The 139,287-nt window shown below is 46.7% G+C and overlaps 7 protein-coding genes across 11 annotated transcripts; 6 read left to right on the forward strand and 1 right to left on the reverse strand.

Annotated features, from left to right (window-relative positions):
- The first annotated feature begins 1,482 nt into the window (after positions 1–1,482).
- Positions 1,483–2,451, forward strand: LOC140260809 (lysophosphatidic acid receptor 1-B-like). The gene has a single exon (XM_072353505.1). It carries the CDS (start codon positions 1,483–1,485, stop codon positions 2,449–2,451), a length of 969 nt encoding a protein of 322 aa, XP_072209606.1.
- Positions 2,452–3,676: 1,225 nt separating this feature from the next.
- On the forward strand, positions 3,677–9,120 carry ZNHIT3 (zinc finger HIT-type containing 3). Its single transcript, XM_072353213.1, has 4 exons — positions 3,677–3,827; positions 3,950–3,981; positions 4,053–4,199; positions 4,746–9,120. Exons 1-4 carry the CDS (start codon positions 3,748–3,750, stop codon positions 4,934–4,936), a joined length of 450 nt encoding a protein of 149 aa, XP_072209314.1. The 5' UTR covers positions 3,677–3,747; the 3' UTR covers positions 4,937–9,120.
- Positions 5,932–27,724, reverse strand: MYO19 (myosin XIX). 3 transcript variants are annotated; one of them, XM_072353207.1, is made up of 24 exons: positions 27,608–27,724; positions 19,773–19,917; positions 18,935–19,083; positions 18,585–18,698; positions 17,724–17,856; positions 17,437–17,506; positions 17,227–17,329; positions 16,930–17,026; positions 16,349–16,425; positions 15,864–15,954; positions 14,730–14,901; positions 14,377–14,450; positions 14,169–14,290; positions 12,817–12,930; positions 12,471–12,647; positions 12,035–12,181; positions 11,459–11,566; positions 10,826–10,896; positions 9,770–9,879; positions 7,872–8,035; positions 7,297–7,426; positions 7,031–7,116; positions 6,388–6,681; positions 5,932–6,066 (listed from the first exon to the last, which is right to left on the reverse strand). In XM_072353207.1, exons 2-24 carry the CDS (start codon positions 19,876–19,878, stop codon positions 5,938–5,940), a joined length of 2,838 nt encoding a protein of 945 aa, XP_072209308.1. In that variant the 5' UTR covers positions 19,879–19,917; positions 27,608–27,724; the 3' UTR covers positions 5,932–5,937. The 3 variants fall into 3 exon arrangements, with proteins under 3 accessions (XP_072209308.1, XP_072209307.1, XP_072209309.1); XM_072353206.1 differs by lacking the exon at positions 27,608–27,724 and adding an exon at positions 21,576–22,259; XM_072353208.1 differs by lacking the exons at positions 5,932–6,066; positions 6,388–6,681; positions 7,031–7,116; positions 7,297–7,426; positions 27,608–27,724 and adding exons at positions 9,277–9,385; positions 21,576–22,268 and having other exon boundaries at positions 7,900–8,035.
- Positions 22,338–24,855, forward strand: PIGW (phosphatidylinositol glycan anchor biosynthesis class W). The gene has a single exon (XM_072353212.1). The coding sequence runs from the start codon at positions 22,679–22,681 to the stop codon at positions 24,170–24,172; it is 1,494 nt and encodes a 497-aa protein (XP_072209313.1). The 5' UTR covers positions 22,338–22,678; the 3' UTR covers positions 24,173–24,855.
- GGNBP2 (gametogenetin binding protein 2) lies at positions 26,697–43,490 on the forward strand. Of its 3 annotated transcripts, none has more exons than XM_072353210.1 (14): positions 26,697–26,968; positions 27,631–27,748; positions 31,280–31,360; positions 33,329–33,582; positions 33,812–33,910; positions 36,075–36,188; positions 38,160–38,369; positions 39,331–39,505; positions 40,085–40,279; positions 40,843–40,993; positions 41,170–41,295; positions 41,374–41,525; positions 41,886–42,134; positions 42,821–43,490. In XM_072353210.1, exons 2-14 carry the CDS (start codon positions 27,656–27,658, stop codon positions 43,022–43,024), a joined length of 2,103 nt encoding a protein of 700 aa, XP_072209311.1. In that variant the 5' UTR covers positions 26,697–26,968; positions 27,631–27,655; the 3' UTR covers positions 43,025–43,490. The 3 variants fall into 3 exon arrangements, with proteins under 3 accessions (XP_072209311.1, XP_072209310.1, XP_072209312.1); XM_072353209.1 differs by lacking the exon at positions 26,697–26,968 and adding an exon at positions 27,040–27,136; XM_072353211.1 differs by lacking the exon at positions 26,697–26,968 and adding an exon at positions 27,040–27,136 and having other exon boundaries at positions 38,160–38,363.
- An 837-nt stretch (positions 43,491–44,327) lies between these two features.
- Positions 44,328–65,775, forward strand: DHRS11 (dehydrogenase/reductase 11). The gene is made up of 7 exons (XM_072353874.1): positions 44,328–44,518; positions 54,882–55,091; positions 60,769–60,863; positions 61,108–61,237; positions 61,410–61,502; positions 62,445–62,510; positions 63,519–65,775. The coding sequence occupies exons 1-7, from the start codon at positions 44,387–44,389 to the stop codon at positions 63,558–63,560; spliced, it is 768 nt and encodes a 255-aa protein (XP_072209975.1). The 5' UTR covers positions 44,328–44,386; the 3' UTR covers positions 63,561–65,775.
- Positions 65,776–67,811: 2,036 nt separating this feature from the next.
- On the forward strand, positions 67,812–73,810 carry MRM1 (mitochondrial rRNA methyltransferase 1). Its single transcript, XM_072353440.1, has 5 exons — positions 67,812–68,520; positions 68,949–69,042; positions 70,240–70,360; positions 72,810–72,929; positions 73,064–73,810. Exons 1-5 carry the CDS (start codon positions 67,952–67,954, stop codon positions 73,111–73,113), a joined length of 954 nt encoding a protein of 317 aa, XP_072209541.1. The 5' UTR covers positions 67,812–67,951; the 3' UTR covers positions 73,114–73,810.
- The last annotated feature ends 65,477 nt before the right edge of the window (positions 73,811–139,287 follow it).

Below are 139,287 nucleotides of genomic sequence, written 5' to 3' on the forward strand. Positions count from 1 at the left end.
ACAAACTCTTAAGTGGAGCCTTGCAAATTAGTTTGGACTAACTTTGTAAGTGACATGGCTTCTTAGATGCTTTCACCAAGGGAAAGCTTGCAGAAACTTACTGCTCAATTGCAATTGGGTGCCAGTAAGAGCTAGAACGTGTTGGAGAGGTCTCTCCGTATTTAGATGTCTCAAATAAAACATGGGTTATCATAGAGGTGTGCCACATCGAGCATTAGGAAACAAAAGCAGACGCTCCTGAGCAGAAAAAAAATATATCCACGTTATTTATAATGATACACGGGCGTACTTACTGCTCTATTTATAATGATAATCGGCGCTCACCCGAACTGCTCCAGCGTTCCGAATTGCCGTATTCCCCGCTGTAAACTAATTGTTACAGTAGTGCCCTCTGCTGGCTGACAGTGTTAAACGTATGGCCAAGGAATATTTTTTCTACTCTCACATATTTAAAACTTGGTTCTCATAAATCGTTTACATTTAAAAAAACAGAGAAAGATACAGTAATATTATGTTGCTTTGTTTATGTACAAGTCTTAAAAAAAAAAAAAAAAACACAAAATATCCCATTGCAATGCTATCAGCATAGATGCCTGTCATTTTCCTACATCAACCAGTACCTCTGATTGATACAAAAGAAAGAAAATACAGATGATTTTAGGTGTAGTCTGAGAACTTCTGACTACTCAAATACTCAGTACTGAGATATTTCTATAGGCCCAAGCACAAAACCTACTTTGAAGATGGAACCTCCTCCCTTTTTGTGAGCACCTCTGTAGTGCTGCTGTTGATCACACCATTTTGCTTTCTAGGTTGGGGTTTGTTCTGTAGATACGATCTGACCGTATTTAGGAAAACAGCCACCACCTCTCTCATTGGTTTGTAATTGCAAGCAAGAGACAGTAAACAACTTGATTCAGCTGTCCTCATGTTAAGATGTAAAACTGTATTTTATGGGATCATTAAGTACATAAAACTGGAGGAGTCTGTATTTTGAGGGATCTTTCATTATTTTACAGAGTAATATTTCTAAGAATAGAATTGCAAGTTATGTGGCTAGATTAGTGACTGAGATAAGGAATCTCCAGCTTAATGTCAGCAATTTTGTCCATTGCTTGTGTGCAGTCTGAGTAGGGGCAATTAGAGGGATTAAAATCGGAGATCTTTAAATGCCAGCACCAAATTTTGTTCTTGATAAAGGTTGCTTTAAGCAGGTCGGTTCTATAGTAGTAAATGTGTTTTCCAATTTTAGCTATCCTAGCAACTGAAGTGCTCTGAGTTGGTAACCCAAATATTTAAAAACACAAGTGGTTAAAGATTAATCCACTGTCATGATGGTGATGTGCCAATAGAAGCTGTGTTTGAGGATTCACGTTTTGATTGAAAACCAAGGTGACAGCAACACTCAAGTAGTTACAGTCTCTTACAGAATATGAGATGTTTAAAGCAAATGGTTACTGGTTGAATCTAGGGTTTTCCACCATGAATGGATACTCAAACTGTTCTGCTAACCATACGGAAATTTGGAGTCGTAACTTAGTACTTGCACTGGGCATCCCTCAGCTGACCATTAACATAGCATCGGTGATCTTCAACTGCACAGCCATCATCACCAGAAAGGCAATGAAGGATCTGCACAAGCCTATCTCTATCCTCTTCTGCAATTTGGCTTTTTCTGATCTCTTCACAAGTTTTTCTGGTTTTTGGATTTCAATGCTGTTCATCACCAAACCTGACGACACAATCTTTGGATCCAAGGATATGCTTGCACCTTATGCCTTATATACTACATCTATTTTATCCACCATCTATAACTTGGTAAGCATTGGAATTGAACGCTACCTGGCTGTGGCTGAAAGTATTAGGACAAGGTTCAGGGTTGCTAGAAGCCATTCCATAGCTGTAGTTTTGATTAACTGGGTCCTTGCTTTCTTTCTGGGCTGCTTGCCATTGATGGGGTGGAACTGCTTGCACACAGGAAAAAATGTCTCAGTCCTTTACGGTCCATTTTGTGTTGACTACCTCATCTTCATCACCACTCCCAATTTTGTGGCGGCTTTTATTGTTCCTCTGTTCACCTACCTTAGAATCATTATGATCCTGAGGAAAAGAAAGCTGAGAATGAAAGCGTGTGGACAAGCTATCGGTACCTACAAATCAGCTGAAATCCAGGTTGCCAGAACTAGTATTTTTATATGGCTCCTGGCATTGGTGTCCTATGCTCCTCTTTTTGCAGGAGTCATCTTTGATGCAATAAACCACCAGTGCCCCCCAGACCTCTACCCAAGCGTCTACATCTTCCGAAACTGCACAGCTATGCTGATAACCATGAACTGTTTGGGAAATCCCATCATATATACACTGAAAACCAAAACCCTAGGGGCTAAGCTTAAATCTCTGAAATGCCTTTCTGGTAAACGTCTCCAAGCCTGCACCATTGCGAACATCTAACCTCGGCCGCTCCTGCGCTCCGGACTCACTTCTGCTTGCAGAGCAATGGGAGAGTCCTGGAGCGATGCCCGAACCCTCCGCTGGCTGCGGCGCTTCAGCACCCGCGGAGGGACAGCTCCGGGCCGGCTCGGGCGGAGCGCCATGCCGGGCTCCTCGGGTGAGCGCGGCTGTGAGCTGCGCTGAGTCCGGGTGGAAGATGGAAGGCGTTCTGGTTGGAGCCAATTTCACTCCATCAGCTGTGTTTGCTTCGCGTTTGGAAATTCGCCTCTGACGTGTTTTCTTTGCTGCTCGGATTCATCGTCTTTGCCTCTTGTTTTGTGAGGTTTTTTCTAGTGGCTGGAAAATGTTCAGTTGCATAGGGGAAAATGTAACGTTACTTTCTCATTTGCGGCATGCAACACTGTATGTTTTAATATTTGACGAATAATGCCCCAATAAGGGGCATTCAGCGCTGTGTTTCTGTTGTCAGTGTACCTGCAGTGTGCAGTGTTGTGTTTCTGTGAGAGCTTTGTTACCCCGTTCTGTGTCCCTGCCTGTGAGCAGCAGCAGCTCCTGTACTGCGCTTGATTTGATTTAGGAGGGAACCCCAATGGAGGTTTCATGATCAGAATTGTAGTCATGGTGCAAAGCAAAACGTAATAAAGATCTCAGGACCGCGTGTTTTGTAGAAGGAAAAGGTCTCCCCTCTCTCTGCAGATTAACAGATTAGAGGCTGTTGATTAATTAACTGGTCAGATCCTGGGATAAATGAATGCTTACACTGAATGATACGGATGGTCTCAACGGCCCGGTTTGTTCTCTCTCCTCTTAGACAGTGACAAACCTGGAGGCGATGTCCAATAGACCTAAGTGACGCTCGTCGTTCTGCTGTTAAATCGTGTTCGGAGGAGCTGCTCCGCAGTGGGTGTGAGGAATGGGGTTTGTGTGAGACTCCTGCCCGCTGGTGCAGCAGGGAGGCGTTGTTACCTTAACAAACCACGTACTCACTATTTTACATCTTAGCCATAAATCCTCTTTCTTGTAGTTCTGTACCCCACATTGCTCTGGGAGATCAAATCGCGGTTAGTTCTTTGACCGTATCTAGGGACGTGCTTAGTGATCGTGGTGGGGACGGCTCGACGGTCGGACTCGGTGATCTCAGCGGTCTTTTCCATCCGGAACGATTCGGTGATGTTTTTTGCCCGACCCTCCCATCATCACCTCCCTCCTCCCCTCCCACCGCGGCTGTTCCGGCTCCCGGCCGTGCCCCGCTCGGCGCTCAGCTGCCAGGCCTGGTCGGGGCGGTGCGGAGCGGCCATGCGGGCGGCGCGGCGCTGCGGGGTGTGCGGGGCGGACGGAGCCGCCAAATATCGCTGTCCGCGCTGCGCTGCCGCATAGTGAGCGCAGGGAGGGAGGGGGCGGCGGCGCTGGGGGGAGCGGGGGCGGGTGGGGGGTGGAGGGCCCGGGGGCCGCCTCTCTGAGGGCACCTCCCGGCCTAATGGCGGCTCTCGTCCCGCAGCTGCTCCGTGCCGTGCTGCAAGGCGCACCGAGGTGAGTGAGCGAGCGGGAGGCGCTGTGGGGTGGGCCTGGCCGGGCGGCCGTGACGGGCCTTATCCGTACAGAGCGATGCGCGACGCAGAGGGAACCGCCGGAGGAGGAACGGGGGGCGCAGCGCGGCCTTCCCGCGGACAGCGCGTGGTCGGTGGCCGACATCCTGACGGAGGAGGACGAGCAGGACCGCGTCCCGATGCAGAAGCTCCGGCTGCTGGGTGAGCCGGGCCGGAGGGCAGCGGGAGCCACCGAGGGGAGCCTGAAACCTGAAGGGATCGCAGCGAGCCACGAACTGGGGACGAGTGGGAAGTTATGGCACTGAGAGTGCCACCGCTCAGTGCCCCTTGGGGAACATGCCTGCAAAGTTGGGGTGGTTATAGTGTCGTTTGTGACTGTTCACAGTGAGCAGTGCGGAATCGCAGAACAGCCCCAGCTGGAGGGGACCCACACAGCACTGCCCAAACGCTGTGTCCCAGCTGTGTCCCAGTGCTCTGAGAGCACAGAGCCGTGCCTGCTGCATTGGGCAGTCTGTTCCCTGCCCCTGGGGCAGACCCTGACCCTAATAATGACTTGAGATCATGTGCTGGTAGAGGAAGTGCATAAAAACAGGAGAGGATTTAGTTTGTGATCAGCACTGTAACCATGCTTGCTTCTGCCTTCTCTGATTTCAGGGTTGAACTGCCTTCCTTAACAGAAACCAAATCCTTTACTGTGGGACTTTAGGGAAAAATGGCACTCATTATCTTTTCTCCTTTTCTTTAAAGGAGAATCAGAAGAACTGAGAGGCTTGCTGCTGAACCCACACCTCAGGCAGCTGCTGCTGACCATTGACCAAGCAGAAGATAAAAGCGCTCTTATGAAAAAATACATGCAGGAGCCACTCTTTGTGGAGTTTGCAGACTGCTGCTTGAGGATTGTGGAACCCCCAGAGAAGGAGAACATTCATCCTGAGTGAGCTTGGGAGTATTTTTTGTTCCTTCAGGTTTCCCTGTGACAGAAGCCATTCTGCAGTGCCCCACAGTGCACTGTGCCATGTATTCCCTCCCTCTGTTGCTCACGAGTGTCAGCGCTCTAATTTCCATTTTAGAGCTGATAAGCAATGATGTGGTGCTGGACAAATTTCTAGATGCTAGGAATTGAATATGGTATTATGTGGACTTGCCCTCTGTTGATAAAGAAATCCTGTCACCTATGGGAAATACCACTTCCCACTAACAACTACATTAAATGTACTGGCATTTGTCTTAACCCACAAAATGAACCTGGAATGCTTTTGTTGACCTTGTTGTGGAGAGTCAGATGCTTTCAGAAGATACTTCAGAGTTTATTTAGATGTGGCATACACAGAAAAGCTGAACGTTTTCAAGACCCACGTACATAGCAGAGGTGGTATAGGGTGCCCTGGTGAGAACTTTGGTCCCTCGGCAGAGGTAATGCTGTTGGCTAGGTGATGTTAGAAACGCACAGATAACAATGTATTTTGGTCCTGTAGATAAAAAGCAAAAGTCTGGTCCTGCTTTTCCCTGAGGCACCTGCCTTTAGTGTTACAGTTGACTGCTAGTTACTTTCTTGGTCACAGGTTACTAAATGTTTGTTGTAGCCTCCAAAAAGAACCTGGCACATGTCAGAAGTGTTTGCCTTTTTTGCTATCTCATTACCAGCCATTGTTTTGACCATGTGCTGCTAGAAGTGTTCTGTTCAAGTATATACTCTTTAAAGCACTTGATCTGTTTTAATTGAGTGTTCTCATAGTACTGATTATTTCCTCTAGTGTGCGTGTGTGTGAGGAGGAAAGCCTCCTCTGCATTCAGAATTTGAATTATGATATGCATACACTGCGTGATTATAGGAAACTGAGGTAGCAGCAGATAGGGACGTTGAATAACTTGAAAAGCAGCAGCCTGCAGGCAGTCCTTCCCTGAAGGAAAAAGTTCCATATTTGCAGATGGACAAAGGTTATGTTGGAAGCAGTTCTTTTCTGTCCAATAAAATCTGGTTAAATCCGGTGACAGAATAGGCAGCAGTGAGGGGACTGACATTGGCGTAATGCAGGGGAGACTTCTTGCAATGAAACCTGACAGAGCCCTGGAAGAAAACAAGGTGGAGAGGCCAGTTGATGCTTTGCAAGACTGTGATCTAGTTTTGCTGTTCAGACAGAGCACTACAAGCAACTGATAAGTATGACTAAAAGCTTTTATCAGTTTGTTTCTATGACAGACTAGCAAGAACTTTCATGCTTTGTTCTCACATCTGAGCCCCATGTCCAACCTATTAATGTCAGGATCGTCCTTGCGTGTCTAAAGCGGTGAAGAAAGGAAAAACTAGATTGGTAGCAGACTTCATGCCAGTACTGTTCTAGGACCCTGACCTCATGACAGTTTAGTTGTGTTGTGTGAGGTATCTTACCTGTGGGAGAGCTCTAATAGAAGTGATGCCACAGCCTAAGAAGCTGCTTTCCATCTTGTAGCAGCTGATCCCCTGAAGTACTTTCAAGCATGCGAGCAGAGACAGCTCTCTCCGGAGTCCCACTGTGGTAACAGGCGTAGCAGACAGGATGAGGCCAAGAGGCCAGAACTGAATGACTGCACGTAGAGGCCCAGCTGTTCCCACAGAGCATGGCGATTTGGCTGACATCGCTGAGAAAGGTGCCTTTTCATCACTCTCATCTAATTCTGCTGCAGCTAAAGCTGCCATCTTTGCCTGATAAGCAGATGCAGAAAAAATATTCTCAGAACAGCTTGAGCAAAATTTAAAACTGCAAAACAAAGAGTCTAAAACAAAGTGCAACATAAGGGACAGGGCACCATTTGGGATGGTTTCCCATTTGGTACAGATATTTAGGAACAGATTCATTCTCTGGCCTCTAGCTACCTCCCAGGCAGCTGTAGAAGACTGGCATCCATCTTCTATGCTTCTGTTTGAGAAATGTTTTCTGAAGAACGGACAGAGTAGGTTTTGTACAGTTACTTGATAGGGGTAAGTTATTTCTCAAACCACTACAAAGCTTCACTCACTCAGCTTTAATCCTGTTCTGTACCGATGTACTTACTTTCCATTTCCTCCATCCACGCTTAATGACAACTGCAGCCCTGCGCATCCTTTGGAAGCGGTTCTTGGCTAACCAGGAGCGAATAGCTGAAGATTTAATTAGAAGAAATCAAAGTACAAAGAATCTCAGCAGCTGTTGCACACAATGTAAGAAAGATGGCACTTAAGCCTTCTCTGTGTTCCATTAGCATAGCCGTTCTTTAAATACCCAGAGTAGCTGGAAATGTTACTAGTTACATTTATGTCCAGCCACACTCATCAACTTACCTGCTTGGATGAGGGTTGCAGACCTTCTCTCCTTTGCAAGTTTCTTCTGTTTAAATCTTCTCCAGCAACACTGAATGCAAAAGGCGTTCTTGTTTAACACCTCTGCTCTTCTAGCTTCAAGTTGCTCTAGCTGTGTTGGAGACATAAGCCTGCAGTTAATAGTTGGGGACAGAGCTGTGTTTTTAACCATTCCACAATCATTTGTTGCTTGTCAGGTCTCAAGATCGCTTCTATTTTAGAGGTGACAGCATGTCATTAATGCTTATTATATAGTTATATATAATATGTAAGGTTAAAGTAGAAAGCATATATATCTGAGGGGGGGAAATGTGTTGTGGGGGAAAACACACTCCTGAGGTCACAGTAGCAGCAGGCTTAAAAGTATAAGAATAAGAATCTGAATAATACTTAAGAATACTGAAGAATAGTGAATAAGAATCTGCTCAGGCCTGTCAGAGTAGCTAAAGCTGCCAGTAGAAGGCAGGGAAAGCTGTAATACATGCTGAAATAGAATACCAACAACACAAGGCACAAGTGTATTCCAGAACTGTTAGCTGAGGAAGTGGCACTCTTACCACAGAATTAGCCATAAATACTTTGGTTTTGCCACAATACACTGAAGTATTCTCTGATCCCTTCCCTGTGGGCTCAGTGGCACTTTGTCCTGTAATAACATTCTGCAGAATCTCAATGATGACATTATGTGATGCTTTGTTGTCATCCACCGCTGCAGACTCACCTGCAAATGAAGCATTGAAAAGAAGGTATTGTTAAATTTGGAAATCAAGACCAGGTTATTGCCTTTGCAATGAGATATCGTAGCCATCTGGGGGTGATGGCTGAGATATTACTAGTTCTAGCCATTGGGGGAAAAAGCAGCTGCATAGATTTTGGCATGTGCTAACAACTAGAAAGACACTTTGAGTAGGATGTAGTTTGGATGCTAATGTATTGCATTATTGCCTCCACTGTGGCATATTTAGGCTAGCATGGGCAACAGGTGGCATTTTGAGTGGATCTAGACAAGGAGAGCAGCACAGCCCTAAGACAATTTGATGAAATAACCGAAGCCCAAAACTATAGGGATAAAAGAGCAAAAAGCAAGGAGTTAGATTCATAGCTTTAATGTACTGAGAGATGCAGGAACAAGAAACAAATGCTGTGCAATTCTAACAGGGTATCGGCAGCTAAAAGAATCAGGGACACATGCTAAGTGTATGACTATTGTGGTATTGTGGTAGTAAGAAGTTATCAAAATCATTTCTGGGACTTTTCTTTTTTTACATGATAAGACAAACAGGTTATCCAGATTAACCTATTTGGGCACAGAGGAAGACTTAATTCAGACCTGTCCTCTAAAGAGAATGTACTGCTCAAGGCAATGCCGCATGAGTTTTCTGCATGCCTAATGCCAGAACTTGACAGTCGTTGTATCTTTTCATCCTGGATACTGTTTGTATTTCTGCTATAATTATTTGTAAGGAGATGAGAGCATTTTAAGGCACCGAAGACAAATACAAACAACTCTTGCATACAGGAAGACATCTGGTGACTATGATTATGTTCACGGGACCAAGCTGATAGGAAAGCAAAGGCTTATCCTCATGTCTAGGAAATTGTTTTACTTTGTTTGCAGATTATAGCCCACTGAAGATAAAAAGGAATACTAACCTATCACAATGAAGCATTTCAACTAATGGGTTTATAATTACGGGAGAAAGATATGGAGTGTAAGTAATTTTCCAGCCTGTACTTTATTGCTTCATTGTATTTCAGCAAGGTGAACAGATTTCCAGCCATTAAACATACCTGAAATAGGCTGGTACTTACTGACCTTATTTCCCACACCTACTGGTTACTGAAAAGACCCAAGAAGATGGGATTAATCTGGGACAGGGATGGGGTTTTCAGTCACTTTCAATATTAAATGTAACTGCCCAATGATGAGCTCCTTTCTCAGGGGTTCACCAAAGACATTACCTGATAGACTGGATTATGTATCTTAACGTCCATCCTCGCTCTTGTATAGAGAAAAGAATTGCATACAGAAGTTTGCAATAGGCAGAAGAAGCAGCAGAATCCAGGTAAGCTAGAAGGTCAGTGTGTTTGGCAAGGAAACAAAGTGGGGGGGGGAAAAAAAAAAAGGAAGGATAAGGAATATAAGCAAAAAAGCAAGTGGTCTTCAAGTTTACTTAAGAACTATTTCTAAATCAAATTATATTACATCATAACTAATTGTTTCCACTGAAGAAGAACATGGAAAAGCAGTAGTGAAGATGAAGCATTTGCTCTTTTTAAAAGAGCCTGCTATATGCATTAGGCAGATTAGAAACTGAAGCCGGTTTAGAGAAGTTAGAAAAGTATTTTGAGAACAGTTTCTAAGTGCTGAGTACAATTATAGCGTCTGATCCATGTGATATCAACTTGGTGCAGGGGCAGTTTTATAGCAAAGGGATTATCTAAACAAACCTACCTTCGTTCTTGGCAGTATGGTAGTTGCTTTTATCACACGCACTGTTTTTGCTGGACCTGCGTGATTTTCTCAGTATTCCATAGCGATCAGCGAAACTCTGAAAAGAGATCCTGATAGACAAGAGTACAGTTAATACTAGGCTGCTGTTAGTAATGACTGTCTGGTAAGTAATCTGTCCTTTGAAGGGAAAAAATTGCAGAATGGATTAAAAAATCCAACTCACAGACTGCAAAAAGACCAATGCCTATATAGTTACCAACAGGTAAGAAACTGTAAACCTAATGAAGAAATTCAGGAGGCTGTTGCCCAGCAATAGACAAAGACTTTCAGTTGTGACAAAGACTAGGCAGGAATTACACTTCTTAGATGAATGCAGTAAGCTTCACTCCAGTCAATAACATGACTAGCTCAGGCCTTATTCCCTCCACCCTCTAAAGATGATCAGAAAAGCCAGCAGGATGACTGGCTATGATAGATACTGTATTGAAGAAGACCACGCTTAGATGAATGCCATTTTGTCACGTATTTTTTGATTGTTGTGAATGATACTATGAATCCCACGAAAAATAGAAAGTTTTACTGTGTGATAGTCTACATCTTCTGCAGTGTCTCAGACTGGAAAGGTACAGTGAGGTCTCTGTCAGGTGTTGTTACACACACACACACACACACACACACACACACACGTGAATTTGTTGGGTAATTGCTAGATTTTTAAGAATCTCATTATCTTGAATGAAAGCTGCTCTCGTGCTGCTTATTGTGCAGTTACTGCACTTCTGTGCTTCCTGAACTAGCAGTTTCATTAGCCAAAACAGAACAACAGTCCAGGTGTTCCAGCTATTGCTGTCTCCAAAATATGAAAGGTGCTGGAATAGGCTTACAAACGAGCACAGAGCAGAACCCTTCAGATAGCTTCAAAAGAATCCCTAAGGTTTTGTGGTATAAAACAAACTACTAAATATTTGGATTTCCTACATAAAAGCTCTTCTGAATAACCACTGATTGCTATAGAAATGGATTATGCAAGACAGTGTTCAAGAAGTTTGGTCTTACCTAATAGGGAAGCCTGCTGCGCTGATGGTGATGGCTTCAACTATTCCACATGCCTGAAGCTGGCTGAGAACCTGAGGCACAAATTGAGTTGTTTTAGGAAAACACTTGTTCTTTGTGAAAGCTGCAGTGAAAGTGTGCATGGGACGCACTCAACCCAAGCCACGTTCAGCTCTGCTCAGCCACCACACTGCTGGTTAGGGAACAAATGGAGAGGGTAGAGAAGGAGATTACACAGCTAGTTAGCATTTTCTAGCACCCAAGCAGACTTTTGCTGTGGGCTTGTACTGTGAAGATATCTTTGTGACCAAGGTAGCCACAGCCAGATCACCTTTATCTACTTTGTGAGTTGAGAAGCTATCATACCTAATAACCCATGAGCGCTGTGAAAAGAGATTTTCCCATACAGCAACAAGTAAGTTGCACCTGAACAAACTGCTGAGCCATTTTAGTGCCATTTTAGACACGCTCCATCACTGATTCTGAAAGGACATTCACCTTGGAAATTTCAAAGAAGAAATATACTGTGAAAAGAGATTTGCAGGTGAATCACAACCATCTGAGACTCAGTGCAAAGCCCAGCACATTATTTCTGGGAAGTTTCTGATGTAATGAAGAAAGCTTTGGAGAAGTTACCTCCTCTTTTCTAAAAGTCATTGCCTTGCAGTCAGCATTAGGCTTGATGCATCGGATGTAATGTGGTTTGGTGCTGTTCAAGATCTGCATGAGATTTTCAAGCGAACTCTGCAGAGAAGAAATACAGGAGAAACACAGGTGCAATTAGGGCTTCATTCTTCATAGGTAGTTTAGTGAATTGGTGCTACTCTATAAAAGCAATGAAGCTCTTTTTTTTCTTTCCTAAGAATGACTTCACGCTCTCAGTATTAGCACAGCTGATATCTCTGTGGATACTTTTAAAAATGACTTGATGGTAAATTCAGAAAGTTTCCTAAACTGTATCAGGGCCATTAGTTGAACTAACCTATCAGTAAGAACACATACGAGAAGCCTGACAAAGGCAGATGCCCAGCTGCTAAAGATAAAACTGGAGTGAGTTAAACTCCAAGTCCAGAGATAATCAAAGCCTGGTGCTTCTTCAGGTTTACAGCCATCTCATTTAATAACAGTTACTGATCTTGCTCCAGCTATAATGTTTTCTCATCTAGTTATGAAGACAGCAGTAGAAAGCAGAATCTCGAGTAGTTCATGTACCTTGAATTTTGACACCACTGTAACAACAGCCGCTCTGTTCTGCATTTTGGTATTATTTTGGTGGTTTTCTGCAATAGGGAATAATTTTTGAAGCAAAGCATCCTTAGAATTTTGCAGAACATGGACAAGTTCTGGTGGAATGGGGTCCTGCAAACACAAATGTGACTCGTGAGCATTTGAACTTACGCTGAAACACATCACCTTTTAATCAGATCACTAAAAGTTCTCCATATGTAGATGGAATAGTATTTCTAATGCCAGCTGTGACTTAGCCACAGCTGCAGTATCAAATCTGAAATGATTTATGTGGAGTAAGATGTGCAAAGTCAGTAAACATTGCTGACTACAAATGCCAGTGATGCTTTAATCCAAATTTGCTTTTGGCCTGCCAGGTTGTGAGTTGGTTTTTTAAATAACTGTTTCTGCAAACACCTACCTTATTTTTCTCCACCATTGCTGCCAGCTGATAGCAGACTTTGCCAGCGTAATGTGAAATAATGAAGTTAGGCTTCTTACTAAACTTGTCTCGACTTAAACACTGATTATCAGACAGAGCTTTCTCAATCCGAGTTTGAAACAGGTCAGGGTTAGAGGATCTATTCAAACGGCATTCCTGCATAACAAAACAAAACAAGATTACAGCATCTTGAATTTTTCCTCAACAAATGTCTTTTAGTAATGGTAAGCGTGACTGTAATTTAGCATTTGTGTTTTCTTTGCTGGCTTGGAATGGAAGGTGTGCAACTAGGCCAGAAAGACTCGCAGTTTAGGTGTGTGCTTACCTCATTCAGCAGAGAAAAAATGCTGAGAGGATTGCCCTCTATCAGGTCAAGGCAGCTCTGGTTGTCCTGATAGTTTATGAAAGACCACTGCAGACCTTCAGATGCATATTCTTCCTAAAGTAAGAGAGAAACTGGATGTTCTGCAGCAGAGGGCACTAGAGCTCAAAGAACTGCATGTTTTTTCTTACCATATGATGCAGTTACTGTTTAAGCAAACAAGTTAATCACAGACTCAGCCTACTCATCCAAAGCTCAGTTCATGAGTTCAATGAGAATCTTAAGAAAAAAAAACAAACAACTGAGGATATTTTATCCCAAGTAGCTTTTGAGTACATAGCAGCAGATCAGACCTGAACAATGAGTTTAATTATTTGGGAACTTTATGAATTTATCAGTGAGAGCTGCAAAGCTGCTTTACAAAGTAAACAAAGTCACGCTAAGCTCTGCTGGGTTTTCCCTTGAAGGGCAGGGAACACACAGAACTGCTTAGATTGGGACGCAGCCCATAACCTACCACTGTGTGCCAAACTTTACCAACCGGGCTTACTAAACAAAGTCTGATCCAAAAGGAAATGGACAAAGGTATGAGATGAAACCATTTCTACAGTGTTTATGCCGAATTATGGAATGAACTATAAGGAGTGCTTAGTAAGCAGAAGTCTTGGCTGGTTATTTTACAAATCTCCTGTCAAAAGCTTGCTCAGACAGCCACTAATGGCACTCAAGTGGTCTGGGACACAGCCAGATCAAAAGAGCTAATAGAGCAGGCAGTAGCTGGTAGGAATGCTATTAAATAGAGGTTATGAAGCAGTTTCAAGAAAAGTGATTGTGTGCTTGAACTTAGTTTCCATCTTCACTGACCATTAACCCACGGCATACTGACAAAGGCAGGTAGGGAAAAAAATGGTTAGCATATGAAAGCACAGATCAAGGGCAGAGAGGTACTTATCTCCTGAATACAACTTGATAAGACTATGCTCTGAGGCAGAAAGTGCCATCGTGTTGGTACCATTAAGAAAACAGTTTTCCAGATGCCAGTTAATGACAAAGGTCACTGTGGTAATGCACGTGTAATATGGAGAAATTCAACCAGGACTGAATGGGTCTGCTAGAGTAGCAGTCCAGGCCTGGCAGGATCTCTGTAACTCAAAGACATTAGGTGAGACCTTGAATTAGCAGTCTGTATAGCCGGTTAGATCAGTGACAGCAACATCGCTAACATCCCTCTGGTTTTCTTTGGCATTGTTAGCTTGACTGAAGGTTGCAGTCTGACCAGAAGCACAGAAATACAGAGAGGCAAAAGATGCTGTTTTAAAATAGATATTTGACATTAGATCTTAGTGGAGTATTACCTGTTGAGCCTTCAGATAGTGTGCTACGAAGTGCTGCTGCAGTTTCTCATTGGCATAATTAATACAGAGCTGTTCCAAGTTGTTTTCAGGGAAGGCTTCAAAACCATAAACATCCAGCAAACCTAGGAGTATCATAAGATGGCGCATTTTAATCTGGGAGCAGAAGGGCTTAAGGCTGTTCAGTTAAACCAGGGATGAAAAACTGTACCTATGAAGCTGGTCCACAACGATGTATCTGCATAAATGCTTTCGTTTATGACCAAAACAAGCCATTCAAACAATCTGTGAACAGTAACAACTGAATTAGTTGGAAAAGTGCTTGCTTTTCTTACTGCTCAAACAAAATTCATGCTATGGAACAGCAGTTCTCTGGAGATCTAATAGATAATGCAGCTAGGTCAGTATCTGTGACTGAATCAAGGGCGTGTTGAAAGGGAAAGGCAGGGTTATACTATTCTTTTGCCCACGCAGAAAGTGAGGGAAAGGATGACTCCATGGCTGCTCTGTTCCCTCACAAAAATTGCATGGATTAGCACAGCAGCCTGGCCTGCATGTCCTTACTTAGCATAGATCGCTTTGGCGAGGCAGTCCCTCCTAGTGTCACATTCACTTCTAGAGCACGGCTTCTTGAAGACCTGCTGTTGTTTTCCAGCAGTTATTGTTCGAATTCTTAATGATTCCAGTAGCTCCTCGATGGGTATCTTCAGCAGATCTCCTGCAGTCTTCACAGAGTCTAATTCAAGGAGAAAAACAGTTTCAAGATTATCTACCCAGAGTGTCAAATGAATACAGGCCCTTCTATGGGAGGTTGAGGGATGATAGTAAGAAACCCAGCACTTCTATGAACTCCCCAACTTAATTGTGGGATTTTGCATCATTTTACCCAAACTCAGAAGAAAGTTTTGTACAATCAGCCTCTTAATTTGCATGTACAGTGTCCCTAGGAATGCACGTACTATATTTAAAATGAAACAACAGTATCAAAAGTCTGAAGTTTGCCACACTGAAGTAAGCACTGTAGGGGTTACTGTCTAGGTTATGTCCTTGCTATTTGTTCACCTTTTCTGAGCAGAAACTTCTCTTCATTAGAGAAATGAGTATTTGCAAACAGAGGACTTAAGATGTCGCTAACCTGAGCTATATTCAATACTATTTGAATATTCAGATGTGTGAATCCAGAGAATATGAAATAACAGTAGGAAATTTCATTGTTCAGGACAGTTTTAGTTCTGGAGGAAAACCAGAGCTTTGCATCGCCTTAAGATACACAGAACCACCTCTGTGCTGTGCAGCAGTCTGGCAGATTTGTTCTGATTATGTGGAATGTTACTCTTTATCAGGAAAACTTCAAAGCCTCAAATTTCAAAGCCCTGCTTTCCACTCTAGATCAGATTTATGGAAGTCTTGTGATGTCAATGAAAGATCACAATCAATTGTAACATTCTTGCCAATAATCCTTCTGAAATGACAGTCCGGTGCTACAGTTGCCATGACCTGTAACATAAGGATATTATCTCTCAGATTTTGTGCAGTAGTGTGAAACCATGAAGCCTGGAACACAAGCCCACTTAAACTTTGGTCTGCCTGTGACCCTGATAGTCTCTTATCAAGCAGAAGAGCAAAGTAATCCTTTCTACTAGACATCTGCTCGAAGATAACAAAAGTCTTTAGAGTACAGCATGCTTGGTGCCTCACCTTTGGCTTTATCTTTTAGTTCACAAGGCTGAGATTCATCCACTGGATCAGAGAATTGAATGTTCCCAAGGTGGAGAAGGCCTGACAATACCTGCAATGTAATCAAGCACAGAGTTTTCTGAAACAGAACTCCCTTTCGAGGAAGTGTCCTCTTGGCCCTGCCACATGAACAGGGCAAATCAAAACGTTTCTGTATAAAACAAACAAAAAGCCAATAGAAAGGAAGTAGATTCCAAGTTTTTACAGTAATTCCTCGTGCAGCATTACTGAAAGAAATCTGCAGTTCACAGGTGTGAGCTTTTGGTTAAAAACTAATATTCGGATATGCAACCTAATGTGTAGCTGCAGGCATTCCAGGCAGCATTGCTGCAATGAATACCCAACAACCCATGCTCTGGACATTTCTATAGAAGTAGATCTGTATCAATCCCAATGCTAAAAAGACATTGTCACGAGCTTTGTGGTGACCATGCATTATACTTGACCTTGAAAATATTGTTCTGAGTGGAGTGGTCAATGCCCAAGTGAAACATTGCATCTCTGGTCACCTCGAAGCAGTCCTCTGAAAAGCCAAACAGGCGTTATTTAGTGAGAAAGCCATGCATGCAGATGGAGGCGTGTGGAACAATCTCCTCTACGTCCAGTTCAGCTGGAATTGTCAGAAGAGATTGAGGAAGCCAGCTGTTCTTTTGGTAAATCCCAAACTGGAATCAGAGAATCAAATCACAGATTTACTGCTGACTCTGGGGCTGTGAAGTTGGACAGCAGGTTGCTGAAGCACATCCGAAGACAAGGTGGATTCTAAACATAACCACAGAGCAATGCAAATTTGCTAGGCCAGAAACTGCTGTTTCAAGTCAGGTGAAAACTATTAGCAGTGCAAACCGAAACTTAAAACTGAATCACATTAATGCAGATGGCTTTGCAAAATCTGCTGTGGCTAGGCCAGGAAAATGCTGACTGCCTCACCTGGGTCATACGATTTAATGGGACAGATGCATTTTTACCTGCCTTCCCTCAAAGTTACAGCTGTTATTGACAGACAGTCTGTGAAACTAATCTTTACCCTCTAAGTTGCTTTCAGAATTTGGCAGCCAGCGGTAGTCAGCCCCTTCTGGAAGGTTCCATGCCAGTCTCTCCTCTGCAGTGGCACCTTTTGTGATCTGGAGACAGAAAATAATGACCAGATTCTGCCTTGGGTATTTACATCTCATAGACAGGGAATAACAATTGACTGGGAGCACAAACTGATTTGGAAGCATGGCAGACAGATGAACTGTTGAATATTGGAACTGTGCTAAATCCGGTGATTTCATACCCAGTGTTTCTCAGAAACATTTAGCAAAGCTGACTGAACGCAAACCTGATAAAATATATGAAAGTTTCTTTCATTGGGGGCCTGATAGGCAACTCTTGTCTTCTCCAGAAGGAAAGTCTGAATGGAAGCGCTACTCAGGTGGTGGAACCTAGAGGGGAAAAAAAAAAGGCAAAAGAGCAGATTTTAACAAAATTCCCCTCATGAAACTTAGAGGGAGAAGACAATTAGCTAAGCTGTTTACACAGTAATTATTACCTGTCCAAGTGAAGCTGAATGTATTTCCCGAAACGGCTGCTGTTGTTATTCCTCAGAGTACATGCATTTCCTGTGAAATTACCAGAGACACAGACAACATCATCAGTGATTTTACTCTTCCATGTAGGACATGCAGACATTAAAGCTGACTTGTATACAGCTCCAGCATTTGAAGGGTTTATCTTTTAAGGAGAAGAACAAGAGGTAGCTTAGATTTGTAGATTAAAAGAGAAAATTCCCACTATGGCCCACTACTTGTCCACACTGGCAAAAAAAGCTACTTTTACCAAATGCTTCCATGATAGGGTTGGAATCCAACACTCTCTTCTCTATCCGTTCCACAGCTTCATTGCCTTTTGGGGAGGTAACAGAAGCAGCAACAGAAGCATAAAATTTCATAAGGCAGCGAGATGTCCAGGTCTGCAAGAGACAGTAAGCCTTTGTTCTTACCATGTTATTAGTTATGTCAGTTACTGAAACAGTGCTAGCTTCTGAGAACACAGTGTGCATCTGGTGACAATGCTAGAGAGTAATAATGTCAACTTTATAGCTCTAGCTCAGACAGAACTTTTTGTGCATCACCTTATGTGCAACAGACACACATGTAAATCCTACTGGAACAAAAGTGCATTGCTGAATGGCAGCTTTACCAAGACATAACCATCTGGAAGCTTAGCTAGAATGAATAGCTAGTATTTTAAGATGAACTGAATATAAATAGACTTTGAGTCACTAACACTAAGCAAACCATGTTCTCGGGCTTAAAAATATTCTCCAGTATTTTTCTGAATAGGAATGGGTGTTACAGGACGGGCTAGGAAAGGGTCTGAACTCCTGTCTCTTAAGGGTTTGCTGAGACATGACCTCCCTAACTGACTAAGCTGAGACTTCAACTCAGGTGCAACTCCTATTGAACAATTCGAGTCCAGCCCTTCCACAAGTGGCAGATGTCACCTAGAGAGGAGTTACTTTGAGCCTATCTGACTGCAGCAGTCATTTAATGCTTTACACATGTGCCAAGAGAGTCTTGCTAAAGCAGGCTGGCTACATGCACTGTCTTCACTCACTGAAGAATTCTGCACTACAAGCCACTACCAAATCTCAAACAGTAAAAGCAATGTCACGACAATAGAGCACAATCTCCTTACCTTCCCAGCACCACTTTCTCCACTAACAATGATAGACTGGTTTATGGGGTCTATCTGGCTTTGAACATTTCTGTAGGTTTCTTCAGCCACTGCAAAGATGTGAGGTTTTAAATCCTGGAGGCAAAACAGAATATTCATGTTTAAGAGGACAATAATTACACAGTTCTACAGCAACAGGCAGTAGAGATCTTCTTGCATTTGTCCAAAAAATAGAACTGCTCTTTAAGTAGAGCTCATATTTCAGTAGAAATGGGTTTCATCCTTCAGAATTATTTTGCTCACACGGAGATTTTTAAGAACCTGAAAGCTGGGTTCTGCAGGAGGACACTTAGTTCACATACAAGGATTACCTGGGGGCGAACAGCAGCGTGGTACTCTCTCATAAGCTCAGGTGAGTAGAGGCAGGAGATGGGCTGAAATGGATTTAAAGCCACCAGGCTGCAGCCAGCATTTGTATAAAACAAGTTTACTGTGTATCTTGCTTGAAGACATTTCAGAACTGAAAGACACACCTTCTATTAGCACGTTTTGAAGAGTGTATTTGACTCTTCCTATTTGTCAGATATGTTACCTGTTATGTTTAACAGAGAATGAGAAGGTGATCAGGAGAAACCTATAGATCTACTACACATAATTATGTCTTTAAAAGTTGTTCTTAAGAAGCTTAAGTATTTTAACTCTACAACTCATTATATCACATGCTTTTATGAGCTTCTACACAGCAATTCCTAGGAAGCAAAGCTGTACATTTGCAGAGCAGACAGAGGCAGTTGTTCCCCATCTGCACAAGGAAGATGCCTTAGTTTATCTCAGCAGGGTAAAAGCCAAGTCAGGAATTCACTTTTCCAAGTAAATCTTACGGACATATGTTGAATCTACATTGGAACCTTGTTTCCTGATATGTTCATATAAAACTGAACTGCAGTCACAAGGTCATGCAGGAGCAACCCAGTGCCATAAACTCTCAACCAACCACTGGCTATCCGAACCAACAACACAAATGTGAGTCTTGCATGCAGATCTTGCTGAGAGATCAGTCTGGCTAAATCTATAATAAAGGTGTTGACACACTTTTCAACCAAACATGATTTTCTGAGCTGATCTGAGTAGGCTTTGGTAGGAACATTAATGACCACATATCAGTAGCCAGCAGGGAAAGGGACTCCTCGGGAGCTGCTGACTGCTCACCTGTCGTTGTCGTCACCGGGTTAACTTTTGTGAGATCATCAAAAAGATGCAGCTGCTCTTCATCACCGAGAAAAGCTCTGACTTCCTCTTCAAATGATTCATTCATGTCATTCTGGGCAACGGAATCTTCTTTTTGGCAGTTTACCTAGGGAGGATGTCAGATCAATGCCGGTTCATGGCTGAGTATAGCAGTACTGTCACTTCACTCCCTACAAGCTATAGCTCTTCTACCACATCCATGTAATACAAGTTCAGGAGGAATAATAATTAAGTACGTTGGAGCCACTGTTCCTCCCAGTTTGAAAGCAGTGCCCTCCCCCTGCATCACTGCTTCCCATGGCATACTGTTTTTATAAAATATTATGTGCCATATGAGAGATGGCAGGCTGACAACACTGTAGGTTGAATTCATCGCTGGCAGTACAGGCTGTTAGGCTCAAAAATGTGCCCTAAAACTCACAGTATCCATTAATTATAATTGTGCAGGTCATTCAACACAGACACACTTGTACAGTGTTCTTAAATTGAATACTTTTAGCCTATGGATGTCACGAACTCAATGCACACACTGCCTTGGGCAGAGGGAAGGAGGCAGGACTGGCTGCAGAGCTCAAAGCACTGAGGCCCAACACAGCAGTTTTCCTAGGAAGGACTTGCATTTTCAGAGCAGAGAGAGAAGGTCCTGAGACTGAAGTTGAAGACTGCGTGCATTGCAGCCAGGGGAAAGAACTGCTGACACTGTGAGACGTGAAGATTATATTAGGTGAAGATTTGTCTCCTTTGAATCACTGGAAGTATTTAAATCCCAGCCTCTGGGCTCCTATGCCCTTGACAACAGTAGTTGGAAGGGCACATTTGTTACACAAGTGTAATGGAAAACTTAACTAGAAGAGAGATTTCAGGTCCTGCTTGTTATTGAAAGGGAACAGATGCCAGTCCTGATCGTTGCATTCTGGATGTTCCTTTTCTGTCCCTCACCTCCTTGACAGGAACTCCTTCAGAGTAACCCTGCTCATGTGTATTTCATAGCATAAATCTGCAATTCTTGGTAAGTTAACCAAATTAATGAACGGCATCGCATTATTTCTACACAAAGCATGAAGTTCAGTTAGCAGCATTCTCAGTACGTGAGCTGAGCTCATCAATACATGGGAAAACATACTGCAAAGCCCCACTGACGTATTCCTAACAAAAGAGCAGGAATCATGTACGCATTCGGGGGCGCTGTTATATTTTGCAGACAGCATAAGAAGTTCATTTCCAGTCATATAATACTTCACGTATCAGGGAAGAAGATGCTTCTCAGCGAGGCTGAGCACTGACATCAGTGTTTGCTGTTATTCTGCTCTCAATGTGCAGCTGGACCACAGGACCTGAGAATGGGCTCCTTTTTGTTCACCTCCACCCACCGGCTCCAAGTGGGAAGAGATGCCCATTGCTTGGCCAGGAGTAGAACGGTGTTTGCAAGCTGAATGACTTGTGACAGCTGGCAGCTGTACTGCAAAGCTGTCACAGAGCTGCTGAAGAGTGACCCTTAAGGACGTGCTTGCTCCATGCATTAACACTGCCCCGTTCATGTCAACGGCGTCACAAAAATCACTGCTTACTGTTAGGGCAACGCAGCACAAAACCGCCTTAGTAATGCACTTCAAAACCGCACAGTGAACGGGTGCGGTCGAGCTCCTGAAGTAGGGGTGAAAATCCCTCAGCAGTTACCTCACCCCGGCAGCAGGGAAACCACCGAGAGCAGTTTCCTGGCGGTACAAATGCAACCAGCGACAGCCATTCCCTGCTTTCTTTTACCTGCTTCGGCATTTTGGCACTTCTCCAGCGCGGCGCTGCGGGCGACTCCGGCCTGAGCTCGGGGCTGCGCTCGGGGTCCTTCATGCAGCCCAGCCCGAAAAGCCCTTCAATAGAACGAGGAGAGCCGTGCCGCTCCGCCAGGGTCCCGACGGCAGCATCCGACTGCGAAGCGCGGCGTGCTCTGCAGTGTGTGCTCTGCAATGTGCGCTGTGCAGTGTGTGCTCTGCAGTGTGTGCTCTGCAGTGTGTGCTCTGCAATGTGCGCTGTGCAGTGTGTGCTCTGCAATGTGCGCTCCGCGGTGTGCTCCTCAATCAAGAAAGCGAAGTTCCCCGGCAAGAATCCGCATCCGTGCCCAAGTGCCGCAGTGAAGAAGGGAGGAAGGCGCACAAGGTGTGTAAGGAAAGGTTCGCGGCTGTGGCGGCGTCACGGCAGCGGTGCTTTGGGCCAGCGGTGACTCACGCGGTGACTCGGAGCGGATCCTTCCCTCCCGCTCCGCTCCCCGGCGGTCCCCGCGCAGCAGCTCCGTGCAGGACGAGCCGAGGCGCCGCCTGCCGCGGGTTCAGCCCCGCCGCGCTCCCAGCCGAGGGAACGGCGGGCAGCCCCGAGGTCAGCGCGCAGCCCGGGCCGGGCGGGCTCGATCTCCTCCGGGCCGCAACCACCGCAGACCGCGGGCCGAGCGGATGGCGCGGAGCGGAGCGGGGCGGTGTCTGGAGGAAGGGGAGGAGGAGGAGGAGGAGGAGACGGGGCGGGCGTTGCGGGCACAGCTCGTGGCGAATCGGGCGCTGCAGAACAGCAGCTGCGTGCCGCTGCCGGAGGAAAGTGCGGGTGGGGAGCGCGGGCTGCGTTTACACCGTGCGAGGCGGCCGCGCCGCGGGACGGGCTGAGCCGGGAGCTGCAGCGGAGCGGACGGAGCGGCGGCGAGTTGCGGCCGCGTCCTCGTGTGCAGCGGAGCGGCTGCTCGGCTTCCCCGGGCACGGCTGGCTGTGCGCGACTTGGCGGCTGCCGCAGCCCGGGTCCGTATTGTTCAACCGGGGAGGAGCTGTGAGTCCCGCTTACGGTACCGACTCCGGGTGGTGCTTCTCATTCCGGAGGCAGGCAGCAGAATGTCACGGAAGCAGCTGAAAGAAGCTTTCGTCAGTAACCTGAACGGAACCAGCCTGCTGGAGCTCTCCCTGGGCGCCCCCCTGGCCCCGCTCTGCCTGCTCTGCAGGGGGCTCCTCTTGGTGCTGTACTGCCAGCGCCGCGGGAAGCCTTTACGCTCGAGGCCGGCCGGTCTGCTGCTGGACTTGGTTGTGCTGGTCACCCCCCTGCTGCTGTCCTGCACTGTGCTGTCCGCACTGCTGGCCCTGGTTCCAGCCGTCCTCGCAGCCTTCTGTGCAGGGATATATTTTACAATATACCTCCAAAGGCAGCGTGACAGCCCGGCGCCTCTCAGGCAAATAGTCAGAGGTTTTCAGAACACGTGCCTGGATCCAGACTACGTTCCGGCAATAACCGCGTTCCGTGTTTATGTCAATGTGTTGACTTCCATCAGCATCTTAGCAGTGGATTTCCCGCAGTTCCCACGACGATACGCCAAAGCTGAGACCTATGGGACAGGAGTCATGGATCTGGGGGTCGGAGCTTTCATCTTCAGTAACGCTCTCGTCTGTCCTGAAGTTAGACAAAAGGCGGCTGTGACACAACCCAGATTCTCCAGTCTGGCCAAGCAGCTTTTTGCCATTTGGCCGTTGGTTGTTCTTGGCTTTGGACGGCTCCTTAGTGTAAAATCTATAGAGTACCATGAGCACGTTTCAGAGTATGGCGTGCACTGGAACTTTTTCTTTACCTTAGCACTTGTGAGGCTTCTGGCCTCTCTGCTCTTAGCCATATTTCCCAAAAATAAATCTTGGATGGTGGCTGTGACTGTCGCTGTACTTTATCAGCTCACCCTTAACGTTACCTCTTTGAAGACATTTCTCTTGCACGGCAGCAATGGCGAAGATACGAGGGCAGGCTTTTTGAATGCCAACAGGGAAGGGCTGCTGTCCATCTTTGGGTACCTAGCCATATACATGGCAAGTGTGCAGGTGGGGCTTTATCTGCTGAAGCGCAGGGACTCAGTCAAAGACTGGCTGGGAGCAGCGTGTCTCCTGCTGCTGGCAGCTCTCGTGCTCTTTGTGTTTCTCCACATATCCCAAACCCACGCAGACCCCGTGTCCCGCCGCATGGCCAACCTGTCCTACTGCTTGTGGGTCATCGCTTACTGCCTGACCTTCTTCGTCAGCTTCGTGGTGGCTGATCTCGTGCTGCTGTTCACAAAGCTTCTAGTGAAGGGCTCTGCTGTGCCCTCATGCTGGCGTGCTGTGAAGGCTCCAGGCGGCAGGGAGCAGCAGCAGGCAGAGGCTGTGCATGTCTGCCTGATCGCTGCCATTAATAAAAATCAGTTACTGTTTTTCTTATTAGCGAATGTAATGACTGGTATTGTGAATGTCATGATAGATACCATCCACAGCAGGGCCGCATTAACATTGTGCATACTGCACTTGTATATGTTTCTTAACTGTTTCATTATGTATATATTGCACACCAAAAATATAGTATTAAAATTCTGGTGATTCCGCTCTGTCTTAAAGGGACTAAAGCTACACTTTGCTATATATTAATGGAAAAAGAAGTATCTTTCCTATATTTATCGATAACATAGATACAGTATTTTATAACGTAGTATTTATAACAGGTTTTTATGACTTAGGGCTATTTATTGTTATTTTTACTCATTCATTTCTACACTTTGTTTCCCCAAACCATGCAGTCAGTGCTGTTACCCACTAAAGTTGCTCATTTTCTTGAAATCCATTAATTTTTTTAATGGTTTGCTGAATATTTGTGCTGATAGAAGGACATTAATGTAAATCATGTTATGTGATTAGTGAATTCAAGAGGTACGGTTACATCCCAGTGCTGGTAACATTCAGTAACAGTGTCCAGAGTAGCAGGAAAAACATCAGTTATTATGTAGAGAGAGACTTAATTGTAAAGATTTTGTTAGTTAAGGTCCTTGCATAAGTAACAGATAAGAGTAATTCTTTATACAGAATGCATAGAGCAAGTGGATGCTTTAAAATGCTTTGGCCCCGGAAAGATTTATGCATGTATTCAACTTTGATGGCAGTAATGGCGTGTGGAATGTTAATCATAGATTGAAATCTAAATTAGACTTTGAATTAAAGCTAAATTTATTTTCACCTTCAGTGCCGAATGTAAATGAAGACCCTGTGTGAAGCACGATAAAACCTCACTGCAGATGGATTCATACAGTAGTTGCTGGGATTTGTGGTGCAGATAATAAGAGACTTCTCTAAGAAAACACAAAGATCCCAAAGTAATTCACCTGCAGCCTGTGTACCAACATGCTGTGACAGCTCGTCTTTAGGAGTGCTGTAGAATATGGTCTTCAGCTCTGCTTTATGGTACTCAATGCCCACATATTGGCCTGTAAAGTTATTTTAAATAGCAGGTCTGTGTTTTGACAGCTGAGATGTCTTGAAATGGAAATGTTCAATGTGAGCTGTTAGCAGGCTGTGTGCACATGGAAAGCAGCATGCTGCTGTAGGTCGGGTACCAATGTTGGCGAGAGATGCGCTCAGGTTCTCCATCTATCGCAGTCTTGCAAGCTCAGAGCAGAACACTTTTCATTCACTTCCCTAATCTGTTCTCCCTGACCTCATTAAGAAATATGTTTAAAAATCAAGAGGAACTCAAGAATGCAAGATATAAACAATGTAGAAGCAGAATACGGGTGATAGCTGATGCTGAATGCCTAATGTTAGTGGAGTGACAGGAGTGCACATGGGCCATATTTCAACTGTTTCCTTCTCTACTGCATGCAATGAATCATAAAGCCTAAAGGAGATAAGGCCTCCAAACCCAATTCCTTAGGGCAGACATGCTGGGGAATGTTCTTAAATGTATGAGGTTCTCTCAGGCTTTGGCCAATAGAAAGATGCAGACTGAAGATCATATACTATGGACACAATAAGTCGGTGCTCGTTTACTTCCAAGTAGAATATGGAACTAAAGACAAACAGCCTGTATTGTCCTAGGAACAACTGCAGCTAATAAGCACAATTGTCAGAGTTGTTAGCAGTGCTTCCTGGTTGCTGGTGCATGTATTTATTCTAGAACAATTCCAAACCTTGCCTTGGGAAGAAAGGCCTCCATCGCCAGCTGGCCTGACTCATTTGTGACAATAACTCACGGATATTCATTTCTGAAGTGTTTGAAGCGCGAGGCCTGCAACGAGCTCTGCCTGAGAGCACAGGTCTATCGAGGTGGTTCAGCACGAAGGCGTTAACTGGGTGTGACAAAGCTGAGTTATGTCTGGACAAGCAGCGCTGTCTGGATGTGAACTGCATTGCATGAAGCAGGAATTCTGTGGGAGGGCTGCAGAGCCCGGCAGGGCCAGTGGGCAGCAGCTGCACCACGGAGCTGTGGCTGTAAGGACAGAGCTGTGGCTGTTAAGGATAGAGCTGTGGCTGTAAGGACAGAGCTGTGGCTGTAAGGACAGAGCTGGCAGCCCAGGGCACCACGTGAGGGACACCACGGCACGGCGCTGCTCTTCTGAAGCCGTGTGAACTAAGCTGTTCACCGCTGAATTAATGAGCAACAATTAATTCTCATTACTTCTTGTCAATAACAACCGTGGCAAGTTCTGCCCTGAAGCAACCAGCGGTTATTAATACTGAATGTTTTGACTATGAATGGATACAGATAATGAACCGTGCTCCTGCAGGGACCAAGAGATGCGAGCAAGTGCTCAGATCGCAGAATCCATGCAAGGAAATGGCGATGCACTGGGCTTGAGAAGATGCAGGAGGAGTGAATAGCACTGCAGACACCTCGTCCTGCTCCATCCCTGTGTGCCCCACGGACAGTGCCACAATCCATCTCACATCTGTGTTAAGATGTGCAGGTTTATGTAGATCTACAGATATATATGGAAGAAACGCATCTCCATCTGTTGGGCAATTAGTAGAAGTAACCATTACAAGCCGTAGCACGGCACTGACTTCAGTCATCATCGTACAGCTGCAGGATAGAAAGAAGGTGAGCGGGGATGGCCGCGTTCATCCTTCGGGTTGTTCCTCCCAGCGGCTCCTTCTTCCCAAATTTATCATTACTTTTCAATGCAGGCCGCAGCGTGCTTCCATTGCAGCACGTCCACGGCGCTAAGCACACCGCCCGGCGGTCCGTCCCTGCTCCGTTTCCGGTGGCGGAGGGCCGGATCGCCGGATCGCGGCCGTTCGCGGCCGTTCGTGGCCGTTCGTAACGCGGCGTTGCCGCGGAGCTCTCCGGGTAACGGACAGAACGGCGCCTCCCGCCGACCCGGCCGGACCGGGCTCTCCCCGCGGGTGAGACGGGGAGGAGAACGGCGAGATTTCGCGAGAGGACGGCGGGGCGGAGCCGGCGGTGGCGGGGAGGGTCCGGGGAGGGGGAGAGGAAGGAGGCGGCTCAGTGGCGGAGCCCGAGGTGTCCGCCCGCCTGTCACAGCGCGCGGGCCGCGGACTCGCAGAGCGCCGGTAAAGGCCGGGGGCGGCGGGGGAGCGGGGCTGAAGGGAGCGGGAGGGACGGAGGACGGGCGGCTCCGAGCTTCCTCCGCGCCGTCGCCTGCGGGCTGCGGGCCGGGCGGGGCCGGGAGGAGCTGGGCCGCGGGTGGGCCCTCCCGGCTGCGGCCCCCGGGGCTCTCCCGCTCCCTCGAGCCGCGGGCGGCGCCGGGGGCGGACGGGGCCGCCGAGGGTCGGGGCGGCGCCGCCGGGCCGGGGGGTGGGGGGGGGGAGTCGGGCCGGCGCTTCCGTCCGCTCCGTGCCGCCGCCCGCCCTGCCCTCGCGTCGCCTCTCGCTCCCCGAGCTCGGCCCGCGGCCTTCCCGGCCGCTCGGTCGCCGTGCGGGAGCGGCGGGCCCGGCGCGGCGCGTGTTGAATCGGGCGATGCGGAGCGCGGGTTCGCTCCCTGCTGGTGGTGAAAGTGCCGGGGGAGCGCGGCGGGCGTTTACCTCTGGGCGCTCCCTGCTCGCAGGCTGCAGCGCGGGGACGCGGCGGAGATGGCGCGGCTGGTGGCGGTCTGCAGGGACGGGGAGGAGGAGTTCCCCTTCGAGAAGAGGCAGATCCCGCTTTACATCGATGACACCCTGACGGTGAGTGCCGGCCCCGCTCCGCCCGGACCGCGGCCGCGTCGTGTTGCGACGCCCGGGCGAGGCCTTTCCCAGGCGCCTCCCGCGGCGATCGGCTCCGCGGCGCCCCGGGTTACCCAGCGCGGCTCTGCGGTGTTGGTGCGCGGCTTCGGCTCCGAGCGGCGCCGTGTGACCGTCCCGGCACCGGGGCCTGCGTGTGAGTCGCTGCCCGGGGACAGGAGGGGCTGCGAACACAGGCCGGAACGCGGGGCACGGCCGGTTCGTAAGGGAGGGACTCGTAGAATGGCTTACTCGTATTAACCTTAAAGCCGTGTCCCTGTTGGAATGAATGCCGTGCTTTAAAATAGGTAAGGAAGGGCTGAAGGTGTTTTCTACAGCTTCACTTTAAGGTAAGGGTTGTGGAGCCTGTAGCAGTGTGCTGCCACATGAGCAGCAATAGAGCCGTGAGGTTCCACTCAGTGTATCGTGTGGGTCTGTGAAACGTGGGGTTTGCTGCTGCTGGAAGGTGTGGCCCAGAGCCTGCTCTGCCTCCTGGCTCAGGAGAAGCACCCGCATGGCAGGAGCGTGTGCAGCAGCTCTGACTGCTGCTTGTCTGGCATTGCTCTCAGATCTTACAGCGGGGGAAGGTCTGGGTGAGAACAGAACTCGATGTGACCAGGTATCCTGCTTGTGTGTGAGTTCTGCTGTCAGTCTTGTGTCACGTGGCAGTCACTGATGTTACTTACACGATGGATAACGTATGTGCTTTCAAACCCTGACCTCCAGTTTCAGTGTGGCAGAACACCTGATTTACCTTTTTTTATTCCCTCTTAAACATTTCCAACTTCGTAATTTAAATTCTTCCATCTTCCAGCACAAAACAATGGGGCACCTTCACTCTGAGCCCTCAGTGACGATTCTCTGTCTCAGTCCCATCTGGTTTTGCATCGTATGAAGGGGGGGCTCTTTGCTGTTTATGTTAGTTTTGATCACTGTAAATGTTGCATGTTATTAATTGTCACTGCTTTTTGGCCCCATGGAGTCTGTTGGAGCTGTTTAACTGTGCTGTACACTGCAGTTTCCCCCTCCGGTTTTTCAAAGCAATATCCATCTCCCTTGCAAGGATTTATTGTCAGCACCGTGTAGGAATACCTGGAGCTTTGAGTTTGCTGTACCTTCTCTGTTGAGACCATTTTTGATCCTTTTCTCCCCATCATTTGAAGATCTTAGGTATATTTTTTTCCTAGGTTCCTGTGTACGAATGACTTGTTGGGTTGTGCTCAGCAGACTCACCGTGCTGTTGTTACCGTTCGCTGTACTTAATAGGCTGAGAGAGAGAATGTGAAAACTCGGCCAAACCAGGCGTGAGATGCATGAATTGACTTATGCTGACCTGAAATTGCGTTTCTGATTGAGTTCCAGAATTTATTTCCCTGCCACAAATTTTGCACAATTGCTCTGTGTTGTCACTATGACTTTTTCCTACAGCAGAGACGTGCTGTAATATGATTGAGAAGATCCCTATAGCTGTAAATCACTTTTGTGTCCATCTGGACGAGGGGCATTTATGTAAGTGCGAGTCATCCTTACCACAAAGGAATACTACCTTGTGTCTGCTTTGTTTGTGTTGTTTTTCCTTGTTCTGTTGATAAAAAGCATTCAGATTTCTGGAGGGTCTGGGGGTGGATAAATGTGCAGAAACAGAGCAGTGAAGCCTTTGCTTCCTTGTCTTGGAGCCTTTTGTGACTGTTATTTTAGTTCTTAAGGAGAGCTATTGCAACAGGAAGGTAGCGAGACAGTTGTGCTTGAAGTGGGTGCTGTTCTCTTTGAAAGCTAATTTTATCTTTAACATTATCTTTAACAATAAATGTTCAACAGAATTATCTGACTTGTGTTGGTCCATTTGATACTCAAAAAATGGAAAGCAATGGGACTGTGGAGTCTGTGCCTGGAGCCTGAAAACAGTGGGGCAGTAATTGTGAAATACTGAATGAATGGCTTAGAATGCTCTTCAGCTTGTAGTGCTGCTCCCAGGCCGTGCAGACACCCCTCTGGGTGCAGTACAACACCGCTCCTCTGCACTCACTCACCTGTCTGTCTCTTATGCTTCAACTCGAAATGAAAAGAGCTTTAAATATGTAGCTCTTTTCATTCCTTAAGCAGCTTTTAGGGTCTCTAGAAGGCGTGCTGCTTGTTGTGGTTTGTTTAACCAGTTAATAAAATCTCATCTAACAGATACATGAATTAATTCAGTCTTTGATAATGTAACTGTTGTGCCAGACACCCATGGGTGTTGTCTGATAGCGGACGATAAATGAAAGGGGAGAGAAATGTGCAGATGTGTCTCCTCTCTGTGCGAGCAGGTAGTGCTGTTACTTCTGCATAGAGCTCATGAGGACATGAAACGAACCATCCAGGAAACCAAGCACCAAAGGGTTCTGCTGCTGCAGTGCGTGGGGCAGGGACCAGGTGGAGGGGAGAGAAATGCCCCAGGGGTCAGAATTCGCAGTGAGTGTGGCACAGTTGTGCACCAATGCTGTCTTCAGCACACGGCAGGGCAGAGCAGTGCCATGCTCTCTGGCCTTAGAGAATAGATGTTTATTTTGGAGCAGTGCTGAGTGCTGTAGAAGAAAGCGTGCAGTTCTCTGGGGGTGGTGGCAGCAGTAGTGACGCCAGCAGGGAGCCTTAGTAGCTGCCTGAGGGAAGCCAGTGCTGGCCTGTGGAAAGAGAACGAACCGGGCTGTTTCACCCCAGTGCTGGGTGCTGTTGGAGTTGTTAATCAAGCTCTTGTTTTGTCTTTCAGATTATAAAGTGGACTTTCAGTGTTCTTGTTGATAGAACTGTATTTCTCAGTTTGGACAGAGAAGATGAACGAAGCTGGTCTTCACTTTTGCTTCTAATTGGCTTCGTTTTTCCCCATGGTTATGGTGGAGTTTTGACTAATGTTTCACTTGTTTGTTTTTCTTTAATTCTCAAGGCATTGCTCTCTTTGCTTAGTAATTGGGAAAGGGTTATTAATTACTTGCTGGTAACCCCAGTGTTCTGTAAGCTTGATGTTTTTCTTGGAGCCCCTTGAGAGCTGCAGACACGAAACAAAGGATACCTTCCTGTTGAATTAATGCTGTTTTAAATCCACCTTTTGAAGGAGACAACTCAAAGTCATTAAACTGTCATGGCTGTTCTATTCATACCTTTAGAAGTTGTTTTAGTGTTGGATTCGTTTGTGTTGAAGTGCAGTTGTTTTTTTCCTGTAGATAATGTAGCATAAATGGTGGTTTTCCATCAAGCAACTTCTGCTCTCCTACACCAGCTGTTGGAGTATTCGCTGTTTGTAACTCTCCTTTAGAACATCATTATTAGTCACAGTTGTTAATTTGCTGAAAAAATTATTGTCTTGAACTGTTCTAATGCTTTTCCAAGCTTGCAGTGCAGTTATGTCAAAAGAGTGAGGATTTAACATTGTCTGTCTTTATATCTTGTTGTTCCTCGGGAAGTAAAACAAACAAATGCTGTGCATTCAACTTCTGAACGCCTTTTTTCTCCTCTTTCACTCAGATGGTGATGGAATTTCCCGATAACGTGCTGAACCTGGATGGACATCAGAATAACGGTGCACAACTAAAGCAATTCATTCAGGTGAATCTCTCACTGTTTTCTAAAGGAAGCCACATATTATTAGACTCTGGTTTCTGTAGGTTCCTGCCCTTATGTCTCTGGGAGGCTGTTGTTCCTGGAATGGCTTCATGAATGACACATCAGTACGTGTCAGCAATTATGTGTTGGAATCAAAGTGCACTGGGTGCATGCACTTGTGGTACTTCACAGCCCTTACACTGTTGTCTTCCCAGGAGACGCTGCTGCATATCCAGCTGAAATGAAAGACTGGTCACTGCTGGTTTATTTCTAACAGAAACTATGCTGCTTTGATACATTCAGACTTCTTTCCATGTATTCCTGAACTACTTAGACAAGTAGGGGTGTGTACTGCTTAAGATCTTACAGTTAGTACTGTATCGAGACAGCAGAGCGTGGTGTTTTGTAGATGAAATGTAGCTGAATAGAGATGGATGCTTTTGTGGTGCCCCAGATGGTTACACACTAACAGTGCAAGTAGCCCTGTGACACCTGTAGCCAAAAGCAGGTAGAACAAGAGACCGCAAGCAGCCAGAACCTGACATCAGAAGGAGCGGGGCTGTTTGGTCGTGGGCAGCTTGTTCTCCTGCACTGGGCTTTGGCAGCAGCAGTTGGGACATATGCTGCATATGCAGCATAGTTGTGTTGTGAAAATAGCTCATTTCTGTCGTTGCTGTGATTAGTGCTATTAATTACAGAAAAGAGGATTATTGCAGAGTGCTATCGCTTGTCAGATTGTTTAATGTGCCTTCCTCTCAGAGCACAAACACGCAGTGTTTTCTGATAATAGCTTTACTTTTTATAATAAATTACTTGAAGTGAACCAGAAATAGTTTTGCACTTCAGTTGGTGTGTTTATACATTCCATGTGACTGATTATTTTGCTATATTTTGTGGTCTTCTTTCCTTCCCAGCAGTTGTGACAACTGAGTTCTATGTTAGCAGCGTGTAACTGGGTGTGATGTGACAGCAGTATGGCAAAACATTTGCTGTATAGATACAAAGTACAGCTTTGTAAGCCTATCTGTATAAGCAGGGGAAGATGATACAATTAATAGAGTGGTAGCACTCTGTTCCTCTAGGTAATGTCTGGAAGTGCCTGTAGCACTGATACTTGAAGTGCGGATTTGTTGGCTGCTGTGTGAGGAAGGGACCATCTGTTGTGTTTAGTTGTGCTAGTGGAAGTTCAGAGTTGGAGTCTGAGCCAGTAATGTGGCAGTTAGGAGAAGCAGGAGGGTATGTGCTCCTTATGGGTCTGTGCGTGGGTATGTTTGACAGGGGAATGAGGAGAAGCACCTCGAGCTGTTTATGGACACAAGAAATATTAGGAGGTGTTCTCTGTGAAGTTCTCTTATACGTTGAATGTTTGCTACTGAAGTGAAATGTTTCACCCTGAATGGTAATGTATGCTTTCCTGAATTATGGGTGTTAGATTTGTAATGGGAAACGGTGTTTAGCCTGTTAGGAGCAGTGCTGCAGAATTGTTTTGGTGTGAAGAAGTAAAGATGGTTGTAAATGAGATTTCCATACATAGCAATGAGCATCCAGGAGTTTCCTTTCAGTGTGCCAGTGAGTGTGAGTAGAAGATGGAAATGTGTGGAGCTTGTATCTGAGGCCTGTTAGTAAAACATCTGTGCTGAGTTGCAGACAGAAGAGCTTCTGAATGATGGACACAGGGAGGTGTGCTGTCTGCATGGCTGCGTTGTTCACTGATATGAGGAGCAAGAGGAGAAAAAGTTGTTTCCTTTCTGAGGGTAGACTGTAATATAAGAGACTGCTCCTCTGATATTAGTGGGCTGAGGTTCACTGTAGGTGATTAGTAGGAAGATTGTGACCTGAAACTCTTAGGCACTGCTTATGGTTTCCAGCTCACTTGTATTTTGATAAGGAAATGTTGTCAAAAGCAAAGAAACTGGAACAGCTGAAGGTTTGTGTTCATTTCTAATTGTTTCATTTCTTATTCTCCTTTAGAGACATAGCATGCTTAAACAGCCGGATCTCAATATTGCCATGATGGTGACATCACGTGAAGTTCTGAGTGCTCTTTCTCAGCTGGTCCCATGTGTGGGGTGTCGTCGCAGCGTGGAGCGTCTGTTTTCTCAGCTGGTTGAGTCTGGAAATCCAGCCCTGGAGCCTCTCGCAGTTGGGCCGAAGGGGGTTCTTTCTGTAACTCGAAGCTGTATGACTGATGCAAAGAAGCTTTATACACTGTTTTATGTACATGGGTGAGTTGGTCCCGTAGCTATATTAGAACTGCTGGAATGTGCCTGGGAAATCCATACTGTGTTTTCCTTGTGTACTGCAGAAGTGTTTGTTGTAAGAAAAAGGAGGAGCTAAGAAGAAAGCTTTAGATTTAATGTTCATTAGCATACTTATGCATGAGCTGGATCGATGCCTTTAAAGTTTCTCTGGATAACCATGTTTTCAGTCCACTAAGTTACCCTTTTTCTGTAGGTCCAAACTGAATGACATGATTGATGCAATTCCCAAAAGTAAGAAGAACAAGAGATGTCAGCTGCACTCTCTGGACACACACAAACCAAAACCATTGGGGTAAGTCGGGAGTTAAGATGCACAATTAATCCTAAAGTATTTGAGGAACAAAACTGCAGGTACATTCAGATCATTTTTTATGCTCTTCTCTATATGCCAGAGTAGTAATTTCCAAGTTATTTGGACTATAGTGGTCTCAGAAAACTGCATGGAAGAGGATCAGAGGCACTCAGGAATTTGGGGTAGTGTGTGTTAGAGTTGGTTTTCATAGGAAAGTGCTTCACGTTTTGGGTTTTGTTCATGTGGTGGCAGGCTGCTGTTGTTCCTCTGTAAAAATATCCATGTTTAATTAGAAAGCTAACTTGACCATTACAAACCAGTACTTCTCTGTGCTTTTTGTATCTCATTTGGATCATAACACGGAATATGGTCTGCCCGGGGCCTGGATGGCTCCTGCATTGTGATAGAAACAGTGCTGTAGAAAGAGAAACTGCTTTTTGTTCTCTACACCAAAGCAACTGATCAGCAGTTTTCTGAAACTGGGGGTTGGGGGAAAAGCCTTGTTTGGTCATTAATTAAAGACTTTGTTGTGGCTGGGTGGCAAAATGAAAGCTAAAAATCTGTAAGGGGTTTCCTCTAAGTGTGACAGCACGTTTTGAATCCATCAGTGCAAAAGGTGCATGAATGCTTCTCTGCAGTAGGTGAAATGATCAGAAGGATACAGCATGCAGGGCTGTGGTGTGGGGGGTCTGGTTGTTGTTGTTTGTGCTGATGCTGAGATGATAAGCAATAAATGTGAGTACTGGAGTGCTGGAGGACTGCAGTTGTGTTCTGCTTGTGGTGAAGCTCCCAACCTGTGGAAGTTTGCCCCTCAGGTTTCCATGGCAGGGCACATATTTTGTGCAGGTTCAGTCTCTGGGCTGTGGGCACCTGCAGTCTGGCTGCTGCTGCTGCTTGTGCTGCTGGCTGATCGCTGTCCCCCGTTCTAGTTTGGTTGCAGACTTTGCATATAATTGTTTAAAAGTTTAAATTACATAAGGAAAAGATCATAGAGGTGCATTTAAAAACAAAATGCAGAGATTCCAAGTGTTTTTCCAGTTTGTTTTTAGTAAGATTAATATTTTCTTATTAAGAATGTATGTGGCAGAACCAGCACTTGGCGTGCTGGCAAGGCAAAGCAGTTCTGCAAATGGGCATACAGAGGAAAATGCTGCCTTCATACTGGAGGAAGTGCCCTCCGTATTTTGAACACTGGCAGGATAATGTGTGGAAGGACAATGCTCCAATAACTGCGAGTAGAGCTTTTGGCTTTACCTGATAATGTGTGTGGACAGGCAGCGTGGTTTGCTGGAGAAGCACAGCGTGCACTGTGTGCTCAGCCACTGTCCTGTTGTCACACTGCAGACATGCTCAGGGCGTGCAGCACCAATACTGCTCCAAGGAAAGCTGCAGAGATGACAGCATAAATAAATAGTCAGGAAAAACTAATTTTTGCATGGGAGCGCTTCTTATGTTTTACTGCTCTGTTGTATCCGTATATGAGTTTAAACAGAAATAACCATTGTGGTAGAACTGCAGGTGTACCCAGAGCTGTGAGTAGAGGTGACTTGTTCCTTCCAGCTTGTTCTTTGCTCTGTGAGTGTACTTCAGGCACATCCAGTGGTGCTCAGGGAAACGTTTTAACACGTTTTGGAAGTTTAATGAAGTAAGTTGACACACGAAATGTAAACTACCAGAAATGTTACAACTTGGGTACGATTACATTTAAGGTGATGTACTGAAAAATGACTACTGGATTTCAGCTATAAAAAATCATCGTGGATCTGGGTTTATGAACATGGGTAGCAAACTCTGTCTCTCTTATCTGACTCTTCTCTGTAATTTAAGGCTTAGCCTGTGAAGGTGTCAAAGCAAATGAAGGAACTCAACGCCATTTTCATAGTGTTTATTTGGGAAAACAGCCAGTTTGTAATAGATGTGGTACAGGCTTACAATTTCTTTTGCTGTATGACAGTGAAGGGAGCAGTAGTACAGAGAGATTAAGTGCAGATAAGAAAAATAGTGAAGACAGCAAGAAGGAGGAGAGCAAGTGTAGGATCACTTTCCACTATGGACCTTTCCAGGGAGCGGTCAGGTAAATTAACCTGTGCTTTCATTGCTTCTTTCCCAACCTGCTAGCAGGATAACACGCTTTCTTACAGGTCTGTTTGTTGTTTGTTTGCAGGGGATGTTGGATGGATGTATGGGAGCTCATGTCCCAGGAGTGCAGGGATGAAGTAGTTTTAATTGATTCCAGCTGCCTCTTAGAAACATTAGAAACGTATCTACGAAAACACAGGTATGTTACAAGAGTAAAGGCACCTTGGGACACACATGCTGCATTTTCTTGTTAATCAAAACAGATGTCTAGTCTACACGATGTCTGAAAGTTTAGAATTCTTCTGATAGCATCCTGATGCCATTCTGAAACGAAGATCTCCACTTTGTGATGGTGGAGAACCTTGCCAGATGGCATTTTAAGTTACGGTTTACAGTGCCTTGTTTTGAAATTGCACATTCTTTGTATCTGTTCACATTTAAATACGTGCTATGTGGATTTAAATACGTGTTATGTGAGTTATTTGTGAGTTTAAATCTTGTGGCAACGATGAGTCTTCTAGCAGCAGCTTCAGCATGCACTGATACACCAACAGCAGGATTTTGGTTGGTTGGTTTTTTTTCTTCTTTGGGAGTGGATGTAAACTGTTGGGCAATGGTAAGAATTCTAATCTCAGGTAATTCCAGCCCCTTCCTTGTGGTACTTCAAGGATTTTAATGGATGTCTGTAGAACTCCGTTTTTGAGGGAATCTTGGGTTACTTTCATTCTAAACTAATACAGTATAACAGTAATTCTATGTAATAACAGGAAATAATGGCAGTGTCATAGCAATGCATTTTTCTTAATACAGGAAGTTGAAACTGATTGCTTCTATCCCAGAAACTTTCCTTTCTGCCAGCGCTTGTAGGGGTGTCGGGTTGTGACTTCAGAGCTGCCCCTTGGAAGCAGCCTGTTCTCTTTGGGGTTACGCTACCATTGAGGGGTATATGCAGTTGCAAAGTAATGGGAACGAAGCTAATAGGTGCAGGTTTCAGGCTGGTATTGCCTATAAATCCTGTTCCTAAAACAGGTGTCTATAGCAGAGTAGTGCCAGTGCTGTTTCGCCTTCCTTGCAGGAAGGAGTGGGGCTCAAACTGACTGTTGCATGTCTGTGTTCGATGGTAGCTCTAGCGCTGGTTGAAGCCTTAATTTCCAGCTGTTTCAAGGTTCAAATAAAAGCTATGGGGGCCCAGATGGGTGTGGGGGTGGTGGTGTGGAAATAACACTTTGGAAACAAAATAACTTTAATCTCCTGTGACATTAAACACGGTGTTGGCCGCGTTCCTGATGCTAACCTATAATAATGTGACTGTTTTCTTCCCTTTCGCCACAGAAACTAGCCAGTTATCATAGCTCTATCAAACACCAAAATGTATTTGACTTAGTGTTGTCAAGTGACTGGACAAACTAGGGAAGGGAAAAACACCATCCAGAGATGGCACGAAGAGCAAACTTTTCAAGCTGAAATGTGAGCAGCTTGTCTGACTTGCATTCTTAGAATAATACAGCAGGCGTTTCGTAGCTTTTTGAAGGTTACTTTTAAAGTAGTTTTGTTGTGTTTAAATTATAACAGACTTCATAACTGTACTGTTCTCATATCAGCTATCTGAGCTGTCATGTTTACGTCGAGTACACTGTACTATAAACAAACCTTGTTTTGCTCTCTGTGCAGTAATCCAGTAGTTCAAAATATATCTAAAGGTGCTTATAGTGGAAGCTACTCTTATGCAGCAGGCAGCAGAGGACTTTCCTTCTTACTTGTTACCTCTCACTCAAGTATACTTTAAGTAACTGCTGGAGTCTGTTACTCTTCCTACCTTGTACTAACAGTTCAGTTTGCTCGCTATCAGATTTCTGATCATTGATTGTGTATGGAACTGCATATTCCTGTAGGAATTTCTTTGTATTAACAGTTAGCTTGATCTACATCTTGGAGCATGAAAGCTGATACTCAAGCTTGTAACATATGATGGGTAGTATAACGTATATGGTAAACTCATGTAGCTTACACCCGAAGTCTGACTGTTTCATGTTTTCAAGTACGATAAACCTCAGCATGACCTGTTTTAAATATAGCATGCACTGTTAATGTGCTCTAACTCAGATGAAGCTGCTCCAAGTTTCTGCTCGAATAACAATTCAATTCTGTTACATTTTGTATTTCACTGCAGGTTTTGCACTGACTGCAAGAATAAAGTACTTCGGGCGTACAATATTCTTATTGGTGAGCTAGACTGCAGCAAAGAGAAGGGCTACTGTGCTGCACTGTATGAGGGTTTGCGTTGCTGCCCACGTGAACGTCACATACATGTATGCTGTGAAACAGATTTCATCGCACACCTCTTGGGTCGAGCTGAACCAGAGTTCGCAGGAGGGTATGAGTATGTAATTTGCTAGAGTGGGCTATCTAGCGCTTTGCTTCTTTATTTTATTATTGAATGTATTTTGCAAAAGTGATTTTATTTTTATTTTTTTGGCTCCTTGCTGCACAACGAACTCCCGAATGTCGATCCTCACATTGAAGTAGGCTTTAAAGATGGTGCTTCAAAGTAGTGAAGCTGGGTGCTTTCGACTTTAAAGTGCATTTAACTCTGAAAGCAAGACTGAAAGCAATTGTTGAACGTCTTTTACTTCATTTGGTCACTCATTAGGGCTGCCTGCTTTTCCATTGAAGCGCTCAGAACATGCGAAATAGAAAGAGAACCTTGGTTGAATGCTGTACCGAATGCTCCGTGTTGAATTTTGTTGCCATTTGTATTTTGTAATAATATTTGAACCTGTACCTGGCATCTCAAAATGAAATGCAGAAATAAAATGCAATGCTCAGCTCTTTAGGAGTCTTCAGGACTAGACCATAGCTGTTGGATTAGGAGGGTGACTACTAATGTAACTGTTTCTCTTTTGTTCTGAAGTATGCTTTATTTTGTAAGTCAGATAATGTTCACGCTTGGGTTATCTGGCATACAAATCCAGGAGCTTAAGGTGTTTGCTATACGTTAAGTAAAAACTTTAGGAAATGAAAGAATGGCCGTATCTCTTTGGCATTAAAACTCCACTGATCCCTTCCAGTAGGAGCAAAGAGTCTGAGGGATGTTGCAGGGTGAAAGGCAGAGCGCAGCTTAGCCATACTGTGCTCCAATTAGCATGTTAGGAATGTAGTTTGGAGCTGGTCCTTTCTATTTTGCATCCGCATGCAGCGCAGCAGATCTCAATTAAAAGAGCTGTTCATGCAAACACAGCTTCGGTTGTACGTACAGAAAATACCTCCTTGAGTTGCTTTGATCTCTTGGTAGACTTCCAGGTACTTTAACAATACTCTGCTTTGGTTGAACTCTCCTCTAGACGAAGAGAAAGGCATGCTAAGACAATAGACATAGCCCAGGAAGAAGTTTTGACCTGCCTGGGTATTCACCTTTATGAAAGATTGCACCGAATCTGGCAGAAGTTGCGAGCTGAGGAACAAACGTGGCAGATGCTTTTCTACCTGGGGGTCGATGCCTTACGCAAAAGCTTTGAGGTAAAACTCCATTCTTTATTTAACTTGTATTTCATTGCTGCGGTGACAACGTACGTTTTCACTGACTGTATTCTTGTGCTTTGTACTGAGGATGGGCTGGGAGGAGCTTCCAGGGCGCTGTGTTTATGCCCCATTACGTGTTGTGTTCTGAGAGGTGTCTGCACTTCAAAAATGAGGCTGCCTGGAAAATCAGTTGGATTTTTCGCTGGTTCCTCTAGGCAGAAAGCTGCGGGGGTGCTGGAGTACTAGTTGTAACATGGCTTTCTGTCCTGCTGTGTCACGTAATCAGAGTTTCTACCATGTAAACACAGATCCAAACAATGTGTTGCAGTCTCTGGCTTCTCGCTGAAAAATGAGACCATGAGCCATGAGAACAAATGCAGTGCTCCTCCCACCTCCCTTCCGTACCTCTTCTCTGTTGGCTGGAATCTAGTGCCTAAATCTGGCACTTCTACAGTCAATATTGCTGCTTTGACTTTATCGTTGAAGGTGCTTGCCAGCTATTTTCCCCCTTCTTTGTAAATGTAAGAGCTTGAGTTGTGTTAACCTCTATAAACACATCTAACCTCTTGCATGCAGGTAACTGTGGAAAAAGTGCAGGGGATCAGTCGGTTGGAACAGCTCTGTGAGGAGTTCTCGGAAGAAGAAAGAGTGCGGGAGCTGAAACAGGAGAAGAAGCGCCAAAAACGAAAGAACAGGCGGAAAAATAAATGTGTGTGTGAGATCCCCACCCCTCTGCAGGCAGCAGAAGAGAAGGAAATCAATCAAACAAAGGTAAACACCAACAGCTGTGGCTTTCTGCTGATGTTAAGTCACTGGATTTCTGCCTTGGTGCTTCGTTCATCAATGGGCCATTCCATTCTGCAGCTCTGGAGAGGCTTTTAGGCATTTTGGTTTTGGGATCAAGTTGTTGCTGCTGGGATTTATGGCTTCTCAGATGAGCGCAGTCTTGTGCAGAGGTTACTTTGGGGTTTTAGCTTTAAAACTGGGAGGTCAGCTTATCACAGTGTTTCTCAACCATCGTTTCTTAAAGTTATCCCTTCAAAGAAGGGATTTGAAGTGCTGCTTGCGGGCAATTAGCCTTCAATTTGGGGGAAGGAAGGATGAGGTGCAGTTGTTGCTGGGAATCTCTTGACCCCAGTAAGTCATTATATTCTTGTGCAGGGTTTGCTCTTTCTAACTTGTGTTCCTGAAGGGTTATCAGCAGTGCTGTGGCTGTAATCAGCATCAGCTGCTGCTTCTTAAGGAAAGAGCATCTTTTCTAAAAGCACCGGCTGAGCTACTTGCAGTGACTGCATTTATTGGTTTTGTGGGTTTTGTTTTTTATATATTTGAAGGAAAACTTGGACTTCACGGAAAAAAGCTGCAAAGCCTGCGGTAGCCCTGAAGAAGCTAACAGTTGTGTAGAGGTCATTGTTACCAATGAAAGCACTTCTTGCACCTGTCCTAGTAGCGGTACCCTGTTAGGTTCACCTAAAATGAAGAAAGGTACGTCCAGCTGCGGGTATTTGCCATTTTAAAAAGCATCTGTGGTGTGTGGGAGCTCACAGTGTTTGGTGACTCTTAAAAATAACTCTTATTTTAAATGCATCTCTGCCGTTAGAGGTGTGATTAAGGAACGTGGGACAGCTACAGATGATTGTCACTTTTTTGCTTCACCTCAGGCCTATCTCCGCATTGTAATGGTAGTGATTGCGGCTATTCATCTAGCATGGAGGGCAGCGAGACGGGATCTCGAGAGGGGTCGGACGTGGCCTGCACTGAAGGGATTTGCAACCATGATGAGAATGGTAGGTTTGGGAAGAACTTTATATTGTTTCAGCGCACACAAAACTGTTGTATCTAAGAATATGCCCTGTCTTCTGCAGGAGATGATTCCTGTGTCCATCGCTGCGATGACAAAGAGGAGGACGGAGACAGCTGCGTGGAGTGCTGGGCTAATTCAGAAGAGAGTAACACAAAAGGCAAAAACAAAAAGAAGAAAAAGAAAAGTAAAACTTTAAAGTGTGAGAATGAACACGTAAGGATCCACAAGTATTCCTGAGTAGCTATTTAAATGCATATGTTTTAAAGTAGTTCCTGAAACATCTGGAGTTTCCATTGTGACTCGTGCAGTCAGTGAGTAGTGGAGGCCTTTTGGGACTTCTCCATCCAACTTTGGGATGGAGGTCCTTGAATCAATTGTAGTGGTAGGAATCTCTTCTGTCATGTCCCTAAGCACATGTGCTTTTGTGTGTTCCCAGTGTATTAACATGCCATTTTCCTCCAAGCACAGACACTTAAAAATACTTATATATCCTTCTTCTTGAACATTTTCCTTTCCTCTTTCCCTCCCTCTGAACTCTGGTTCGGTCTTAACACCGCTGTGCTTGATTTCTAGATTCAGAAACTTGGAAGCTGTATGGCAGATCCAGGCGTCAGAGAGACCTCAGGAAATAGAACGCACACAGAGTTTCATCGTGACAAGACCAAAGACACACATGCTGAAAGCTGCTGTAGCTCAGAAAAAAGCGGGCAGCAGTTGCCTTGGTTTGAGCATATGAAAAATGCGTCACAGTTTGCAGAACCTACAGAAATGTCACTTGTTCCTGATACTGGAAAAGGTGCCAAGAGCTTAGTGGAGCTCCTCGTAAGTAACCACTTACACTGCAATTATAGGCTGTTGTGTATTGCTTCCAGTCGTTGTGATTGAGGTTGGGGTTTGGCACTTCACATCCCAGTGAGGAGCTGTTACAGCAGAGAATGTGAATGAAGCTAAAACTCGTTGCTTCCTCTGCCAGTGTTCAGCTGGTTTGCTTTTGCCTTTTCTCTGTGAAGTGTGTAACTCAGCTGCTTTACAGAGGAGGAGGAATTGCCTGTCACTGGAATGTGAGTGAAGGAACTTACAGTGTGAGCGTTTGTTGTTGAGGGTTGGAGCCTTCCATAAAATGAAGCATGCATCACTGATGCCTTTGTGCTTCAAACATTGCTTCCCATTGCAGGCTCCTTGGCACGCTTCCTTCTGCCTCCCTTCCTTCCCCTGCTCCTGTTGCTGTAATTAACAACAGAAGAAAAGCCCCACCCACAAACTCAAATAATAGCAATTCACTGGACATGTGCTGACACTGAAGCTTACTTCAGTGGGTTTCGTGACTGCACAGTCCGCTTCTTACCCAAAGAGTGGAGCATCACAAAGCAGGTGGTGGGATTAACCAGCTCAGGCTTCTGCATTGTGTTGTGAAAGATATTGGCTCCACATCACAACGGTTGCCAGACAGGTATACTGTATAGAGGGGGCCCTGCTGGAGACTTTTAAACACCTCTTTTTGTTTGTAGGATGAATCCGAATGCACTTCTGATGAAGAAATCTTTATCTCGGAAGATGAAATACAGTCGTTTATAGCAAACAACAAGTCCTTTTACAGCAATAGAGAACAATACCGGCAGCATCTGAAGGAGAAGTTTAATAAATACTGCAGCTTAAACGGTCACAAGAGGCCCCTTTGTAACGGTTGGTTGACAACGGCTGGAGCGAAATAAAATCCAATAAAATAGCTCTGTCTTTCATTGAGATTCTCAAGATGACTACTGCGCCTTCTCTTTCCAACACTTAATTTAGTGAATTATGGCAAAATTTTATCTTAAATTAATGTGATTCTTTTTTTTTTTTCTCCTTGGTTTTCTTTTCTTTGGGGGGAGGCTGGTGGAGGTGATCTCATGACTTCTGTTCTTTCTTCAGGCTTGTCTCTTTAGTTGAGTAGCTGTGCAAGCCTCTCCTAATTTAAGCCATCTCTTTTCATTCAATGTTTCTCTCTTACCGTGAGACTTACAAAGAAAGCAAAACTAGTGGCAAAGTAATGTTGTACCTATAATTCTGTACAGAACGACGATGAGCTGAATATAAGATTTTACAAAGTAGACATCCATTTGCAAAATGTTTTGGATGTAATATGTTAAAGCGCAATGTGCAAAATTTAAATAAAGAATATTTATTAATATGCATAGTACAACCGGCTGGACGCGTTTCTGCTTCGAGTGCTTTGCCAGAGGATTGGATGGGAAGCTCTTCATTTGCTCCGTGCAGCTTCTCCAGGGGAACAGTGAAGTGAAGAAGCTTCCCTGGGTAAAGTCCAGCTGGTTCAGTGGGAGTGGTGTGATACTGAGCCCGCCCTGCTTTGATCTGAGGGTTTGGTGGTGGTTTCCATTGAGCTGCCTCTGATCTGGGACATTGCAGCACTTGTTGGCAACGCCAGCTCAAGCAAAACGAGGTTTCCACACACCGTGATGTTTCCTTAATGAAAGGAGCTCCGTTCTGAAGGTAACGTGGGAGCCCTTCGCCATGAACTTTGCAACCCTGCCGTGTTCTTAAGGCCACCACAAAGTGCAGCAATGACTCGTGTGTGAGAGGATGGTCAGACCGGCAGCAAAGGTACGGCAGAGGTAGGGGATGTGGGCGGGGTGTGTGCTGGGTAAGGGGGTATTTCATGGGCTGCTCTTCCAACAGTGACAGACGTGCAGAGAAACTGAAGCACGAATTACTCAGCATGACAAGGCTCTGTAATCAGCTGTCCTGTTATGCACTGCGACACGGGGCTGCTTTGTAGCTGCTTCAGAGAACGGGATGTGGAAACCATTCCCGTGTGGGCTCAGCCTCCCTCCTGGCTGCGGTATCTTCTCACGCTTCTTTACGCTGTTTTGTCCCACCTGCACCGTTCTCTCGCTTTTTCTTTTCCCTCCTTCCTTGGAGCGGTCGCGGCTGAGCACGGACCAACTCGGTGCGTGGAAGGGGCGTGGTCCAAATGGGGGCGTGACCAAGAGGGATGGGCGTGGTCACGGCGGGGGGCGTGGTCACGGCGCGGCGGGCGGCGCTTTGTGCGCGGTGTTGGCGGCGGCGGCGCGGCCATGGAGCGCTGGACCGGGCGCGTGGCGTTGGTCACCGGCGCCTCCGTGGGTATCGGCGCGGCCGTGGCGCGGGCGCTGGTGCAGCACGGCATGAAGGTGGTGGGATGCGCCCGCAGCGTGGACAAGATCGAGGTACCGGGGCGGGGCCGGAGGGTTCGGCTGCGGGAGGGGCGCGGCGGATCCGGTAGCGGAGGTTGGTTGGGCCCGTTGCGGGGATCGGCGGCTCCGCTCCCGCCTCTCAGCGGCTCCGGCCCGCGCTTCCCCGCGAGGCGTCCCGGCGGGACCGGCTGGGGATGGGGGGGGGGGGTTGCGCCCTCGGAGCGGTGCCTCGCCGGGCGCTGGGGGGTGTTGAGCTCCCGTTGCGGTGCGGGAGGAGCGGACCGGTCCTGTGCCCTGAGCCGCGTCTGTCCGGCCGGGCTGACCCTGCAGGCAGCGGGCCGGGCCGAGCGGCGTTCAAGGACAGGCGGAGCGGCGCTCGGAGGGTTCAATGCGCTCCGTTAACGTTAAAATAAACCTTCCGACCTGAACGCGTTCTTCGCTTCTCCAGCGGGCGTCCCGAGCGCCGGCTCGCAGAGCTCACGTGTTGCCGCACGGCTGAGGGAGACCGAGCGGGGCCGTGTCGGGGCACCTGTGGGCAGCGCTGTGCGGGTGAGAGCGAAACCGCAGCTGCTGTTGAGAGGCTGAGCTCGAATAGTGCTGCTCAGCGCTGCGCTGCTGGGAGGCATCCCGTGTGGAAACGGTCTGCGAAGCGAACGAGTCCGTGCCGCCTTGTGAGGTGAAGGGAAATGCCGATTCCTTTTTCTTTTCGTTTTTTTTCGAGGTTGTTTCTTTGCTCGTTTGCCTTGTGTTGTGGGGAACTCGGCTCCGAGGAGCTCCGGGCCGGATGGGGCCGTGGGGGGGCTCACACGGCGCTGCGGGCAACGCGGGGCTGCTCAGTGCGGGCACACAGCGCTTCTGCTGCCCCGGCCCATTGGGAAGCGCCCGCTCTGCACAGCCGAACACACCGTGAAGGAACTGCCCAGGAGGCTCTGAGAAACAAAGCTGCCATTGGGGCTAAATAAAAGGTAGCGATGTGAAGAAACAGAACTTCTATCCTTCATCGCTCAGAAGTACGCATGCAGCTCGCAGCGAGGATAAAACCTACTGATGGAACCTCCTGAGCTGCCCTTTGGGATTGCTTTCCTTGGGGTCTGGCAGCAGTTGGGTGCTGCACACAACGCAGCCATGTGATGGGTGACCTCCCTGGGTTGTTTCAGTACACGGCTGTGCTGAGCAGCGCTGAGTGCTCACCTCTTGCTGCTGTCATCTGCCAAGCGCTTGAGTTAAACAGTGCAGCTCATGGTTGGCCCTGGTTGGTTCTTTCTCCCAGGCCCTCTGAGGACCGACTCCTGTTTGCAGCCATTTGTTTTGGTAGGTGTCTGGGCTGTGTTTTGCTCTGTTGCTATTCTGGTTTTATTTATATGCAGCGTGTCCTTAATGAGGAAGAAAATGCCAGAGATGTTGCTTGCTGGATGGGGCTGAAGCTCGGGGTGGCCCAAGGTCACAGCAGGACGGACGGCTCCATCCCTCATCCTGCTGCAGCTGGGGCTTCTTGCTGCACCTCTGGGAGGTCTATGTGTGATAACCAAGCTTTTCTCCAGGAGCTTCGTCTTATTTTTTCTCCTTAGAGATGTTCAGGCCTCAGACTGGAGCCCACAGTGGGACTTTGGATGTGTTCATATGAACTAAGTTAGTGTGGGCGACGTGGAGGAGTCCAACCCATGAGGCTGCTGCCTGTGGATGGGCTTTGGGCAGTTATCCTGTAGCCATGAAATACACTCATCTGTTACCTCTGGCTGCTGTTCTCCAAACTGTTGTTTGTGGGCACGTTCTAGGAAGGCAGGAGCTGTGGTGGGATGGGGAGGATGTGCTGCTTCTCAGAGGCCACAAAGGGCAGGATGGGGCTGCAGGGCTATGGAAGGACAAGAGTGGTGTTGGGGTGCTGAGAGCTTGGTGCTGTGTGATGTGGATACGGGGGGGCTGGAGCATCTCGGTAGGTGCTGCAGGACAGAACTTTTCTCTCTCTTAAGACTGAATAGTTCACTGAATGCTGCTGTAAACAGTGATGTATGGAAGAGGGCACCTGAGAAGATGAACCAAGGCATCTTGAGATGGGAGGAGTGCGGATGGTGCGATGGAACAACAGGGTCTGGTGCTGACTTTGTGACAACGAGCTAAGTTGGTTTTCATGCTGTGCACTGGAGTCATCCATTCCAAGGCGAGGTTGCAGGAATTGCTCTACGTGGGGGCTTTACAGCCTGCTGTAAACGACTGATAGAGCATGCAGCCTCATGGGGAGTTGAACGTGGACAATAAATACTATGCCGAGATTTCTTAATCTCTTGGAAAATCAGATAAGGGCTGGAGGCAAGATAACGAGCCAGTTGCAGAGCTGCAGTTCTGGTATTAAGCCTGTGCCACGACTCCAGTGCCCCTTACTTGACTTCTGAATTGTCAGCTGCTCACGGGCGCTGCAGCAGCCTTGTGCTGTGCCAGCCAGAGAAGCTCAGATGGAAGCCAGCGCTGTGCCGTGGTATTGCTTCTTCTTTCCAAACTGGGTTTGATTCCTTTTTCCCTCCATTCACCCCGTTATCTGTGCAGGCCTGGTGACAGCCTGGTGACAACCCGCTTCCCCTGGCTGCCTGTGTTTCAATGGCAGTGCTGACCCCTCATGCAGCGCTCAGCCCGGCCGGTTCCCCACAACGGCCCTTTGTTTGAGCTCATTGTGCCGCTGTGCAGCGCAGTGTGTGGGCCAGCAGCGGTGGCTCTCAGGCTGCAGTCAGACTTCGAGGAGCAAAATACAATTAAAATGGTTTTACTTCATTCCTGCACGCCAGAAGATGATTTGGGTTGAAAGCTTGCTCCGAGTGCGAAGCCCGGAGGTGTCAGCAGCTGCCACGTGTGCTTACAGAGTGCTCTTATTTGTGTGTTTCAAGTCAGAAGTGAGCTTAGGAATTAGCCCAGAGCTTTTTGCAGGTGATGCTACTCCCCATCCATGGTCGCTGTGCTCTCACCCACCAGCTGGGGCTGCAGTGTGGGCTGCAATGTCCCATGCACCAAAGGCAGCACATCGCTGGTGGTGCCTTCATCACACATCTCCTGGCCTGCAAACAGCTCTGGATGTGCCCTGGTGCTTTGGGAGCACAGGGGGATGTGAGCTGCAGTGGGACAAGCTGTGCCTGCAGGGAGCGAGCCCTGTGTGCTGTGGGGCTGCCACTGCTTTGGAGAGCACAGGGGAGATTTAGGGATGGATATCATGTGGTGGTGGTTGCTGAGGAAGAGACAGAGCTGTGCAGGAAGCAATAAATGTTGCTTAAATTACAAGGTTTAACTGATTGATTCTAATGCATTTGTGACAGTTATTGATCAAAGGTAACATTTATAACCAGAGACTGCGTCCTCAAGGTTAGATCTTGCTCAAGAAATGGCCTTTGATAAGCTGAGCTGTTGCTTGCAGGCTGAAGCAGCCCGGCCCCTGAGGAGGTGAGTGCTCCCTTCTCCATGTCTGTGTGGGAGGGGGAAGGGACAGCCACACCAGCCCTGCAGCCATGGCATGTCGGCTGGGCACTGGCTCAGGCTGCGAGGGATGCTCTTGGCCTCATGGTGCTTTCAGGCAATTGATGGAAAGGCCGAGCTGTTTCGTAGCAGGTGAGAGTGGAACATCACTATGTTACGTGTGAGTCCCTATGGGTGGCAGGAGGCTGCCTGGTTCCCTGTGCTGTGGCCTTGCATTGTGGGTGTCGGGCCGAGCTGTGCATGTCCCATCCTTCCCCTAGGGGTCATGGGGGCCCTCAGCACGGCCTGGCCAAACTGTGGGGCTGCAAGGGGACCCTCAGTTATTTTTAAGGCAGTGGTTGCAGGTCTCAGCAGGATAATCCCAAGGCAGATTCTGCTTGTGAATGAATGACCTTCAGAATCTCCTTGGCCTCTGGAAGGGCAGTGGTCACCATGTTGGGTGCTCGAGGTCTCCCAGGTGCTGTCATTGCTGCTCATCCCTGTCCAGGTCCTTTCCTGATGAAATGAGAGATCCCAAACCACCGCTCTGCACAGTGGGAACGAGTGCTCTGCTGTCTGATGGCTTTCCCCATCTGTGAGGTGTGTGGGGGAAGGGTTGCTTTAAACCTGCTTCCATTCATCCTCCCTCCCCCTTAACGTGATTTGGACTTGTCTCATTGCGTGTTCTGTGTGCTGTTTGTTAATGGGCAAAGCTCTGCAGAGGTACAGGGGCACTGAGGACTTAACCCCAGCTCCTGCCAGCATCCCTGCAAGGAGGGCTGCTGCTCTTTTCCCAGCTGATGCTATCGCTCGCTCATCCCGGTTGGTCCTGCATGGATTTAAAGCTCGGTTTTGTTGCATGACTTGAAATGGGATGAGAGTGGCAGTGGGAGCTGGACCTGTGCTCTGGCTCTGCTCACCAGACTTTGCTCTCTGCTGCGCTCATGCGAATCAGCTGCAGCCCTGCTGGGGCTGGCGGCTTAGCTCAGGATTAGCAGCGGTGCGGATGTGCTTGTGCTGATCCTGCTGTGCCCGGTGCCTGGCGTCACGCTGGCGGCCCTGCAGGCTCTCTGTCACGGCGTGTGGCACCCACAGCCACACTGTCCCCACTGCTCGTGCTGCAGCCTCCATCTCTGGGCTGTAAATCCCAAGTGTGCTGCAATTCGGGACCTGCACCTGAATTTTCCTGCTGGGGGATATCAGAGAGCCTGCCAGGGAAGGCCTGCTGCTCTGCAAGCGTGTGCTAATCTTTCTTTACAGAGAGGATTCATTCAGGATTACACAGGTGCAGAACTGGAGCTGATGAGACAGATAAAAGCGTGGAGAGAGCAGCTCCTGCCCAGCCCTCCCAGCGATGTGTGGGCAAACACCCAGTGCTGCCGGGCTGCGAACTGAAGAACAAATTGGGCCGTGGAGCTCTGAAAGCGGGAGGCTGGCGATGTGCTCTTGCAGCAGGGATGTGCTGCTGCTCTCTGGTAGCGAGGGGTGAGTTTTGGCCAGGCTCTGGGGAACTCCTTAGCTGCTTTCCTCCCAAAGGAGTGAGATGTGCTCAGGTTTCCCTTCGGCTGATTCCCTGTGTGAGGAGCTTGCAGTGCGCTATAGGGTGTCCGGGGCTGCTTCAGTGCTCTGCAGGAGGGAGCAGAAAAGCCCCGGGAGAGCTTGTGGCAGAGATGGGGACAGACGCCTGCTGCCCTTGTGGGTGCTCCTGCATGTCCTGCACAAACACAGCAATGCATTTGGTTACAAAGCACGTGGCACAGAGATGTGTGCCGTTATCTGCCGGGCGCGGCGATGTGTGCGCGGGTTGCCTTGGCAATGCGCGCTGGAGCGGGCGGCGATGCAGCAAGATGCATGAGCTGTCAGTCTGCATGCAGGGAGGCACAGCTCCCTCCCACCCCCATCCCCCCTCTGGGGGCTGCTGGGGGTTGGAGTGGCTGTGGGACAGCAGCTGCAGCCTTTGCGAGGGCGTGGGAGCGCTGAGGGAGGAAAACATCCACGTGCCTGGCTGCATGGGAACCTGCTGTGTGCGCTTTGGAGCTGAGAAGTGGGCAGGCGCCCACCGTGCTTGTTTTAGGGTAGTCAGAGCTCAGAATAAGCAAGGAATATTGCTCTAATGAGCTGTCATAGTAGCGGCAATGCTTCTCCTCCTCCTCTGCTCCCGTCTGTAGCAATGTGATCTGAGCGAGCACCAAAAAAAAGTGCCTTCAGCCTTGACGTAAGGAGCAATTGTTGGGATGCCTGAAGGTAGCAGGAGCTTCCAGGGCGATGGAAATGCAGCAGTTTGGTTTGTGTGTGCAACATTAGGAACTGGAAATTAAGTGAGCTGGAAAAAAAGTGTCCTGAGTGCATAACTGCCAAAAGGTGCAGGGAGGGCTCAGAAAGAGCAGCACAACTCCACAGCCCTCTGATAGACCACTAATAGTGCGAGGAGGGTACGGCTGCACAACCAGATGCTTGTTTACCTGGGAACCTGGCTGAAATCACTGAGCTGAAGCCAGCTGAACGGCTCTTAGGCCACATCCCACAGTGTTCTTGGGACGGGCTTGGTGTGCAGCCCAACTGCAGGTGCTGCTACAGGGTCCAGCTGCAGAGCCTGGATAGCATCCAGCATGAGATGCTGAGGTGTCAGTGGGTGCTGATGGAGGGCACGCTGCCCCCTGGGTGCCCGTCCGTGTTGTTTCACGCTGCTGGGAGCTGGGAAGTATCAGAGAGGTCCAAACTTCCCAGGGTTGTATTCCCTTCTCTTGCATAAAGTAGGATCTGTTTTCTAGGGGTTATTTATGGAACGTGTGCTGATGTCGTGTGCCACCTTTGTCTTTTGCAGGGTCTGTAAAATAAGTACGTTTCGAATGATAAAGGGTGAAGAAATAAGTACAGGGAAGCTTGCTCCCTTGTAGGCTTTCCTCCTGGTGCCCCCAGCTGAGCACTGCGTGTTTGCTTTTCCATTTGAGCCCTATTTTCCACGCTTTCCTATCCCCATCATCCTGCCTTGTTTTGGAACAGGAGAGGATCTGAGCCGAGGAGCAGCAATTTGCAAACAGTGAGTAAAAAGCATTGATTTAAAGCTCAGGAGAGGGGAAGGAGAATCACTTTACCGTTTTATTCATGTAGAAAGTCCTTTCAGACTCCTGTGGAGGCCCCGTCTGGGGACCTGACGCCATACAAAGGGAGCTGGATGAAATCTGAAGTACTGATCGCATGCAGGCAAAAAGCCCCAGGTCTCTGGCTGCACTTGGGAGGGGCTCAGTGTGATTATCTCCCTTATGCAAGGAAGGAAACTGAGCTCTGAGTCTTGCCCGTGGTCACTGAACGCGCCATGGAAATGGCTGGAATAAACCCCAGCTATATGCACTATACGCTGTTGTATTAAAACTTAATTAAAAGAAGCTTCAGACTTGCCAGTCAGTAAAGTGAAAGGATTTTTAAGCCCCTGATTTCTTTTTACAACCGTGGCGCTGTTCATTAGGTGTTTTTTCTCCTTCATTTCCTTTAGATAACAAATGCAATTGGGGTGACTTGAGTTTCTTTCCAGTTGGTTTCTTGGTGCAGCTCCGTATTTAAGCATGGGCTAAATCAGTAGCACGTGAGTACCTGTGAGGAATGGCAGGTCAGATTAAAAATTACCTAATGGTTTCTGCTGGCTTTAATCTCTCTGAACTAAATGTGTCTGAAGTTAATAGGATGGTTTGCCAAATAAAGCCTGACTTGACTCCATTCTTTTTTGCCTCCCCTGAAATGTTTACATCAATCAGTTTTGTAGAACCAAGTCACCAGGACTGAATGTGAATGTGTGGTGCTGTGTCCTCTGTAAGATCTTGTGCACAAAGAGGGTTAACTATGGAAGAACAAACCGAGTCCTGATGTTTGGAAATCATCTGTTAAGTGCGGGGCATCCTTTCAGCCCTTCAGAAAGCAGACAGCTGAATAATGCACGGTAAACATCATGACCGGAGACTCTCTCTGTCCCACTTGTGTGTAGGTGTTCGGGGTCTTTTTCATTGGCTCATTCCCTTGTTCTGCACTGCTGAGGGTTGAGATAAATCACGGTGGTGTCAAAGTTGGAGTGTGAGCAGGAGGTGCGTTGTGGCCTGTGCCACTCATGTGCATGCTGCCATTTTGGCTCACTGTTCCCCACCAGAATTAGAGGGGAGGGCTTGCATCAGTGATGGGTGACTCTCAGCTAAATGCCCAAACCTAGCCTGTAGTTATTACTCCTTTGTCGTCTCATCTTGGGTGGAGCAGTGCCAACAGACCCATCTCCACGCAGGTGGGAGCAGCATGGTGCAGAGCTGGTTGATCGGTCTCATTGCAGAGCTCATAGGTCTCATTGCAGAGCTTCCCCTCTGGCTGCCAGAGGTGATGCTGGCTCTGGGCTGGGTTGGTGCTGTGATACACAATCGCTGTCGAGCTGCTTCTGAAATCTGGGAAAACAGCTTTTATTTCTTTTTTTTCTTCTTTGCATGTGTGGCTTTCTTGAAGCAGAATGAGCATTCATTGAGGGGCTTAACTATTGCTTTGGAAAAAATATAAGTCTGCAGGCTCCCTAATTAAGAGACTGCCTTTACGTGTGTCTACAAACTGAGCCGTGGTTGATGTTCCTTTGAAGAGCCTGTGATGGCTTTATCTGGAGACGTGTGCAGCACGTTCAGCTCAGCCTGGTGTCAGTGCTGCTCGGCGCTTCGTTTTCAAAGGGAATTTGTTAGCATGAGTGCAGCCTGAGAGATGAAAGGATCCGTGCTGATTCCCGTTTGAGGCGGTGAAAAAGCAGGCAGGAAAAGCAGGATCTGGGGAGTCATTTGTGGGCAGCTTTCTGTGGTCAGTGGTGGCAGGAGAGCCTTCCTGTGAGCGGGGCAGAGCTTTCTGGTGGTGTATCTGAGCCCTGAGCTAAGGAGAGGCATGCAGGATGGGTAGCAGCTCCTTTGCGTGCCTCTGTGCTACGGCATGTGTTGTATGCGTCCCTCCTGCCTCCATCCAGGAGCTGTTCTGGGAGCCGCACCGAGCAGCAGAAAGTGACAGCTGAACATGGAAACTGAGATATTGAACATGGCAGCTCCCTCTGGGCCGCAGATGAGCTTGTCTGGCCTTCCCTGGCTGTGTCCCTGGGCCCTGTCTCCTTCCAGCCGGCTCCTGTGGCACGAGTCCTCTCACAGGGGGTTCACTTGGATCCCTCGTGCTTGTATTTATCCTTTAAAGTCATTGCTGTGACTCTGGGGGTGCAGCAGGGCTGGGTTTGGCTGCACTCTGCCTCACCTGCAGGTTATGAAGGATGTGATGGAGGGCAGCCTTGCCCAGAGTTTTGCTCCTGCAAATTTACAGGTAGAAAGCTTTATCCCTGCAGGACGTGAGCATCCCCCAGCGGCCCTTCATTCTGCTTTTAATTTCCTCAATGTCACTCTTGCAGATTTTCCCCAAACTGTTTTCTAAAGGATGCGCTTCGGTCTTTAAAAATACGTACGTATTTCAAATGTGACCAGCACGTAGCCAACAAGATTGCACGTACAGCAAGGTGAAACCAGCCCTGGGAGGGTACAGGGCTTGGTTTGGTGCTGGGGGCACCTTTGTTCTCTGTTGGGCAGAAATATTGCTGAGCTCAGCCGCAGCAGAGCTCTCCTGAGAACAAGATGCTGTTGGGATGCATCGATCTCCGACTGAACTCGTTGTGCCCGTCCTCTCCTGGCTTGGTGCTGTGACAGCAGTAATAATTCCTGCGCTGCTGCAGTGCCTTTACTGTGTAGTACTGGAGGGGCAGCAGCTGCAGGAGCAGATCTTTAGGCTCAGGGTGGTTTCAGCTTGTGGTCTGAGACCCGTGGAGACCTGCAGTCTGCTGCTGAACGCCAGGCAAGGCAAACCAGAGGGGGATTAAACTTGCAGTCAGGAGCTTGCATCATCTCTGCCTTGGTCTTAGGGATTGAGAGAGGTTGAAAATCATTTACCGAGCGGAGCTGTTTGCCTCAGAGCAATGCAAACTCGGTGTGCTCTGGGTGCTGGGGGGGAGGGTGCTGTGGGTACAGCTTTGCTGTGAGGAGCGTGTTGGAGTCACCTTGGCAGGCAGGGAGGAGCCGCACAGCCGCCTTTGGCAGCAGCAGAGCTTCATGGCACCCATGGAGATGTCACATTGGGGGCAGCGCTGCGGGCAATGCTGTGTGAGCAACATGGTGGATGTTTGTAGCCGGAGTCCATCTCTGTGGATCCCAGACATCACGTGGCCCCGCCGTGCTGGAAGCTGTCACTGTCACCATCCCCGATGTGACACATCAGAGCTCAGATGCTGCTTCTTGTTACTGTCAGGGGGAAGGGCCGTCGTGGCTGCATCGTTAGCATGGGGTTGTCAGCGGCTCTCGGCCTTTCATTTGCCTTCTATCCAGTATGAGATCTGGAGGTTCAGGGATAGCTGTTGGTGATGGCTGATGAGGAATTGCAGGGCATGTGATTGCTGTGTCCTTTATCCCCTCCACGGTGCGACAGCCCTGCAGCACATCAGCCTGGTCCCACAGCAGCATTTACTGGTGGTCTGCCAGCATCTGCTCACCTCCAGCTGTACGGCTTAGCATGGTGGGCAGCACAAGAGTGTTCCATCTTTGATACAGGTTAACACAGTAAAGCCAATGCAAAGCTACGGTCTACAAACATTTGTGATAGACTGAGCTCTATTGCTGGGACCACCACACACCTCATGCAGCAGCACAGACCACGAGGAAGGCTGCATCGGGCTGATCTTGCAGCCCTCAGAGGTTGCAGGGATAAACTGTAGCCCCTGTGGTTCCCATTGCACTGCCTGTGAAGCTCGTGGTGTGCCATACATGGGTGTGCTGCAGACAGTGTGCCTTGGTACTGTTTGCAATTCTTTGGTACTGCTCTCATGCAAGTACATAATTGCTACTTAAAAGCAGCGCTGCTGTCCTGGGCCCATCCCCAAACAGAGAAGGCTGATGGATGTTTTCTTCCTTTCTCTTTTCCTCAGAAATTGGCAGCTGAATGCCAGAGCGCTGGCTACCCTGGTACCCTCATCCCGTACAAGTGTGATCTCTCCAATGAAGAGGAGATCCTGTCCATGTTCTCCGCCATCAAGACCCTTCACCAGGGAGTTGATGTGTGCATCAACAACGCGGGGCTGGCTCGCCCAGAGCCTCTGCTCTCAGGGAAGACAGAAGGCTGGCGGACAATGATAGACGTGAGTAGTGCTGTGGGAGAGCAATGGCCTGGGATCCCCAAACACAGCCGTCTATGGGATGTAGATGAAGGGACCAGAACATCTTTTTTTTCACATTTCTAGTTTTTATTTTTGTTATGGGATCACTTTCCCATTGACTTTCCACTTGTTTAAACTATGTTCAGCTTATCTAGATTGCACAGATTGTTTTCTGTCATTCTCTAGCATGGTTGTACCCATCTATTTTGTGCATGGAGCTGAGGACCTCTCCCCTCTCTGGCCCTGACATGGCTTTGTGCTGGCTGGGCAGGAATTAGAAAGGCATCATGTACTGCTGAGCCACACGACTTCACCCTGGAGCGTGAAACCATTCAATACCTTCAGTAGCATTTTTCCTTTAGATCAGTGTCTTTCTACAAAGTGATGAGCCTGGCTTTTTTTTTTTTTTTTCTTCCCCCCTCAGAATAGGAAATTGAATACCAAACATTGGCTTTTTGTAGCTAATCCTGTTAGTTTTAGCAATGGGTTTTAAAACAGGCAGATTCTTTTTGGCTTAAAAAGCTGTAATGCTTTTGTCTTTGAAGCTTCATTTTCTGCCTGTAATCTGGTTAAAGCTCAGTACCAACTGAGCCCATTTCATCTGCCAAACAGAGAAGCAGTGCAAGTGGTTCATGCCATTCACAGGCAGAACTTCTCTCGGGGCGTTGCTGCCCTGAGGTGCTGCTATGCATCCTTTTGGGACTTGTCACTGTGTGGCAGCCCTCCTGCTGTGGGACACATGCATGTTTGTGTGCTGTTGCCTTGCTTTAGATAGGTTTCTCCTCGTATGCTCCATATTTTTGTACGTGAAAGTATCATCTTCATAGAGAACAGGATTTGTGCTCGTGCCTTTGAGTAAACCGTGGTGTCTTTGCAGCAGCAGCTATTTTGTAGCGAAGGAAAAAGATGTGTCTGTTTGAGAAGTTGTTTAAAAGGTGCAGGCTTGGGGTCCCTGTGTCTGACAGCAGAGCCAGCCTGGATCTGTCTGCCCCATGGTGGCTGGTGGCTTTCCATCCAGCAGTTCCAAGGGCTGCGTAAAGCAGAACAGGCACACGGAGGCCTCAGACTCCTGCTGCCAGGATGAGAGCTGCTGTATTCTGTCTAATTAAGTTCTTATTAGGATGTTGGCTGCTCTGCTCACTGCTGTGACTGCAGCCAAAGCAGGCTCTGCTTGGCTTTGTCTACCCAGCCAGGCTTTTGTGGGTTGCCCAGCCCGGGTCACTGCACCGACGCATCTCCCTGCTCCCAGTTGCCATGGAATCTTTAAAGAGAATTAAGTGAAGTGTAGCTGAGGCTGAGTTGGTATAAAGCAGGGCACTTCCCAGCATTGTTTTGCTGCAAGCCTGGCCCTGTGGGTCGCCTGCACCTTGTCCTGGTTGCTGTTGTCCTGTCTTGTCTGGGAGCTTCAATGTGTTGCTTTGTGTCCTTCATGCTCCCTTTCCTTTGTTCTTCTGACCTTTTGTTCTTTCTGAAGTGAGCAGGCTGGAGCAGGGATGAGGCACTTGCCTGCTGCCTTCTCTCTGTGCTCCATTCTCTGGCGCTCAGGTGTGAGTACTCCCTTGGTCTCATCTTCCACTAATTTCTGGGAGCAAGGATTTGGAAGGGGATTGCTCTGGACGATACACTCCATGCTGGCATTTGTGGTGGCCAGAAGTGGGGTTTGGGAACCTGTGAGATCCTCCTCCTTGTGGGCAATGCTCTGTGCAACCTTTGGAGCTGCCTTGGCATGATGGGTGGTGTGGGAGGAGAGAGGCAGGGCTTCAGATCCATGAGGACAAGTTAGGAGTCCACCTCTGGGAATAAAACATGCCCCCAGCCTGATTTGCACTGCTTTGTCTGCACTCACTTGCTTGACAAAATTGCTCTTGCTGTTCCAGCCTGGGGAATAGGCTGAGACACCTAAGCTTCATGTACAGATCTCTGGGGTGGCAGCAGGGTCTGGGGGGGGGAGGGATCTTCACCGCCAGCTCTCCCTGCTGCAACTTGCCAGCCCGGGGGAGTGCTCACCACATCTACTTCTTCTGCGTGCTCTGCAGCTCTCAGGGTCAGAATGGGGGCAAGCTGCCAGCACCTTTCACGGGCTGCTGACCAGGAGCAGGCAGGCTTCTCCCAAAGGTGGCCTGGAGAAAGGTGTTGGTGAGCAGCGTGCTTAGAGATGTGGCTGGAGAGCTTCTGTGTGCTGCTGGGCTGCAAGACAGGGAAAGTTCCTAAACAGCCATCAATGTATTGATTTGGGAGGCATTAGGGCCTTAAATTAAAGGCTTTTTTTTTCTTCTTTTTGTTAAATTGATTTTTCTTTCCATGCATTTTTTATGAGCTTTGAGGCTGGCTGTTTCTTTTCCAGGCTCCTCTCTCAGTGTACATCTAACAGTTGAAGTCGTGTTTTTATTTACTTATTCCTCTTCTTTAATGTTCCAGTTCCTTGTTGTCTGGCATTTGCTCTAAAGGGAATAATTTCCAGGAGTTTATTCTTCTCGGTCTGCAGGAGCCTCAACTTAGGAAAATCACATCCCCAGTGCTGAGTGCTGTGCAGTCAGATAGCAAATTCAGTGTGTGCAAAAGAGGGAGCATTTTATCTCAGACGTAGTTCTAAGCCCTTCATCTTTTGATTTACAGCTTCCCCCTCTTTTCTCTCCACTTGTTTGTGAGCCTGTGCTTTATGTCAGGCTGGAGCAAAGTTCTCTGACTGTCCCCGATCTGGTGCTGTGTACACACTGACTTGGGGCTCTGGGATCTGAGCAGCTCCTTCACGTTTTGCCTACTGACCTTTACAGCCAGGAATTCAAGCTGAACTTTCCACTTGCACTGTTCCAAGCACAAAGGACTGCAGCACACATCCTCCCATCGCTGTAGGCACTGAATGGGTTTGATTCTTCGTGGCATTATTCACTGGCCAGTGAGGCTCTGTTCTTGCTTTTATATACCATCTGTCCATAGATGTGCATTCTGTAACCTGCATTTGTGTGTGTGCTTAGGAGCTGGGATGCTCAGTTTGATATCTTAAAAATACCCTGATTCTGGGAAGCAAAGCGCTCAGCACCTCCAGGAACAAAATCCTTTATGTTTTCCCAAGCTGGCAATGGGAACTCATTAATTACTACAATGTGCCCCTATTGTTTCTGTTGCATAGCAAACACATGCTGTGGGTGCAGACCTGCTGCTTTGTGCAGCATGCTGCGTGAACTCAGAGTGCAGATGTACTGACCACTTTTGCCAAGAGACCTTTGAACTTTTTGTTCTTAAAATAGGAGCAAGTGCTGAAAAATGTCTTGTGCGGGTAACAAACAGCCTTCCTATTGTTTCTAGAATCAATGTAGCCGTAGAACATTCTCATTTTCCAGGTGTATCTTTTAGGTTCCTGAGTGCCTGCTTTATGTTTTGAAATGAGAATAGGGATCCTGAAATCCTATGGGTGCTTTCGGGAGAAAAGCTGCCTTTCAGTTGGTTGTTTTGTGTCACTGCTGTGTCTTACCGTGTGGGCTCTGGCCTTTGCCATGTGGCTGTTGATTAGTATCTTGCTTTGCCAGTAGTTGTCAAAATGTTGTAACTCTGCCCACACAAGGAGGCATGGCTGGGTGTGAGTCACAGTGCTGCAGCCCAGCTCCATCCTGCTGTCAGGCTGATGTTACCCTCTAGTGGCCCACGGAGATGGAGTGGAGCGGGCAGTGACTGCAGCAGCAACGCGCTGCCTTGAGGCTCAGTGCTTGGAGAGGAAAGCAAGGGGAGGGGGTTAAAATTACCTTTTATCTTATAATACTCAAAGTTGGCTCTTCACTTGGTTGATGCATGGGACTGGAGCAGCTTACTCCCACTCTCCTTGACTTCACTGTGAAATCCACAAGATTTCATGCGCCCTGCCTGTTCTGGGCTGTGTTCCAGTGTTGAGGTGCTGCTTCTGCTGACATGTCTGCAAAGTTGTGATTCTGTTTCTTCCTTACACAGCCGAGGTAAATCTTCAACCTGGTGCTGGGGAATTATCTCTGTAGTTCCAGGTACGATGGCTGAGATATCTGGCTCTGACTGTGTGCACAACCAAAGTGCACTTGGGTTAGGGTGATTACTTCACTTACTGTGTTGCCTGGGTACTCCATGTTAACATGGGATCAGATAAGAATGCTATTTAGCTATGCAAAGACCAAAACCCATAAGCATAACCTCTGTTGATGAAGAGGAAATAACGACCAAAAGCAATGGCTGAAGATCCTTCAGCTGTCCCCCAGTCATCCTTCCAGTGTGCAGCTCAGTAATCACCCCTCTGAAATCCATCTCTTTTTGCCTTTTGCTTTCTAGTCTCCCAAGTAATGTTCCAGCCAGCCCTCCCCAGTTTTTGTTTCTAAGTTTTATGGAGATGATAGACAGGCATTTGCTGTCCACATGACCTCGTTCCCGCTGCTTCTCCCGTTTATAGTTACACGTGACTTCTGATTCATCAGAAATTTACTTCTTCCTGGATATTTAGTTCACAGTAGTGCGTTTAAACTTGCCTGGCCTGCTTGCTCGGTTAAAAAGTGACATGGCATTAGGTAGGGCCTGCCAGCCTGTCCTGCACTGAGATGATTTCATCCTTTCTAGAGGGCTTCAGCAAATAGTTTCCACCTTTTGGCCACTCTTCTGAGCCTAAAGCATTATAAACTCGAGCAGTTAGCACTGTTGCTGACGTGGCTTGCTCATCAGTCTCCTGCAGGTGCTTAGTGCTCTTGTATTACAGGTGGGGGCATTTCCATATCTCTACTTTCCTGGAAACTTTGAGCGTGTGTTTTATGACCAGCAAATTGTCAATTTGTGCTTTAAAGGTGGCAGCTTGCAGGGGTGATGTGACTTGAGTATGACTGAACCACAGCGCGCTGGGCAGTGGTGGTTCAAAGAGCAAGTACTTGGAAAGCTGTGGGCCGTGTGCTAAAGGATACATCACCTTTTCCTTCCTTCCTTGGTTTAGCCAGTGGAGGAGGATGTCAGCAAACAGCATGGCAGATTGGTGGCTTTCATATCGCAAGGGTTCCTTGGGCCCTCCCCAGATCCACACCACGATCTTTGCCTTCATTTGTGCATGGGAAGCTCTTTGGCCATGTGGTTTGCAGTGCCTAGGAGCGCCTGGCTCTCTGACAAGGCTCTGTCTGGGGATTTCCACTTTAACTAGCTGACCTAATTACCCACTGCTAACGTCCTATCGGCTCTCCAAACCCTGGTGTGCTCAGTGCTGTACGAGATAATTTTGTCTCCTGGAGGACTGCTGACTGTGGGGTGTTTGGGGCTCTCTTACCTTGTGCTCAGCCCTCGCACTTGCCCATAAAACTATAAAGTCTATTTGTTTTTTGGCAGAGGCCAAGGCCTGTCTCACAAAACAGGACCTCTGTGCTTCCCCTGCCCAAACCCTTTGTTATTGCAGCCCTGAGCATGATTGCAATGTAATGCGGGCTGTGGGTGTGTGTGTGCAGTGAGGTCTGTGTAGGTGCATTTCCCTCTGTTGGTGTTAATAGGAACTGCCATGTACTGGGACCTGCAAGTGTGGCTGTGCTCACGTATGAGCTGTGCAAGACAGGCATGGGGCTCTGTTGGTGCAGATTTGCCCCAGGCTAATCATCACTGTGAGGAGGTCTGTGGTGGGAGGCTCACAGAACCGGGGCTGCTGGTCTTAGTCTCCTTTTCTCTTGTCTCTCAGGTCAACGTGATGGCTGTAAGCATCTGCACCCGAGAAGCCTATCAGTCCATGAAGGAGAGAAACATCGATGACGGTCATATAATTAACATTAACAGGTACACGAGGAGGGAATGCAGGATCTGCCATGTGGGATTAGAGAAGAAGAGCTTTCACCTTTCTGGGTGGGCTGATGGTCACCCAGAGGTGTGAGTGGTTTCCCAGGATCACAATGGCTGATTTTCCAAACGTTTTTTTCAACCTCTGCTTGTCTAAATACAACACAGACCAAATACGTTGTTGGTTCTTTCTCCAGACTGCATTCCTCTCTCCTCAGTGCTCTCCTTTCTGCTCTCTCCTCAGCATGAATGGTCACAGCGTTGTGCCACAGTCGGTGGTGCATTTTTACAGTGCCACCAAGTATGCGGTCACAGCACTCACAGAGGGGCTGAGGCAAGAACTCAGAGAAGCAAAGACTCATATACGAGCTACAGTGAGTACTGGGAGGGTTCTCCCCCTCTGCTGGCTTTGTGGGTGGCAAAGAGCTGGTAAGTTTTGTGGGGCAGAAGTCTGGGGTTTTTGTTCTCTTGTTTGTTTGTTTTTGTTTTTTCTTTTGCTGAAGGAGAATTACAAATCCTATTAGGATGTGCTCTGCTCTTTTCCAGTGTATATCTCCGGGACTGGTAGAAACGGGATTTGCTTTTAAACTTCATGATAATGACCCTGAGAGAGCTGCTGCAACCTATGAGAGCATTCGGGTAGGACATGGAGATATGGGAACAGAGAGAAATGGCTCTGACAGAAGTTTAACCATCTCTCTCCTGGCTAATTGCACAGAAAGCTATTTCTGCAGAGTGCATAATGCTTTCCACAATAGTCAGCATCCTCCAAGTCAAGTCTTGGCACTCAGACCTGAGACACTGCACTAATATTTAAGCGTTGTGCAAAGCGTTCTCATTCAGATTTAGTTTCTCACTCTTTATTTTTTCTTACTTTGTTGTCCCTGTAAAGAAACTATCAGCCAGCTTTGAAATTTTGTGGCTTGTGACCTCTTTATTGAAGAGAAAATACAATAAGCAAACACGTCTACAAAAGGATGGGCAGGAAGAAATGTGTGTTGTATTGCAGGCAGCCGGCACAGGATTTCTTGTTCTTCTCTGGTCGTTCCTTTTTTATAAGGATGGCAGTGCTTGAGCTGACAGAACTACTGTGACAATAGTTTGGCGAGTTGCTCAATCACACTATGAGCCAGTGCAGCTCTTCTACCCATCCTCGTGGTGCCCTTTTTCCTGCTGAGCTGCTGCTCATTGGCTCTTTGTCTTTGCACATGAGGTCTTTGACTGTACAGAGACACACGTCACTTATATGTGACAACACATATACAGACATACCTTCTCAGCCCTTTAGAGAGGTGTTGTCTCCATCTGTTTTTCTGCCCAGCACTTGAGGATCTGAGTTCTAGCAGACACCTCAAAGCATTTTGCAGAAGGATTATTCACATCAAACAGAGAAAGATCAGCACCAGACGCTTCCTATATTAATTTTTTTAATGGATTACTTTTTTCCTGCTTGCTTCCGTCTTTTTTGATATGCCCCAGTGACACTGTTGAAACTTGTTATTAATGGCTATGAAAGGAGTGATTTCATGGTTAATTTTTCCTAAGGTGTTGTCTAAGATTTTTTTTTTCCTGTCTTCCCAGTGTCTCAAAGCTGAAGATATGGCTAATGCTGTCATATATGTCCTCAGTGCCCCACCTCATGTACAGGTAAGCTGTGGTTGAGTTGAAGGACTTTGCAGTAGGTATTTAAAGGAGGAAAGAGTAACTGCTGCCCTGATATTTGCTAATCAGTACTGCAGCTGCCATGTCAGCTGTGTGCTTAGTGGAGCTGGGGATTAGTAGTGATCACATTTGTTTACAGTTCCCTTATGGCAGCTTTGGGACCAATGCTGCTCAGGCCACTCGCAGCCAGGTATCCATCCAGGATTGCTCTGACTGCAGAGAAGGACTGTGCAAAGCATGGGGAGTGAGAGGGATACAGGCATGTCTTGTCCCTTCTGGGAAGTGCCATCTGAGATTTGCTGGCTGTCTTACAGCTGGTTCAGGTTCTTCCAGTTGCCAAATGAGTTGGGCTGGATCCTGCCAAGGTGCTTGTGCTGCCAGAGGGACTTCTTTCCTGGGAAACAAGTAATGAGTGACCAGCTTTGAGCTGGAACTAGGAGGAGGAAAGAACAGTGTCAAAGTTTAGGATGTTGTCTGAGCTGCTATTGCAAAAGCAAACTTTGATCATGAGATGCTTAGCAAACCCATAGTGTGACCTCTGCTCCTTTGGAGCAAGGTGCAACCATCTTCACAATAAGATCAGTCTAGAAGCACAGCAGCTGAAGGGTTCTGTCTCTAGCGAAGATGGCTTGCTTTCTTTAAGAGCATAAAAGGTCCTCATGGAGGCTGATGTGGAGAGGTGCCTGCAGACAGTGCTTCTGATTCATCCTCTGAGCAGGACCACACTTGAGACTTGATTATAAACTTGTATAGTTCAGTGTCACCTCACGCCCTTTTCTGTGCATTTTTGCCCTTTTTTCCTTTCTGCTAAAGGCAAAACAGTTACATTCACTTCTATTTCTTTTTAGTATCTCAGCTAAACAGCCTTATTTTTAGCCGCAGGAACTTCCTTTGAGTGTAGCTTACCGCAGTAACAGTAGAGCATGCGAGTACACGGTGCAAGGTTTAAAATGTGTCGGTGCTGCAGCAAAATCATGTGCTGGTCTCTTCTAGATTGGAGATATACAGATGAGGCCCACGGAACAGATATCATAGCAAATGAAGAAGACCGTGAGCAGCACCATGTGTCCACTCCACTTGGAACCCTCTGGCAATGTGGGGTTTCATCAGCTGGCTAGCAACGTTTTATTCAAGTACCAAGGATCGTGTTTGAAGAATTATTTTTCTCTCCCTCTCTCTCAGCTGGTGCTGGTACGGAGCCAGTTTTAAAAAGCATATATAGTAGTGGGTCTCTTTTCTCCCCTACTCCTTTTGGAAACTGCGTAAGAGTAAAATGGATTTGAAAATAATGCAGGGAAGTGGTTTGTGGAAGATTGTCTCCAGACTGGTTTATTCTTCTTTTTGCTTTCTTTTCAAGGTTGGTTTGATCTTATTTGCTGTCTGGACGTAGATGAAGTGGCACAAGGTGTTTGCCAGCTTCCATGGGCTTAGGGTTTGAGATTTACGGTGGATGTCACACGTTTAATTTTTACATTTCTTCTCATCATTTTGATGCTTATTTGGTAACGATGGATATGATATTTTCTTCTCTCATATCCCACTGCCCTAAAGCCAATGTACAAACTCACCCTGCCTCCCCAGACCCTCCTTTTGCGTTCATATGAATTGTGCCTGCCAAGTTTGAGGAGGTTTGTGTGTGCTTGCTGTTTCTTTCTTTCTAGGTAAGTAGATAAATAGCTTTGGGAAAAGAACCTGCATTCTTTGCAGGTTAGAATGATCTTCTAAGTGGCGTAGGTACAGAAAGAGTGAGTTGTTTGGTATTTTTAATAAAAATTAAATGTGTTGTCTTGTGACCACCTTTATCCCTTGGTATCATCTCCCAGCACTCTTGTTTTTTTGTATGTTTGATATTTGCATGCATTGACGTTTTTTGCAAGTATTGGTCAGTCTTTGAAAGATGTATGATGCTGTTTAAATGCTGGTTACTCTTTAAGTTGGAACTATTGGGATTTTGTTTATATGCAGAGATACAAACTCAGAGAGAGGGAGAGAGAGAGAGAGAAAGAGAGTGAAATGAACCGTGCTGAAGCTGTCCAAAAAGAAAAGATTTTAATAGGGGCATTTGCCTACAAAGCAGTAGGTGAAAGGTCTGCTATGGATCTACTGGTTCCATGCTGATATGGCCCTGTTGTTTTGCTCTGGGTTTACTCTAACTCAGGGTGGGGGGAGTTAGCCCCATAGCTGATACGTGCACAGCTGGGGACCACTTGAGTTGTTTTATTTACTCTAACAATGTGGCAGAAACATCTGCATGGAGCCCAACTTGATTTGGCACTGTTAACATACACGTTGCCTTAAGACTGCAGAGTCTCTCCTGCTGTGCTTTGAATTTCCTGTAGTGCTTTGGCAGGTGAACACCTTGTTGTAGGTGGAGCAGGAATGATCAGTCGGTTTGAGTGGAGGACTGAGAACCAGAGAAACTTGGTTTGGATTGTTTTGCTTATGCCAATGTAGCTCTGTGGGAGTTCATTTGTGTTACACCACCATAAGGCAGACCAGAACTGGGCCACTATGTCATGAATTTCAACTCCCTATATAACTTTGGGCAAGTCGCTTTACCTCTCTGCCTCAGTTGACCCATCTGTAAAATGGGGATAATAATACTTACCTACCTCACAGGGGTGTTGTGAGGACTCACAAGCTGTTTTGTAAAGCACTTTGAATATGAGAAGCGCTATGTAAGTGCTGAGTGTTGATATGAAGTATTATTATTAATTAAATCTCGTGATACATGGAATTCCTTGTGCCAAAGGTGAGCAAGCATGGAAGGCTACAAGGGGAAAAGTGGTAAAGCATTCTCTTGTAATGATAAAAACAAAGGCAGTTTGGCCCCTTTTTTCCCCCTCTATAAATGCACTCTCACGGTGTGTTCTGTCCCTCATCTGTTACCAGTTTCTGCTAGTAAGTACTTGTAACCTCGTCTCTGGATTTGGCCTTTTAATTTACTCTGAGTGAAATTCATGCCCTGTGGCAAAGTCTTGCACTACTCTGCTGCACTTCCCTCTTCCACTTAGCTGAGGCAGTGGCACTGTGTAGGTTCTTGGCACAGAGCTGACTTTCACCTGCAGCACTGAGTTAGACTGTGTCCTTCAGGGAGCAGCCAGTCCAGGTCTGCATACAGCCAGTGATGCTCAGTGCAGTGGAGAAAGCCTGTGCTAGCTGGAAAGGCTCTTCAACCTCCGTGCTGCTGTGGTGTACAATCCAAAGGCCTTTTGCTAAGGAAGGGCCAAGCACAGTTGTGCTTCCTGTAAACCCCCCCCATTGATGTTCAGCTTTACTTACTATAAAAACTTGGTGTTTTCCATAGGCTTTCTTTCACAAGAGCTTGTTTAAACTCAACAGGTGCAGCGTGCACCACTTCTTACAAAGAGAAGACAGCTGAACTCGAAGTTGAGGGCCAAAACAGAAAGAGTTGAGAAATTAGCAGAAGAAAAAAAACATAGGCAAGGCTGTGGGAAGCACTGGTGAAATGGCTGAGCTGGTGGCTGTGACTGTGTGCAAAATTCAGCAGCTGCTGAAACGCACGGCTGAGATGGCTGAGACAGGACCTGGCTTATCTTTCTGCTCTGCAGATGTAAGGCCTTGAAAAAGGGCCAGCGTGGACAGTCACTCCTTGCAAATGCAACTTGGCTGACCTGCAGCCCTGGAAGTGTTTTTTCTCCACGAGTGTCTGTACCATTTGCACATCTTTAAAACATCTCGTCCTTGAAATGATATCTATTATGGTTTTATTTCCATTTCAAATGAGATTTGGGGGGGTGTGATTTTTTTTCCTGCCAGATGACTTCCTGCCTCCGGCTGCTTTCCCATGTGAAGTGCAGCCCACAGAAGGGTTTGGCTCGGGGTGCTCAGCCTTTCTGCCTTGTGGCACCTGGTGGCAACTTAAGCCTTCTTCCTGGGTTGGGATGAGATTGGCAACGTGACCTCGAAGCGTTCAGAAACCCCGGACAGGAGAGTGACCTGTACGATTTATCAGTAGGCTTCTAATTGTAAACTAGGAAATAAAGAATAAAAAGAGAGGCACAATGTAGTTCTTTTGTTGTATATAGCAGTTTGTGTTTGTGCATAACAGCCTTTTTACTGTTCGCAGCTAAACCTATCTTTAGTGAAGGGTTCAAACAGAAACGTGTGAGTTTGGTTCCTCACGGGGGGGAAAACATATTGCAATTGCTTTCTAGAGCAGAATAGCATCCATTTGTCTCACGGATAAGCTGTGGAGATTGGACTCACCCTTCCCTGTTGAAATGAAGCTGTGCTCCACAGGGCTTTGCTGAAATCCCCAGGTAGGCTGCTGGGTTTGGCTAAAAACTATGCAAGGGATGAGCCAGTACTGCTGTGCAGACTTGGGTATTGAACTCTATTCAATCTCCCACACTTGTTTGAAGTGGGGTGGATTATTGCTGTTGTTAAATGGAGGCGTTTTTACTTCCCGGTCCTCTTTCAGGTTGTCCAAGTGCAGAGGTTCAGGTTTGCTGTCATTAAAACACAAATGTTTCTTTGCAAATAAGTAGCGAGTAGCTGACTTGGCTGCCTTGCTGGATCTGAGGCAGGTGTTTTGGATACCTTGTAAATAGGTAGAGAGCATTTGTGGAATTAAAAGCATGTTTGTTTTTTCTAATCTTGTGCTTTCCTTGTTTTTTTCCTATGTAATAAATGCCATCACTTGTGTTAACGTTGCCGTACCTCTAGGAGATGCGATGTGGCAGTCTGTGAGTATGGCTGACAGATCTCGGCTCTCATTTTGGGTGGGAGGAACCATGGCTGCAATTGGCTCTGATAGGCAGCTGGACAAGGTCATTTACTCAAGAAATCTCCATCTCTATAAACAGTTCCGTGTTTTTTGAAGGCTGTTGGTGCTTCCGAGTAAGAAGACTGACCCACTTCTCTCTGCAAAATCCTTTTAGAAGAGATTGACGTGGAATAATCGCCATCTCCTCGTTTATGAAAGCGAAAGGTGGAGATGAAGTGCTCTGCCACTAGAGCGGCGCTTTGGCTTGAAGCTTCGGCCGGCTGCGAGCTGGGGTGAGACGACGTGGGGCTCATCCCGTGCACTCTGGAGCCCCTTCCCGCAATGCCGGCGGGGGGAAGCATGTTGTGATTACTGTGTCTGGGTAGAACATCGAGCTGGGTTTTGCCCTCAATATTCCTCGTATTTCCAGGACTCACGAGGCACTTTCCTATTTAATTAAGGTTTTAAGGGGGAACGAGGCCGTGAGGCTGCGCCCCCTCCGACCGCCAGGGGGCGCTGTGGCGCTGGGTGCCGCTGTGGCGCTGGGTGCCACTCTGGCCGGCCAGCCGGAAGCGGCGGGGTCGCTCTGTGCCCACATGTGTGTCCCGGCCGTGTTGCACCGAGCGTGGTTCTCTATGCCCTCCGCCTCCCCCCTTCCCCGAGTGGTACCGGGGGACTCTTCCCCGTGTGGGCAGCCATGGAGCAGGCGCTCAGGTCTCTCGCTCGCAGGGCCGTGAGGCTGCCGCCCGCCGCCCGCAGCTGCTGCTTTGGGGCCCAACAGCCCTCGCGGGAGGCCTCCAAGGGCAGGAGGAGGCCGGAGGGAAGAAGGGTTGTGCCCATTGAGAGGACGAGGGGCAGCGAGATCCTGTTCGGCGTGGCGCCGTGCTCCATGGCCCTGTCCCAGCCCAGGAGGGATCTGTTCAGGCTGTTCCTTAAGCGGAGCGGCGGCCCTCAGCGGCTCGTCACCGGCGAGTTGTTGCTGCAGGCCGCGGCCCGCGGGGTTCCCGTGCAACACGTCGGGAGGAGGGAGCTGGACGCGCTGTGCGGGGGCCGCGTCCACCAGGGAGTGTGTTTGGAGGCCACCCCGCTGCGCTTCAAGAGGCTGGAGGAGGCCGAAGAGTCCGGTTTGGGGGACGGAGAGAGCCCGAACCGCCAGGTGCTGTGGCTGGTGCTGGAGCAGATCCAGGATCCCATGAACCTGGGGGCACTGCTGCGCTCTGCGTACTTCTTGGGGGTGGACAGAGTGGTGACGAGCCGGAGGAACAGGTATGGGGTCGGCTGTTCGCTCCCGCGGCACTCAGGGTTTCTGTTCCTCCTCCAGTGGTCTCAAGTGTCAAGACTCAGCTCTCAAGACCGACCTCGAGATGTGGGGTTTGGGCAGAGCTGTGCAGTCGAGGCTGTGGGATGCAGCGTTGCAGGCTGGCAGGGAGCCTCTTTGGGTGCTGTTTTTTAAAACCCATTTCATGTTTTAATCGTCTGACTGCACACACAGTGCTGCAGCCCACCTCTTGGGTTTGTTTCTGAGCCTTCACGTTCCCCATAGGAAAGTGCATCCATTGAGAGAACAAGATTTTTTGCAGACCAGATGAAATTGGGTTGTAGGTGCATGAGAAGAAAACGCAGCAGCAGAAATCCTCCTCGTTTTTTCCTCTTCTGTTCTTATATGAAACTTTCCCTTTCTTTTTCTCTTGCAGCTGCCCCTTGACTCCAACAGTGAGCAAAGCGAGTTCTGGAGCAATGGAAGTCTTTGATGTCTACAGCACAGATGATCTCCGGAGCTTTTTGAAGGTAGAATGATGCACATTTCTTTTCACTGTTTTACAATGTATGGGAAACTTCAAATAGTGCATATATTGAGCAGAGAAGGTGCAAATAGAGGACTGATACGGGTGGAGGCATTGTCCTGGAGCCCGGCACATGGTGGCAGCATTGGGCAGCTTTTAGTGCAAGGGAGTGTTGGGAAACCAAAGCTGCAGCCAGGCTGTGCTCTGAGGGTAGCTCTGCCTTTTTGAGGGAGGGGCTCATCAGGTTGTGCTGTGACCATGAGCAGGAGTAAGTGTGGGCTCTTCCCACTCTGCCAGAAAGCCGGTGTTGGGCTGTACAGTAGGTCTGTGGCAGCTGGAGCTCTGAATAATGAAGAAATAAAAGGCATGTGTAGTACACTGACATTGAAACAGCTGGAAGAATCACTTTGTTGCTGTAGAGTTTGAATTATTAATGTTTTGAGCCATTGTAGCCATTCATTTTATTGGCCCCAGACTCTCTGGCCCAACCACATGCGTTGTCTGGTGTAAATTTGATGTAACTTAATGTAAAGAGTGTCAGTTTCACAGGAAATGAAGCTGGCACAAAACAGCAGCAGCTCTTTTATTGTTAGAATAGGTTTCTAAGATAAATAATTGAGGTACTTAATATTAGGGCAGGGGAAGGAAGGCTGCTTGTCTGGTTACGTGAGGTGCTGAGTGTTGAGTGCCCTGCTTTTTTATGAACTGATTTTTGGCATCTAAGTTTGAGAATGTGCAACTGTATTTGAAAACGTTTCTGGGGGCTTCTGGAGGTTGAGCTTGTGCTTCAAAGCTTCCACTGCATTGCTCTGTTCATTAACCTTAAGCCGATTTGTGTAACACAACTTTCTTTATGCTTTTCTGGCACATAAAAAAACAACAACCCAGAAACAAACAAACAAAAACCTCCCTAGAACTGTCGTGTTGGCAGAACAAATGTAATTTCAGTTGTTTTTTGTTTGCTTGCTGAGCTGGAAGAAACACCAGAAGGAAAAGTACCTTTTGTTTTTGTTGTTCTCATTCAAGGTTTGTGTCCTGGTTCTGGTAGGGCTTTGGTGGTAAAAATTCAAGGGATATCAAAAAGCCACTCAGCTTAACTGAAAATCTAGGAAATAAATACGGTTGTGTACGTGTCTTGTTTTCTTTTTAAGCTTGAAAAGTTAATGTTGTTTCTAACATTTGTTTCTTCTCCCGTCCTCAGGCTAAAGCTGCAGAAGGCTGGGAAGTTGTGGGAACGGCGAGCCAGTCTGAAACTGTGGAAAATGTTCCCATCATCAGCTGCATGGAATTTCGGTGGAATAAACCCATTATTTTAGTAATAGGTATTTCAGTTTACAGAGCTTTGGTCTCGTGGCAAGTGCATATGTGAGGGAATGATTGGGATGGCATTCCATCCTGTAAGCTAGTTGCAGATCTGTTATGTTCCATTACACTTTGGTCTGGAAAAGAGAAGCTGAGCAAGAAGTACTAAAGTGATCTGCCTGCAAACGGGATGTGGTCTCAGAAGAAGGGGGAAGGCCAGGAGGTTTCTCACAGTGTGCTGTGTGTGCAATGAGTGCCACTTTCCCAGTCCTGAGCAACTGAACTGTGATAACTCCAGGACCCTCTGCTTCTCCTCCTTCGTGTGGAGGAGATTTGCTCATGGTGCTGTCCTTTGTAGGCAGAGTTTGGAGCTGTGTGGGCTGACGGAAGGTGAAAAGAAGGGGAGTGATGTGGCAGCTAGAGGAAGAAATCTGCTCTAGGCACCTGTGTGTGGCATCTCCTTGGCCCCCACTTCTTGTCTGTCACCTGGCATAAGAGCTGGCTTGAGCTGGAAAGTGGTGTCAGGCTGGTGATGAGCCATCAAGGGGCTGTAATCCTGCCCTGTGCTGTGGTTTTCTTGGCTCAGAAGACATTCCTTTAATTAAAATGTTTATTGAACTCTTGGAAATACTGACAAGACAGTGCAGCAAATCTGGCATCTCGGCAAGATGTGTGAACCTATGATTCTATGATAAAGGGAATAGGGAGGCTGGCAGCAATGCTGATAGACCACAGAGAAATGCATCCCAGAAACGTTGACAGCACCAAGAGAAAGGAAGGAGGTGGAAGTGGCGATGGTGTCATTACCTTGAACTATGAGAGATTTCTCCAGGAAAAAGTCCAAGTATCCTTTTGTCAAGGGAGATTAGAGACTGATAGGTAGATACATAAGGAGAGCTTCCAAAACCTGCTGCAGTAATGATCTCAGCTCTCTGCTGAGCACTAGCTCTTTGCTGAAAAGAAAATTGAATCAGTTGTCTGATGCTGGGGTTGTTTGAAGAAACATCCTAGATCTGAATATGCAGCATACCTCTAGCCACAAACAGCAGCAAAGATATATTAGCATGGTAGTGAGCTTCCTGGCATTGCACAGATTGTCTTGTAAGTTAAGTGTTTGCAGACTTGAATTCACCTCTCTTGGATCCTTGCTGGCTTAGCAGAGAATGATTTGGACAGTCCAAGTTGATGTTGTTTGCTGTAGATTCATTGCCAGAGGTGACAGGCACGCTGACTGGCTTTAAGACTGGAAGCTTTGTGTGAGCAGGAACGGGTTTGTGAGCACTTAGATGCATTACCAAATAATTAAGAGGGACGATACCAGGTGCACTGTCAACGGGAGACAAAACTGATACTGAAGTCAAGGATGTTCTTTTTATTCACCAGTACACACTAGGATTTTATCTGATTTAGTCAGTACTCCCTCCCACTTGTCACACTCTGTGCAAGTCTTTTTGCCCTGAATTTACGGGTCCTAATTATTTTAAGCAGCCTGGGCCATAAAAAGCTTTGTAAAAGCTGGAAGCCAAATTACTGCCTTTATTAGGAATTGTAAGACCTTTATCAGGGAGAGAAGAGGAGTGCTCCAGGAACTGTGGCACCTCTGGTGATAAGTCTAGGCTGGAGAATCCCATGAAGCAGAGGTACAGTAGCCTCTGTCAGGCAGTGTGTGCCCCAGTGGTGCTGCTATGGGATGAGTCTGGACCAGAGCACAGCAGCTGAAGGGGAACATTTGGCTCCTGAGCCTGGTTTGTTATGGGGCAAGCACGTCTTGAAATGAGCCAGGTATCCCTGCAGCCATGTAGCTGTCCATGTAGCTCTAAATAATGAATGTGGAAGAAGTCTTTGGGGAGCTGAGCAGGCTGGGAGGTCTGTGGTCTTCTGCATTTTCACTTGTCTGCACATAGGATTGTTTAAAGCCTCTCCCTTTCCATTTCCCTTTGTGACAGTGTGAGTCAAACAACTACTAATGACCTGGGATAGATTTCAACTCTGTTTCACCAGTGTATCAGCCCAAACATATCAGGGCTGTTGGATGGTTTAACAACTAATCAATTGAAGCCTCTGGTTAAACTGTCTGCATTCACGAGTTGCACCCAGCTGGTGGTACTCTGCTGAAAGGGCTGAACCTGTCACTATCGATAGGGACTCAGATTTGCTGTGGCAGAGGAGGCTGGTGGCCTTGTCTGCTTTGTCCCCTGGCAGCATCCCATGTCTGTGGGCATCTACACAGTGGATGCTTGCATGTGGGGTCCTCATACTTGTGCTGCAAGGCTCTGTGCTTAATGCTGGAGTGCAGGTGTGATGCACAGGTATTCCTCAGAAACCCTGCTGGTGCTGGGAGCAGATCCAGGAAGGGTGGAAGGGGCCGGGAAGGGAAGGTGGGACAGGAGCCCATTAACAAACGATACTGATGAATGGGAAGGAGGAACGTGGCTGCAGGCTGACCTGAGCAGTGTCTTTGTTCTGCAGGTAGTGAAGGGGATGGCCTTTCCCTGGAGACACAGCTCCTGTGCCACCAGATGCTGCTCATCCCCTCTGGCAGGGCACTGCACCCGGGCATCGAGTCGCTGAATGTCTCCGTAGCCACTGGTAAAAACAGATGCTGTACATTGGCATTGGGCTGAATTTCTGCATTTAAAAATCAATCAAACATCCAGACCCTCGGAAAGATTTCTGTATAGAGTTAAAATAAAAGCTTGTTGTCTATGTTTACTTTCCTACAGGCATTCTCCTGCACTCCATATGCAGTCAAAAGCTGAGGAACGGTGATTGATTTTTATCCTGGCACGTGGTGGAATTTGCCCAGCCTGGATCTTTGATGGCAGGAAGCTGCTCACTGTTCCATGGCTGTGTTCAGTATGGATATGGAAGTGCTCCTTCCAGGCTCGGCACCATCTCAACAAGTTTCAGGGTGAGCCCCACAGACCCAGGCTGTGTTCTGGCTCATGCACTACACCAGCAAGGCCCTGGCCCAGCACTGAAATCATGCCTGTGTGCAGTAGGTAACACATTCCACCAGCACCTCAGAGGAGAGATTGTAAGGAAGGAAGACAAAGCAAAGCTTCAGAAGTAGACAGCCAAATCCTTCAGTTTTAGCAGTAAAATAGCCAGTGGTGGCTGCAGGCCTCATGTTTGTTGTGTGTGGGACTTCTTTGCTCAGGCTGTGGGTTTGGGGCTGTAGAATGAGTGGTGGTTCATGGTTGGTGCTGACTTGGAGAGCAACCATGTCCTGTGCTTGGCTTGCTGGCAAGAAACTGGTCTGATTTGGGTCTGCTCAGTAGCCGTTTATTCACGATGAGGCAGTCTCTCTGTTACGCATTGCTACTTGAATGTCTGGAAACACACCGTGTTGTATTTGATAGTAACACAAGACTGCAGCTGTGCCAAAGGATGGACGTGACCTGTTAGAAACAGCTGTAGTGGGGAAGAATGCAGCCCATTAAAATAAAGCCTCTGTAAAGATTTGTTGTAGACTCGGCTCAATCCTTTTTGTGTCGTATATAAATCCAGAGTGTGATTAGTGGAACAAGGCACTTCCTTCAGGTGGAAAGGGGAGCCAGGAGTTTGTTCTCTTCATCCAAGGAAGTTTCCTTCGCGTGATGGGTCTAATCCAGTTGGATGCTGAGCTGCCCAGCACCGCTGTCCCCACTGATGGCATGTGGGTTCAGGGGCAGTGGTGACAGTGGCTTCATTTGCAAACATCCTGGTTGAAAACCCGCTTGGCTGAATTATTGAGAACCAAATGAATGTTATCGCTTAGCACCTTAATTATTTTATTTAGCTACTGTGGCCCTTTGCATAGGATTCCTCATTAACACTTAATTTACAGTGCCCTTTAGGGATAATTTCAAACAATTCAGCTTAGTCTCCCTCCTCTCCCCCTTCCAAGTGAACAAGTAAATCACTCAGAGTGACTAATTAGGACTTTCCTTTGAGCTAAATGAAGTCTGTAAACCAGTCTGTGGATGTGGAGGTTTTTCAGATGTGTCCCTGCAAGAAGCTGGTGGCCTTGCTGAGGGCAATGGCTGTGGTGGGATGGGATGAGGGGTGGGACAGCACACATTGCTCTGCAACTGCAGTGGCTGTGGGGACTCACCTGGCTCAGGTGAGCATGGAGCACGGCCCAGCCTGGCAAGCAGTGATCAGCAGTGGGTTTCATGGTGCTGCTTGCCTGGCTGCAGCCTTAACTCCCTGCACTGCTTTGAGCCATCAGTGTGATGGAACAGAGGGGTTGGGGCTGTGTCTGGATGAGCCCCACATGGATGGTAAGGGTAAGTTGTGCCCTGCTGGCATCTAGGTGGGATCCTGTACTGCTCTGCACTGAGAGATGTGACTTTTCAGTGGTGTTTAGTACTCCATTCTGGGTCTGTGGCTGCAGCTGAGGGTGCCTGTTGTGACAGGGTGTATCCTGAGCTGTTTTCTCTGCAAAAAGGCAAAATCAAATCCCCCCCCAAACGCCTGCTGCGATGTGAGCAGAGCTGTGGTGCCTGAGTCTGAAGGTGTTTGCTCAGTAGCAGCTGAGGTCTGGCAGACTACAGGGATGGTGGTTCTTGGGCAGGTGTGAGCACTTAACGTTTCTGGGGCTGAATGTGCCTTGTTTTTAATTGCTGAAATAGAAAGGGAAAGGGCTGGGGAGGCTGCTGGCACCGCGATGTTAACTGTGCAGCTGTGTCTGACCCAGCAGAGGGAGCCCGTGCTCCAGATTTGCTTCTTTCTCGCAAGCCCGATGCCTTGCTTGGGGTTAGCAGAGTCCTTCCCCTCCAGCAGCAGGGATGAGGATAAAGCCGTTGCCCTCTTCTTGATCTATAGTTAAGTGTGTAAGTATTTATATTTACGTATATAATATTTATATAGAAAGAGATTTCTAATTCCATATAAACTGCAGTTTCTCCATTTGAAAAAAAAAATATAATTTATTTCTTTATGCAGTACTTAAACTTGAGGAGACCATTAAGTTTGCTTGTATTTGGGAAAGCCACGTGCCCTCTGACCGCGCTCAGCCACAGCAGCTCATCTATGACAGACGGGCAGGTGAGTAGCAATGGAGCAGGAACCTCTTCTGCAGAGCTCCCAGAACACTTTGAGACCCTGATGCATGTGGGGACACTGCTGTTAAATACCAATTTAGGCCTAAATTTGGTGCTGCAGTGTCAGACAGGGCTTGCTGGGGTTTGAGTTGAAGAGGCACTGGTGCTTCATGGTTAGCATTAGGCAATGTTTGCCTGCCAGCTCTGCTGGCACACCCAGGGAGATTGCTGGCTATGAGCAGAGCTGTACCTTTGGAGCTGGAGCTTTGAGTGCTGTGCGGTTTGCCCCCGATTTAATAAATGCAATCCATTAATTGGATCATTGCCTGCTTCTGCAGTTAATTTCCTGGATATTTTTAAATGTTAAAATGTAGTTTTTATAGTCTTTCATTATTTTTAGCCTTAAGCTCAACTATAATCGTCCCTGTAATGTAACTGTAAAAAAAACTCGTGACTTTATATCATAAGGGAGGACATTAATTGTCATTTTTTGTGTACATCAGCAAGATCAAAACATGCTTCCTGATTACTTCTGTTTGTACATAGAGTCTCTTTGATATTTAGATATGAGTAAAGTGTGTGTTTGTGTAATTTGAAAGTCAGTTCTTCCCTCCCTGCTGCTTGTCATGGATTCCTTTTGGAAGCATATTTACCAAATTGATTTTCAGATTCAGTAATTGCCCTTCCAAGATGATTTCTCAGTAATCAAAATGGCTCTAAGCCTGGTGGCAAACTATTTGTCCTTGCAGCTCAGGAGCTGTGCTCCCCACCTCTGCCTTTCTACCAGTGGGAGCACAAATCTCTTCATCCCCTCAAATCAGCTCAAAGAACCCGAGGTTCCCAATGGGGGCACACGGTGCTGTTGGTCTGAGTGGCTCATTGGAGGCACTGCAGCATTGGGTTGTCCTGCAGCACGTGGATCCTCTGGGCACAGCAGGGAATCCTCCAGTGAGGAGCGGAGTTTGTAAATGTAATCAACCTTGAGGTCTTGTTACTTCCACAGGTGCAATTAGCATTACCATCTGCTAATCCATGATTAACGATGTTTACAAATATGCTACAACATGTTAAAATGTGCCTGCGTTCCTTTTTTGGTGTGGTTTTTTTTTCCCCCTTCTCCCTGTTTTGATGGGGTTTCCCAGCTCCCCGTGCTCCCCATCAATGCAGCCGTTTTGTTTTCATTATTTAAGGGTGGTGTTAAAACTCCAAACCAGCTGTAGGAATGACAAGTTCAACTCAGAAGGTCGGTGCCACTAAGTGGGATTTAATTGCATGGGGGCTGAGGTACAAACTGGTGAATCTGAATAATAAAACTTTCTTGGAAGCGACATATGGCGCAGTTTAAAGTAAATTCTTATTGATCGTCCCACGACTGATGTGTTAATGGATGGCAGTCCTTCCTTTGGGTTTGATGTTGACGTGGTGTTTTAATAATATCACCCAGGAATATTGTGGATTCTAATAGGAGTGTTTGATTTCTTTCTTTATTTATTTATTCAAGTGTTTTCTATCAGCTGCTTCTTTCTTTTTAATGCAGACAGGAGTGTGTTATATCCCACTGTATGTCCTCCAGATCTAGGTTACGTGTAATTGCTCGGTAATTGGTAGAACCATGTAAAAGCCATGGTATTTGCCAGTCAACCCTCCTAAGTCACCATGAAATTGAAGTGTGATATTTATTCTCTATAAAATTTGCGACCCAAATGTTGTGTAACATCAAGCCTGGTTGACTACGGCTGCATTTTGCAAGGCTGCTGTGTGGAACTGCATGTGTCTGGGGCTGTGCACCTGTGTTCCCTGACACCTGGGGGTGGGAAGGAGCTGGGGGATTTGGCTGGGAGGTGGGGGGGGTTGTTTTGCTTTGAGGGAAAGGCTTTAACCTTGGTTGGGCTTTAGCCTCATGTTTATTAATGTTATCTTGAGGTCCATCTCAAAATGATGAGGTTTTGGAGGTAGCCCAAAGGGGATCCCATTCTCAAGAAATGTCCCCGATTGAAGCGAAGCATTTCAGCATCTTGCTAAGGAGGGTGTTCAGACAGGTTTGTTTCATTGTGATCTTTGTCATTTGAATACAGTTCCAGTCCAGAGCCCTCCCACCTCTGTGCATGGGCAGGTTCTGCCCTGGCTGTGCGCAATGCAGTGTTGGGCTTGGGGGCAACCCCTTATTTGCCCACTGCACGGCTTTGGCTGCACACAGAGGTAATGGCTTGCTTATGATCAATAGTTTTATATACTTCAGGAATGTGACGACGTGCTGTAGCTCAATGCAAAGCTAAACCTGCCAATTTTTTCTTATTTTTTTTTCCACCCTGTTTTAGAAGCTGCAACATCAGCAGTTGTTTCTCCTGCACTCCACAAGTCTTAGCTCAGCTGTTTTCTCTGGAGATCCAAAATGTGGCTGTTGCAGATCCTGGCAATGCCACGCTCTGTGCTGTGCAGGTCCCACTGTGAGGCTGGTGTGTTGGGTCTCAGCAGCTCTTCTTAGTGTTCCTTTATTGCTGCTGTGTGTCAATGGCACAAAGGGTCCAGAGCCATCCAGCATGGCCATGGGCACGGCTGAAGGGACCCAGCTTTGTGTTCTGCAGCAAAAGAAAGGGGCCCTGGTTCTGCCTGTGCCCTCATTAGCACCTTGCAGTGCAGCACAGCTCTCTCAAGCCATATCTCAAGGCTTTTGCTGGAGATTACATCTGTACCTAATGCGCATTTTTCTATAAACAAGGGTGCTAAATGGCCTTTCAGTTCCCTCTGTAATGCCTTTTTTAATGGAAGGTCCTGAATTAAGAACGTATATATATGTATGTGTATGACTCCTAAGAATTTTGTAAGTGATATTGAAAACCTATTGTGAGGTAGGATTTCTTCTTGCAAAATTATTTTAATGAGGTTCCAGTTTATTTTCTGGCTATATTTTACTTATTTAATCCTCCAGGGGCATTTTTCAGAGGCAGCATCTCATTTTCAATGCAACTGTTTTTAACGTTAGGGAAAACTACCTTGCTGAAATGCATGAAGGAAGGGAAAAAAAAAAAAGAAAGAAGAACCAGAGGAAGATGTACGAGATAAGAATAAACTTGAAAAGCTTTGAGGTGGTTTATGGCTTCTCTTGAAAGAATAACACTTCATGTATTTTTGTTATGGTGTGGTTTAATGATGCTTGCAGGAAAAAGATAAGGTAGAAATGGAAATATAAAATTAAACCAGCAAAGTGAATGTGATTATTTTAGTTACTAGTATTACCTGGGGAAAATGCTCTCGGGTTGTTTTGTTTTTTTTTATCTAGTCTAAATATTTGCTTTTCCAAGAGGGAAAGCCCTCGGCAGTGCTGGGCTGCGATGCGAAGCACTCCCAGTCCTGTGGCCAGACAGGGATGTTGCTCCCTTTTGTTATTGTTAGGGAAATCTGATGGTTTTTAAGGGATCTGCACACCACAGCCGAGCTTGCTGCCCTTTGGGGTACTGCCCTGCTTGCAGGGATGTCCATCAGCAGGACTTGGGCACGGCTGCTTCTCAGAGCACAGACCTGTCCCATCCCATTTAGAGCCCATGCGTGGCCAGGAGCTTCACCGGGTGGTTAATTTTTCAGTTTCTTCCATGGGTGTGAAAGAGCGAGGAGTTTGTTTCTAATTAAAGTTCTTGAAGATTTATACTTCAATTCAAATAGTTGAAAAGAAGCAGTTTCTGTGTAGGTTTCTTCACTGTCAGAATCTAAAACAGATTATTATGTAAATTTTTCTTTTTTCCGATCCTAAATTCATTATAATATTCAATTTCAGGAAATGCTCTTGACCATCTGCTGCTGCTCTAAGAAACGAGTGTTTACTACCAGAAATGTCGGAGGTATCTGGGATAGATCACAGCAGAATGTAAGGGCAGAGTGCAGCCACTTATGCAAAGCTGTGCCACGGACGCCTGGAACCTGGAGTTGGAAGGTATTGCTCCTCCCCAGCCCTGGCACACGCTTTTCCTGCCATTATTTAGCACCTGCATGACAATCAAAGATTCTGCTGACTTCCAGCTCACTCCCACACCTTTAGGAAACATTTCTTCTCTGAATGAGTGGTGAGGAATTGGAAAAGTGGTGGAGTCGTTGTCTCCTGAGGTGTTCCAGAACTGTTGGAGATGCGGCACTGAGGGGATGTGGTTGGTGGGCACAGTGGGATGGGTTGGACTTGGGCTTTGGGGTTTTGGAGGATTTTTCCAACCTGAATTATTCTGTGGTTCTATGAGGGGATGGTGGTGATGGGTTAATGAAGCTGATCATAATGGTCTTGTCCAACACCAGTGATTCTATGAAATATCAGAGCGTAGCACATGCTGGAGGTTGGTTTTGTTCCTTTCCTTCACTCACGTACAAACCATGGAAGTGCTGTTTCTGTAGCTGGAGCCCTTCCTTACTTCAGCATTCAGGGAGAGAGCCAATCCCTTCCTTTTGGGGACATTTCTGCTCTGGTCTCGTGCAGCTCAGGGGGGATGAGAAGGGCAGGACCCCATTCTGGGGAGCACTGCTGAGCCTCCACCCATGGGTGCTCCCCCTGCCCTGACCGTGTGCCCCCAGCATCCTTTATGTGTGTGCACCCAGCAGCTGCGAGCGAACCCGCGTTCGATTGCTGCAACCGCCTGGGGAATATTGCTCACTAATTATAGAAAACAGAAGACGTGCTCCCCTCCTCTTGATTTTTTTTTTCTTCTTTTTGTTTTTTTTTTTTTACAAACATTGTCTCCTCTCAACAGCTGAGTGTTTAATTAGTGTTGATTGCTGCTCACATGTTCGATAACTGCTCATCAGGCGGAGGTGTCCACTGATGCAGCGTGGCCTGGAGCGCGGAGTGGCGGAGGGTGCTGCTAATTAGGGATGCCATTTATTTTGGGAAGTCATGTGGACAGCGGCCTGACTTTTAGGTTAAGTTTCAAGGTTAAAGGGAAAGACTGTGAAAAAAGGGCCCATAAGAGTGAGGAGCTCTGATGGCAGTGCCATCACCAGCATGGGGACACCCCATGGGTCAGCCCTGTATGTATTTATACACATGTATAGTGCATGTGTGCCTGCATACGTGTGTATATATATATATATATGCAAGTATGCAAAGCTCTCCCATTTAGAAGAGGAGAAAGAAGACCTCAAACACACAGCACTGAGTTCCTAAGGGTGGATACTGATATGATCAGGATGACTTGGCACAAGTGGGTTCTTCTCTTCCGCCAGGAGCACGTGCCTGTACCAGGTTTGTCCCAGTATTCACAGCAGGATGGAAACATCGAGGGGTACAGGAGCATCCCCTGCCATGGGGATGTGGGAAATCCAAATGCCAGCACTGTGAGTGGGGCTGGGTGTTGCTGCATAGTGGTGCAAGCAAATGCCGGTCTGCTGCTTCTCCGTCCCCGTTATTTATTTATATGTTTATTTGCTGTGCCACCTGACAGCAGTGATGGAGCTGTCATGCTTTGGTGGCCACCAGCTCGTGATCTGGCACCTGTTCTCTGTGCTTTAATCTCTCCTCTCTGCTCACATAGAGTCTATACATAACCCCCAGCCAAACAAAACGTGAAGAAAAATCAAATCTAATTACAAGCCATTGATTTCTCTCCAAATTTGCTTCTAATACACTTTTTGACTACTCCTCGATTCCTTTTTTTATTTTTTTTTTCCCCATTTTTCCCTTCTCTTCTCCTGCCCCAGCTGCTCAGTCAGCAGCAGCCTTCTCCTGTGGCACCGGGAGGCTGCAGTCTGCAGCGTGCACAGGGAGCCCTGGTGCAGTAGGGAATACGTGGATGGACACAGGGATTTTGCCATGGCCAAGCAATAGGGACGATTGTTGTGATGCATCTCATCTTAAAGAACAGGTAGGACTGTGCAGCTTTCCTGATGGCTTTTTCCCTTCCTTCTCACTGCTCTGGGTTCTTGCCTGTGTGCTGCTGGATGGGCTGGGGTGTTCGGGATGGGGCAGGATAGCGGGTGGCCAGGCATGTGTCACCACTCTGCTTTTTGTTACTGCTGGGCTTCATGTCACCCCTCGGCTCTGCATCACCCTGGTGCAGTCAGGGAGGAAACCCTGAGGCTGTGTCACTGCCACCCATCCATGGCCCTGGTGTCATTGGTGCATGGGTGATGTCCACCTCCAGCAGGAGCCCCAGGAACACTGAATTCCAAAGGGAGCATCGAGATGTATCGTGTGAGGTGGAATACATGAGCTGAAGACAGTTTGGTTTCGTTAATTATGGAAATCTAAAGATAATCTATATTTAATGTCAAATTTTTCTCAAATCTACTAAAGAATGAGGAGAATATATGCACATGATGACATTTAAATGAAGAACAAGGTGCAATTAAACTCCAAAACGTACAGTAGACTAATTGGGAGAGGATGACAAATATAGTTATCATCAGCAACTAATTAGGGACCTGCTTTAGCTTTCCCTGCTTGATTAATCTTGACTAGGTGATAATAAGTTGTGCGGGACCGGGTACCTTACACAGCATTTGGTGGCAGGAGCTGGTTTATGGCTGGGGAGCACACGGACTCATGTGGGGCATTTTGTGTTGCAGCATGAATGGGTTCTGAGCAATGGGGTGGTGTGGTTGGGATCCCCAGCCCACCTTGTTTTGAGGTTGGTGCTGAGGATACCTTGGTCACGGTACAGCTTCCATGTTGTTTTGGCATCTTATGGGCATTGCCTTGGGGTTTGTGTGGATGGTGAACACCTTCATAGAAGTGTCCCATGAAGCTTTTCTCTGGTTCCATGAGGCTTTGGGGACGGAGGTGTCCCTGGATGTGCCTGCTGAGCCATGTGGCACATGCCAGCCCTGCTGACACCACCAAGATTTACACACTTATCTTTTTGCTTTGAAAGGTAAGAATAATAGTAAAATGTTAATGTGGCACTCTATGTATAATGCTGTACATAAAGGAGTGACATGATGTGAGAGACTGATAAATCATCGCCGCTTTCAGACACTCATCTGCACAGAGAGCGCAATGCATGGCTTCTCTTGGCTCAGGAGGGTGCTTGGGAGCCCACAGCATCTTCAATGCTCCTGGGAGCTGTTGTGGGAGCTGTTGTTGGAGCTGAGTTTTATGGCACGGGCTGCCTGTGTCCCTGTGCTGCTCAGAGTGGGATCCATGTGTCCTTGTGGTGTCAGTGTGCCAGCAAAGCAACACCACGTGCCATGATGTGTTGTGGCTGCGGGGAGGTCCGGGTACCCTGTGGGTGATGCGCTCAGCCCAGCCATCATCGTGCTGGGGGTGAACTTGGCTCGGTCACCATGGAAACAGTGGCTGGCCCCGGCACTGCTCGCGTGTGCACAAGTCCCGTTGACCTCACTTAGAATTATTACCTTTGGCCAAATAAAATAATTTGTGTTAATAAAGAGACCATTTTCACTCGGCTTCCAAGCGAGCCTTCCCCAGAAGGCAGAGTGACTCCTTAATTACACTTTTACTGCAAGGTGATTAATGTTCAATATGTGATACTCCGTTTAAATAAGTCACTTATTAACACCTTTAATATGCTTTAATTTTATTTTTTTTTCCCCCCTCTTTTTCTTCCTCCCCACTCCCTGCAGCACAAGGTGGAGCTCTGTGCCTGGCCATGGTACCCACGGGCTGAGCCATAAAAAGCCCCAGAATAGGGAAAAACCCAACTGGTTGTGGTCATCAGCAGCAAGATTAGATGGGCGATGTGCTGGGAACCGATGGTGCTCCCCCTGGTTTTGGGGACTGGGAATACACGTTGCTGCTGCTGTGCAACCCTAAAGCTGCACCTGCATTGCTCTGAAAGTGCACCCTGTCCAATTCTCATTGCATTTCACCTGCACTGTTGGGCCAAAAAAGGGTGTTTGGGTGCTGCTTTATCAGTGTAACGTGAGGGAAAAATGACCACAGATGTTTTGCATGTGAGTGTAGGGACTCGTTTTCCACCTCCCCTTGTGGCCCTGTTGGTGATTATGAAGAATGGAATTTCAGATACTGAAATGACTGCAGACAGAGTTGGAAAGCTAAAAAGTCATTTTAATTTACCTCAGCTTCTTTTAGAAGTAGTTTATTTGTGTAGCAACAGCTGTGTCTAGGTATGTTATTATTCGTCATACAAAAGGCTGGATTAGCAGTAATAGCCCTTTCCAGATTACTTTGCTTTTCACACGTGTAACTTCTACAGGGTGTGCTTTGAACAAATCTCAGTGTGATTTGCAGTGCTTTGTGGTGATCGAGGCTGACACGTGGGAAAACTCATCCTAAGGAATAAATGCAAGTCTGACATGGTTGTGGGGCGCACACAGGCTGGGGAGAAACCACCCATGTTATTTGCAGCTCTGCAGTGGAGAGATGCTCCAGGGGATGCTCTGAAGGATGCCCCAAGGCATTGTGCTCTTTCTGCAGCCTGTGCAGATTTGATACCCAGGGTTGTCTTCTTTCCTGCGTGTTGGGGCAGAGTTGAATAAAATCACAAAGAAACTGATGGATTCTAAGTGAGTTTGCCCTTTAATTTGTCAGGAATAACATCAGAGGAGGTGCTCGGGTGCTCCTGGTTATAAATGTGGCAGAGCTCCTCCTTGGAGCCCCCAGCTCCTTGCGTGCACTGCAGGTAAGGAGAGCAGCAGCTCAGACACGTCAGAAATGCACATTCTGAATGGAGTTGGATGTTTGCTATTGTATTGGAGGAATGGGATCTGTCCCTCGTGTGATTTTGTTTTTGAGTGCTCATCAGTAAATGGCGATAACAGTTCATTTAAGAGGATGTCTCTGTACAGCCCTGCAGGAGGGGACACCTGTGGTTTCCTCTGGCTGTTTCCTTGGTGTCGGGCAGTCTCATGGTCCACTTCTAGTTTCCATCCCCTCTGAGCAGTGCTCCCAAATCACCCCCCCTGCTTTTCTCCTTCCACTGCTGTGGCCGAAACTGAAATGAGAAATTCAGCAAAAATAGAACAAATAGCAAAGCACAACTATAAAGACAAAGCCGCAGAGGCGTGTGTGTGTGACTTACAGCCATTGCCTGCTTTTATGGGGGTTACTTATTCTGCATAAATTGATGAAGCTTAAAGGGGAGGCTAAACTTTTAGCCGATATATAGGTGGAAAGATATTAAATTCCCATATTAAAGATCATCATTAACCTGTTTGTTTTTTATGGGGCTAACAGTAAACACAATGGGCTGTGAACAGCGCTTTTAATTATTCCAATGAATATTCATAACGTACAGGACCTCGAGAGTAAATAAAGGCAAGAAATTGTTCTGCAGAGCTTGATATGTAGAAAGAGCCTGAAATTCATAGGGAGCAAGATGAAATATACTCTGTGAACCTCTCGTCCTGCAGTTGCTCTGTGGTTTTAAGAGGGGATGCAGTTCATGCTCAGCAACTTGTTGCAGAACCGCTGCTTGTGAGTTGGCATTGGGGACATCAGGGTAATTTTGTTCTTTAGAGTTCCTGATGCAGAGATGGAGTCCCTTGTCCCACAAGGATGTGTGTGCATTTCATGGGCATGAAGATGTGTGCAAAGGGATGGGGTGCCATGAAGGGGAACGTGTGATTAGTGAATGAAGAGATTTGGTAACCTGTGGAATGGTGGCTTAAAATGACTTTATTTTATAGCTAGTTTCTGCCATCTGAGTGGTGTTGCATGTATCGGTTGTATTTATAACTTAATATCTTTTCTCAAATTTATTATTATACTTTTTATGGCACTTCATAATTTTTCTGGGGTTCGTTAAGTGGGCTGAGGGCAGCATGTGGGGCACCAAGGTGGCACAGGGAGCCTGGCTGCACTATGGCTGCAGTATGGCTGCGGTGTATTGGGATCAGGCAGCCGTGCTGTGGTTTTTAGTGGGGCTGCAGCCCTCACTGCTGTGGTGCTGCTGTGCATTCCTGTACCATGGGTTTTGTGGTGGGTTTGGAGACTTGTTGTAGTCCGAGCTGTGAAACCAGCCATTTCCTCCCACATGGAAGGAGATCCTGCTTGGAAACTGAAGGTGTGTTTTGGCAGTTTGGGGTTTTGTTACCCACAAAATTCTGTCGAGTTCCCCTTGTTCTTTCACTGACCTCCAGCTGCCCCCACAGCACGTGCTTTGCTTCAGCCTCACTGCCTTTGGTTGGGCACCGCTGCATCTGGGGATGTGAAGTGTAGTAACTGTGGGCACAGCAGCAGTGTGTATGTGTGGGTGAGCCCTTTCCTGGCTGCTCAGTGCTGCCAGTGAAGCTGGGACACCAAGGATGCAACCTCAGGGTTGAGTGGGAGACTCAGGCATCTTTTCTTTGCTGATGGCAGCCCCAAATCCCACTCAGGGGAAAGTGGGAGAAGATGGTGTTGGGTTCCTACAGCGCCCAGCCCTCCCTGTGCTTCCCTCACCTGTTTTACCTCCACACCAACAGTGCGCTCCCCACCCCGACCGCCTTCATTATGGGCTGCTGGTCCGCCAGACCGCAATGCATTTATAATTTTTATTGTTATATCTTTTAATTTTATTTTGCTTTCCTTGCTGTCTTGGAGAAGGGAAGATAGGAGTCCATATTTATTACATTGCAAACGATCTACCTCCGCGAATGTATGTATCAGTTAATTTAATCTCAGCGGTTTTATTTAAACTGTTTTTCCTTCCTTTCTTTACTTCCCTCCTCCCATCCTCTCCCCCTCTTCCTCCTCCTCTTGGCGCAAGGTGATCAGTTTGTTTAAAAAAAAAAAAAAGAAAAAGAAAAAGGAAGGATGGAAAGTAAAACTATCCCGTGCCTTTTATAATCGGCGCTGAAAAGGCTTTTTCTGGTTGCTACGGAATCGCGCTGCCTTTCACCGCTTCCGCCGTGTGCCTCCCGTGGCCCCCAGCCTGATTGACATTTACAAATTACCAAGCTGAGAGTGTTCAATCTTTGACCCGTGTGTTTCTATTCAGCAATGAGTGAGATTTGCAAGCATTTTGTCATATAATTACTGCAAATCCCTTGAAAATTTCCACAACAACGCCTAGATGAATGGTAATTTGTGCAGACAGCCGCTGATGCCTTTACAATGCACTAAGATGCAAAACAGTCCAATTTCTTTTATTTTATTTTTTGCCTGAAGATTTCTTGGGGGGGGGGGGGGGGGGCTGGGGTGAAAAAATGTTGGTGCGTGTTGAGCGTGCTGTAAAATATTTGGATTGTTAGATTTATTTGCTTACACGGCCTATATTTGTGCTGATTTTATTGTATTGACTGTATGCATTTTTTTCCTCCCATTCTACAGTTTTATTGTGTGTTGGTCATATGCATACATCACCAGCATTGTTCTCCAGGAAATTTATTCCACCTTTCAGCGTGCTCTTGATAGGACTTATTGCATTACTAGTTAAGTGCTGAGATTTGCTACTACAAAGATCTGAAACAGGCCCTTGTAATGTTTATTTGCCAGCCCCAGCTGAGGTCATATGTTCTCATAGCACTTGGTGTGGCACGGCTGCGTCTCGCAGCCATTGCACTCCAATGGAGTCTGGGATGGACCCAGTGCTGCCCCGGCACTGAGCACCCAAAGGAGTGGATGACAACACCTGTTGAAATCATGTGCATTTATTTGTTATTGTGTGTGTTTATCTGTTACTGTTTGTATTTATTCACCTGTGTTGGTGTGATTGCCATGTATTGGCCAACACAACCAACCGCAGCAGTGGCTCCACTAGCAGTGCTTCTGAGTCGTTCAGATTGCTTTTTCAGAACTTCTCATGTTGAGGCTACAGTGATGCATGCACATCTGTTTATATACTTATGTAGAGGTGAACATAGGTTACATACATGTTTGTGAACAGTATGCAAACCTACATGGAGACTCCTGATCTTCTCCTTTGCAAACCTGTGCTCACTGCCTGGTGTAAGAACCACAAGGTGCATTTCATTGGTGCTTGCTTTTCAGCAAGCACTCATACAAGAACTGCACTAACCAAGTTGTATTTTGGTTGTTGGTGCTTGTGTTGTTTTCCTCCTCCCTCAGGGATGGGTGTGTTGGCTCTGCTGTCCATGCAGTATAAAATGCTGGGCTGGTGCTGTTGTTGTGGTGCCAGTTGCATGGTGCAGGGATGCTGGGCTCCCCAGTCCTTCCCATTATTATTTATTGGTGGTCTCACAGAGTCAGCCCCGACTGCACAGCACCATTTTCCCTTTGCTGAGGGGTTTCCTCTTTGCATGTGATTCTTGTGAGCGGTGGAGAAGCGCAGACTTTGTGCTCTGGGAGTTGTGACTGTGTCAGTGTGCAGAGCCCAGCTTGTGTAGGAAGGAATTCTGGGGGTCACTCCATGTCACATCCCTGAACAGTTGGAGGCCCCCAGGACTGAGCAGGCCATGGGGGTGTGTTGCTGAAGGCGGGTGGCACAACCCTGTCCTGTGCTGCTCCAGGGGCTCACCTTGCGCTCCTGGAAAGGCATTTTTTGGTGTGGAAAAAAAGCCCTCAGAATAGAAAGAAAGCTGAAAGCATCTCTCCCAGCGCCGCCCGTCCTGAGCCGCTTTGGGTCACTGTGACTGATCGGAGGGAGAGTTCAGCAGCTGCAGCGCCTGAACAAACCGCTGCTGTCATTAGGCTGGAAATGTAATCTCTGCGGAAGGAGAGGCCATGGTAGACTTAGCAAGATCTGTTCACGTTATGGGAATTTAATGCACCTGGTAGAAACTAACTGCAGGTCATCAGTTTTTATTGGCGTAGTGCAGACATGCAGTGTGATGAACTGATCTGGCAAAGCATTAACAAAGATTTAAAAAAAAAAAGAACATCATAGTAAAAAAAAGAATCCCAGATCTGTGAGGTTTTTTTTGTCGTGGCCATCCCTGAAATCACAGTGAATGCTGCTCTTCAGGTGCTCGGCTGTTCTTCCCCTGTAATTTCTGCTGCTGTGCTGCTGATGTAGATGCGCTCTTACATGGAGTTCACAGATAAATTTTTGTCTGACGTGTATCTAGAACTTATATAGTCACCTACTAATTTAAACCAATTTGCCCTAGGTGATGGGTGAATACACTTGAAAATTAAATGGGTCTGATTTAAGCATCCCTTCTCTGAAGCCAAAGATTATATAATTAAATTAAAAGAAAATGTGTTTTATAATAAACTGTATTTCCTCTTGGCAAAATCCAATTTTGAAACAAGATTGTAATATCATATCGAAAAATGTTTTCCCATGGGTATTACCAGTCTATTTCATTTAATTGTTTTCACCCATCCTATGATGAGCTTTCAAAGTAGTGGAAGGAGCGCAGTTTTACAAAGAAGAAGGGGGAAGGGGACAGGGAGAGGGGAGGACTTTCTGCCCGCCATGGGCTGGTGATGCTTTGGGCTTGGCTGGTGGTGGAACCCGGTGCCACCAGGGCAGGAGAGCTGTGGGTTTCGGGGTGCCTGCAGCCAACCCTCAGCATCTCGGGTTTTCCTTCTCCAGCTGTAGTTTGGCGTTTGAGGAAACTCAATGAGCCACGTGTCAAAGGTTTTGCACTTAAGCAGAAAATATTTAACGCTGTGGGTCTGAGTGTGGATGAGCTCCTTCCCCAGTGCAGCTGGTGGTGTTGATGCTCAGGGTTGGACCATGCTGTGGTTTCCTTGGGGAAACAGGGAGGACTTTTCATACTTGGGTTTGGTGTCCCGGCAAAGCGACAGCAGCAGGATGCAGCAGTGGGAGCAGCCAGGTGGGATGCTCTCAGGTGACTGTGGTCATAGATGGGACCACACGGTGCCACCCCACTTCCTTCCATGTCCTGTCAAACAAATCTGCTTCCCTGCTGAGCTGATATTCGTGAAGCCACTGGTTTCTCAACGCCGGTCACATGCTGTGAGCTGGAGCCCCAAAATGAAGCCTTGCTTGCAGGCTTCCTGGCTGTGCTGCGCTCGGCGGCCTCGTTAAACCCTTCAGATCCTTTATCGGGGACGGAAGCATTGACTTTCTGGGAGAATGTTGATTAAAGCAACAGCGAGTGGGAGCTGCAGGGCAGTACTGCCGGGCCCGGCCCGAGGAGCAGCACAGCGCAGCGCAGCGATGTGATGAGCGCTGCTGCACCCGAGCAGGTCGGGCTGTGCAGGAACGGGGACACAGGAGGGAGGAAACGCTTTCTGTGGTGTGCAACCGCCGTCAGCCATTTTAGGTTTCTGAATCCTATTTCCCTGGTGCTTCCAAGAGAAGCTTTTGGGGGAGTCCCCAGCTAAAACTCAAATTTGCATTTAAATGGAGTTTTTTTTCTCTCTCTCTCTCTCTTTTTTTTTAATGAGCAGGATGCATGGGAGACTCAGACTATTAGGTTTCCTTGTGGGAGAGTGCAGAATTCTCTCACCTTTTACTTCCCACCCCCTCCCCAACCCCCTTTAATGCACACTTTAAATTAGACATTAAAAAAAGAGAATAGCGCGTCTTTAAGGAGGATATAATCATAAACAAATAAGTCTCGTTGCCCTTGCAGCAGAACTAATCTTCCCTCAGCTGAGCTGTGATATAGATCAGTAACAAGAGCCACGCGCAGGGGGTTCCTTTGAAATGCATAATTCCTCCTCGTATAAATTGGAGTTGGTGTGATGGAGCTGTGAGATGACATATTGTGGCATGACCCCTCTCTACTGATTGTGGGTGAACCCTGCAAAGGTAAATCTAACACGGCGCACACATCAGACAATTTCATTTTCATCACCCAGGGACAAAAACATAGCAACAGAATCTTTTCAAATGATAATCTGCATGCTGGGCGAAATATTGTCCCTCCCTCCCTTCCCATTTCTCTCTCTCTCTCTTTTTTTTTTACATGTTCAATTCATGATGTAGGTGAAAGGAATTATAAATTGCTTCCAAAGTTCATTCATTCTCTCCTTCTCGTTCTTCCCTTTCTTTTCCTCCTCCTTTTGCTTTTGTTCTCTTTTCCTCCCTACTTTCCCTCTCCACCTTGCTCCCATCTGTTTTGTGGTGGGGTTGTTGTTTTTTTTTCCTTCCTCAAAAGGGAAAAGGAAACAGAGAAAGTTTGGCATTGCGTTCGTGTAACTGATTCATTCTTCTCATCCCCTCAGGGACGTTCCAGTAATAATGATTTATAGGAGTGCGAAAATCTATGCTCTTGCTGTTACCAACTAATATCCCTCCTACCCTCCAAAAAGGGAGTTTTCCTGTGGAAAGATCTTTCTGCACAAACCCTTCTCCCCTGCTTCTCTCCACTCCCCCTTTGCCTTCTTGCACCGTTCCGTTCAAGTACTGGGAGCAGCTAGCCCACATGCATCACGCCAGCCAGGCATAGGAATACATCGTCCTGCAAAACCCTGTCTCATCTAGAACTAGTCCCAGCTGACACTGAAATGATGTTATAGATCTGTTCTTTGTTCTTCTCTACAGTGGTTTTGTGTTGTGTGATATTTGCAGTCCCGTTTCCAAAGCGATGTGCTGTGTGGGGTCGGGGGGATGAAGGTACTGCTGGAACAGGGAGCCTGCACCTTATAACTGGACCTTGAGGTCCGGCAGCCTGGCACTGCCCCAGCAGGAGAGCTGAGAGCTGCCCAGGTTGGGGCTGTCGCATCATCACATCATCCCATCCTTGATGTAAAGTGACACAGCTATTGTGTGTGCGGGGAGCGACGTGGAGATGGGTTTGTCGGTTCCACCTAGCGTGATGGCCGTCTCCTCCTCGCCAAGGAGAGGAGCGAGATTGAAGGAGAAGAGGTCAGGAAGACCTGGTCATCCCTGCCCTTCTCCCACACCGTTCCTTCCTCTGGATGAAAATGAGGCCTGACAGATTCCGTGCCACCTGGGACTGCCGGGATGCAGAAGGATGCTCATGAGAGCGGGGCCGGGTGGTGATGCTGACACCGTGGTGACAGTGACAGGTTCCTCCATTTAGAAGGAGGCCCTGCCATGCCACCAGCCCTGCCTGGCATCCCATGGCTGCCGTGGAGCATTGGCTGGGGAATGGCTTTGTGTCCTCCCACTGGCATGTGGGTGCTGAGTTGTAGCGGGTGTGACAGGCCCAAGGGCAGGGCAGAAATGCACCATGCTCCCATTCCGCCACTGTTTCACCAGTCGCACTGCCTCCCTTGGCCTATTTACTCTCTCAGGCATCTAGTTCTAAAAGTTATTAGCAGATTGCTGGTTTTCTATCAACCTCAGGCACCAGTCTCTCAATGACACCGTTGTGCTTTAATAAAATGCGTCTGATAATCCTCAGATAAAGGCTGAGGAGGTGGGAGAGAGGAGGGGCTCTCGCATGGATCCCTCCAAGGGGCGGGGGCTAGAAAAGGGTTAAACACTCATGTTTCTAAATGGCTGAACTACTGTATGTTGTAGTTTTCAACTGCAAATCATCTTTAATAGCAGACATCACGGGATGGCTCATTACATTAAGCTATTTTTCATGCTATCTCCTGTAATATCCTTTAATCCAATGCGTTTCAAATCACCTCAGGCTAAAATAAGAGACATAGCGATGTAATAGCCTAGTGTATTAGTGGGTTAATTGCCCTGTTGTACTCTCTAGTAGATATCTGTGGAATGAGTTCTATATTAATTGTAAATTGCTTAATACATTTAACTCCTTGAGCAGCTCTGCACTGTATCTGCAGTGGGTGACCAAAGTTTGGGTGCTGTCGTGGCTGCATCCCGCTGTGTGCCCGTGGCCTCATGGCCATCCCCAGCAGGGCACCCACAGGTGCTGCAGGAGGAAGGTCTCAGTAAAACATCACATCTCAGAGCTGTGTTGCTGTCGGGGAAGACGAATGAAGGGCTCCATAGCGCTGTCTCAGGATGCGGCATCGGTCACGGACGCACGCGGCGTTCGGTGTCTCCCGTAATGTGCAGCTGCTAGTTCTCGAAAATGACTTCTGTAGCAATAGGCAGACGTGGCTGCAGATTTGCAGTCACTTTTCTGAAGATTGGAGCGTAAGTGCTGGCGGGCTCGCAGAGGGTAATGCCACTAATTTCCCTGGATTGCTCCCAGCCGATGCGGGTGGGATGGGAGGAGGAGCAGCCTGAGCAGAAGCTGAGCTGTGTGCAGGTGAGGCATTGCTTGCTCATCTCTTCGGGGACGTTCTGGTTTCTATAAGTGCTGGCAAAAAAAAAACCGCTACTGCAAATTTAAAGGGAAGGTGCAGAAAAGCACCGTGCTGTGGAAATTTAGGAGAAACTTTCCTCAAGTGCCACCTACTGCTTAAAACCAGCAGCGGGGTGGCAGGGATTTGAGCTGTACCTGAAAGCTGCCACCACCAGCCTGCCTGGCCCAGCTGTGCCACTCAGCACAGTGCCCACAGCATGCAGCTCTCCTCTGTGCCTTGCTGTCTAAGGTAAATACAGTGCTTGTGAGAATGCAGTTCAGGCAGCCTTTTTGTAACACACAACTTCAGATGTGTGCTTCAGTTCCAGTGCTTTTAACAGAGCGGTGTTTTAATGCTCTTCACAGCTGGAATGCTTAGTGGAGGAGAAGATGGGCTTGGGGTGGGGGCTCAGCAGTGATCTCCTGTACCACCTGCTGCATGCAAGGTTCTGTTTCCTGCTCATATTGCTTGCAGACCTTCATCCATGGCTTCCAGCCCTAATTAGAGAATGTACATACACAAGCCTTCTAGATGGAGACTTCCTTGGAAATGTGGCCCAAGTAATGATATCTGTGCCTGGCAGGGTACAGAGGAGCAATTAAATGGGCTCCATGTGCTGGGGAAGCTGGCAGTGGGTGAGGAAAGCTGCCTTATGCTCAGCAGATGTCAGCCAGAATTGACCCTGGGAATCAGTTCCTTGTTCAGTGCCCTCTGCCATGGAGGCAGCAAAGCAGGGGGCAGCCTCATTGCAGTCCCCTGTAGGCAATTCCACTGTAAGGTAACTGCACTGACTTCAGCAGAACCACTCCTGATCTGTACTCTGTGTGCAAGGAGGAGTCAGGCACGGGGTGATGCTCCAGCATTGCCTTACCTGTTAAGAAATCCTTCTGGTTATATTTTGGGCTTAAAGAAATAGCAACACTATTCTAAAACATAACACGAAGATATCTGAGAGACAAGCTGGGCTAAATGTTCATAGCTTGAAGGGGAACCTTCCTGGGGAGCTGGTTGTTCTGTGAAGGAAAGACACCCAATGCTTAGAGAGCTGGAAAAAATCCATCGAGTAATTCTCTCTCTATAAAATAGGTGGTAATGCAATCTGAGCTTAATTTTGATGGCACGCTGTACTTCATAACAGCGACAACACCTTAAAAAATGTAATGAAAGGGCTTGATTTATTACCGAAATAATCCATTCAGCGTTCCAATAAATAAAGGGAGAAAATACAACCAATGTTTCGGGAGAAGGAAAGAAAAAAAAAATAAGCGAGAGAAAAATTGCAGCGCGTAGCACTTTTCAGTGAGCGCATCCACAGGCAGTGCCACATGCCTTGGCTTTTTTAGTATTTATTTTTCAGACAAATATCGATTCGAAGCTAGATTTGCAGCTCAGGCCTGCTGTCCGCTCTGCATTTACTTCTAAAACTCTGGCCATGAGATGCAGCGGTACAAGGAGTGGCTCTGGGCGTCCAGGAGGAGGAGAAGGGGAGGAGAAAACCCTCGTGCTCTGCCTTGCAAATATTTGGTTTTGAATATGCTCTCGTAGCTGTTATTATGTGCAAAGCAAACATGTTTTCTCTTCGTGCCAAATTTGTTTTAATAACACAGTGTTACTTCTGCAAATGTCAGCTGCAGCTTCGTTCCATTCCGGTGGCACTCGGCCCGGGGTGGAGGCTGGGTGTTTTATGCTCCCTCTCCATTGCTTCCATTAATCTGTTTAACATGCCGGCGGTGGCAATGACAGCAAAGGCAATGAAATCCCTGCGTGGCAGTGCCGGTGCTGCTGTTCTGTATGCATGAGGAACCCGAGCTGCCCAAGGAGGGTGCTGGCTGTGCCCCAGATCCCCACACCCTGAAGAACCCCACAGCCCTGCCCGGCCTAATTGGCCTGTTTGTTTGGCAATAAGTGATTCCTGCCTGTTGCGGGCTGGATTGTTTTTCACACCATTAAATGAAGTTCTGCTGTATTGATCCCTGTTTTTCCAATTTGAAGCCTGAAAAGTGATGAAGACATTTTCTTGTTCTCTCATGTACTTTTCCCTCAGTTCATTTAGGTGAGCTGTCTTTAGTTCCTTGCTCTGCTCGCTGTAATTGCTTCTTCAGAGTGATGCTACACCGCAGGCGTAGGGCTGCTGCCTGGCTGGCCTTCCATAGGCAGACCAAGGAAGGTGAGGCTGAAGTCATCAGCAGGTTGGTCACAAGTGACATCTCTGTAGCGGTGCGTTGCTGTCTGCTGCTGGAACCTCAGACAGCGCCAGGGCTGAGAGCTGGACCACAGGACAGCTTCAGGCTGCTCGGTATTTGACTTCAGAGCTGGAAGTACCATGGAATATTAATTTTCTTCAGGCACAAATGTCCTCTTTACCTTCGTGAAGAATGTTGGTGTTTGGATGTTTGTGTGCAGGTGGAACGCAGAGAGGTGGTGCCTTTCTGCTGGTGTCTGTGGGGACTTTAATGCTCCCAGCAAGGACAACATCAAGAAGGAATGTTCTTTCCCTGAGATATTTTCTAGTTGTGTGGATGGGAAGTGCTGAGGGATGCGGGTTCGTGGTGCATGATCTGTCCTTTGTGCTCTTGGCATCTGCTATGGTGGAAATCCCTGCTCCTGAATAGCCTTGCAGAGCGCTATTACAATACCAAATAATCTGTGAAATAGACAAGAGATTGGGAAAGGAACGCGGTAGAAAAATGAGCTCGTGCCAATATATTATTCCATGAATAGTAAAAAAATCCAGCATGTGGTTTAAAAACATGGTGCCTTCTCTTCCCTGCAACTGTTAAATCCTCAGAAAGAGGGTAAAAATTAGCAGAGGGGGTAATGTTCAGTGATGGGAGATGTGTTTACCACCTGAGTGGTAGGAATGAGATCGTATGGGGGGTTTTTTGTTTCTATTTTAATTTATTGTAAACTACCTTATGACAATTGGTGATAAAAGAGCTGAGCCCTTCAAAAATCCATTCTAATAAAACACCGTATGACCTCATAGATATGCATAGGATTTAGAAATAACATGGATTTTAATGAAGGTACTTGAAAGGTATGGTGCCATATTGCAATTTTATGGAAGATCTTAGATTAATGAAATTAAACGTGAACTGCATTGTTTAGATGATGAACTTAAGGTCATATCTGCAGCATTTGAAAGAGAAACCTTGAGTGGAGGGTGTAGAATCATTGATTTAGACCCTGGTAGACAGCTGAATAGCAAGCATTGAAGCATGAAGGTAAATTCCCATATTTCATTGTTAGAAGGTTAGCTGGTGGCTGCCAGCTTTTCAGTGATAATCACCAACCAATTCCACCCTGTTTCAAAAAAGATTTTGCCTTTGTGTGCTAAGACACTTTTAAAAACCATTACTGTTCAAAGCAGGGGCACGCTGTTTAAAGAGAAGCTATTTCTGGAAAATATAGGATGGCAATGAGTTGATGCTGTCCTTGGATAGCGATGCTATTAAGTTCATTAGGATAATCGTCCATTTAAAATGCTTATAAGGAGAATTTAGGCTGTTTTCTGAGGGTGCCAGACACCTCCTACTGCAAGTCATGGAATCGTAACTACCTGTCACCAGTAATTAGCTCCTTTGCTTCCTTAAGGTGGCCTATAAGACAATGGCCCTTTCAGATTTAAGTACTGTTTTCCTGTCCAGAAACACGGAGGCACACATCACACAAACACACACACAGGGAATGGATGCATACACGTGTGTTAAAATAATAGATGTGAATTTGTACAACAGGAAAATTGCAAGGAATGAAATCCTCAGGCCTAAGGAATAAGTGATAATGGAATGATACTGCCAATTACAGCTCGAGAACGGTGTTGTCACAGGGAACAGCTCATGGAGATGGAAGGATGAGGGGAGGAGAAAAGGTTCCCTTTTGACAGTTTGCCGTTCAAGTGAATTTGTCAAGGATGTTAAAATTAGATTTAACTGGGCCAGATCCTCAGATGACATAAATCAGCCTGGAGACTTCAAACCATGGGCTGGCCACACATTCCTCTTTGTTCTTTCTTCATCTTTATTATCTGCATCATAACACTGCCTGAAGGCTGCAATGATGCTTTAAGCCCCATTGTCTTAGGGCTGTACAGATGCAGTAAGAGAAGGTACTGCCCTGCATTCCCCTGTTTTTCTATCACTTAAAACATCCATGGGTTTTAGAAAACCTGCTGTGTGTGGGAGATGGACACCTTGTCTCACCCAGGCTTTGGGCTGTGGGAATCTCTTTTCAGGGTGGGTGAGATGAGCTGCTTTCCACAACAACAAGAGCAATCGGGTTCCCTTTAATGAGTGTTGCATACCAGAGTAAGTGGAGATGGGGGCAAACCCAGAGAGATGCTCACAGGTGGGAGTGGGGTCAGTGTCTTTCTGTGTGTGTTCTCCTCCAGCCTGAGTTTTTGGCAAGCTGAGCAAAACTCTGCCACATCAGGAATAGTGCCAGTAAGGAAATTAGAGAAGAAATAGTGTTCGATAATGGTCATAAATGCATTATGATCATTCCTTCCATTAGAAACTTCCTTGTTTTCTCCCTAGTGTACACCAGAAACCAGAAGCTTGTGTGTAATTTATGTGTGTGTGTTTGGGGAGAAGAGGCAAAGGGAATAAAATCTGAGGCATTAGACATTCAAAAAGGCAGCTGGGAGATGCCGGGATGTGATGCTTATGAAAATAAATGGCAGCCATGTGTCCAAAACCCCCGGTCCTGCTTGAAGATCTTGTCCCTAGAAGTTATCTAACAGTCCATTCAGAATGGGCAGCTGCCTCTCACATCTCCAGCATGCATCCAGGTGCAACTGGGCAGTAAGAGCAGCTTATGTGGGATCTGAAGGGCAGCTGCATCCCAGTCCTCTCTGCTGAGCTTTCTGCCATGTGCAGCTCTTGGCATCAGTCAGACTGGCCTCGCCATGCCCAGTTCTGTGGAGCTGGTTGGCCCAGCTTTTCATAGATCCGTAACTTTCCACTCTGTGCTAAATCCGCCAACAAATATGTTTTCATTTTATAAAGGACCTATTGGCATTGGCCACTTCAGAAATGCTGACCCATTAAGTCTAAACAGGCAAGTTAGGGCATGTGAAATATCAATTGATTATAAAACCCATATCAATTGACGTTTAGCAGCCCCACTAATGGAGAGGAGCTCATTACATAGCAGTTAACCCTCAACGCATATATATTAAATAATCAATTAGTATTTATTTAACATACAATCACCTCCCTATTAGAGCTAAATTAAAAGCCTCTTTATGGAGGCCTAGCAGAAAGCTCTGCAGTGTGCTAACCTGCAGCCAGAACATGCATTAATAGCATGGATCTGTGTTACCTCCACTGCCCTCGGGGTGCTTGAAGTGATAAACTGGAAGGAGGGTATTGCTGTTATATCTGGCTCTGAGAAGGGGAACTGTGTCCTGGGCTGGGCTGGAGCAGAGGGAGGCACAGCTCACGATAGAACTTCCATAGAGCCGTGGCAAGAGCAAACAGCTCCTGCAATGCAACATGTTCTGCAGGCAGATCCTGCCCCTGGGGGAGGCCAGGCTAAGAGGGAAGGGAGGAAGAAGGGAAAGTTATAATTTCCCCTTTGAGGATAGATTGGAAAGGTGCTGCTTGTCCCAGGCTGAGCAGGGTGTGCTCTGTGTGTTTGGCACATCACTCAGCTGTGAAAAGGTGGCTGTAACACCACGCTGCCTCTTATCATCAGAACGTTCAATTAAAACTCGCTCCAAATGGTACGAAGAGTGAGGCTGCATAGTGAGAGGTGAGCCCAATTTCTCCAGAATTAAACACAGAGCCAAAAGAGCACCCACAGCTCCCGGGCAGGGGAGGGTGCTCACATTGGGGATATGCAGTGGGTGTACCCAGAGATGTGGGACACAGGAGGGAAAGGCCTGAAAGCAGAAGTATTTTCAAGGGTAAAAAAAAGGTAAATACAAAAGAAAGGAGAACAAGGAGAGATGTGGGCAGACAGTGATGCTGTATAGAAAGCAGAGGTGGCGCAGTTGGGTAATGGAAATAGGGCAAACTGGGGAGCTGGGAAAGGAGGAGAACTAAATTGCTTGAAATGAGTCTCTCCTGTGCTATGTCCTGAGCTGCTGTTTCCATCTGTGTGGAGCACTGAATATAAGCAAATGGATTTACACCAAACAGAGATAGGAGTAAGGGCTTGGGAAGGAAGAGTAAAGCACGGAGCAATTCTCTTTTCCTTGGAGTCTCAGTGAGTTTTATATTTGGGTCTAATAGGCCCCAAACCTATTTGGAGTTGAATTATATCACCCCTGCCCTATGCAATAATCTGTTTTCTAGTGGGGGAGAGCTGGGAAATCAAGCAGCTTCTCCAGAAGTCAATTTTGGTTCTCAAAATGGAGCCAGCTTGAGAGATAGTCATTGATCCACTTCTCAACTTGGAGCAAATTTCCATACAAATAATCAGATGCTCCCAGCTGCCAGAGTTTGTAATGCTGGGTGGGAGGGCTGGGAGAACTGGGTGTGAGCAGGCATGCTTGCTGCTTTGGGTTCCGCCTTTTTGCCATACAAAGTCTGAATTGGGAGTTGCAGGAGGAATGGGGTGGGAGAGGATGCCTTGGCTGCCCCCTTAGCAAAAATAAATGAGCTAATGAAAGCAAGTTGTTTGGCCTCGTCTTCAGCTGATGGAAACTGGAGCTGCCCTATTAGCCTTAAAAAAACCTTGATCTATTTAGGCTCCTGAGAAAGTATCTGTGAATAATCCAGGGAATGTGGCTTGATCGGATGCTCTGGAAACTTGGGGAGCTCTGACAGCAGGGCAGCTGATTCCATTTATACACATGTGCAAGGGGGTCTGTGCCCCCCCAGCCTCTGGCTGCCCTGGAGGGAGAGCCCCAGTCCTTCTGCATCAATGGCAGTGGAGTGGCAGAGGGTGCCAAGGGGTGCAGGGGGGACAGAGATGGGGCAGGACCAGGCACATAACCAGGGATGTACGAGAGGGGGGACTTTGCTGAAGGGATAAGCAGAATTAAACAGGAGGAATGTGGCGATGCTGTATGAAGTGTAAGGGTAATAATGAACCCGAATGAAAAAGTTACTTAAAACATTTTGGATCCATCCAGAGACCATCCATAGGATATTATTTAATTATTAGAACATTTAATTGTATTTCAGGCCACCTTCGCTTTTCATCTCTGCTGTGGAGTAAAATGCAAGCACGTGTCAGTTCCTGCCCCCCAAAACTTGGGGAGGACTTCGCTGTGTGCTGCTCTATGGCAGAAAGAGACCTTCATGGTCTTTCCTCTCCAAGGACAGCACTGGTTGCCTGAGCAAGTGATGGTCACCTGTATTCACAGGTATATGATGTATTTTTAGCACCTGCAATAAATTACTGCTTCTTTCCTTACAGCTTCTGGAAACATTCCCAGTCCTTGGCTTATTCATCAGGATTGTTACAATTCTGCTGCCACAAAGAGGGAAGTATCTTGTTCTCCTGTTATTTATTAGCATTTGCTGTAGTGTGAGGGACCGTGGTAGGGAGGGGAGCCCTGCTGTGAGGGGCACCGGGTAAACACAGCCGAAATGACAGCAGCAGCCCTTATCACAGGGTGTGAGCAATGCAAACAGCCACGTCAGGCAGAGAATTTGGGAGACAGATGTAAGACAAGCAAAGGAAGGATGTGGAACTTTGCAAATGGTGAGTTGAGTGATTGTTTTTTTGGTGGGTGTGTTCATTCTTGAAGTACCTCAAAAGAAACGCGAACGAAACGTGGATGCGTCTGTGTGCAAGCAAGGCCTGTTGGAGCTTCACATTGGAGATGTAGGAACTTCTTTATCTCATAGAAAGAGATAACAAGAGGGCTTTCTGAAAATGGGAGAAAACCACTGGAGTCCTGTTTTTGCCTGAAAGCCCTGTAGGACAGATCTGAGGAGCAGGGAGTTGTATGCTATTCTATTAATAAAAAGCAGAAGGAAGTAGCAGAACAGAAGCAATGGAGCAAATCCAAAAGCAAATGCCCTACCAAACAGGCAAAAAAAAACACCTCACAAAACAAAAGCTGATGAATTTCCAAGGTAGGATTTGTTGGGCTGATGTTTCCTAAAGCAACCACCTTAATCCCTCCATTCTGCAAAGGGAATGCCAAACAAAAGAAATCTGCTCAACATTTTCTATTAGCCTGAAATTTTGCCGTAGAGAAAATGATAACAAGGAAGGAATTTTCTTGGGAAATAGAAGAGAAAAGGGCGCTGCGGAATTATTTGAGTCCAGATGATTGCAGTGCTAAAAATGAGTTCTGGGGCAGGACAATAAACACATACACGAATGTTAATTCTGCTTGCAGTCATCATAGGAGTTCAGTCACTGAAGCCCATTCATGGTCCGTGTGCTTCCACAGGCTCAGAGGGATGCTCCAAAAAAACTCTGACAATCCCAATCTAAACACGTTTGTGTCCAACTTTCTAAAGATCCTTCTGTGGGGCTGCAAAGAATAAGTAATTTCTATCTGCAACATGTTATGAAGTCCTCAGGAAGTAGGCACCAGGGCAGTGTAAAATGGTTATTTTAGCAGTATCTTCTCTTACAATTGCTTGTTCTCCATCTCCACAGAGGGCAGCTGGCAGCACAGCGCTGCGGTGATTTAAGCCCACCAGGCTGCGGTGTTGGTTCTGTTGTGAAGTGCCTGAGCTGCTGTGCAGGACTTGGCCATAAACTGCACAGCCCAAGGAAGATGTTGCTTGTTTTCTAGGACAGGATGAAATCACCCCATGTATGTCCTCTGTCTATTGCCTCTCCGGGCAGGGAAAACATAAATGCCTTTCCCATCTTTTTATTTATTGCCTTTCTGTGTTTCCTGGGAAAAACCTGGTTTTATTTTTTAGCACTTTAATGTGTGTGTGTGTATGAGGTGGTGTGTGTGTGCGCGTATATGTGTGTGTGTGTGTGTGTGTGTGTGTGTGTGTTTAGGAGGTTAAAAAAAATTTCTTGCTGTCAGCAAGTGATGTTACAAACCTGCTCTGACAAGGCTGGTTGTATATTTACAGTTGGTGAGAGCGAAGGCTTCATCAATCTTCACGCTTTGAAAGGGACAGGCCCGCTCCCATGAGCACCTGCTCCGGGAGAACAGCTGAACTGTGACTTTCCAGGGAGCTAGCTGTAAATTTTAGCCATTCCCCCCGCAGCCCACGCATGCTTGAGCTCTTTAACCTTCCCAGGCTGGCAGGAGTCCCAGCAATCAGTTTAGTGCAAAGACTGGGGTTCTTTTTAATTAACCTTTTGTTTCCCACTGCAGGTGTTTCGAAGTTTCTTAATGTTAAAAAGGAAGAGGGAAAAAGCTGTTTGCAGAGGTGCATCCACACTCTTCCACTTTTGCTATGCTTGGTGATCAAGTGGGTCCGGTCTTTCTCATGTTTCTGCTCCTCATTTGCCTCCTGCATGTAAGATTATACCAACATCTGCTCCGAACCTCTGTAGGCATCTACACAAAGTATTCCCGTGAGTACATTTCAGTTCTAGTCCTGCAAGGTCACCCTTCCATCCTTTGTGAGGCACCTGCTTTTCCAACCCACTCTGCTTTCTCCAGGCAACGTTCTCCCGACGCCGGACTCCCTCAGTGGGTTGATGTTCTGTTTAATTAGTTTGGCCTCTCGCACCCGGCTGGGGGAAGTTTGATTAGAGACTCAGACAACACTTCTGTTCCTTCAGCCTCCGGTCCTCCCAAAACACACACCCGGTGAAAGGAGAAAAAATGCCCTTTCCTGCAATTCCAGCCAGCCCGTTCTGCTTGGACCATCCATGCTGGTACAACACACAAGGCTGGTGAGAAGTCAGAGCTTAGAAAATGTTGTGGTAGGGCACAGGGACAGGGTTTACTTATGTCGTGCTTGGGAAGCATTGCACTATTTTTACGCACTGGAACAGGTTGCCCAAGGAGGCTGTGGATGCCCCATCCCTGCAGGCATTTGAGGCCAGGCTGGATGTGGCTCTGGGCAGCCTGGGCTGCTGGTTGGTGACCTGCACATAGCAGGGGGTTGGAACTCAATGATCACTGTGATCCTTTTCAACCCAGGCCATTCTATGATGTTTTATCATAAGAGCACTTGGTTTCCTTCAGCACTTACCCTGTTAATAAAGGAATCTGTATCATTTAGTCTGGTTAAGCATCAACAATATTTGCTGCTTAAAGGCTTGCCCAGCTACCTAAACTCCAGACACCTCATTTCAGAAGGGAAATATTCCTGCACTGTAAGAAGAGAGTGCTGTTGTACTATCTGAGCACTAAAATCAGTTGAACAAGACTGTTGTATCTCTTAAGAAAATTCATATGTGGAAATTTATCACAAGGAAAAAACACACTTAAGCCCCACTTAAAATAATAAAATACGTCTTTTAGAGAAAGTTTCAGACTTTTCTGGGTAAGAGGAATAATGGTTTCTATAATTTAATAGGTGCTAAATTTGTTGAGGAGTGCCAGCAAATCCATTTCACACGGTGATATTTTATCTCCCCTGAAACGGTCATTTTCACAAATGCCTTTTTATTGGTTCCCTTGTCCCATGAAGCACCCAGGCTGGAGCTGGGGTGTTACAGCAGTGGGAATGAGTCGGGAAACCAGTCAATAACAGGGACACAAAACATGGGCAGGAAATGCACGAGGGTTAAATGTGCTCCTTGTATATAGACAACATTTCTACTTTGACCCGCAGGGCTCTGGCTTTTTAGCACTTGCTCTTGTAGGAGTTAAGGTGGATGCAACTATTAAAAACCAGAGATGACCCACATGGAACCGTGGGCGAGAATAGCACTGAAATGACTGAAAACAAAACAACCAACAGCCCTCCCCTTCTGCAGTTTGTGGCCACTGTCACTGCAAATAAACTGAGGTTCAGGAAAGGGAATAGAGAATTTTTTGTGGTTAGGGCACAGAAGTGGAAAGCTCAATGAGTTTTCAAATCAGAATAAAATGGAAAGAAGGGGAAAGATATAAGGGTTGGTTTTAAGGAGGCAGTGCATGAATTCGAGTGTGATATGTCAGCCATGTTCACAATCAGCACAAGGTCTTTGCTGCCCACCCTTACATGTCATAGACTTGTAATTGCCACATACTTGTAATTGCCACATACTTGTAATTCTATTGTACTTTTTTCCCCCAGTTCTTCCACCCTCTGAATTCTCCCATTGTAAGCAGGGAGTTTCCATGCCTGGGAGCTCCTGCAGCCCTGCCTGCATGGAGGAACAAGGATGTGCTAATACTGGGTCCTGAAGCTGCAAACACAGGACGAACCAAGGAGTAAAAGAATTGACAAGACAAGCAGTGGTGGGAAATGGAGGGAAGACTGTGAAAAAGGTTATAATAAATAATAAGAAATGTTGCATGGGCCAAAGGAATAATAGATCAGCGATGGAAAGACTCTAAAAGCTGCTGAGGGTTATTTATTGATGGACATTGTTTTAAAAAAAAGAAAGTCAGTGACAGTTTTCCTTCGTGTTCATAAAGGCAGACGGCAGGTGCCAGAATGAAAGATAAATTCCCTTTTGCATAAAGAAGAAATATTGAAGGAAACCGAGCAGAGGTGATGGAGAAATTAGAGCGTTGAAAGACCCTGAAAGCATGCGGTCCATGTCAGCCCCCTCTCAGGATTTTCAGCTGAGTCAGCAGAAAGCAGGAAAAACTGTTGCGGGAAATGAGAACCTCTTTGAAGACCAGTAATGGAGAGGTTCCTGCAAGTGTCACGTCCGGAGGTGTGAGGAAAGCTTTCCAGGAATTAAAATTGGTGGTGCAGAAGGTACCTCGTGTGGCTGAGTGGCCGATGTGCATCGTAATCTGGGACTGCAGTAGAGAAATAGTTAGGAGAAGTTATGAGTGTAATTAAGGGAAACCATGAAAGATTCAGGGATTAGAAGCTGTGCCAATAATGGGAGAAGAAAACTGACAGAGGGTTTCTGAGGGGTTTGTGCAAATCATGAGCCGGGGAGAACCGAGAGATGCAACTTGTGCAGTGGCAGCAGAGGTTGGGTGTAACACAGTCAGGAATATGGAGTGGAAGTGATGAGTATGGGATGTGGAAGTGCCTGGTGGAGCTCTGAGCTGGTGGTACACACAGCTGCTGTGAGGATGCATTGGTTGGTTTCTGTTTGCCCTGGCTGTTGGGGGGGAGGGGGTGGGGCTGGTCTATGAGCACAGGGTGAGTGGTTACAGAGTGAATGTGAATGTAACTGGGTTGCAAAAGAGACACGAGGAAGGGAATAAACCCTGCAGGAGCTGAGGGTACCTGGCCTGCCTGGGGAACCTGCAGGGTGGGTCCACCCCAAAGCCAGCAGGTGTGCTTCTGCAACATGTGCTAGGGAGTTCTAATGAACTCAGCCTCAGCGCCGCCCGCCTCGAAGGAACCCCCGGCCCGCCGCGGCTCAGGCAGCGCCCACCCTCCGCCGCTAGAGGCTGCTGCGCACCTCGGTAAACCGACACCCGCACGGCCGTTCGCGGCGGATCCCGACGGTAGGTGCGTTGCGGGTGGGTGCTCCGAGGGAGGCGGGGCGGGGCGTTCTGCTCCCGGCGGAGGGCGGCCCTGGGGGTAGTCTTGGCGTCGTAGCTTTGCTCCGAGTCCTGAAGGGCTGCTCCCCGACGGGGAGGGGTTGTGTGCAGCAGAGATGCACGAACTGTAAAAGTAAATAGGTTACGGCCCCACGTAAACAGGTTTGCAAAGGAATCCTGGCAATCCCAAAGTAAAGTCTTGTGAGAGATCCTTTGTTTGAGAAGAACCGCGGTTCTCGGGCAGCACCGCACAGCCTCAGGGCCGGGAGCCCAACCCGGGGTCGGGAGCACCGCGCGGGTCGCAGTGCTGCGCGCTCGGTTCGGGTTGAGCGCTGCCGGGCGGCTGCGACGCTGCTCCGCTCTGCTGCTGCTGCTGCTCCCACCGAGCGCTGCACGCCTGCGCTGCACAGCTCAACTGTTGTGTGCCCGGCGCTTCAGGCTGCGCTGTGACAGAGCGCTGTACAAGCCTAGCGCTTACAGTAGGTAAATATCAGCACTTTAACCGACATCCTTCCTCCCCTCTGCAAAGCGCCGGTTTTCTTTCCGCTCCCCTCCCGCTCTTGCCACCAACTTGATCTTATTAGGCTGCAGAATTGTAGGTTTATCATACATCTGGACCACGAAGAGCCCGTAGCAGCCAGGCTCGTGTTCTCATTTCTGTATCTTTCATCAGCGATGTCAGTTCAGGGTTTGGGTCTTGAACAGACCACGCTCTGCAAGGGATTGCACTCTAATGCCCGTATTTCGCCTTTAGCCCTCTGTGCTGCAGTTAGGGGAACTGCTGGCATTCTCTACCTGCACCCATCTGCATCCCCAGGGCTCAGGGTCACCTCAAGGTGTGTTGCTCCCACAGCCCGGCTGTGTTCACACAGCACTCTGTGAGCACTTCACCCAACCAACTCTGCCAAGTGCATTCAGAGCTGCCAACAAGTGAGGCTGATGGGGCTACTGTCAGCCTTCCCGTGAGCTGCGTGTTAGGCAGCATTGCTGCTCTGCCTTTTAGTAATTTTATGGACCTGATATTTTAAGGCACCAAAGGGAACGATGATGTTCATTCGACATGTGAGATTATAAAACAGTGAAGTGTTTGTTTGCATGGCCTGGGTTGGTAATGCCTGTTTTAGAGAGCTTGTTTTATTACCAGCTTTCTGTTGGGGAAGAGCGGAAACAGAAACAGCAGAATTATTATCATTTATTTTGTTGCAGTTAGATTTTTATGAAGATAGGGATACAGATGGATATATAGATATGCACAAGCAACTGTAAGATGAAAACAGAACTGCTTGCCAAAGCTGAATCCTTGCTGCTCTTTGCTGCCTTTCCAGGGATGTTTGTCTGCTGAAGAACATCAGTGATTTGCTTTAATGAAGTATAAAAAGCATGCAGTGTTGCAAGGGAGTCTTGTGGGCAGAGGTGAATAGATGGACATTGCAGGCAATGTGAGTTCTTTTCCACTGTTTCATTGCTGTAGTCTTGGAGGCTTTGCGCCCATGAAGAGATGTGGAGGTACTCAGGTGTTTGGGAATGGGATATCCCAGGCTGGGTTATGTGGCACTAGCAACATGTGCAAGTGTATATATTTGCATCTGGTTGTGTATGCACAGTACTAACAGGAAGAAGTAAAAAGGTGCTGCTGACTGACATGCGTATGGTGTGTCTCCTATAGAGCAAAGTAGCCGTGCAGCATTTTGCTGCAATGGGAATCCATCTCCATTCGCTGTGTTTTGTTTGAGAGAGGAAGTTAAAATCTGCCCTTAGGTGTACGCCTGCATTTGCTATAGAAACTGGGAACTCTTACCTGGTGATGGGTTGCATGTGTGCAGCTGGGGGCAGAATGAAGCCCGTGGTTGCTAACAGCCACACAGGCATCACCTCCATCCTTTCTTCCCAGGATATTTTTCTGCATGACAAAATGTTCCCCTTTCTTCCTTTTCTAGAAGGGCCCCCTGTAGCATTTGTTGTGTTTATTGCTCACAACTGGTGGAGTTTCATTGCTGCTCCATAATCAACAGCAATTCTCCCCATTTTATAGTTTTAAAACCATCCGTGTTCCCCTCTTACCAACTCTGTGGATGCCATTAATGTGCCTTGAGATGATCGTATTTTGTTTACAAATGCCTTGCTGTTGTAAGCCTCTGACTTTCTGTGGTGCAGTTGCTAGAAAATGGATTAAAAATTAAATGCAGATATTGCTTTGTTTGTTTGTTTTTAACTAAATCTGTTTTCCAGTTAGCTCCCGCTTTGACCAAAGGCTGCATTGGAGTTAATGGAGTGGATTTTGCTCAGTTTATGATTCTTTCTCAGAGATAACATGAAAGGTGTTGGGTCAAGTTTTGTTTATGTTGTGTCTTGTGTAAACGCCGTGCTAAAGCACACTCCCACCTCCTACCCAGGGCTGAAGCAGTGCCTGTAAACTAAATCAAGTGCACAGCTGTAAGCACAGCCGACAGTAACTGGGCTGGATAGCAAATATGAAACCTGTGTTGATCTGCCAGCCTGCTCCTTCATTTCTCCTTCATGCTGTTGCTACCTGGACATCATCTCTGATTCCCCTGAGCTTTCCTCCTGGCAGTGGAACAGTTGGTCCAGGAACAACTTGTTCTGTGTCTGATGAGGTGGGAGGGTAGGACGCTATTGCTCCTCAATCAGCCAAGTAAACATGAAAAAATACCTCTGTATTCTTGTGTTTAGTGTTCAAAACAAACGTGATACATACTTATGTAATTACTATCAGCTTTAATTGTGCTTACGCTAAGAAGCTTCAGCTGTAGACATAGTTCTACTTATGTACAGGCTGTGAAAATCAAATAGTTAAAAGGAAGTCTTCATGATGTGCACAACCCGCTACTTGAAGATGAGGTTCTGTGATTCTAATTGCAGACAATCCCAAGTAATTCACTGACAACAGCACTGTTCCAAATTGACTCTATGACAGCTGAGATGAATCTGGCCCTAGCGTGTTCCTGCAGTGAACTGTCGTTATGTTTTGTCCCCATTCCTCCTATGGATTGCCTCTGCTGCTGCGTCTTGCAGCACTCTGCAGGGACACGGCGAGGGTATTTTGCAGGGACAGATCATACTTAGCTGTCATTTCTCTTTGTGGGGAGTACCCGTGGTGCCTTTTTGGCCCATGTTTCATATTCTGTGTGTACGACGGGATCTGATGATTGAAACCCACTACCTGGGATCCAAAATGAATTGTTTGTTTTCTCATGAAATGTTACGCTTCTGCAGTTCCTTCCCCTTTGCACGCATACACATACACGTGCGTTCACACAGGCACACCGGGGCTTCATCATACAGCAAATTGCTTATACACATGTAAGCAAATATCTTCTCAAATCATCTCTTATCACCAAGTGGGGTGTGGTGCTTGTTGTTCAAGGGGTTGAGGTTGCCTTTCAATCTGCCAGGGCCAGCCTGACACCAAAAATAAACAGCATAAGCCTGGAATGGTTGTCACAAGGGGCAGAGAGAACTTGTCAGGCAGGAGTGTGTGAGCCGGCAAGATGATAATGTGGCATGACACTTCTGAAATGAGACACCGGTTGCCATGGTGAGGAGTCAGGAGGGACTATCTCTCCAGAGGCTGAAATAAAACATGCTTTAAATGATGTTTGATTAGAATTTAGATCATGTAACTGAGTGGCTGGACCCTTTCCCCCCCCCTCCCCCCCCTTTCTTTTCCCCCCCCCCCTCCCTTTACTTGTTGTCATTGTCGTCTTTGGCTGCTGGCGGAGTTCACTTTGGGAAGAAAGGGCTCTGGGTCCGGAGCAGCCCTGGCCATAACCCCTCTGCTCCACCACTTCCAGCGTGCTGAGAGGTTACTTAGTTCCATGCCCAGTCAATTATGCTCCTCGCTAACTCTGCTTGCGTTTTCCACTTGAGTCCATCATAGTTTAAACCAGTTAAAAATGATTCCCTCTGCTCTGAAAAACAGATAATCAATAACACCCTGAGAATATTTCTTGTCTTTGTTTGCTTTCCCTGACTAGTCCACTCAGGGTATCCGTCATCTTGCTAATATATATTAAAAATACAGTCCATGAAGTCTTAAGCACAATATCCTTCTTGGACTCTTCGTAATAAGAGAGGGTCTTAATGTATGCGTGTGCCAGGCTAAGTGGTGAAAGGAACCTGAACCAGAAAGCATTTGAGAGAATGATGCAAAACATGGAGGCCTTGTAAATGAAGAGAGATATCTTTTAAAGTAATTGTTGCTTTCTTTGCAGCCTGCTACTCAGTGTATTTCTCATGTCTTTCCCAACAAAAATGGACAGCACAAGAGCTGGCCATGGGCTACAAAGCTTTTGAATTCTTTGGCGCTTGTTGGTGTACCCAGACATTTTAAAACCTTGAAGCAGATATCCAATGCATCGATAAGTCTGTTGGACAGTAATAGCCAAGTCCAGTGCTGGCTGGATCTGGATAGAAGCAAAGGCAAATATCCCGAGCGCTGATAATCTCAAGATCTCTTGAGGGACATCTGTTTCTTGATGTAAATCAGACAGCTTTGCTGGTGTTAATGCACACCATACCAGGGCCTAAGTTCTTTTAGGTGTCATCTCTCATCAGCTGTGAGTAGAAGGTGCTAAAATACAGGGGGCTTTTTCTGCTTGCTGAAGCGAATTGAGTTTGATGACTCACTGTTGGGAGTCATCGGTAAGTCTGTATTGGACGAGTCAATGCAGCAGCAGGTGTTATTGGTGATTTTTTTTTTGCCTGAAAGGCAGAAATTTAATCATGGAGACTCTACTATAGGATCCACTGGATGGAGATACTTTACACGTTGGTAAAATTCCCATGCAGCTGTGAACAGGGGTCTATGTAACTAGTAATGATATTCTTATATACACACTGTAAATGAGCTTCCTCTTTATCAGCACATTTAAATTGTGGTCATTTGCTTTGGTAATTGAAATAGTTACAACAGGCCAGTGAACATGTGACTGCAACTACGGTTTTCTCAGCTATTAAAATCTCTATGCAAGACCATGCTGATTAGAGTCTCCATTGTGTGTATTTGGGGTTTGGGGGGGGGGGAAGACCATGTAGTGGCTGTGTATGAGACAGAATGTATTCTAGGAGTCACACGATGCCCTGTAATTTATGGGAGACAAAGAGGTACATTAGATATTGTTAGAATACATAATAATCCTCTGGCAATAATTTATTCGGCTTGCAAGGTTAGGATCTCCATAATTCTTAGTTGCACTCTAATGAAGACTGCTGATGCTTATTATATATTTTTGTGTACATTAGAGGTACCTGTGAATATATGGATACTGTACTTGCCTCCTGCTACCCCACTACTCAGAGCTGCCATGGGGACTATATTGTGAGGACCATTTGTCTAACCAGTCCGGGAGAGTGCACGAGCTGTATTGGCTTCTTGTCAGAGGTTCTCTTTAACTTTGTGCCCATAAAACCATCTGCTGCAGATTCAGCCTGCTTTTCTCGTGCTGCTGGGTCACCCCTGGCTCTGGGCCATAGACTTCAGCAGCACACACTGTCCATCTGCAAACCCAGACAAACCAGATAGACGTTCCCACAGATGCGTTAAGTTGGGGGCGTTCCAACCTGATGGATTTGTTGGTGGGGTGATCCGGATTCAGGGAGTGATGACAACTTCAGAGGATAAACAGTTCTGAATGGGGGGGTCTCAGCCCATCTCTCTGTTGATGGACAGCCTTCTTCAAGAAGCGTCTCGCACTTCTGGCATCCTCATCTTACACCCAAGGTATTTTTCTGCTTAGCTGATTCCAGTAGAATTCACACTTAAAAATCACTGGTAAAGGAACGGGTTAAAATTATTTATAAGTTTTTTTATGTATATTAATTAGGTATTGCTCTATTTTATCACTATACTGCACTTTGTACAGCAGTTTTCAAAATGCTTTAAGTAATGTTTGCTTTGCGTGCCACAGTCTAATCTGCCACATAATTTAAGTTACCCGTGCCATGGAATTTACTTACCACTGACACAGAAATTAGCCCTGAAGTGCTGGAAGATCCCAGGGCTGCTGCTGATGGTTGCCTGTTAGCAGCGTAGCCCTATAGCTATATTATAACAGTGTTTTCATGTACCAGTTTATCTTTTTGAAGGCAGTCAGCACTGTGGTCATATAGACATGGGTTATGATGCTCACCACCAGCAGAGTTGAGAGAAAAGCCACTTGCGAGGCTTCTTGGTATGCAAAGCTGTAATGTGAAGTATCCGAGCCTTGTAGCAGTGCTGTGTCTCTGGCCTTGGTTCAGGCAAACCACTCATGTGGCAGTGGCACTACTTCAAAAGCTGAAGGTTGCTCTGTTCCCTCTCCCAGTCTGGGGGAATCTGTGGTGGTTGTTGGGATGGCTGCTGTAGAATGGAGGGCTGAGGAGCCTCCCATTTCAGTCTAGATTTTACTTACTTTCTCGAATCAGCAGTGAGGTGACGTCAGTAACTTGTCTTTCTGAGAGTGCTTGGTTCCTGCACACGGCTGTCTAGAATGCGCTCTGCCTGCTAAACCCAAATGCATCCAACAGCTTCTGGGTTTGGGACTTGACTGGATAATTAACAAAAAAAAGCAAAGAAAAAATGATCTGGAGGTTATGATGCTGCTCGTTGAAATACCTTCTGATTTCTTTTTCTTGAACCTTGTTTTAAAACCTGTAAGATTCTCCCACAGAGAATTTTGCAAGTTTTCTTTTCCCCACCGTATTTCCAAGCTTGCCTTCCCTTCCCATACTCCTTTCCTTTGCCCAGCGCACATACAGCCTTCCCACAGCGTTTGCACGTGCTGTTGTAGCACACAGCTCTTCTGATCCCATGTCAGGTGTCAAATCTTTAATATGATTTCCTACATGTTTGACTAATCAATGCAGAACATCATCACGAAAGATAATTTTACCCTCTGGTACTTCAGGGACAGGATAATGAGGCCCGGTGTTTTCCATTTTTTATTCTTCCACAAGAATCTACATTTTTTTAGTCCCAGCTAATTGATTTAAGTTCATGGAGGAAGGTTTTTTTTTCCCTTTCCCTTCCAGTTCTTGGATATTAATGGATTCTAGTGAGATAGCAGAGCTGTGTGATCAGTATGTTTAGAGATTCAATATAGTGCCGTTCTGACCTTTCAGAAGCCAGGGGAAAAGCATTAGGCCCAGCATGTTGATCCCACACGAGCACTGAAATCTCTGGCAGTTTGGAGCTACTCGAGCTGGCTGGAGATACAGCCCTTCTGCAGCAAGAAAGGTTTGACCTCAAATCCTTTGCCAAAGGGGGAAGTGCAGCCTCACAACCCAGTAAGAAGGGGGGGGGGGGTGGGGGGGTTCATGCGAAATGTTTGTCCAAATGTCCTGTCCTGAATTCGTATCCACAGTTCTGAGTGAGTGAGCAAGAGATGGAGAGGACAGAGCTTCAGGGTGTCCTGTTTGGAGTCTGCTCTAGACTTCAGCTGAGCACTTTCTGACCCATCCCTCTTTTACTCCCATGTCCAGGCAGATGTGCTGCTTGGGGTGCACGGATATGGGCATTCCTGCCATCTGAATGACTTCAAAGGCTGTTTCTCACTTGGCAGCAATGTGACAGTGAAGCTCCATGTGCAAAATGTGGACATTCCCTGGTATATATTACCCCCATGGGCCCCCAATCCACTAGGTCCACTGGGTGAGACCTAAAAAGGAGTACGTTCCCCCCACAGCATGTACCTGAGGCTCTAAAAAGTGCACTAGACTTCTTTCTAATGAATAATTTGTGTATTTCCTCTGTATTCTACCCCCATTAACTGGGTGGGTTTTTTTGTCTTATTATTTTATTTTAGGGATGGCAGCAGCTTATGACAGATTTGTTTAGGGTTGGCCCTATTCATAAATTAAGTGGCAGATAAAATTTAATTTTTCTTATAAGAAAAGCCTATAGCTCCTTAAATTGCTCATTTAACATCACTGTAAAGTAATCCTCCACTTTAGAATGGACATCGTATTAACTTTAAAAGGCCTATTTAAAGTGACGGTTGTCAGTGAGTGAAAGCCAGATATGGTAATTTCAAGTTACAAATCAGAGTGAGGAAACTGTAGAACGGACAACCTTGTTAACACAAGCGCGACGGAGGAAGCACCAGGGTCAGAGTGCCAGCACGGAAAGGAATAAAGACACAGCACCAAAAATATGTCCTATAATTAGGGCAGCTGTAAGAGTCAAGGTTGAAGATTCTTCACCATGACATGTCTGATATAGAAAAAGTGATAGCCAAGAGTAATCACTTACAGGCAGTGGAGCCTTAAAGGAGCAGCGCTGCTCTTCCCCTGGCAGGGCAGGGGAGCCTGGGAGACAAAGGGCAGGGGGGGCACAGCGCGGCTCCGGAGCTGTGTGTGCAGGGAAGGAGGAGGGAGGAGCTGGAAATTTCAAGGGTCAACACTCAAAGGGATGGAGAGCCAGGAACGGCGACCGCTTTGCAGGGAGGTTTTGTGATCGTGGTGTGGAACGGAGCGGTGTCTCAGGGAACGCCGTGGGTTACGCTGCGTGCTGTGGGGGTCTCCTGGGTTTAGAGAGATTGAATGGGAACGGTGAACCCATCGGGGAGGGGGTGGAAGGAGGAAGATGAAACTGTGTATGTAAATGGGTAAAAGCCATTTGTGGGTATGGCGGGCAGCAGGAGATGCTGGGGAAGATTGGGAGGGCACAGAACTGCACAGACGTTTGTAGTGCACAGGAAGAAGCTTTAGAGCAGTGAGCAAGCAGTGGGCACGTGTCCGGTTTGATGAGCGTGGGATGCACAGTTGCTTCCTCCAGCTTGGCCTTCCACACGGCCAGGTGTCCCTGGGGGTAGGGGCACAGAAAACACCATGGCCTGTCTCAGACTCAGGAGCTCAGCCTGCCCCTCTGCTCAGGTGGGGTAGGTGAGAAACCTGCAGAAGCCAGTCTGTAGCAAACCCCATGCTTCCTGTGGGAGCCTTCGTGCCATAGGGTGCATAAGAAGGAAAGCAATGGGGAACCATCCTTGACACGCTGGCAGAGCTGAGCTGGCTGAGCTGCTGAGACCTGGCCTGTGCTGCTTGCTTGGCAAAGGCTCTGTTCTCTTGTCTGCAATGCCCAGAGGAAGATCCCTTGCCAGCTAGGTCAGAGTGGAGGAGCAAGCAAGGAGACATTTCTATTAGTGCAAAACGCATCCTCAGATGATTCCAGCTTTCTGAGAATCCTTTGGGATCTGTGGAAACCTGGTCCCTGCCACCCCCACGACCCTGTTGTGCAGTGGGTGCCCAGGAGCTGTCACAGGAGAAGCCTTTCTTTCTGCTGCACTTCCTCAGGGAGCAGTTCAGTCCAACCAGCTAACGCAGAGTGACACAGGCACATGCTTTCCTCCTTACTCCCCGCCTCCTCCATGGGATCCACTTGAAAAGATAATAGAAACAAGTGCCTTACTCCCCAAACACTCTTCTTTCTCCCCATTAGAGTGTATTACACAAGAGCTGGTGTAATTTAATGTCGCTCATCTACAACTGAGCCTTCCAGCCGTGCATCTGAGAACTCTTGTGCTGGACCGGGCACCTGTGGTCTCTGGGAGCTGCAGTGCTCCCTCTCTGCATTTCTGGATAATCCACAGCATCTCTCTGGACGAGCCTGTTCCCCGCTTAGGCTGAATGATTTCTTACGGTACTTAAAGGTTTATCAGTAATAACCACAAGCCCTTGAGAAAGGGACTGCTTGACTTTGCTTTGGGCTACCGCCTCCCCTCCCATTGCTATCACAACAGATTCAGTTACCTCGCATCAATTTTTACCTACCTGCACGTGGAGCCAAACCAGTCTTCAAGGGCAGGAGAGTCAGCCTGCCTCTTTGGACATCCTCGGGACCCACGGTTTGGTTTGCAGCGTGCTCGCTGTGGTTTCAAAGGCAGAAGTGAACCAGCGCTGCTCCTTTGCACAGTCGCTGTGGCAGTGGGCAAGGAGCTGTGTGGCAGAGCAGAGCTGGGCTGCTCAGTTCCCACACAGCCCCTTTGTCTGCCAGTTTATTTTGCCTTTGTCTTGGTCGACCTGTACTTGGGGACGCTAATTCGATTTTCCATTGAGAGGTGCGGATATCTATATTATTTTCCTAAAACTCCAGAGAATATTATAAATTTCTTTTTATTGCTTCCAGCCATGTTATTTAAAGTAATTAACCTTAATTTATAAATTTTTATATCAAACTGCCTTTTAACTTTTAGAACTGGCAGGAGAAGTCCATTTCCCAGGGCTCCTAATAGTTCTCCATTTAATCAAAATTCATCCATCAGATTCCAGTGTTAAATCATCTTTTAATTGGGAGTTACATTCTGGTTAATAGTTTTATAATTCGCCGCCTCTAATAGTTTTTACCACAGGGATCTACTCCATTTTTTCTCACTCTATTATTCCTGGTGTTCAGCAGGGACATTTTAAAAACGTTCACTTCCCCTGCCTGTTCTTTGTGATCTCATTAATTCTTGATAGCAAGTTCCCTTTCTCCTCATTACTGGAGCACAGCTACCTTTATCACGAGGTGAAACCTTAACTCCTTTCTACAAGTGCTCTCCGTTTTTGTTTATTTTATTTTATTTGGCCTCTTGAAAAAAAACAAACAGCAATCTACTATTTATTTCAGCAGATAAGAGCCTCTGTACTGCATATGGTGCTGGGACCTGACATGACAGAGCTTTCAAGTTTGTTTGGGTTTGGGCACAAAGACTCTCTCTGACTTTGTGTTTGCACAGCGTTTCTCACAGTGGGACCCTGACACTGGTGGGATTTTCTGGGAGATCCCACCAATCAAATATAGGAACTATTAGTGACCATGACATAGGAGAACAATCCAAGAGCCATAAAAAGGAGCCAACAGGAATGGCGGATCTGCTTGGAAATCCATTCAGTGTGTGCTGGAGGGCCTTCTGCACCAGTGTTTACCAGCCTAGGGGAACAGAGCCAGGCAAACCAAATGCTGGTTTACTTGCATGCGACACTGCATGCAAACAGCCTCTTGCTGCAACCAAGCAGCCAAAGCAGTGCTACGTTAGCTCGATATCCTCACAAGACAAAGAAAAGAGCCCAAGGAGAAGTAAGTAATGTTATATGGAAGGCAGTAAAAACAAGCTTGTTTTTCAAAAAATGCCTGGAATTAGCGTAAAATTAAATCCGAAACCTTAATTCTCCAGGGGCTGATTCTCAATTTGCAGATCCACCAAACCTCTGCAAATTACCCTAACAATCCTACCGAGTCTGATAGGAATATGTTATATTGACTGCCCCAAGTCAGCCTCTGCAGGAAAGAGTGTGTTGTGAAGCGCTGTGGGTAAGAGCAAGGAAAAGCCATCCCCAGGGTTTGTATTGAAGTCCACTGAACAGTCCTGTAGAATCATTTCATATACAACTTCGTATAGGAAAAATAGGATGGACAAGTGTAAGCAGAATTATCAGACAATTACAGTGGTCCTCAAAATCACTATAATGCTGTCCATGGTGATTTTCACATCTCCATGAAGTACCACTGCACTGTATTCCTGTAGCCCTTTGTTCACCCTATACAGCATTGCAATAACTTCTGCTTAAAGCATGCACCAGCGTGGTAATTTGATATGACAATGATTACAAAATACTCCAGCTGTTTTAATTGACTGGTGTTGAGATCATATCACCAGAAACGGACAAGATCTTATCTCATGTGTGCCTTCCATCCCGCCTGGCTGCTACAATATTTATGTTAATAAGGACTGCAGACATTAGCCGAGTATTAAGTCCTCAGCCCTACTAGTTGCATTTAGAGGCACACCACTGGCTGCTGGCCGCCTTCTCCTTCCAGTGCAGCAGTGACCAATAAATAACGGTTCAGCTTTTTGCTTGCTGGGTACAAAATAAGGAGTTTTTAGCATTTTAGGATTTCTTATGCAAAATAGTACAGTAATTCAGCAGTTAAAAACCTCCAGAGCTCCGTACTGTATCTGAAGAAATTACCATAGAAATCCAAAGCAGCATTGCACCTCCTGTATGCATAGCAGGCACACTATTACCTCCTCCTTTGTTGCTGCTGCAAACATTTACTTGAAGAGACCTTATTGTCAATGAGTTTTTGACAGAGGTCAAAGTATTTCTGAGTGAAACTGAAAGAGGTCTGGGACTTGTATCAAACAGCTGACAGCATCAACAATGGTGTGTTTACTCATCCTGCATGCTGGAAAAATTAATTAGAAGTGTTTGTGAGATGTTTCGAGCCTGCAAAAGCCTTCTGTGCTGTTGGTAATGAGTGTGCAGTGCTGCTCTCCTGCCTCTGAGTGCAGGACTGCAGCTGGCAGTGGATGGCTGGGGTTTCTTTGGTGGGGATGGGACTGAGTGATGCACAGCCTTTGGGAATGGCAGCAGTTGGAATGGAGAAGATGTACATCTTCTATAACACCTATAGCAACACCTGTATTTCCCCTGGCAAATCTGTTGATTTGATACTGCTGTAAATTCTTCCCAGCATTAAAATACTCATCCTGACAGAAGGTTATGTGTTGAAAGAAAGCATGTAGAAATGTGATTGACCCATTGCATCGCTCCATCGTGCCGGCCTGTTCAGACTTCAGAGGTCTTAGCATGTGCTCAAATGCTGTCCTGCAAAGAAAGGAAGACCTTGGGGAGGGAATCAAAGCTGGAGTAGGTTGTTGTTTATTTCAAATCAACGTACACTCAGGTCTGGGTTCTGGCAGTACCTTCCTCCTGGTTTTGGGTCGTGTTAATAACTGGGCAGATTACTTTGTCCTTTTAGGTCATGATGCTGAAACCTCTCAAAGGCTTTTCAAACTCTTATGAAAAAATGCTGCAGGATTTAATGAGGTGTAATAACCATTTTATGGACTTCTGGAACTTCCCTGTAAAATTGTTATCATTTTAGGGAAAGCTTTATCTGCCCGTGTGTTTGTGCATGTGTGTATGTGTATCAAAAAGCCCCGTTTTGCCTTTGATTGATTCAGGATTATTGCAGTAGGAGGTGATTTATTCTTTAAGGAGTCTGATCGGTTTCTGGCTTTTCTATGCAGTTTTTCAATGTATATATATATATATATATATACATATTTATCTATTTTTGTAAGAGATACTGTATGTGTCTTACAGGGATGGAGACTTTGGAGGCTTTGTCTAAGCCTGAGTCACTGAAGACCTTGGGTTCATGCTGCCAAGCCCTGGCTGCTGGAGCTGACAACGGTAAGCCTCTCCTGAGCCTCTCCAAGTGTCATCTTCTCTTTTACATCTCCAAAGATGCAAATTGAAGATTGATTGGACGTTAAGACCGGGACCTTTTATTTCTTGGATGTATCCACATGTATCCATATTAATACATATATACATGATATTTAATATTTGGCCACTTAAAATATTCATCTGGTATTTTCATTCTGTTACTCTTTACTAATGCGTTTTTAAATGCTTTCTCTGGAATCAGCTCAGTCTCCTCTTTCATGAATCCTTATCTCTGTCCTATGGGCATCTATATCCCTGCCCTAATGTTCCACTGTACAAGTACTGAGCTGTTTGTAGCCCTAATCATATAAAAACAGATGATTCATTACTGAAGTGGATGAAATAAGGCATTAAATATTGGCATAAAGAGAAAAGATAAACTGGTACTAGATGGTTCATCTCTATTAGCTGGAGTGTCTGGGGAGACCACAGAAATAAACGTAGGGTTATAAATATTGCCCTTGATTAGGGACCTGCAATGAGATCCAGGAGAATGAACTTGTGTGCCCTATTTAAGCCTGCAGCCTGTCTGCAGGGCTCTCGCTGTGGGATCAGGGCTGATTAGAGCTGGAACATGGGGCAGCTGCTCTGTGTACAGCAGGCAGGGATTTGGGGCGGTGTTACGCTGCAGCGAGCTGTGGGCATTCACCATCAGGAAATAAGTCAGGAAATAATGAGAGCCAAAAAATATCTTGCGAGCTCTTAAGAACTGCAGTTTGGACATCATCTGTCAGCTTCTCCTGTCAGGTAGGAGCTTTAAGGATATTATTGTAAGGAAAAAGTCAGCTGAATTCACTGCACTGAAGGAGCAGAAGGCATAAGCAGAGGATCAGATCTTGTAAAACTTTTGATCAAGCAAACAAACAACCAAACAACAGAAAGGAGGCACATCTACACTGACAGGCTGCACGCCTGCACACAGGGCATCGGTGTCTTAGGAGGCAGTGGGTAAAGGCAGGACTGCAGCACTGCTGACCATGCTGGTCCCACATTAAAGCTAGGAGACAAAGTGTGACCAGTCCCAAATCTTCCTTTAATGTATTAGCCCAGGCTTTGAAGGTGAACCTTAAAGGGAGGCACTGTGCAGCATGTCGCCCCATGGCTGCGTTTGGCTTCTGGTGCTCCTGCCTGGTGGAAAGCAGCTATGAGGGGTTTGTAGGGTTGTGTTGTCTTCTGTTCCTCCTTTGGCCTCCGGGTTGCCTGCAGGATAGAGGCAGGGTCTTCTTTGGAGGAGAGTAACAGGGTCACCTTTTGAGTGTGGAGGTCCTGGCTGCTCGGAGCAAATATGTGGGACACAGCTGTATTCCTGTTTGTTACTGAGTGAGCAGGGATCCTCTGCAACCTGTGCGCTGCTGTCCATGAAATAACTGTACTCAGGCACAAATGAGAGCTCCCTGGAGAACTGGGGAATCGGGCGGTTGGGGAAACAGCCCTGAGCACCACAGCACTGCCTGCCGAGGTCATGTTCAGCTGCATGCTGTGATGCAAGGCAGCCCTAAATTACCAGCAAACAAACACAGAATCCAGCCGCTCTTCATTTCTCTGCTGTGTGGGCAGAAACTCATCTGGTAGCCTGTAACAAAGTGCCCAGGTGGGTAGCAAACAGGGAGGCTGTTCAAACAGCTCCTCCTGTGGAGATGCTGCGATTTACTGAATGGTTAAGAAATAATACGGGGTGCAGCACTCTCTCTTGTTCCCTCCACTCATAATCAAACAGAAAACATGCAACCGAATCTTGTGCATTTGGGGAGAGGTGGAATGAGAACCAGAATAAACACAGGCTGTTCTTAAGGGAAGAGAAAGGCTGTTTCCTGCCCTCCTTCGTGGCCCAGCTGACTGCTTACCCAAAAAGAGGCAGCGAAGGGGGGACCTCACAGAACTAATTTCGTTCAAATTTACACTCCTTGATTTTTGTGCCTCGTCTTTTTTCCCTTTTCTAGTTTTGTAGCTATGATGCAGTATTGATCCAAAGATCTATAGGATCATACCATGGCTCCAGGTGGGTGACAGAATTGAGGCTAGGCTTCATTTCCATTTGAATGGTGCAGAAAATAATTCCACTTTCCAGCTTTTATTGCTCAGAACATTGCGTTTCTCTCATTGCAGTGTATGGGAATTAGCTCTGGAGGAAAGAAATGATCTTTCTTTCTTTTTTTTTTTCCCCTTCCCTTGATGTAGAGTGGAGCAGAAAGATTCAGGAAGAAGTAATGTAGGAAAACAGGCAGCAAGCTCATTGCTGTCTGAATTAGGTGAGCCTCAATTGCTGTAATGAAATGGAACTCCTCATCTCGGGCTCAGGCAGTGCTTCAGTGAGCTGGTGGTCTCCAGAGCACAGATTCCTTACCTGGCTGGCACCGTTTTCTGGAATAGCAGTGTGTGTGAAATGCATTGATAGTGGAGGAGCAGACAGCAGTCCAGCTGTGTTCTAGGTGCCAGTAGGAGGGAACACATGGAGAAATAGAGCAGAACAGCAGGAGCTAGAAATACCTGCTGCTGGAAAATGCTGAAAATGCCTCTGCACCATCACTGGTACACAAGCCAGCTCCATTCATCTGTGTGAGCCACTGTCTGTTGCAACTTAGACCTGCTCCTGCATCTCAAGCTGCCTGGGACAGGCTCCTCCTGTGCCTGAGAGCATAGCACAGCATGGTCCTTGTTGGGGCTGCAGTGACAGCTGGCCTGAGGCTGAGTGTGTTTTGAAGGAAGGCTGCAGGCTGTATTAAATACTGGCTTCAGAGACCAAAGGAACCTGCTGGTTCTGGAGCAAGGGCAGGAGTGAACTTGCAGGTGGGAGAGAAAATAAGCGACAGTGAAAGAAGGTGTACCTTCTCCAGATTCATGGTGGCTTGCTAATGTGTGCAGGAATGACACCACCAGGCTGGAGGATAAGAGGTGATAAAGCTGCTTTTTGTCAGATCTTGTCCTAGAACTCCTTTGAAATCATCAAATTCTTGGCTGGCTGGCAAGTTGTCTTGTACTTCCCACCCTCCCCCACTCTAAATAAAGGACAATCTCATGGCTTAGTGACTGAGGATAGCAATTGAAGTGGTGACCCATACTGGACTATGGTATGGACATAGTTCATTCAATTTGCTGTGTGAATTTAGTAAATCAGAAGTAATCTCGCTGCCACCTGCTCATGAGCTCGGTACCCTTGTGTCACACATCTGGTATTATACTCTGCTAAAGACTTTTCAATAGAGTTTTTACCTGCTGAAGGGGAAAGAGGGGAAGAATTCAGTACCATGCCAAGGAAACGGTGCTGCCCCATGTCCAGCCAGGAGAGAAAATAACTGGGACATGACTTCCAAAATCCAGTGGCATGCCCTGCCTGAGGAACACAGCTCACAGAGGTGCTTTATGAGAATACCTGTCCTCATGAAGCATTGACTTTCAACATAGTGCAGGTGCTTCTAATACCCGGTGTCACTTTAGTTAAGGCACTTAAGCAGTGGGATTTTCTATCCCTTCCCTCCTTTCTCTCCTGTCCCTCCTATGCACCCAGTTTGTCCCACCCACCAAAGATGCTGCTGGGAGGTCTCTTGCAGTGTCAGTCATGTTGGCACCCAGAGCAGGGCTTGCTTCAGTGCTTCTGGATGAGTGTTTGAAATGCACCATTCTTTGGCTGTAGGATTTGTGCGTCCTGTCAATGACAAGTGGAGCAAATATTGACAGTGCCTCTCAAAGACTCCAGTTACTATTGCTCTTGTTAATTCAGGGCAAAATTAATCCTTGTGCCAAAGACCCATGTTAGTCTGTGCTATTGAAACAGCTGGTTGGTATATGGATTAGTAGCTTTGCTCATTTACTTTGTACTCATAATTTGTGCCATTGAAAAAGTTTCAGTGCCCATTATTTTGTAATCTGGGATTTTGAGAACTTGGAATCATCATAGATGCCTACAGCACAGTGGCAATACATGACACGCTCATTCCCAGCTTTTCTTCATCTCCCAGGCCTTGGAAATCCTCAAAGGCTTTAGGAAGTGGGTGGGAAGGAGGACGTGGAGGCTTTTTTCCAGCTGAATGTCTAGTTTGAGCTGTGTGCAAACTAAGCCATAGGCTTCACTGCATCAGCCTTCATTGGATCCCAAATCCTGCAAAAAAAATTAATGAAATTAAAAACAATAATAATAATCTAATTTTGATTGTGGGAAGGTGGAGACCGGGTTTGGAAAAACCAATTTGTTGTTTTCTTCCTACAAGCTGCTGGGTAATGTGTTGTAACTCTGTCTATCTCTTTAAAAGATGCCGATGGATAAAGGGGGAAAAAAAACAAAACAGAACTGAAAAACAGACATGGAAAAAAAAAAACCAACCAAACCTGGATTAAACTGTCACTCATATTCACAATCTGTCCAGGAAACTCATCCATGCCCCTACAGGTAGCCAGTTATCCCATCAGGAATTTCATATTCTTGTCTGAATCCTGGAACACAAATTGGTCCGGCGCTATGGGTCTGCCTTGATTAGGGTCTGCTGACACAGATGTCCACAGCATGGGCTCCCAAAAAAGCCTGCTTAAATAACTGCTTCTTTCCCCAAAGGGATCAAAGGTTGAGATGATCTTTCTAGATCTTTAGCCAGGCTGTGCAAAGCATCTGCAAAGTGTAATCCTCCATCCAGCCTTTCTTTCCCTCCCTCCTTTTTTCTTTCTTTCTTTTTTTTTGGTAAGGATGGTATAAGTGGCATTTAAGGGTTTATCTGTTTTTTTTCTTTATAGAGAGCAGCAATTATTTGTAAAGAACCCCTGAAAAAGAAAGCACAGCCTTGCCTTTCTGAGAGACAGTTGGGCTTTGGCTGCTCTGTCAAGGATAAAGCCCAGAATATCTCTATATACTTGTGTAAATATCTAATGTTGACACCTTTTGCCAGCTGCTGTTGTGGCTTCCTTTTCCTTGATGAACAAAATCCTCCCGTGATGTGGCCTCTGAGCGTCATTATAATTAAAAGAATTAAAATTCAATTTGAGCTATTGTCATTACACAATGCAAAGTTCAACACCGACGAAGGTTGATTTTATTGATTCTGTATTGGGCACTCCGTGGAAATGAGTTACCTTGACACAGACATGGGATCGGCAGTGGAAGGCACAAATGGTCTGGCTCTACTCCTTGCTCACACTTATTGCTAGTGGCAGCTTGCACAAACCACTTGTCCCGGTGTTTCTGTTTTAAAGCATGATTTTCAAGATCACTCCAGTTATGGAATTATCTTCAGCTTTAAATAGCAACGTAAGATTTTCAGCCTTGGTAGAAAAATACCTGCAGGAGAGAGTTAAATACCACAGAGCTTGCTAGAATTATAGTTGTCAGCATCAGAAAGGAACCTCGCTCTTCTTGCCTTTTGGTTCTATTTGGTTGCTTTTCCCTTGTACCTTTACTGCTCAAACCTGCACAGCATTTTATTTGTATTTATTTTTCTTCTTAGGGGCAGGATTTGTTTCATTAAGAAACAGCCAGCTCTCATCATCAAATGGTTATTCAACGCAATTATTTCCGCGTATTCAAAAGCCTGAATATAGACTTAAAATCAGCTCCTCTCAATGTAAGATGCGTTCTCCAAGCACTGGCGAGAATCATTCGTGTTCTCTGTAAATGCTCCTGTAGCAGGGTACTGTAGTGTGTGCTTCATGTCATGCTTCACTGCCCTGCAGCAAGGCTGGGCAGGAGAAATTGGGGGTAGAAATGCTGGTAAGGAGAATGGGTGTGGGAAGTGCAGAGGTTCTGGGCGGTAGAGAGGCATGTGGGCAAGAGCATGGGAATGATTGATCTTTGGAGGAATTTTTTCTAGCCTTTATATTAGCATTTTCACTTTGTGGAAGAGTCATATTTCATTTTTCCCTAGAGTGCCTCTTTGCATCAAAGCCTCTGTTGTTTCAGTGTAATTAACTATTTATAATCACCAAGGATTGAATTTGGTGGGAGAGGGTTCCTGGGCGGCTTGCCTGTCTCCAGAGGAGGCTCCATGCCCACGTGCTGGGGAGATGGATGAGATGATGGGTGGGGATGGAGCAGGGATGCAGCTTCTAAGACCAAATCCCAGAGTGAGAGCAACCAGAAGGTGTGGTTTGTGTGCTCTTGAACCTTGCCTGCTCCAAATGCATTGCCTTTCCTATCACATCAGAGTGTCTCCACTCCTGTAGTAGCCTTGTGCATTTTCTAGCAAGTGTGTTGTGAGGCTTAAAGGGAATATCTAAGCCATGTGCTTGATAGAAGATCTGAGATGCCTTCAAGGGAAGGGCAGAGATCTGGGTTACAGAAAGTACTTGTGTCTGGACTTTGCAGACAGTCCTGTGCCGGTGAGGTCAGCAATGCAAGTGAGATTTGATTTGACCTGCATAGTTTGTTTAGAATTAGGAGCTACCCAGGGGTGATGTCCCACTGCCTGGCACCCCTGGGATGCCACCGAGCAGGACAGAGGGCAGGAACACAGCAGCTTTCTCTGTTGGTGGTGCTCAGCACTCCCCAAGCTGTGTCTCAGAGAAGGGAAAGGAGCTGGTTGGGAAGGAAAAGCGTTACCAGTTGTTCTGACAGAAGAAGTGAACTGCCTGGGAAGATCTTGTTTTCTTATTATGTGACTGCTGCTCGGCTTATTGCTACCTCATTAGCAAGGAGTTACCTAATTAGCAAGGCAAGCTGTTAATTGTGCATCACATTACTCAGCCTTAAAAATTCTTTTAGATGTTAAAGATCTCAGCGATGAGGAATTGCCACAAAAGTGTTTTCTTTCCGTGTAGATTTCTTGCAGCTGCCGGAGCAGAACAGATCACGAACTGCTGTCAGCACCACGTTGGGAAAACGCGGCCGAAATTCACGTGACAGGGTTGGCACTAATGAACAATAATCACTTTTAAAAAATATAATGGGCGAGACTTGGGAAGGTTAATAAGACAGCAGAACCCCTGTGCGTCGAATCAGCTTTGGTAAGAGAACAGAAACTACATGTTTGCTAAAATAACTTTAAAAACAAATAACATCGACTTTCCACACCTTGCGGAGACCAAATTTTCACTTGCTTGCATGCCTGCTCTCCCGGCATGCTGAGGCCTGTCACCGTTCCGGCTCTCACCAGGACAGTGTGACTTTGATTTTTGACTGCTGGGCAATCTTTTTCATCAGATGGAGTTGGATTGCAAGGTGGAAATTAGGTGTCCCTGCCTCTTCCCACTCCTTCAGCTCACATGAAAATTTTGTGTTGAGGACATGTGGCCACTTCCTACCGGCCCCACCGCATGAAGCTTTGATTAGCAATTATTTCTGAGATATTAAAAAACACAATAGATGTTGCAGGACTCGGCATTCTCCATTGTGATTATTAAGGGAAGGGGAAGGCTGTGGTTACAATTTGATAGTTATTTCTGCACGTCAGAATGTAAATGATTGGCATAGCCTTATGATAACGTGCATGTGTGCTCATGTACCAAGTGCTTTCCAGTGTTAACTTGGTCTTAATTTGCACTGATCAGCTGGATTACTAATTTTACTTGCAGGGAACAACAGACAGAAGCAGATAATACCAAGAACTTTGCTCTTCCACTTTTAGTGGTGTCTTTACCTTACTCTGCTCCTCTCTGAGTATGAGCAAGGACTTTTGGGTAAGGAAAAACAAACTTTCCGGAGCGTGGTTTCTCTTGGGGTGAAACTGGAGGCAAAGAAGAAGCACTCGTATCACTGATTGCACTATGGCTTAAAATTCTTATTCGATAGTCAATAAATTACACACAAATAGTTACTATTGCCAGAGTGAGCTGGCAGTTTGCAGAAGGGGGTATGTGGTATCTTAACGCGCAGCCAGTTGTAAAGGCTTGGGAAAAAAATTTCAACTGCACATTATCTGAGTGAGCTTCCATATTTTACCATGACACCGACTCTGAGACTCATTTCCCTGGGTTAAGTAGTGTGGGGTGAAGTATCTGCAGCTCTCCTTCTCCCTATCCATCTGCTGCGGTATTCTGGGCATTTAACCTGGAGCGCTTGCTGATGTATGACCAAATCAGAGAAAAGAGGCCACGCTGTTTAACCCTCTCCCTTTGTAGCTGCACTTAATGAATGTCACACAGGCCCACTATAGAAATGATGGAACATCCATTCTGGCAGCATGAACAGAGCCCACCGCGCAATGATATGGTGAAATATGCTGAAAATATTCACAGGAGCCCGTGAACATAAACCCATGATTATTTTTTTCCCTTAAATCTCTATTTTAGCTGGTTTTCCCCCATAGGAAAGTACAGTTCCAAGCCCTGTCTTCTTTTCTGAAGGAAAGAAAACCCCATTTTTGTTTTAATGCATCTGTACCAAAATTGCTAACTTATGCTAACAGCAGGTAATTATGTTGTCCGTGCAGGTCTTTTTGTCTCTCTAAAAAATGTCTTGTAAACAAGATTGCAGATCTTAATGATTCTACCCTGTAATTCTTGGGCTAAATTTAAAGGTGATAAAAGTAGGTCTGTACCTTCTTCTGCAGGAGTTATTCTCATGCAGGTACATGCTGTCCACTGGTCCAGATCTGCATTCAGTCATGGGAAAGTGACCTGATACGAAGTTGTACCTTCTGTAGGGTCCTTGCTGAGCAAAGGACTGCTCAACACCCCAGATGCGGGCAGGATGAACTGTGAGTGAGATGGAAGGAGTTTGTAGCTGCAGAGCTGCTCCTGTTGGGAACTGCAAAAGCCTCCTCTTTGCTCCTTCGCCATTTCACACGTCTTTATCCCCATGGTTACTTTTTTCCCCCACATTCTGAGTGAAGGCTCCATCTTACCACCTCTCACCTCCAGCCTATCACTGTAGCATCTCCTCCTCCCTTTGGATGTTGCTTGTGTGATCAGAATTCAGCATGAGAGAAAACAGCAGAACTTGCTCTTGGCTTGAGCAACTATACAGAGCCTCCTGTGTCACCCAGGCATCCCGAAAGCACACGAATGATTTATCAACCCAATGTAAAAATAAATAAGTCTGTCTTGCTTCAAGAAAAAAAAAGCGACAAAAAAAAACACAACAACCCCCAAACAAAGAAATGATACAAACCCAAACAAACAAAAATCAAAAGCCCGCATGTAAAAAAGCTGTTGCTTAATTACTTGTCTTGGATTCAGTTTCACTCCGGTCACAAATCTCTGTCAGTTGTTCTGCCGAAGACAACGGGGAGTACGAAACACATGGAATGATTTCCAGCACGTTCCTTTAGAGGATGCCTCATTCCATTGATGATTTTCATAGGGTTCCTCCCCAAAGACGCACACTTGCACCCTCAGAGTGCTTTCCTAGCTGAGGTGCTCTTAATTTACAAAGCCCCTGTTTATGCTGAGAGCAGCTTGGATCCAAACCTTTGCTTCTGTGAGAGCATCAGCAAACTCAGCATGAATGTGTGTGAACCTGACCTGTGTAAATAAATGGATGGTGTACTATCACCGGGACCTTCTCTGCACTCCAGCTATTGAATCGTCTCATCATAATCGCTTGTTATTAACCAAGTGCTGTAATTCCAGCTCGAACTTCTTTGTTTACTAGAGATGTGCTGAAGAGCTAATGCTGAATACTTTATTTTCCACCTTCCAACTATATGTGTATTTATGGAAAGACCAAGCGATGTTTGTCTCAAGGGTCTGTAGATTAGATGATGAGCGGCTGAAGTGCCAATCTCCATTTCTTTGTAAAAAAAAATGTTTGGGGGAGTCTGCAATCTCAGAGAAAAATCTTACAGACCCCCATTTAAATAGAGAGAAAAGGCATGACTTCTCATATTCGTACTCTCTAGAATGCGTTCCTGTGCTAAATTTGGAGGAGAAGCACAGGGCTGGATGTGTGTGCCTTGTATGTCTGCTTCTCCAGTCTGTTGGATTAATGCATGGGGCAGGAATTTGGCCTGGTAGGTTGTAACTGTTCACCAAGTCTGAAATAGCATTTTATAGCATTGATACAGGCACTCCTACAGATGGACGGTGACACTAACACGGTCCTGTGGTGTCTGGTTAAAAAGGTATAATATGCCAAGCATGGAACCTGTGGTAATAGTTCTAGTCAGGTGTGATTTGGGTAAAACACATAAATGAGACTTGAGCTGTACCTGCACTTTATGATATTCTTCTCTGCCCGTCCCTCTCTCTGATGGGAACCAACCTGATGAACGTATTAAATGAAGCAGAGCACAGTGCCATCTCTACAAGTTATCGTACAGCTTCCAATGGCCGCTGATAACCACCCTGTTACCCCAGAATGGCTCTGTCCTAAGGGTGTTGTGCCGTGTGATGGAGTACAGCTGCATCCTTCAGACTGTGATGGCAGCCTTCCGAAGAAGGTTTCCCATTAGAGGTCTTGTTGGACCTCTAGGTGCTGTTGGAGCTGCTAGATGTGGGCTGTCCTTGCCTTCCCACGCGGTCCTTTGCTCTGGCACATGTCTGTGTGTGCATGGTGATATGTGGGCTGTCCTGGAGCCACTCACACTGTTCCCAACACCAGGCATGCCTGACAGAATGGGTTCCCCAAGATAAATAGATGCCTTCTGTGCACAGCTGAAAATCGAACTGTCCCTGTGCTTGTCTGGAGCCGGCACTGAATGGATTGTCATAGGAGCCTGGGGGACGTGGGGGGAGTGTTACTGGGGCACTGCCGTGCTCAGCCTTGCCTTCTGCAGAAGAGGCTGCAGGGCCAGCACCAGCTCCTGCGGCCCAAGGATTGCAGGCACCCAGATCTGTGCCAGCAGCACCCAGCTGCAGCCAGGCCAACGAGAGCCAGCACTGCTGCCATACAACATATGGGGCCTCGTGGTGGTGCGTGGGAGGGGGCAAGAGGAGCTGGGGGAGGGAGAGGCATGCATATAAATCATTATTGGCGAACATCTCAGCTCTTGAGCCAGGCTGTCGCTTGCCGCTGCTCATGGTGCAGCCCAGACATAAATCATAATTCCCCTACAATAGATCCTTTTGCAGCCGCCATCAGGAAAAGTGTGTTGGTTTTATCGATTTTTTGACACCGGGGCCCTGGCAACGGCCGCTCTGAATCATTATGAAATGAAACTGATTAGGAATTCATGGAATACTAAATAAACTTTACGAGCCCGTTGTAAGTTTTTTGATGCATGGGGAGCGGAAAATGAAAACTAATGATATAAAAATTACACAGCGTGCTGAGTATTATTATACTGCTATTGATTTGTTTCAAACTGTACATCAAAATCGAAGTGTGCTGGGTGTGCTTGGCTGCAAGGCCGATGCTCAAAAGCTTTTGAGTGGGGTTTTTTTTTTTTACTTAATGCTGGCTCCAGCATTTTTTGCCAGCCGGAGAAGGTTAGTGGCTCTGCAGAGCTGGAGTGCTCTGTGCCTGCTCTTCTGAAGCCACTCTTTGCATGGTTATCACTGACTTTATTCTCCTCTGCGCGTATGGATTCTCATGAGAGAAAAATATATTGATGAGGATTTCAGCCTAAGTGGATAACTCCCCACACGCACTCCTGCTCTGGGGAATTTTACTTCTGTTCCTTAATAGCCAACATTGTGTGAGGAGCCCAAGACACTTGACAAACATTTATGCAAAACTGCACAAAGGGATCATTTGTTCTGCCGCTAACTGCAGCCACCTCGGGAGCGAAGGGTAACAGCTGGCTGTGATGCTGCCCATCAGCTTGGGGCAAGAGCAGATCGCTCACAGTGTAAAAGGAGATTCTGCAAGCAAGCAAAATGATCCAGCCTTAAAATCAGTGGAAATAAGGAGTAGAAACGGTGCCGTCTATTCACTGCTTTTTGACTGCAGTTTAAACATAATAATAATTAAAATAATAATTAAAACAAAGCAATCCACACCTAAAAAGGTACATTTGTTTTGGTGTAGTCTTGGAACAAACTGCTGAATAAGAGTGAAGTCAGGTACATTGCTGGCATTGGCACTGTGTCTCCTTATTGAAATGGCAGAACAGATCCATAGAGGGCTGGAAGGTCACCCAGTCTGGCCAAGCACTGCTAAAGAAGGTTGTACAGGAACCTCATATGTTGGCTTGCTGTGCCCATAGGTAACTAGCTTGTTTCTTGATAGTCTCTGTTCTGTTTGTTTCCTGTTTTGTAAAACAAACACGGGACCCGTGCTGCTGCGTATCCAATGTTGTTTGGAAAAGGTTTTCTTTATTCTGGTGCAAAAAACAAATTTAGGATTTAGAAATTTCAGCTGGTGTAAATGGAACCAGCAGGTGATGGAAGCAGCTGGAAGAAACAGGCTGAGGCAGAACTTCCCAAATGCAGGAGCAAATCTCACTCCTGCATAATTAGTACCTGACCATTGCTGACATGGGCACAAGACTTTTGGGTACAAAGAGCTTCAGGTGTCCTCAGCTGTGGGCCAAATACTTAATCTTTAATGGCTTTGAGATTCTCAGGGTGATGTCCCTGCAGCGGTGGATTTTGTGAGAGCTGTGTTGAAGCTGTGGAGGTAATCCCATGTCATTGCCTCTTGTGAACACAAGTGTAGCAGGGCTGTAGTGAAGTGGTGGAGATCTTGGGGAGATGGCTGATCAGAGGGCTGGGAGGCTCTTTGAAAGTGAGTTTGTGTGGAAGGGCAGGAACCACTTCTGTAAGCCAGTGATTATGCAGTAATAGCTGGTAGCGATGTCCAATGGCCTCAACTGCCCGAAGGGAGATGGATGGGCTCTGGTTGGGTTGTGCCTGCTGCTGCAGGATCACCTGGCAGCTCAGCTGTGCTGTAATGCAGGGGGCTTCTTAAAGATAGGCACCTGTGGCAGCTCTGCTTCTAATAACCAGTGTGAGTGATCATCTCTGGCCTAAGCATGTTGCCTATAAATGAGAATGTAATACTAGCAAGCAGGGAGAAAATCCAGCAAAAGCAAGAACAAGAGAAAAGGAGGAAGCTTAAGCAACTGGAAATAAGCTGCTGATCCATGGAGGCTAAGCTGCCATGTCCCTCGGTATTCTCCTGAGATGTGCTTCTCTGTAAGTAAACCTCATGTAGTTCCTTCTGTATTGCTGATCAGCATGAATGTCTGCCCTCCTGGCTGTGCCACAAACACTGAGTTGCAAACTGATCTGCAGTTTGGGATGTTTGAAGGCATGAGGTCCTTTGTTGTCATGCAAGGTGAGCTCAAGGAGTACCAGCTGGTATATGTGGGTCTTTGGTTTGCTCTTGGTTCCAGCTTGCTGCAGACACCCGTAAATTCCTTGGCAGCCATGTGCTTGTAATGATGCTCTGTGTATGTTTAGATATTTTGTTTGGTATCAGTGAGGGATTGTCCTAAATGAAGCCAGTCTTCTTTCTGCTGCTGTACCGCATGTAATGGCGATGTCCGCTTTATATGGCTTGTCAGAGTGTGAATGCGTGCGCTGGGGATTTTTCTAAGATATGTATATTGAATTTAGATTTGTGCTCTTAGTACCTTCACTCATTCATTCAGAGCCATATTGACTACATAAATTGAGTGTTACAAGTAAGAGAGAGTTTAGCCATTATTTTCTCAGTGATTTGATTTAATGGCTTGAGTGTTTTGGCCATTACTTCTGGCTTTTCATTTGCATGGATTCTTGGCTCTGCTGATTAGCATGTTTTTTATATTTGCCATTTAATATTTTCCCCTCTCAAAAAGCTGACTTTTTTTTTCCATAATTAAACCCCTCTCTTTTTTTTCTCCCATGCACACACATGTATGCAACCTATATGCAGGACAGCATGTAGGTTTTTTTTTCTCCCCCATCTGCTGATTATAGAGTTAAATGCAGCTGTCTGTTTGACAGGGATATTGTGTACTGTATGTGGAGTGATATACAGGTCAGTATATTACCAATGAATAAAAGTTTCCTCCTAAGGCAGCTGCTGCAGATTACTTAGTGCTTGACATGGCGTGTCTTTGTGTCACTGTTACTGGGTGAAATTAAATCAGAACAGGAAAATATTAATTTAAAGTAGGGGATAGAGGCCGCTCACTTCCAATTACTCTCTACCCTGTCAGCTTTATATGGGCGCAAACAAGGAAGGAGGCTGGATTAATTGCTTTGGACTCTGCCCCACTACAGGCCCAATTATAGAAACATATTGGCTCCCAGCACTATTATATACACTGCTGTGCAGGAAATTGTGTGAAATTTTAACGGATTTCAGATGTAATAATAGAGAACACGACTCAGGACAGCATTAGCAGGCTGGGTGGAATCTTTACGGATGGGTTAAGGTTAAGCTGTTTGGGGGTCCTTTGTGTATTAAGGGATCATCTGGTTAACCCATATACTGGGAGCTTTTGATACTGGCCTGGGAGCAAACAGAACAAAAACATTCATCCTCTGACAACAAGGAGCTAAATCCTCAGTCAGAATGAGGGCGAACGCATACAGCGTAGGGATGGAGAGCACAAGGCTTGCATGCAGGATTCTGCTGAAGAGGGAATGTGAAAACGTCTTGCGTGGCAGAAAAGATGTTGCTGTTGCTAGATGTTCCATAGGAAACACTCCTGGCTGTTTTTGTGCTTTTGAGGGAGATCTACCTGCCGAGCCTGGATCAGAACAAATTGCAGCTAATGCAGAGTGAATAACGCTAACACTTTAAATGCTTGCTGGATAATTCTGTAAGCAGCTGTAGGAATAGATTTCAGTCTGATATTTTAGTTTACTTGGCATTTTTGTTCTGTTACTAAACAAGGAATTATGTCCATTTTCTGTTTGTTTTTTTTTTCCCCTCTTCAAACCCGTATGTTGAAGATGCTTGGTAATTTATGTGCACATACATATGGTTCTTTCTCTTCCTCTCATAAATTATTTGACTTCCCGTAGCCAGGACACACAGCAACTCTCAGTCCTTCTGAATGTGCCATCAAATTACTGTGTGTCGGTGTGTGTTCATGTGTGTAGCATTGCATGTCAGATGTAATTTTGGCATGCAAAATAGATATACATATATATATATTTTTTCCCCCAAGGTTAATTTTCTTGGAAAATAGCTTTTGGAATCTCAGGTCCTGTGTTGTGGGGTTGTTTATTAGATGTGCAGGTGTTTTTTTTGGGGTGGTTTCATTCTCGGGTACTTTTAATGAGCATTGGTTTAGGAGGGCATGGGTGCAATGATGAGCTGATGGACAGAAGCTGTCAGTACTTGTTTTCTTTGTTCTTTCTCACGCTTTGGTTTGCTATGAATTGACTTTGGGTCAATCCACGCAAGCAAGTTGGTGCTTCTTGGTTTCCTTCTAAAGCCAACTGGACAACATGGCTGTGGGGTTCACAAATGTTACCATTTCCCATCCAAAAGCAGGCAAAGCAGCAGGCAGGGTGAACTGAGGCACAAAGCCCCGTGTGCTCCTGTCTGCTCCTTATGCGTTCTGCTCTATATAATGAGGATCTTCAGTGGGTCTGTGCTCTGCTCTGCGGTGGTCACAGAGCTCACGTGAGAGCATCTGGGGGGGATGCAGGAGATGAGTGCATTGCCAGCCCTTGTGAACTGGTGTATCGATGATGTCTAAGGTCCCTTCCAACTCACACGATACTATGATACGATGATCTTCCAAACAAACTGATGCTGGGCAGAGTGCTCTGGAAGGCAAACAGGAGATTGGTCCACAGGTGTGGAGGAGGAAGGGGTGTCTCTCTGATATTTAGAGTGTTTTGAACCAGCCCAATGGAGAAGTAAGGACTTTTGTCTGCGTATTTGTCTGCAGTCACAGGTTTTTCTTCGGTTGTTCAGTAAATGTTCCTTTGATCTCCTGCCCACCAAGTGCTTTGTGGATTAGGTTTCACTCTGCCCTGTTCCGAGGGGCAAGAGTAAACACAGTTAGTGTCCTTGTGAGTGCTGGGACAAGCTCAGGAATCTCCAGAACTGTGATCTCTGTCACTTAGGCAGTGAAATGGAAATGCAGAGCCCCCAAAGGGAATGAAGAGCAGTTTCACCCATTCCTACCCTGCAGAATGCAGTGGGGCACAAGCTGGGTGCAAAGCATTTGAAAGGCACTGGAAGTATCACGAGGCGTGTTGTCTGACAGTGAGCAAGATGGGTTGTGGGCTCCTGCCCTGGGTCACAGTGGGGCTGAGGCTGCAGGCAGCTCTGTGGGCTGGGGCTATTCCCTTCCTGCCATCCTCAGTATGACTTTGCACGTAAATTACAATCTATGCCTTCTAACAGGGATACAATAAAAGAGTTGCAATAGCAGCGGTGATTTAAGGTGGCAGGGGAAATACGTAAATTGCTGTCTAGAGAATCCAGGACAGTAGACGAAAAGTAAATTTTGAGCATGAGTGTGTTATTGAATGGCAAGTTCTTTGCTATTTTAGTCTATTTGTCTATCTGAGGAAGGCTTATTTGGCTCCTGGATGATTATTTGGAGGGAAGCTGTATCTCTTGCTCCACTCCTTGTCTCCCACTGGCTCTGCTCTCTGTCTGGTGAGCCAGTGGGACTCACAGAACCTCGAAAGTGTGACTTCCATATTTGCAGTTTGTTCTGCTTTTAAACCAAGAGGGGAGCGAAGCTCTGAATTTATTATATTTGGTTTGGGAAATCTATTTTCATTCCCCTTTAACTGATTGTCTTGCAGCCACGTCTGTTACGAGTGGAGAGCAATGTATATAGATCTCAGGAGGGACACACAGAATCTTATTCATGAGTGGATGACACTATGAAAAGTCCATTGGCATGGAAGGCACGCTGATACAGTGAGCTCAAGCAGAGGGGGAGTGCTGGGGAGGCTGCATTGGTCTGGCTAGGCCAGAATGGTTTGTCTTGGACAGAGTAGGGGGGGGATGCTGGAGGCCCTAATGGCAGCAGAATTTGGAGTCTAAAAGTTTGATTGCAATGAAAAATGTCTCTAAAGAGCTTGGCAGGATGAGCTGGTGGTTTTTGGAGAAAGAGTAACAAGAAAGAAGTTGCATTTAAAGAACGTGAGATGAACTTGTTCTGGCCTTCTGAACAAAAGGACTTGGGAAGGTGCTGGTGGAACTGAAACAGCGCAGAGGGGGTTAATGCTTTGCTTTGTTGATTTTTCAGTAGTGCCCATGGTTTTACTACAGCAGTAAAGTCACTTTCCTTTTATGTCTAAAAGCCAGCAAGGAAAAAGTGCAATTACAAAGACAACTAAAATCTTCACTGGTACTCAACAAGGTAATCAGTTCCATTGATTATTTTATTTTTTTAAATTATTTTTTTCCTAGCTACAAAAGTATTTAAAGTTGAATTCTAGCTGTGATTTTTATATGGGGGGAACCTGTTCTCTGCAATGCTTTCTGGTTTTAAAAATGCTCCATTTTTATTTGCCCTATAAATGCAAAGTTATAAAATGCGATAAGGGATCTTTCTCCTCTCCCTGCACGGACAAGACCTGAGTATATACTCACTGCTATTCCTGCATGGCTGCCAATTGCACAGACAGATATCACTCCATTAGTCATTAGCATCTAAATCATTCCACTTCTCATTCAGGTTTACTGGGCTGTGATGGCTACTAGATTCATAGGACACCTGAGCCAGGTCTTTTGTACAAGGTCTCCTGGTGCAATTGATTGTAAAAAGACAGCAGGAGTGCAAATCACTGGTTTCTGTGCCTTTTGAGCAGGAAGGATGGACCCTGCTATCATATGTTTTCTCTATGAATTATTAAAGGCTTTTTCTTGAAATACTGTACAAAGATTGGGTTTGTGGGTAGTGGTGCGCTGCTCTTACACACGCACACACACAAAAGTAAGGTTTTCTTTGAGGGGAAATAAAACCACTTAATTTTCAAAGGTGCTTGGGAAGTTCTCGTACTGGGACATGTGAACACCTCCTTGCTGTCTTTATCAGCAGTGGCAGGGATAAAGAAGCTCCTTAGAGCTTCTCTGACAGCTCTGTTCTATGGGCACAGGAGCAAAATCCTGTTCACCTGGAGAACAGCAAGCCTGAATGATGCAGCAGCTGCTGTAGCACTGGGTACTGCGCCAGTATGACTATAAAGATACTGGGAGAATTCAATGGAGCTTTACGTGTAGGTATGAAGAAAAGCTGCTCCCAGCTGTATGGTTTGTGACATAGCAGGACTCCTGGCAGCACCAAGGCGTTGGGAGAAGTCCACCAAGGGAGAAAGAAATGACCATATTTGTTTACTTTGTGGCTTCTAAGGGAAGTGGTCAATGTGCTGATTTTGGGGTTAACCCTTCCAGCATCCACATGCCATCCCTTTGCCTGCAAACTGTGGATTACAAGCAAGCTCACATGTATTTCTAGCAAGAGTATCCTTTCAAAGCCCTCAAGCTAGAGGGATCTTTAGTCACTTTGGATTGGACTGGATTTGAAAATAGGTCCCTGAGGTGAAGGGCCTATATATCAAACCAGTAAATCACGCTTTATACCAACCCCTAATAATGAATGAAGTGCCATTTCATACAATACCTGAGTTAGGATTTTATTGATTAACTCTCATCTTGGTGTTCCACCCAAATCTAAGATATATTGCCTGCTGTAATTTTTACATTAGCTGTCAAATTCATCTTGTCTTCCCAGGGTTATGATGTGTACAGAGCAGACAATAAACAACATCAGTTTCAGTGTTTATCTAATGAATATACACAGGCCGGAAAGATTAATACTTATTTAGTAGGCAGAGCCAGGAGGTGGGAAGTGCCCATGTTTTGGCTACAGCTGAGTACCACAATGGTGAATTAGCATGACAGCTTGTCAGAGGTGGCATGCTCATCTCACCCCACTCATCCTCACCAGGCAGCAATATGTAAGACAAATCTGGAGAAACTAAAGGTTTTGTGTGTGTGTGTGCATGCTGTAAAGGAACAAAGCTGTAAGCAAACACTCAGTTAATCCTCTGAATGGTCTGCCAAGCCAATGCTTTGTCACAGGTGCTGATCCTGGTGATCTAGATGAACCTGAATGTGGTGCTGACTCTTCACCCAGGCCTTCCTAACCTATGGACACTCTTATTTTGAGGATCTCCTTCCTTACATGTTTTGTGATGAATATCTTCTCTGGGATCCCCCAGGCTTGGAAATGGGTTACTGCCAGGGTTTTACTAATCCAAAACTTGATCGTTCGCACTGTTTTGCAGTTATTCTTCATTTCTCATGTGGACTTTGGGACCTGCGGGCTTGTTGTCATCCTGTCAAGGTGCACTTGCACACCTTGCAGCCATATCCTTACAGCCCATGGGAGGGAGGCTTTGACACAAGCAGGAGGACAGCTTTTGGCACTGTGTAACAAACTGCTTCTCTGCTCCCATCCCTCTTTTCCAGATGAAGGTTTCCCCATGTGAGAAGTGCTGCCAGTCTTTTTTGGTGATGGATTGGCCACCTGGTGCTTCAGGCTGGGTGGGGGAGGTGGGCTCCAGGCATGAGGGCTGTGCTCTGTATGTGGGGTGCTGCCCAAGCTGTCCCACACCCACTGCTATGGTAGCTGCCAGGGGGGCTTTGAATGTGGGGCCTGGGTAGGGGAGATGGGCTCAGTTGCTTGAAGCTTGTGGGATTGTTTTAAATCCCTCTGTGCTTTGGTCCTCCAGTCTGTGAAATGGAGAGATTTGTGGCTCTCCTCGAGAGGGGCAGAGGAGGTTTGATCTATGTTTCTTGAAGCACTATGAAGTGCCAGGATAAAAGGCACTGTGCAAGTGCAAAGGGCTTGTGCTTGTCTATTGAGCAGACTCTTGGCCTGCACGCTTCAATTCCTCTGAGAGGAGGTGTCCAAAACAGCAGCTTAGGGATGCAAGAGCAAGAGAGGTTTATCTTCCTGCTGCTCATAGCCAGAAATCAAGCTGGGACGGGTGTGATGCTGCAGGTTTTTGTTAGGTAAATATGTGCTGTTCTGCTGGCTCAGGTCTGCCTGGAATGTAATGAGCATTAAAGAAAAGAGTGATGTACGATGGGGGGATGTGGAACAAGCAAAGCTGCTATTGCTGGTGCGTGTGCTGAGTCAGGCTGACCCTCAGGGAGGCTGAAGGCTTAAAGCTGCTACCCACACGCTGATCCTGCTAGCCATAGCAGGTATGGGCTGCTCCTGGGTTGGTAGCTGCATCATCCTCAGCTAGCAATGCCTGTGGCAGATGCATGCTGTGCTGTAGTTTAAATCATGAGCTCCTCAGGCCAGGGTCCTTTTTCCCTGTCATTCTTTTCCTCCAGCAGGACAATCAGCAATCCCAAACGGGGTCTGATTCTATTAGGGTGTTATGCTGGTGACGTTTTTCTGATCTTCCTGTGCCCTTTGGTTTTCCAGCCAGTTTTGGTGCAGGATGCCTGTTTTGCCCGTGTCCCACCCCTTCAGTTATCTAAACATAGTCAGATCATAACCTACTGAAAAATGTAGTTTTGGAGGACAGCAATGAAACCCCAAAAGGAATTGCTGCTTTTCTTTCCTTTCTTCCTCTTTAGTCACAGTTTGTGTTTGCATTTCCCAGCATGAATCAGTAGCTCATTACAGCACAGAGCAGTGCACCACTTACATAATCTAGAATATAGCGTGGGATAGACACTGTGTAAAGGAGGAGTGCAGCAGAATATGTGGCAATAGATTGCTGCAGATATGGATTGACTTTTAGACAGTGGAACCAATTATATTGTTTTAGAGACTTCAGTGAGATTGGAGAGTGTTTCCTGAGCTTTGGGGGGAGTAACCAGCCTTCCTGTTCACCTCAGCCCATTCCTGTTCACCTCAGCCCCATCCTACCCCGAGGCAGCAGTGGTGCAGAATGTGGCTCCTCACCACTGGTGGGCCTTGGACAATTCCTTGGCATGCTTTGCTGAGATGGTTGGTTGTCTTAAATTCTGACCAGTGCAGTGAATGAAACAACACCGATTGCTTTTCTCCTGTCTAAATGCATGTAGGCACCTCACTTGGATGAGTAATAGTTTGAGTGGCTGTTTTTTCACCTTGGATAAGGCTGTGTTCAGCTGCTGATGAAGAGACTCTTGCAAGCCTAAACTGGTGGATGCATTGTAAAGTGCTTTGTAACACTTTGGGTGAAAGGAAGTAGAATGACCTATGCTATTTCTTTTTAGCACCATTTAAGCTGTAAAACCAGCCAACCAACTCTTCCAAATGTTGGCTGCTGAGATTGACTGCCATCATGAAGATAACAGGTGGAAAGTATTTTTCTCAAGACCACAGCTGTCCTAAATCAGCCAGGTGATCCTGGAAGTCCACTGTGAGAGTCTCTGAATGCTGAACGTTCCACCCAGGGACATAAAGACACTGAGCAAAATGCCACTTGAGAAGTGCTGCCTTCCTTTTTTTCTTCTTAGCACTAACTGCTCTGTAAATGCAATTGATATCCTGAGTGAGGAGGGGT

The sequence above is a fragment of the Excalfactoria chinensis genome, chromosome 19 (assembly GCF_039878825.1).
Source record: "Excalfactoria chinensis isolate bCotChi1 chromosome 19, bCotChi1.hap2, whole genome shotgun sequence".
Lineage (NCBI taxonomy): Eukaryota > Metazoa > Chordata > Aves > Galliformes > Phasianidae > Excalfactoria > Excalfactoria chinensis.

Coding starts and splice junctions, on each gene's coding strand:
- LOC140260809 (XM_072353505.1), top strand. CDS start 1,483: ATGAATGGATACTCAAACTGTTCTGCTAACCATACGGAAATTTGGAGT.
- ZNHIT3 (XM_072353213.1), top strand. CDS start 3,748: ATGCGGGCGGCGCGGCGCTGCGGGGTGTGCGGGGCGGACGGAGCCGCC. Junction 3,828..3,949: donor CCGCGCTGCGCTGCCGCATA/GTGAGCGCAGGG, acceptor CTCGTCCCGCAG/CTGCTCCGTGCCGTGCTGCA. Junction 4,200..4,745: donor GCAGAAGCTCCGGCTGCTGG/GTGAGCCGGGCC, acceptor TTTTCTTTAAAG/GAGAATCAGAAGAACTGAGA.
- MYO19 (XM_072353206.1), bottom strand. CDS start 21,659: ATGAAGGACCCCGAGCGCAGCCCCGAGCTCAGGCCGGAGTCGCCCGCA. Junction 15,955..16,348: donor CTCAGAACAATATTTTCAAG/GTCAAGTATAAT, acceptor ATTACATTGCAG/GTATTGTCAGGCCTTCTCCA. Junction 14,451..14,729: donor GCCAAAGCGATCTATGCTAA/GTAAGGACATGC, acceptor TACTGTTCACAG/ATTGTTTGAATGGCTTGTTT.
- PIGW (XM_072353212.1), top strand. CDS start 22,679: ATGTCACGGAAGCAGCTGAAAGAAGCTTTCGTCAGTAACCTGAACGGA.
- GGNBP2 (XM_072353210.1), top strand. CDS start 27,656: ATGGCGCGGCTGGTGGCGGTCTGCAGGGACGGGGAGGAGGAGTTCCCC. Junction 33,583..33,811: donor ACACTGTTTTATGTACATGG/GTGAGTTGGTCC, acceptor CTTTTTCTGTAG/GTCCAAACTGAATGACATGA. Junction 38,370..39,330: donor GAGTTCGCAGGAGGGTATGA/GTATGTAATTTG, acceptor ACTCTCCTCTAG/ACGAAGAGAAAGGCATGCTA.
- DHRS11 (XM_072353874.1), top strand. CDS start 44,387: ATGGAGCGCTGGACCGGGCGCGTGGCGTTGGTCACCGGCGCCTCCGTG. Junction 55,092..60,768: donor GCTGGCGGACAATGATAGAC/GTGAGTAGTGCT, acceptor CTTGTCTCTCAG/GTCAACGTGATGGCTGTAAG. Junction 62,511..63,518: donor GTGCCCCACCTCATGTACAG/GTAAGCTGTGGT, acceptor GGTCTCTTCTAG/ATTGGAGATATACAGATGAG.
- MRM1 (XM_072353440.1), top strand. CDS start 67,952: ATGGAGCAGGCGCTCAGGTCTCTCGCTCGCAGGGCCGTGAGGCTGCCG. Junction 68,521..68,948: donor GTGACGAGCCGGAGGAACAG/GTATGGGGTCGG, acceptor TTTCTCTTGCAG/CTGCCCCTTGACTCCAACAG. Junction 70,361..72,809: donor ACCCATTATTTTAGTAATAG/GTATTTCAGTTT, acceptor TTTGTTCTGCAG/GTAGTGAAGGGGATGGCCTT.